Here is a 134010-nt window from a genome sequence, read left to right on the forward strand (position 1 = left end):
TGGGGCGCAGTGGAGGTATGATGCAGTCATTGGAGGCTGTGCTGCGCAGAGTTGCTGGGAGAGGTGAGTACTCCCAGATGGCTAGAGGGAGGACGAGGAGGAGGAGGGGTGAGGCATGTTCGTCGGTGCCTCCACTAGATGAGGACGCCGGCACGTCCCAGACGACGAGGAGGAGCGGCAGGAGTAGCAGTAGGACGAGGGGGCCTCGCGCGAGGTCACCCTCCCCTGAGGACGAGGAGTTTCCGCCGCAGCAGGAGGAGGAGGAGGACCAGGAGCAAGACCAGCAGCAGCAGGAGCAGGAGCAGGAGGAGGAGGAGGCCTCCAGTGAGGAGGACGACGACCAGGGAGGGGTGGCAGGAGACATACCTGCCGTCTGGATGCGAGGCCCCGCTCGTCTCCCGAACCGACCTATACCGCTCGAGCAACGGCCGATTATTCGGCCGAACAGTAAAAGGTAAGTAACTTTAGCCTATTTCATTACGTTTCGTACTTATATATTTCAATTCCAATTTTACACAAATATTTTTGGCAGGAATTTTGTAATCGTCATTCCAGGTGTTCACAAACGCATCCCCAATGGCATTCTGGGCCTGCTTTGCAAGGACCACTACCCTGGATGCATCGAGATTGACAGCCGTCTTCAGCCGGCATTGGCTTGGGAGCACTACATCCAAGCCATCGATAGACCGGACCGGGAAGGCAGGTGCTTTGCGAGCAAGGCAGAGCGGGTGTTGCAGGAACTGTGGGTAAGTCTTGTATGCGCTATAATTGTCAATACATCTCATTAATTGGACATTCTTGATATAATGGCTTCGTTCATCATCATGTGCAGGATTTCTACAGGTGCGAGGAGGGAATAATGACCGTGGCACGCGAGGTGGCAAACACGGCTTGTCACAAGCTGGTGGCGGATATGCTCTACGAGGTGCACATCCAGGCCAACTGTGATTACAAACGTCGCATCGAAAAAGTGAAGACCAACAAAGGGGTTGTGCGAAACCTCAGGCTAACTCGGGAATAATATATGAGGGTAAATATACAATATTATTAATATTGACTTTTACTAAAATGAAGTACCCTATAGTTGATCTTCTTATATGTCATGTATGACCTGCAGGTGATTCCTTGGTAGTTAGCCGGGAATGAATAGTGCTGGGACATGATAATCGACAGGTGGTATGCGGAAGGTTGGGTGGAGATGCACGAGTCTTGCCGGCAGCGGCGTTTGATGATGCCAGGTGCACCGCACCATCAGGGCAATAGTCACCTACGACAGTATGCGGCCAGATGGGTAAGTGAATTTATTTCTTCATTTTAACGCTCAACCGTACACAATTTGTAATCATCTTTCTTTTTTCACAGTCGGCCTCACATGGAGGCGAGCCTTGCCCCCCGATCAAGGCGTGGGCTTTGGCCCACAAAGGGAAGGCGACATCGGATGTCAACTACAACCCGGCGGACCCCCAGAAGCGTACAGCAACGCGACTGTCCACAGTCGCCTCAGTGAGTACAACTCGATGGCAACGGAGGTGAATGGGCCGGACTTTGATCCGAGCACGGAGCCCATTGATGCAGAAGTCGTGATGAGGGTGGGAGGAGGGAAGAAGCATGGCCGGTACTGGATTGGAGACAGCTTGATTGACACCGCCATTACTCCTACTCTCGCGCAGATTTGAGCCAGGAGCACCAGCTCTAGCCCGGCCATATGCCCACGTCAAAGCACTACGGAGATCCAGATAGAGGCACTGAAGGTTATTTCTGTTACAGCAAAGGTTTATTAATTTTGACATATGTTTCTTGGTACTCTAACCATGCAATCTAATTTTGTAGGCCCAGATGCAACGGGATTTTTAAGCACAGCTCCTAGCACAGCAGCAGGCGTGGGCGGCACAGCAGCAGGCGTGGGCGGCCGAGCGGGAGAGGATGCAGCAAGACCTTCGGCAGACACAGGAAGCCTCCTAGCAGAATCAGATGTAGTTGGCCCTGGCTTTTCAGTTCATGCAGACTCTGGGCTCGCAAATGTGTCTTTCGCCACCGCAATTCACTCAGACTAATATCCCTACGCGTGCAGCTACCCCTACTCCTGTGAGCGATTTCTCAACCTTCTAATTTCATTTATCGTTATTTGACTAATAGACAACTCTATCATGACTTAGAAACAATGCCTTAGAAACAAAGACTTAGAAACAATGTCTTAGAAACAAAGACTTCAAATTAATGACTTTGAATTTGCAGCCTCAATCGGCGGCATCAAATGATGGGCCAATAGAAATGTCTCCTTCGCCGATGCCTCAGAATGTGTGGCCGCCTCCTCAATGGGTGACTTACCTGCAGCAGTTCCAGCAGAACCCTTCGTGGTCGCAGCACCCGCCGCCGCCGCCGCCGTAGTCGTGAGTTGTGCTTGTATGGACATGCACTCTTTGTATAGACTATCGTTTGAACTTGTGCTTGTATGGACATGTATGAACTACCAGTGCTTGTATGGACTTGTATCGACTACATTTGGGCTTGTATGCATTGCGATATTTTCTATATTTGCATTTGGACTTCTATGGATTGAATGTGATGCAAATTATGATATATGAAATGATCGTGACATTTAATGCAATATATATGAATTGCCTGTGATGTTAATTTGATTGGAATCTGAAATATTTGTGATTAAACAAAAAAAGGAATCTGAAAATTAATTTTGCCATGTGCCACCATTTTTTGCCGTGTGCCATGGCAGGGCACATGGCAAAGCTGCCATTCTTTGCCGTGTGCCTGTCCACGTGGCACACGGCAAAGGTGGCATTGTTTGCCGTGTGCCTGACCATGTGGCACACGGCAAACAGCCCACGTGGCATGCTGGGTCGACGGGGTAACTTTATTTTGCCGTGGGCCCGATAAAACACACGGCAATGGCTTTGCCGTGCGCTGTTTACCGTGTGTAATACACGGCAAATCCTTTGCCGAGTGTTTTTGGGTCTTTGGCGTGTGCTTTGGCACACGGCAAACCCACTGTTTCCTGTAGTGTATATAACTGTCACACCATCTTATCTGAAACACAAGTTAGTTTTTGTTTCATCATTTTGTTTACCCTGGATCCCATTTAAAATGATATAGTTTATTTCACTATTTAATTTTAGTATAACATGTTAATATGCAGTTATAAGTTATAACAGTGCAAACATACTTTTTGTTGATGAGAATATATACAGTGATATATAGATACAGCACTTTTATGTATCCACTGCCATTCTACATTTGACCCTGATTGCATGGGCGTGACCACAGCGACCCATTCATTGTGATCACATGGATATGTGTACTATTTACAGGCCTTGATATGAACACTATTAGCATTAGCTACTAAATCAGGAAGTCAGTAGCAGCCCATGAAATTAAAGTTGAGCTTCCATTTCCATGGCCCCAATGGTCTGGGTTTGGAATGAGCTGGGCTTTACAAAACTGCTTGCTCGTTCCAAAGTAGGCAATAGTTAGTTTGGATTCACAGCCCAAGATAGGGGTGGAGACAGGCCGGTCATATTTGTAGGCTTCAGTTTATTTAATTAGGACACGCTGAAGATACCCCTATTTTGAGTTTCTTGTTTGCGATTTGCTTATGTTCCTGTCATAAAGGTTAATTGTAGACTAGAGAAATTTGAAATCAGTGCACTCTACATATATATATGCCACTGCCAATTAAGTCAGTATATATGATTTGAGTCTTGTGGGTAGTAGTATCTGATGATGATCCAAATATTTTTTTTTGTTGGTGGCAAGCGGCAGCAACACTCCCCCCCCCCCCCCCCCCACCCCCAAAAAAAAAGGTTTCTTTTTCCAGATTTTGCACACAAAACGCGGGCACTGATGATGGATCAGTTGCTGCTTAGCTTGGTAGTGTTACTAACGGGCCCAGGAAATGCGCCGCAAAATAGTAGAAAAGCTAGCACAGGAAACTAAATAGGTGCAGGAATCCTGGCTGCATGCGTTTCGATCGAGTTGCTTGTGTTGCTCACTAGCTCACTGGTGACCTAGTTGTCTCACGTCCAGAAATCGTATAGCCTATCATTGTTAGAAGAAAACAAGAAAACATACAAATGTATATTTTTTCTATAATCTACTTGGATGTGGTTATGTGATGCCTCTCAATAACACAGCAAATGAAAACATCTTTCCAAGCTCTTACAAAATTCTTACCAGCAAAGCAAAGGATACCTATGAGGCGTAGTCCGCGATTGCAAGGGTCAAGAACCTATACTGCCCGAAAGTAATATATATGGAGTTTGGAAGGCAAAATATTGTAGCAAAGAGTAGCAAATTTTCAATTCAGAAGTTGCAAAACTGAATAATAGTCCTAAGCTAGTCTATATCACCGGCCTAAACTCGTGTAGAACCTAGTTCAAGCAAGCAACAATACAACTCTGCACAAGGACTCAAAAGGATGCTTGCAAGAACTTCTGAACTTTTTTTTATTTTTCTTCCTTTTACCTTTTTTTTGTGCGGCTTTTTCTTCAATTTTTTTGTTTGCACCTAGTCGCCTTCTCTTTATTAATTTTTTGAAAGCAGATAGCGCCGCATGGTTGTAGGGGTACACGAAAGAAAGCACACTTCGGAGGGATATCTTTATTCCAAGGAGTTCCTTCTAATTGTTCCGAAAGTATGAAAGTATTCAATTCTAAAGGGAGATTGCACCGTAATTAATTTCCTTTCTCTGAACGTGGCTGGACAGTACTACTTATCTCCCTCTCTCTCTCTCTCTCTCTCTCTCTATATCTATATATATATATATATATATATATATATATATATATATATATATATGTTACAGGTTGCGAACTGACAGCGGAGAAGGAAAATAAAGTGGCATAAAATAATAATAATGATTAGGATCAATCTACTAGCGCCAATACAACCACAAAAGACTTGATAATCTAGCCCAACACAAATCTAGACACGATGAACATGATGACACGATGTGGGATGAAAATTCAGAATAGCAAACTAAAGAGAAAAATTGCAAGGCACAAAGGGGACATAGGACAGCGGAAACTCGGTGATCGAATTTTTTTGTAAGGCAATTTTCTGGAGTATATGATGGAACAACTAAATAAGGATAAATTGAACCTGATGGTGCACCTGAAGCTCTGATTACTGCTTGATGTGGACTAGGGTCTCGATCTTCCGAAAGGTTCAGATAAATTTGATTTGGTGGAGTCATCAGCCCAAAAACGGTGTCGCAGCACCCGGGCGGAATCTGTACACTCACTTATTTCGATGATTCCTGTTGACTCATAAGGAATTTGGAAGTGGTCTTAGATCCGTTGGAAAGCTTATCTCCTTATCTTTCCAACCATAAAAGGAATATAAAAAACAGAGTCCGGATGTGATATGGGTGATGATTTTAGTGTGGGCTGCTCCTGGAGTCCGAAACAGCTCAAACACGGTTTGGCTTGGGCCTCCATCTTAACTTGGACGATATCGCTGGCCTCCTAAGGTGGTACCAAGGAGGAGGACATCCTTAGGCATATTTGAAGTCCTTTCCACATGTTTCAAGTGTTCTCAAACTTGGGCCAAGGTCCCATGTATGAATAACAACCCCACGACGACATTGTAGCACCCGGTAGTACAACATGTATGAATGATCTGGAGTATGGCCGGCCCACCGAAGAACTGAAAGTTCAACTTTAATAGACTTGCACTCTGAGGCACATTTGTACCTACCAGCAAATAATGACATGCACATGTGGAACCAAGTGAATTGTATGATAAATCATTATGCAAATGTAGGAACAAACTCACTTTATAATCAATGGTCATATAGCAACAAGGCATTTATCGTGGCAATAGAGGGTACCATCTATAGCAACCAAGCATTGATCGTGGCAATAGAGGCTTCACCCTAGCAACCAAACATTTAATATGTTAATAGAGGGTTACACCTATCGCAACCAAACATTTATGATGGCAACATAGGGTTCCACCTATTGCCACACTTGTTATATATGCATGGTAATATAGTCTATTGCACCATTTATTCCGTTACTAGTACACCTATTGCCACGCTTTGGGTATGTTGTAATTGACATCTCCGCAACGCCAGATGCGTTGCAATAATTATTATTGCCACGAACATAGCTGCTCCCTAAACTATGACTTACAACGCTTAATTGTGTTGTAATAGATATAATTATTGCATCACCCAAAAAAAGTGGTTGCCCAAACTTTATACTGCTGCCGCATTTTCCACCACTTTTGACTAATTATTGCAACACCCCAATAAAGTGGTTGCCCAAACTTTATACCATGGCTGCATTTTCCACCACTTTTGACCAAATTTATGTGTTGCAATTGCGCCTATAGCACCCATTTAGGGTCTATTGCAACACTTTTAGGCCGTTGCATGAGGTGAAAAGCCTTGTAGTGACCTTCCTTGACCTCAAGGTGATATGCTGGGTAACAATTGGACACAGGTATGGGGATTGGTGCCTTGTCACCGAATCTCTCTTTTGTTTTTGGGTCACTCAATTTACTTGAGCAAAGAGGAACGAACAGTTGCGGAATTTTTAGTTCCGTATTTAGTGCAAGATTCAGTATATACAATATCCAGTTTATCTCAGCACAAGTCACGCTGAACATATTCTCACACTAGAACAAACCTTCCAGAAAGTGAAAAATCTGCTGAGGAACTTGTGAAAATGGAGCTGCAAATAGGTCAATAATAAATGGCAAACAATGCAAGAAGCAGAAATTGTCATGTTGATTTTGGTTGGTTGGTGTGACTTAGTATTATTGTTTTAGTAGCTGTACATATGTGAAAAGGTGCCGTGTCGTATCATTTGGGAACTGAATGTGTGAACTCTTCTGAAACGGAAAGTGTCGTGGTTGATGGTGATCGGTGACCAATTAATACATATCCCTTGTCCCGGCCGGCTCGAATGCATGGAATGAAGTCCAACGAATGAAAGATAGAATTATCGAGAGGGATGGAATTAGCTAATTATTAGTACTAGTCACCACCAACTGACAGTGAAAGTGCGTACGTTGTTGACTCGATTGGAAGAATTTTGTTCCCATGCCAAGTCATCGATCGATGGGATTGCTGATGGACAGCGATGGTATCATATGTGTGTGTTCTTAGCTTCCTCCTTGAGCAATCAAATTAAAGCCCGGAATCAAGGTGGCGTTGAAAGAAATGTACCTACAGGGATCGGCGATGACCGTCTTCGTCTTGCTGCTCCTCGCCGCCGGCCTCACAGCACCGTCCCCGGCGGCCGCCGACGTCTTCTGCGACAACGTCAAGGCCGTCGCCGGTGCGCTGCCCAGGAACACCTCCGCCTCCCCTGTGCACTTCGCCACCTCCACTGTCGGCCAGGCTCCCAACGTCGTCTACGCTCTGTCCTTCTGCCGCGGCGACATCGTCAACGACACCGCCTGCGCCGAATGCGTGGCCAACACCTTCGCGAGGATATTCCGTGAGACGCCGCCGGAGCTGGAGTGCTTCGACGCCGCCTCCTACTTCCTCGACTGCCCCGTCTTCTACTCCGGCCACAACATCATCAACAACAGCACGGCCGACGACGACGAGCCCTTTGCCCTCTGGAACCCCAACAACGTGACCGGCGACGTCCGCCTCATCGTCGGCCTCATCCGCCAGCTGCTGCTGGAGACTGTGCAGATGGCGGCCAACGCGGCGCCACTGCGGTTCGCCACTGGCGCCATGGACAGCGGCACCACCTTCCCGGTGGTCTACTCCATAGCGCAGTGCACGCCGGACCTGTCCGCCGGCGACTGCCTAGCGTGCCTGCAGCGCCTCCTGGGCATGATCAACGCCACCATGGCTCCGCGCATGGGCGCACAGATCCATGTCATACGCTGCTGTTTCAGGTACGAGTCGTCTCCCTTCTTCGACAGCGAACCGATGCTGAGGATTGGCCCAAAGTCGCTGGCGCCGGCGCCATCACATCCCATCCTCCCGACCAAACACAAGGATGCCACAGACAATTTTTCAGAGGAGAACAAACTTGGGCAAGGTGGTTTTGGCGCTGTCTACAAGGTAACCTAATTATTAGAGATACTCAATCGGCAACACTGATGTAGACTGCAGGAAGACGTACCCTACTACAGTACTAACTAACTCTTTCAATAATCGACAATCACAGGGCCAGCTTCCTGATGGGCTGGAGATAGCAATTAAGAGACTTGCTTCACACTCCGGGCAAGGCTTCACTCAGTTCAGAAATGAAGTCCAGCTCATAGCCAAGCTCCAGCACAGGAATCTTGTGAGGCTATTGGGGTGCTGTTCTCAAGAAGAGGAGAAAATATTGGTCTATGAATACCTGCCAAACAAAAGCTTGGACTTCTTCATATTTGGTACGAGCTAGTACTGCTATGCTTTCAGAATTTCTTAATTTCGTTTAAGCACTGATCTTGTTTGCGGCAAACCCATGAACATTGGTCCATTGACTGCAGACCAAGATAAAAGAGCTTTACTGGATTGGTCCAAACTTCACGCAATAATTGAAGGAATAGCACATGGACTTCTTTACCTACACAAGCACTCCCGTTTGCGCGTCATACATAGAGATCTGAAACCAAGCAACATTCTCTTGGATGGCGAAATGAATCCAAAAATTTCAGATTTTGGGCTAGCCAAAATATTCAGCTCAAACAATACTCAAGGAAACACTACAAAAAGAGTGGTTGGCACATAGTAAGTTCCATACAAATAGATCCATCTGTTAACACTTATATGACAAATTAACATTATACATGTAGAAATTTGACATTTATTATATACCATTTAGTGGCTATATGGCTCCTGAGTATGCTTCGGAGGGCATCTTCTCTATCAAATCCGATGTGTTCAGCTTTGGTGTTCTTGTTCTTGAGATCCTTAGCGGAAAACGGAACTCCGGAAGCCATCAGTGTGGCGATTTCATTAATCTCATTGGATATGTGAGTTTACAGACAAAAATTCAGCAATCCTTTTGTTTATTTTGTACAACATTAAACTTAATAGTGTTTGACAAAACTGCATGCAGGCATGGCAACTCTGGGAAGAGGGAAGGTGGGCTGACCTTGTTGATGCATCCTTGGTTCCCAAGACTCACTCGGTAGAAATGATGAAGTGCATTAACATTGCACTGTTATGCGTACAAGAGAATGCAATTGACCGACCAACCATGGTAGATGTTGTTGCAATGCTAAGCAGCGAGACTATGATTCCGGCTGAGCCTAAGCAGCCAGCATATTTTAATGTGAGGGTGGGGAATGAAGAGGCATCCATTACTGCAACCGACTCCTATAGTATCAATGATGTGACCATATCTGTCACAACTCCAAGATAGTTTTAATTTCTTCTTGTAGCACACGCACTACAACAAAACATAGATATAGTAACACATCCTGTATCAGTGTACTAGCTAGTAAGGATACAATAAATGTTGTATGTATATAGACTATAGTGCACAACTTCGAGTCATGTATCAAATGTGTGATTGTGCACTTTCGAGATAATGCAAGAGGCTTCCAAGTTGGAACAGTAGTCAAAACTCTTCTTATATGTATTTTGAAAAGAGGGGAGTAACTTGCCCCAAGAGTCTGTGTTCCTTGTATTTTGATATCCATTATTTTTAATGTAAAAGAAACGAAATGCATCATGCATGAACGGCATAGAAAATTAAAAACACAATAAATGTTTTTATAATTACAAGTATATATAGTGCACAGAAATATTTTATACTGATCACCTTTTATTATAATGATAAGGGTTCATTATTAAATTATTGATCTATTAATCGAAAGGGTTAGTTCATTACCTACACAGGGGATGGGGACTTCCTTTCAAACTACTTTTTCCATTGCCCTAAAGTAAGTCTTTTGGATATTGTTCTAAGTCAAACATGTTGAAACTACAAATAAATTCTTTTGTATTAAGTTTGAAAAATATGAAAGTGATATAAGTAGATTAATATCGAAATGTAGTTTCATAAAAAGATTACTTTGGCTATATTTTATAAATTTTTATAGCAAAAATAGTTCTCAAAGTTTTGTTTCTTGTAGACCGTGTCGATGTCCAAAATGACTTAGTTTAGAAAACTGGAGGGAGTAAAGGTTTCAATCTTAAGTGTCTCCATATCGGGCTCAAGAATTGTGATTGGAATCTAAGGTGTGTTGGAAACAAACAAGTTCAAGAAAGTGGTGATGATATATGCCTGTAGAGAGGTATCACGAGTCTAAGCCCCAGATCCGGCTCCCTCTTCAGCTACCTATCCAATTCCTAGCCGCGCCAAACCATAGGCGCCACCATCTCCTCTCCCGTGCCGCGAATCCCCGCGGCATGTCCACCACACCACCGGCCACCGCAAGCCTTCCTTTGCGCGTCGCCGCTTATCCTGCCACGTGAGTTCACCACATGCCACTGACCACCATGTGCAATCCTTGCATGCCTCCACCTCCTTGCGCCACGCCGCACCCACACCTCGTCGCACCCCACCACCATTTATGGTCATCATGATCCGTGGCTTGTCATTTGCGGTCTCCATCGTGCCAGCCCTTCCTCACGCCGATCACCACCACCCAGCCATGGTATCCACTTAGTCCAGCATCGAGTCTGCGAGATCGCCGATGTAGGACTCTCTATCCATGCCTGCCACTGTCGCCATTTGCTCCCATGTTTTATTGGTTACTCTCAACCTCGAGCTTCCCAACTACAACAAGTGGAAGGCGTTCTTCACCGCCATGTGTGGCAAGTTCAATCTCCTCAGCCACATCAACAGCTCCGTCCCCGCACATCCGACTGATCCCACCTGGGCTCATCCTGATTCCTGCGTGCGGAGTTGGATCTACACTTCGTCTCCGATGGCGTCCTCGACCTCACCATAGAGCCCGGCCAATCTGGCTAATATATTTTAGGAAAATAAGGAGCCACGTGGCGTCATCCTGAGTCACTGAGTTACACTCCATGACTCAAGGCGGCCTCCCCTATCGTCAGCTTACTCGCGACAATAATTGTTCTATTAAGTATTTGAGTCTGACACTTTTGGCTTTTCTATCAAGGATTTGACGACCAAGAACATGATTCTTCGGTGCAATAATGGCGGGGATCTCTGGCACCATGCAGAGAGGTGGAGAAGTTGGGGAAACACTGCATAACTTATCTGGGGTGACCTTTCATACATATATACATGGCTTGATGTAAGTAATTGGAGTACAATACAAATTAGGCTATATATATCTTGAATAATGTCGTGTTTGATGGTTTCAACGTACGGAAATGCTCACGAACGAGCATCCCCGTGAGTACCCTCCAACCTTATCCCCTCATCTCCTCCACATCCCCTAGTGCCATCTCCAATAGAGCATCCGTTCCTCTATCTATCTATCTATCTATCTAGCTATCTATCTATCTAGCTATCTATCTATCTATCTATCTATCTATCTATCTATCTATCTATCTATCTATCTATCTATCTATCTATCTATCTATCTATCTATCTATCTATCTATCTATCTATCTATCTCTCTCTCTGTGTGTGTGTGTGTGTCTCTCTCTCTCTCCCATTCCGCCATGGTTGCTGCTCCTCCAAGCTTCGCGTGCTGTGCCGGCGACCATGCCCCGCCGGTAGCCCCCCCCCCCCTCCCCGTGTAGCGAAAATGGCCTCTCATGCCATATTTCAATATAATGTTTTGGCGATTGATGACACACACAACACTTGTACTAATATGATTGTTAAGATGACCATTCTTAGGCTTTTTAGGTTCAAGTGATGACAAAGAGAAGATAGGCGTAGCTAGGCCCGAAGGGCCGCCCCTACGGTGGTCCAAGGGACAAGAATTGAAGAGACCGTGAAGAAATCCAAGTCGAAAAGATCAAAACAGAGACAATTTACTATCACCGGTTGAACCGACGATTGGGAAATTGTACTCACCGGTGCAACAGACTCAGAGAAGGCAAAATCAGCAGAGTACACCGGTTGAACCGACGTTGGTTTCTGAAGCGTCGGTGCAGTTGTCCAGAGACTCTATTTTTGGGGGTTTCTGAGATTACATGCACCGGTTGAACCGACGTTAGTTTTGAGAGCGTCGGTCGATTGAAGATTACATGCACCGGTTGAACCGATGTTAGTTTTGAGAGCGTCGGTTGATTGATCAAAGTAGCCGTTAGAGCAGTAACGGCTAAGTTGCTGGGAAAATACACTCACCGGTTAAACCGGCGATGACAAAAACTGAGCGTCGGTTTAACCGGCGTTAAGGGATTTCGTCAGCCTTTTCCCAACGGCTAGTTTGGAGGGTTGGGCTATATATATGCCACCCCACACTTCATTTGAGGTTGCTGGAGACTAAGGAAGCATACTACACTTGAAGAACACCTCCAACCACCATAGAGCTTCATTGTACATCATATAGGCTTAAGCACACTTGTGAGAGTGCTTAGTGCTTGTTTAGGCTTAGTTCTTTAGAGAACTAGCTTGAGTGAAAGTCTTGCTGTGGCAAGCAATCATTGTACTCGTCGTGTGACCCTCCGACTTGGTGTGGAGCGGCAACAACACTTTGTGCGGGGAAGGAAACCCCTCTTGGTGAGAAGCTCCAATAGTGAAGACGGTGCCATTGGTGACGCTTCGAGAGAGACGATGGTGGTGGCCTTGTCTTGGTGACTTGGGGTCACTTAGCCTTTGCTTGCCGGGAGCCTCGGTGGTGAATGCAAGACGGTGATCAAGCGAAGAGACTTGGCATCACACTTGTTCGTGTTGGACAAGTGGCCGTGGACGTAGGGAGGGACTTGGTGTCCTAACCGAACCACGTTAAATCGTGTGTCTTGGTGTCTTCACGGGAGTTTGCATATTCTCTCCCTTACCTCTTTACTTACTGTATTACGTTTCCGCATTTACTCTATCTTGCGTACCTTTACTTTCCTAGTTAGTTTGATTAGGATTGGCTATAGGTTGCAAGTCTTTTAGGGGTTAGTAGAGAGTAGCATAGATAAACCTTAGTCATAACTAGCATGTTTAGGATGTGTTAGGTTTATCTTATGCAAATAGTTTGAGCCCTAGGATAGAAAGCGATTAGCGACCCTATTCACCCCCTCCCCCTCTAGGGTCGGACACCCCGGTGATCCTTACACCCCGGCCGCCTCTCAATTTCTCTCCTCCCCCTCACCGCACCCGTTGGCGGCCTTGTACGCTTGCAGCCGCGACGAGGGCCCCGTTGAAGCCCACGCTCACATGAACTCCATATCCCACACACGCAGCGCTGGCGGCCCTATGCGCCCGCAGCCACGGCGAGGGCCCCTATTGCAGCATCTGCATCCACAACGATGGCGGGGCCACTGCAACGGCACGACGCCTTGGGAGGAGAGCATGTGGACACCATGGAGGAGGAGGAACAAGCGTGGCGAGTGCGTGCAGGGAGGCGGCGGCAACATCCGAGAGAGGAGAAGAAGATTGCGCGGAGTCGAAGATTTTTCTTGATGTTGTAGGTTTTTATTCTTGATGTTGTGAATCATTGTCCTATGTTATTGCATGATTTGGGATGTTTGATTTCGTGATTGGGAGTTTTTTGATGCTGCAAGTTGTAATTTTGGATGTTCGAATAGTTGATTCACAATGGTGGGATTGTTGTTTCTAGATGTTGCAAGTGTTGTGAAGATGTAGTTGTTGATTTATGATGTTGCAAAAAAAAATTATTCGATGTTGCAAAAAATATTCTTCAATGTTGCAAAAGATATTTTTTGATGTTGTATATATTATTTCTTCATGTTGCAACAGAAGGACGATAGATGTTGCATGCAACATGTTTTGATGTTGTGGCGGGGATTTTCGTTGATTAGGTGACTAGAGATGTTGGTTGCAATATTTACTTTTGACTACTCAATGTTGGAGTGGACATCCGATCTGGGACCACCAGATCGAACGTCCAGGCGGTAGTTATACTGTTCAACGTAAGATATTGACTCACTACGGAAAGTAGTTGGATAAAATCTCTCCATTGACTCACTATGGAAAGTAGCTGAATAATGTCAGTGTTTGATGGTTCAACTAAGATACTGACTCACTACCGAAAGTAGCTGAATAAAATCTCTCCCTCTTTCCAAGCATGCGGTGGCTGTCGTTAGCCATGGCAGTTGGCAACAACTACGTACACGTCCAATCATAGGCACCTAGACCTAGCTAAAGGGTCTGGATATATATTGTCCATGAGCTGATGTGCATCCTGTTGAAAGGCAATGGTATTTGTAATTACTGAGCAGGGGGAACCCTCCCGGTTTTTATTAAATTACAGCACTATAGATCAAAGATAAGGTCCTTGTCGCTGTGTATCTACGTACCTAATGTATCACATTTCTCTATAACTCAATGATCTTTGCCGGCCGGCCTGACTAAGTTAATGGTTTGATTAATATTCTAGGAATTACTTGGTGGTGCCGTGATTGATGGTTTCAAAGTAGTGGGGTGTTGACTGACTTAGGGTTTGTTTGTTTGAGATGAAGTGTTTAGAGCTTTTGTAAAAAGCCATAGGTAAGCTTTCATCTTGAATAGCCAATAGTAGTTTTTCAAAATATTTTTAGCTTTATGGACTCAATAAGCTTAGGAAAGCTTAGAAAACTGAGCTTTTCAACAACTTCCCATATAAACTCAGGCTTCTGGCTTTCCGAAAACTAAAGAGGAAGGTCTATGTTTGTTTGAGTTTCTGGTTTTTCACGCTAAAAAGTTGTCCAGAAACTCAACTAAGCAGTGCCTTATACAAAAACCGCTGAATGAAATGGTAAGAAAACGAGTAGACCAGGACAATGACAACTACAGTATGATGAGGGCGATGTTGATTTATTTTTCTTGAATTTTATGTTCCGTGTAACGTATGTACATGCGACTGTAAATGGTGACTTGGCCTGCCTGGAAGCAACAAAAATGTTACTCTGAATAACCTCTCTCACGGAGCGCGTAGCTAGGATTAAAGTAAACAAGCAACAAGCAGAGTCGATCGGCAGCCATGGCGGTCGTCAACATCTTGATGCTCGTGGTTAGCAGCTGCTTCGTCTTCCTGCTGCTGCAGCCATGGTGGGCCACGGCGATCGGATCGGTGTGTGGCAGCGCCGGCAACTACACGGCCAACGGCACCTACCAGAGCAACCTGGTGTCCCTATCCAGGACCCTCCCCGACAATACCTCCTCCTCGCCGCAGCTCTTCGCCACCGCCACCTCCGGCCAGGCCGGGGCCCCCGACGCGGTGTACGCGCTGGCTCTGTGCCGCAGCGACATGGCCTTCAACAGCAACCTCACTGGCTGCAGTGCTTGCGTCGCCGGCGCGTTCCAGTACGTGCAGCAGAGCTGCCCCAACGGCAAGGCCACCGCCGTGTACGACGACTACTGCGCCCTCGGCTTCTCCGACAGCAGCGCCATCCTCCGAACAGGGTTCTCCGACAGGAGCACCCTGTTCCAATCCTGGTACTATCTGAACATCCCTGGCGGCGACCACGCCATGGTGGGCACCGGCTGTCAGGTGCGCCGCGAGCTCCGCTGCGGCGTCGATGGCGTTCTCACGCCTCCGATGATCACCGGACAGCAACTTCGTGCGCAGCCTGTGATCTACCTCTCCCTTGCCTACGAACACTCGATAGCCTCACGGATTAGCGCTTCCACACGGCGAATTTCAGAGAGCGAGAGGTGGAAGATGAACAGTAACGCGGGAGGAATTTGCGCCCAAACGCACGGCGACGGACACCGCTCTTCAATTCCTTGCGCGCTCAACATACAGAGGGTACAGGGAGGCTATATAGCCACGCGGACGCACCCACGACTCACGCCCTGCCCTACTTCGCCGCCACCGCCCGCATGCCCCGCCATGGCACACACTACGCCCGCGACGCAGTCCCAGATGCCGTGCCCAAGGCGGGACCTTCTAACAGACTCAATGGCCGGCCTCCTCCGCGCGACCAACGCGGACTGCTCCCCCCAATCGCTGCCATCCGATCGCACGCACGATCATGGCTCTAGGATCGCCTAACGATCAACGCACACACGCACTCTACGGCCGCACGCACACACACGCGTCGTGCCACATACACCACCAACCTGCCGCCCGCACGCACACACGCGCCTGGCCGGGCTGCCCACCAGCCGTGCACCCACACGAGCCGGGTTTATTCCCAACAATCTCCCCCTAAACCCAGCGCCACCTACGCCAGGGTCTTCAGAGCAGTGTTGTCTCGTGGTCGACGTCCGCCGTGACCGCCATCACCGTCTCCTTCTTCGGCTTGCGGCAGTCCCGGGCGAACTGGCCGCGCATGCCACAGTTGAAGCACTTGCCGATGCCGGACTTCGACTTGAGATGCACCTTCCACTCCTGCTCGGTGAGCAGGAGGCTGTCGCCGCTGCCTTGACCACCGATTGGTGCCTGCACACCGGTGATCTGTGCGCGTCGCCGCGAGCGCTCGTCGAACGCCTTCAAACGCCCGAGCGCCTCCTCGAACGCCATCTTCCCGACGTCGCAGAACTGCTCTGATACCAAATCTCAGGTGCGCCGCGAATTTCAGAGAGCGAGAGGTGGAAGATGAACGGTAACACGGGAGGAATTTGCACCCAAACGCACGGCGACGGACACCGCTCTTCAATTCCTTGAGCGCTCAACATACAGAGGGTACAGGGAGGCTATATAGCCACGCGGACGCGCCCACGACTCACGCGCTGCCCTACTTCGCCGCCACCACCCACACGCCCCGCCATGGCGCACACTACGCCCACGACGTAGTCCCAGATGCCGCGCCCAAGGCGGGACCTTCTAACAGACTCAACGGCCGGCCTCCTCCGCGCGACCAACGCGGACTGCTCCCCCCAATCGCTGCCATCCGATCGCATGCACGATCATGGCTCCAGGATCGCCTAACGATCAACGCACACATGCAGTTTTTGACCATAAGCCTTGAGATGTAGTCGGCACATTCTTTACTTTTTTCTGACCACTTTTCATTAATGGCCTTCTCGAATTGCTCAGGGGTCATGGATGCGAAGGGCTCCCTAGTTTTGTCATACACTGGTTTGTGGTGCGATGTCTTGCCGATTTTTAAGGCACTCAGGTATGTTACCTTACTGCACCCGTACTTCTTTGAATCGTGGATCTGCATTCTGGAACATGTAGCAGAGTGTATGAGTATGTAGAAATAACAGAGATTAATTATTGTAATAAGGCACAAGAAACTTACAGGGTCCAGACGGTTATTAGCTGTGCGTCCAATCTCTTCTGGCGGTACAAGTTCCACATGTCTCGAAAATCAACCATGACAAGAGGAGCACCACCCAGCTGTTCTTGCATGTCCGCAGGGATTTTAGCATTAACGTATAGAACAGCTTTGGCAGATGCCTCCATGTACCAATTGTGCCACCTCATCATTTCCCACGGGAGTTGCATGTACTGCTCCCAAGTGACAAATGGTTGCCCGAAATCATAATAAGGTTTGACCCTGTCATCCGTCCACTATGAGGTTCCTTTTCTTTTAGCTGTTTTCCAGTGCTAGATAACATCTTGTTCGGGTCTGATGGCGTCGGCTGTCTGAAACATGCACGTTGAAATGCCGCAACTTCATCTGCATATAATGTTTCAAACTCAGATACCATAGTCGGCACCTGTGTCGGTCGTTCCGGCTTAGTTGGCTTCAAGGGAGCAGGAGGGGCAGTAGTTGCTGATTCATGTATTTCCTTTGGGTCAGGGGTGTCAGGAAAGGCTTCAGCTGTCTGCAGAGGCGGGGTCACTGGATACGAGGCTTCTGGTGCCTCCGCCTCCTGATGGGGAGATCCACCGATAGCCTCATTATCACAAAAGCTTCCTGCATTCCCCAGCGACATATCAGCTTCAGTCGCTTCGATGGTCTGCCCCTCCGTTGGTGCTGGCGGAGGAGGCGGTGCTGCTGGACGAGGCGACGGTGCTGCTGGAGGAGGCGACGGTGCTCGGGCCGGATGCGGCGGTGCTGCTGGACGAGGCGATGGTGCTCGGGGAGGAGGCGAAGGTGGTGCTGGACGAGCGACGCGAGGAGTACTCTGGAACTTGATATCGGCTTTGTGCCAGAGTACGAACTTGTGCACTGCTTCTCCCAGTTGCGTGATGCCATCGGCAGTTGGGTGTTCGAGCTTCTCCACCTCGTGTCCTGGCTCGACTCTGTTCACATAGACCTTGGCATAATGGTCTGGAATAGGTCGCTGTAACGAACATGGCACCATTGATGCCATTTCGAGTGATTTTGGTGATCGAATGACAACACAACACTTGGACTAATATGATTGTTAAGATGATCATTCTCAGGCTTTTAGGTTCAAGTGATGACAAAAAGAAAGAGAAGATAGGCGTAGCAAGGCCCGATGGACTGCCCCTACGGGGGTTCCGCTACCCGGTTAGCGGACGGGAGTCGAGGGGGAGCCGCCCCTCGCGGCGCCCTGAAAGCTCTTCGATTCAGGAGCACCGGAAGAACCGACGCCAGGGCATCGGAGCATCCGATGGTAGTCGGAAGAACCATCGGAGCACCGGAAGAACCGACGCCTAGTTGCACATCTGAATAGCTTGTTTTAGTTTAAGCTTTGTGCAAACTAGTTGGAGCCATAGATCTAAATTTTTATTAGTGCCTAATTCACCCCCTCCCCCTCTTAGGCTAGAGCACCCGATCACTTTCAATTGGTATCAGAGCCGGGACTCACTTGTCTCACAAACAAAGCCAATTCTATTGGCAAATTTGTGTTTACCGGCTCATTAGATCGGTAGGCTTCACCGCCTAGTGAGTTAGCTCTTTTAAGGGAAGGGATGGATTCTCTAGGACCTCCTCCACGTTTCGATGGCACGGGCTTCCAACGATGGAAGATTCTAATGCAATCACACCTCCAAGCAAAGGGCCTAAATGTTTGGAGAGTTACGAGTGAAGGAACTAAAAGCACTAATCAACAAGAGAGGCAATACGATGCTATAGCCAAGTGTGCTATTTTAACCTCTCTTGGTGAAAATGTGTTCAATCGTGTATTTGCTTGTGAAAATGCAAATGATTTATGGAAAACTATTAGTGAGAACCATGAAGGCACAAAAGATGTTGCAAATGAAAAATATCATGTTCTCATTGATAAACTTAATAGTTTCAAGCAACTTGATCATGAAAATGCCGAAACTATGTACTTACGGTTGAATATTCTTGTGAATGAGATTAATTCTTTAGATGTGAAGAAAATTGAAGATTTGGAACTCATTCGCAAGATTCTTCACTCACTTAGAAGGCCGGACTATGATTTGGTGACAACAATTCTTTATGAGAAAGATCTCACCACAATGACACCAAATAAAGTCCTAAACAAGGTGATAGCCCATGAGCTACGTCATGATATCAAGCCAAGAGCGCCACCTTCTTCACCAACACAAAGTGCACTTGCATGCAAGCAAGTCCAAAAGTTGAAGAAGATGGCCATCAAAGATAGCTCAAGTGATGAGGAAGAAGAGGAAGCAAGAAGCTCCTCAAGTGATGATCAAGAGCCAATGCACCCCAACCTCTACAAGCATGTAAAGAAGATGAACAAATGCTTAAAGGAAATCAACTCAATGGGGTATTTGGTCTTCCTCAAAGATGGGTCTCACCATCAACTTATGAAGGTTGAGAAGAAGTTCAAGAAGAACAAGCAAATGAAGGAGAAGAAGCTCAAGCATGAATCATTTGCCATATTTGGTGAATGGGTTAGTGGTGATGAAGAATCAAGTGCTAGCTCAAGCGATGAATCAAGCAAGAGATTCACCACCCACACCAACTTCGGATCATCATCAAACACTTGCCTTATGGCCAAAGGTATGGATAGCGATGTAAGTGATGATGACTCCGATTCTCCTTCAATTGATGAACTTCTTGACCTTGTTCATGAGCATCAAAAAGTCATTAAGAAACAATCAAAAGAAATTAAAAACCTTAGTGCTCTCAAAGATCTAAATGCTTCTCTTGCTACAAACTTTGAAAATTTGAGGTGCAAATTCAATTTGCTTAGCAAGGAGCATGAAAAGCTCAAACTAAAATTTGAGAGCATTAATGATACTAATGACTCTTTGGAAATGAAGCAAACTATCCCTTGTGCAATTCCTATCTCTAGGGTAGATGCTTCAACTTCTTGCATTGATTTAATTGATAATTCTTGCTCTAACCCTTGCAATGAGAAATGCAATGAGAATGTTGTTGTAGAATCATGTGATGATCTCATTGCCAAGGAGAATGATGAGCTCAAGCAAGAAGTAGAAAGGCTCATGAAGGACTTGTATAGATTGAAGGGCAAAAGCATGAAGAGCAATGTCCAACCTTCTCAAGATAACCGTGAAAACATGGTGAAGAAGCTTGAGAAGGGGTCCACCGTGACTTGCTCTAAGTGCCACAAAGAAGGCCACAAGTCCAAAAAGTGTCCTCAACCAAGAAAGAAGCTTTCGGATGAGAAGAACAAGAAGAAGCTAACAATCAAGAGTTCTCTCATCTACACCAAGCCCAACCGGAGGAACAAAAGCAAAAGCACCTCCTATGTGATCAAGAAGAAAATAAATGGCAAGGTGGTTGCTCACAAGGTTGGGAAGCAAGAAAAGAGTTGGAACCATCCCATTTGGGTGCCCAAGGATGTCATCATCAATATGAAGGGGCCTCAAATGGTGTGGGTTCCAAAAGAGACTTGAAGTCCAAGAATGGCTAAGGGGGATTTGGAGGCTTAGCTCACAAGTTGAAGTGAAGGTTCAAGCCAAAGAAGCTAAGCTCACAACTTGGACATTTGTTGCCCAAGTCCCCCATAAGGTAATGGTAGCTAAAGTTCAATTCAAGCATCATATAGCTCCATTGCTTTTTGCTAGGATAGTTGCATTGCATTTCCTAGTGTTATATATATGGTGGGTTGTTTGTGTCATGACTCTAACCCATGAGCAACCTACATGGTTTGATAAGTGTGTAGAAAGCTACACAAGATTACTCTTCATGGTACACGGACTTCATAAGGTATGTTTTTCATATGTGTACCATGAGCACAAGCTATAGGGTAAACTTCCCATTGTTGTCAAAAACTTTGTGCATACTTTTGCTTGGTGATTCAAACACTAAATGCACACTTTTAGGGGGAGTTCATCCTATAGGTTGTGATTTTGAGACTAACATGTTTTCTAGCTTATCTTTTGTAGTCTCACGTGGAGTTAACACTCTAAGAGAATGTTTCTCACGATCAATGTGAATAAACAACTCTACAAGAGTGATTAGACAAATTGTGCTTCATGCATATTGAGTCATGCTCTATTGAACTTAAATTCATATCTAAGTTCATAGGCTATGTACTCATACATTTGCTTAACCTTGGTGTACCAAGTGCTTCTTGTTTAAAGACTTTCAATTAATTGCAAGTCACTTTCTTTTGGTACATACAAGGAAAACAAAGTTTCCCCCAGAGGTATGCAAGGTTCTAAACTAATTAAATTGGTATCTTTGTCATATCCTATTTACTTTAGAGCTACCTCCGTGCATGATATGATCTAAGCTTTCTAATTATTACTTCTAGTTGTGCACTTGATTTTCACATTATCATTTTGTGCACATACTTATGGAAAGCTTAGCTCATGTCATGCTAGTTTCGTGATTTTGTGATCCACCATAGTATAGTTTTCAATTGGTATCTTCATTGATATCATACAATTGGATCATGAATCATGAACTAACTCCCTAGGCTACTAATCTTCTCTTGAGCTATATTGTTTTGCAAGACCTTGTTTTTAAGAACAAGACCTTTTAGGTGATTTGATTCCAAAGGGGGAGAAATGTGGATCAAAGCAAGGTATTTTCTCAAAGAGGAGAAGCATATTCCAAAGGGGGAGAAATACCTAAGTGAATCAAGTCATGAGGGAGAAGTAGCAACATAGGGGGAGGTTCAAAGGGGGAATCATGGTTTTTAGGGGGAGGCCAAGTCGTCATTGGATGGTGGTAAACATCCAAGCAAGCGTAAGCGGTTTTTAATTAATTTCAATTGGTATCAAGTTGTTAAATTTGTCAATTTTGTGCAAATTATGCTTGCTTTGATTGTGTTGTCATCAATCACCAAAAAGGGGGAGAATGTAACGAACATGGCACCATTGATGCCATTTCGAGTGATTTTGGTGATCGAATGACAACACAACACTTGGACTAATATGATTGTTAAGATGATCATTCTCAGGCTTTTAGGTTCAAGTGATGACAAAGAGAAAGAGAAGATAGGCGTAGCAAGGCCCGATGGACTGCCCCTACGGGGGTTCCGCTACCCGGTTAGCGGACGGGGGTCGAGGGGGAGCCGCCCCTCGCGGCGCCCTGAAAGCTCTTCGATTCAGGAGCACCGGAAGAACCGACGCCAGGGCATCGGAGCATCCGATGGTAGTCGGAAGAACCGACGCCTTGATACTTTGGTGCAGAAGGGAATCGAAGCCAATTCAGCCTATAGGCACCGGTTGAACCGACGGTCTAAAATAGGGCATCGGTGCAATGGCCGTCCTTTGTTCCAGAGACAATGTCAAGTGCCCAGGAGAAGTTTCTTCAGCACCGGTTGAACCGACGGTCCAAGCAAGGGCATCGGTGCAATGGCCGTCCTTTGTACCAGAGACGATGTCAAGTGCTCAGAAGAAGTTTTCTCAGCACCGGTTCAACCGACGGTGCATCGGTGCATACCACCGGTGTAATGACGTCAGCATCCAGGAGAAGATTCTTTCAGCACCGGTTGAACCGGTGAAGCATCGGTGCATTGCATCGGTTCAACCGGTGGTCTCTGTGTCAGCTGTCAGGACTTCAACGGCTACTTCATGTTGTGAGTGACCGGATGAACCGACGCTACCCTGCCAAGAGGCATCGGTTCTTCCGGTGGTACGCAGATTTTCAGCTAACCGTTGGAGCAACGGCTACAAGACTTGGTGGCCTATATATACGCCTCACCCCGGCCATTTGAAGATTGCTGGAGTTGCTGGACATCCCACACACACCCAAGAACATCTCCAAGCCATACAAAAGCATCAAGATCATATCCTTAGCCCTTAGCACACTTGAGAGTGTTGTGTAAAGGATTAGCTCTTAGTGAGTGAGTTTGCAAGGCTTAGAGCCTTTGTGCTATGGTTCATTAGTGAACCAAAACAAGAGCTTGGTGCGCCGGCACCTTGGAGCGTGGAGCTCGCCGGCAACGTCATCGACCCTCCGACTTGGTGTGGAGCGGCGACGATACCTTTGTGCGGGGGACGTGGAGACCCCCATCCTTTGTGGAGAAGCTCCTTAGTGGAACCCGGGGCCAAGGTGACCGTGATTGTGTTCACGGAAGAGACTTGGTGGCCGAGTAGCAATACTCTTAGTGAGTGCTACAACAACGTGGATGTAGGTGTGCCTTTGTGGCTAACCGAACCACGGGATAAACACCCGCCTCAAGAGTTTGCTATCTCCTATCCCGCTCTTTAAGCTTCCGCATTTCATTCTAGTAATTTGTATGCCTTTACTTTCATAGAATAGTTTCTTGATAGGAAAAGCTATAGGTTGCTAAACTCTTTTGGGATAGGGGTTTTACAGTAGAACAACCTAGTTGCACATCTGGATAGCTTGTTTTAGTTTAAGCTTTGTGCAAACTAGTTGGAGCCATAGGTCTAAGTTTTTATTAGTGCCTAATTCACCCCCTCCCCCTCTTAGGCTAGAGCACCCGATCACTTTTAGTCGCCCACGATACGTTTGGTCAGGATACAACATTGCATCCGCTACATGAATTGTCCGGTGGGCAGACCTCCCGAGCGGAATGTGAAGCTCGCAGGGAGTTTGCTCATCGATGTCATCAATAATGGGGTACTTGGTCCTTGCCGTCGACTGTAGGCTCGTACGTGGACAGTTGTTGACGTCGTCTTCCTCTTCCCATGCGTCTGCGTTTGCATCATATGGCACAAGCATGAAGCGAGGGTGGTCGGATAACTCTCCTCTCTGCATCCTGTTGTTAGCATCTTCCATATATTTGAAGAAGCCCTCCTTTAACGCAGCATCAACGTCGGCCCTGACCTCGTCCCTAACGTGCAGACGGTACCTGTCGTGCTTCTTATACGAGTCCGCGTACTTCTCAAAGCCAACTTTCCAGCTCATTTTACTGGATACGCCTCTCACACGGCCTCTGTGCTCTTTGTTCCCTAAACTCTCGGAGAGTTGGTCGTACTCCCCCTGTTCTCCTTAAATTCCCCAGACTTTTGCTTCTGAGCCACCTCCTTGATCCTTGCAACAACAGCGGAGGTTTGCGGTTCTGGGCACTCCAATCTACCCTCCACCTCTGTCGCTTTCCGAGCATACACTCAGTTCCGTGCACGCTCGATGCAGCCGTCCAAGGGGTCCGGTAACCCTTTCGCCCGCCTCTCCTCTTCTTCACTCCTCCACTTAGGGATCTTCTGGATGTACCCTCCCGGGCCCAGGTGATGTGGATAAATATTCTTCTTTGCCAGCTCAGAGTAAGCCTGGCGCAGGGCGAGGGCCTCTGGCGACGTCTTTTGGGCCACAAACTCATCCCATTCTGACTGGGTGATCTTGCCACAAGTCTTGAAGGGCGTCTTGTTTTTCTGAACAAAGTACGTGTTGAGGTCGGATTTCCAATTCCTCCAACACTTGCCCATTACGCTCAACGCGTTTTTCTTGGCAGCTGGCAACTGTTCTGGTGGGTAAATGATCCTCGATGCAAGCTCTGTCCATAGCAGCTCCTTCGTACTAGCCCGGACCTGCCGCCAATCCTTGATTGTGATCGACACGTGCTCCCGTACAAGGTATCCGCAAGCAGTGCGGAACTTAGAAATGGTCTCGGCAGGCGCCATTATTTCCCCTTTGGCATTTAGAGCATGTACCGGGAATTGGCCTTCGGGCATACGGTTCCGACCGTGGTCGCCTCTCTTCCGTTTCGGCCTTGACGGACCTGACTCGGTCGGTTGTGGTGCAGATACGGCAGTGTCCTGCTCCTCTGCATGAGTCTCACGACGAGCTCGTTTTCGAATGTTCTGGTTCTGGATGCAGGAAAAAAAGTCAGGGGTCAATTCATTATTTTCCGAATTAGGAGACGTGAATAGGGACACAAGTAAAGTGACCACCTCATCGACCGGTTGGAAATCCGGGTCGTCATCTTGTGACCCACGTCGTGCCCTCTCGGCCAAGACCGGCATGTCGTCGCTGGCCTCCTGTTCATACGAGGTGGCCTCGGATTCTGAGCCGCCGCTTCCAGAAGGCACCGGCTCGAGCGGCTGTGACGGGTCCCAAGCAGGCACGCCACCTTCTTCCATTGCTATTGACGGCTGCCGCGGAGGAGGAGGTGCCGGCGGGTGCCATGGCGTCAATGGAGTCGAGGATGGAGGCGAGGAATTCCGGGTTGGCAAGGCACGGATCCAGCGGTGACGGTGAGCGGCGAGAGTACCGGTACCCTTCGGGCCGGTACCGGCACTGGCCGGGAACGGACTTGGCACCTGTGAACGTCGTGGTGGAGTGAAGAGACGCTGGCGGAGCTTCCCGTTGGCCTAGCGCTCCCCGAGATCGGATCAGGACTGTGGGAAGGGTTTCTGGCGGCAGTCAACTTGGGATACCGTGCCTCGGCCCCTTCCCGTTCTTAATATAGCGCTGGCGACGGGGGGCCCACCAGTCACATTGACTGGGCGCCCCCGATCAGGGCGTGATCAAAGGAGATTTGGCCCGATCTTTGGATCGGGCCTGGAGATCACATCCAACATTCTCCCCCTTGATCTCTCATTTTCTTATTCTTGTTCTTTATTTGAGTTTGTCCATCCCATCGCAGATCAGTGTATAGGGCGTGCCTCGTCATGACAATTATTACTGTCAGATTAATAGCCACAATCACCTTTCCGGTCTGAAACAAATTCTTATTCTAGGGCCCTCTTTGTCCAGGAATCATAGGGTTTCCCTTAAACCCATGCCGGCTAAGTGTTCTCTGAACACATTGGGTGGTAGGCCTTTTGTGAGCGGATCCGCTAACATCTTGTTCGTTCTGATATGTTCTAGACAAATAGTTTGATCCTGGACTTGCTCCTTACAACATAAAACTTGATATCGATGTGTTTGGCAGCACCACTCGACTTGTTGTTATGAGCATAGAATACTGCTGGCTCGTTGTCGCAGTATAATTTCAGAGGTTTTTCTATGCTGTCGACCACTTTCAATCCGGGTACGAATTTCTTTAGCCATGTGACCTGCCCCGAGGCCTCATAACATGCCACAAATTCAGCATACATCGTGGAGGATGCTGTTTGGAGCTTTTCCACGATATTGCTTCTTTTGGAAGAGTGAAGATGTATCCAGATGTGGACTTTCTATCATCTGCATCTCCTGCAAAATCTAAATCTGAATACCCTTCTATTTCTAAAGTTTCTGATTTTCTATACGTTAGCATGAGGCCAGTTGTGCCCCTCACATAGCGCAAAGCTTTCTTTACCATTTTCCAGTATTTAAGCCTGGATTACTCTGGTATCTGCCAAGTACCCCGGTAATGAAACTTAAGTCAGGGCGTGTGCACACTTGTGCATACTGTAAGTTTCCGACAGCTGAAGCATAAGGCACTGCCTTCATTTGCTCGAGCTCATACTGGTTCTTGGGACACTGATGTTTCCTGAAACTGTCGCCCTTGACTATTGGAGCAGGTGTGGGCTTGCTCGCATGCATACCATATTTCTTAAATATTTTTTTCTAAGTATGTTTTCTGTGATAATCCTAAAACCCCTCTTCTTCTGTCTCGGTGAATCTCAATTCCTAAAACGAACAAAGCTTCACCAAGATCTTTCATATTAAATTTTGAGGACAAGAATTTTTTTTATCTCCAGTAGTAGATTAACATCACTGCTAGCTAACAGAATGTCATCCACATACAGGATGAGGAAAATAAATTTCCCGTTCTTGAACTTCTCATAAATGCAATTGTCCTCTTCATTTTCTTTAAATCCAAACTTTCTAATTGTTTCATCAAATTTCAAGTACCACTGCCTCGAGGCTTGCTTCAAGCCATAAATCGATTTTCTCAAGCGGCATCCTAAATTTTCTTTGCCTTCCACGACAAAACGTTTGGGTTGTGCCATGTAGACATCTTCATACAAATCCCCATTTAGGAATGCCGTCTTTACATCCATCTGATGTAATTCTAAATCATAATGTGCCACTAAGGCCATTATTATTCTGAAAGAGTCTTTACATGAGACCGGAGAGAAGGTCTCATTGTAATCTATTCCTTCTCTTTGCGTGAAGCCTTTTGCTACGAGCCGCGCTTTATATCTTTCTATGTTCCATTTGGAGTCACATTTTGTTTTGTAGACCCACTTGCAGCCTACTGTTTTGGCTACTTTGGGAATTTCTTCGAAGTCCCAAACTTTATTGGTATTCATGGATCTCATTTCATCTTCCATGGCTGCAAACCATTTGGATGAATTGGCGCTTTTCATGGCTTCTTCAAAAGAGGTGGGATCACCCTCATTCTGTATTTCTTCACTATGATAGACTTCATAGTCTTTAGAAATAGCTGGTTTTCTAGTTCTTTGTGACCTTCACGGGGCCACTGCGACTGGTATTTCTTGCACATGGGGCTGTTGTTGCTCTCCCTCATCCATGGCAACGGGTTCTATTGGGTCCTGAGGAACAGGATCCTCATTTCCATTTGATGCCACACTAGGAGGACCAACAACAGGTGGTGGCACCGCAGTTTCCTGCACTGTAACGTCAGGTAGATTGACAATAGGTGTTGGCACTGCAGTTTCCTGCTCTATCGGTGCCACAACCACAGGTAACGAGAAATAAGGCTCTTGAATCATCGGAGTGGGAACATATACCCGCTTCTCCTCAAGATCGATTTTTCTGGCTACCATGCTCCCCCTGATCATCTGATCTTCTAAGAAGGCAGCATGTCTTGTTTCTACAAACTTCGTGTGTCTGTCGGGACATTAAAAGCGATATCCCTTAGACTTTTCTGGATAGCCAATAAAATGGCAACTGACTGTCTTGGGATCTAGCTTCCCAATGTTTGGATTAAACACTTTGGCCTCAGCTGGACAGCCCCATATGCGCAAATGATTAAGCGAGGGTTCTCTTCCTGTCCATAGTTCATACGGTGTTTTTGGCACCGATTTACTTGGCACCCGATTAAGAATGTAAATGGCGGTTTTTAACGCCTCCATCCGCAAGTTAATCGGTAGCGTGGAGTAGCTCAACATACTTCTGACTATATCCATCAGGGTACGGTTTCTTCTTTCTGCTACTCCGTTCTGTTGAGGCTCTCCCGGTGTAGAATACTGGGCAACTATGCCATTTTCCATAAGGAACCTTGCAAAATGTCCTGGAACTTGGCCATAGGGGGTGTGTCGACCGTAGTACTCTCCCCCACGGTCGGATCTGACTATCTTAATCTTTAAATCATGTTGATTTTCTACTTCTGCATTGAATATCTTGAATTTATCCAACACTTCTGATCATTCTTTGATTAGATAAATGTAGCTATAACGCGAGTAATCGTCTGTAAACATTATGAAAGAAACATAACCATCTACAGTAGTGACAGGGAATGGTCCACATATATCTGTGTGGATTATTTCTAGAATTTCCGCACTTCGTTTGGCACCTTTCTTTATGTTCTTAACGAATTTTCCTTTAATGCAATCAATACATTGTTCGAAATCTGAAAATTCTAACGGTGGAAGAATTGATGCTTTCACTAAGCGCTCTATTCTCCCCCTCGAAATATGGCCTAAACGACAGTGCCATAATTTCGACGAGATTGCATCAATTCGTTTGTGTTTCTTAGTAACATTCTCATATGAGGAGGCATTCTTATTCTCAGAACATACTGCATTCACATTCTCAGATAATGAAAGCAAATATAATTTGTCTTGTCGGAAGGCAAGACCAACACATTCTGAATTAACTTGTATCTTACACTTGCCATCACCAAAATGACAAGCAATAGCGTCATCATCTAATTTAGACACACTTATTAAGTTTCGTTGCAAAGACGGTACATAAAGAACATCTCTCAAACAAAGTATAAAGCCACTATGTAATTCTAAGTGAAATTCTGCAATGGCTTCAACTTCAGTTTCTACACCGTTTGCAACTTTAATTCTTCTTGCGCCTCTTGGCAGGGTCCTTCTCATACTTGATCCCTGTAAAGAATTAGCAACATGAGTAGTTGCACCAGAATCAATCCACCAAGTGGATTTGTCATAACTTAAATACAGGGATTCATCTACAAAAGTAATGGTGTCCTCACCCTTTCTTAACAACTCATTCAGAAATTCTGGGCAGTCCCTCTTTTAGTGCCCTCTCTTTTTGCACTTCAGGCACTGGTCTTGTTCAATTGGAAAATTTTCCCAGTCTTTTTGTGGAGGTGGTCTGGAAGGGCCACTCTCATGCTGATTCTTGCCTGGTGGGAAAGGTCTCTTGTTATGCTGGAAGTTCTTATTCTGAAAGTTTTTTTTCTTGTGCTGAACTTGAAAAGCAAGCTCACCACCATTGGAGTTCTTAAGGCAATCTTCTTCTTGAACACACATGCCAATCAGCTTGTCAATACCCCAATCTTCTGGAAAAGCGCTATAGTTGACATGAAATGCCTTAAACGCCTTTGGTAGGGACTTGAAGACCAGCTGAACAATGAACTTTTCTGGCAAAGGCATGTCCATTGTCTTAAGCTTGTTGGCCATGTGGCTCATTTCTAAGATATGTTCTCTAATGCCACCACCAGTGTATTTCTTGGTGATAAGCTGCTCAGCAAGAATGACAGCATAAGCCTTGGAAGAACCAGTAAACTGACTCTTCACCTTTGGTAAATATTCTGAAGCGGTGTCACAATCTGGGATCGCCATCTTGATGGCATCTGAAGTGGAACCCTTCATGACCATAAGACACTTGCGGTTGGAATCGTTCCAACGTGTCTTGTCAGCATCATATCTGGTCATAGCAGAGTCATAATTCTTCTCTCGGATAGCCCAAGTAGCAGCTTCTTCATTCTGTGCCCTTACAGGCTTTTCTGGTTCTTTTGGAGCTGGCGTTGTGATGGCCAAATCTATATTGATCATCGCCAGAGCTATCTCCAATTTCTGGTACCATTTCCCATAGTTGTTGCCATCCAGTTCAGGAATGGCATTCACATAAGTCATAGCATTAGAGCCTAAAATTTGAATTAAAAAATGTGAGGACAACAATAAATGCATGTATCAATTTAACGTTGGTCAAAATTAAAACATGCGATATTCTGTGCATTAATTCCTAATCACCATTGGGCAGAAAAAATAATAATGCATAAAAACTTCTGGACACAATTATAATATTGCAATAACAACTTTGGTCAAAAATTATAATATCATAATATATAAAAATTTATGAGAAACAAATTCTATAAGCCTCTATATTAATTATCTCATTGGTTCAAATTAGCACAGAGACAAATAAATTCTTTGCAGCGGAAACATGTAAAAATTATGTATATTCAGGAGCAAAATTCTATTTTCTTGATTCTAAATAATTTACACTTTGGTGCAAATTCAAAGTGGTATTCAAATTCTATTCAAATTCATCAAAACATATCCAAAATTGCTTCTGAAATTGGAAAAAGACCAAACTGTGCTCGCGGGCCGTTTTCTGAATGTGGCCCACGGCCTGCCCGGGCGCAGCACGGCCTGCCCGCGCGAAGCACGCGCTCTGCCGCGCTTGGGCTCGCGGCCCAGCAGCCAACGGCCGGGCCGCTGAACCAGCCCAGCGTGGCGCCCGCACAACGCTCTCATGGGCCGAATTCGGCCCGTTCGGCTGGCGATGACGCCCTGACCGTCGGATTGAATCCGACGGCCAGGAGCCGCCCTCAGCGGATCAAAACCGCGGCCGGCCGGACCCCCTCCAAACCCTATCGAGTTTCCTTTCTTTCCTCCCCCTTTCTCGCCCGAGAGCGTGATGGCACCGCCGGAGGCGGTCAGCATCGGGGAAGACGGCTGTGCGGCGGCGCCCCCGCTGGTCCCCTCGCCAGCGCGCGCGCTCAACCGAGTGGGAGCGCGCCGCCGTCGAGCGGAATGGAGGTGGTGCACGGGCCGCGCGCCGATTCTGAATGGTGGCCGGGGCCCCGCGTGTAGTTGCGCAACGGCAACCGGCGGCGGCCGGATTCTTTGGCGCGCCCCGGCGAGCGGCGGCGGCCGAGGAGGTGAGTCCCCCCTTCTCTCGAGTTCTTGGTTCTGCAGGGGCTTTTCTTGGGTCTAGCGTTAGGGTTCTAGATGTTCTTGTTCGATCTGAGATCGAAACTCTATTTCTTTCATCTTCTTCTACTTTCTGAGCGTAGATCTGAGCAAAATAATCCCAAAACTTTGATCTACTTCTAGATCGGCGAATGATACCAATGTTAGAATCACTGGTTCTTTGTTTCTATATAGGATCTACTCTAGATGCACAAATCGAGTAGGGGTACATGGTTCTGAGTATAATCACAAGAAGTTCATTCCTAATCTAATACAAGAGAGAGTGAGAGAGAGAGATGGGTGAGAGGGGACGCAGACCATCGGCGGCGGCTGCCGCGGAGGAGGAGGTGCCGGCGGGTGCCATGGCGTCGATGGAGTCGAGGATGGAGGCGAGGAAGTCCGGGTTGGCGAGGCGCGGATCCGGCGGCGACGGTGGGTGGCGAGGGTACCGGTACCCTTCGGGCCGGTACCGGCACTGGCCGGGAACGGACTTGGCACCGGTGAACGTCGTGGTGGAGTGAAGAGGCGCTGGCGGAGCTTCCCGTCGGCCTAGCGCTCCCCGAGATCGGATCGGGACTGTGGGAAGGGTTTCTGGCGGCGGTCAACTTGGGATACTGTGCCCCGGCCCCTTCCCGTTCTTAATATAGCACTGGCAACGGGGGCCCACCAGTCACATTGACTGGGCGCCCCCGATCAGGGCGCGATCAAAAGAGATTTGGCCCGATCTTTGGATCGGGCCTGGGGATCACATCCAACAAGAAAAAGACGAGCGTAATTTTGGAATTGATCACCGTTAAGCAACGAACATCAAAGGCAAAACCATCGAGCATAATAAGAGAGGAGAGACAGCTAGGATAAGAGAGGAGAGACAGCTAGGATAAGAGAGGAGAGGTAGGATAAGAGAGGAGGGACAGCTAGGATAGATTAGAGAGGAGAGACAACTAGACCGGCCTAAATTTGGAAATAATCATCATTGAGCAATTTACGAGGCTCAGCTCATCAACATCATCACCAAGGCACATGACAGATAGAAATCCAGCAGTAAACATCATCACCAAGACACATAAATATATAGATATCAATTTAGGCGTCTCAGCTCATCAACATCATCGCCAAGGCACATCGAACACAAAATCATCATAGATAGGCTTCATCAAGACAAATAAGAGAGACATAGCAGCAATACATATATAGTCAGATAGGTAGGTAGGTAGGTAGGTAGATAGATAGACATGGCAGCAATAAGAGAGACATGGATGGCAATGTCAAAAATCATGGAACTATTAATTCAGCCATATCAACTATGAATTCACAGCTTGCAAATCAAGAAATCACCATTTCTGTGTCTCTATCTATGAACTGAATTTTTAAACTGAAAATTCACAGCTATCCACAAGTAATTCATAGCTTTGAACAAGAAATGTTGCAATTGAAAATTCACAGCTTTAGATAGATATAAGCGAGATAGAAAGAAAGAAAGAAAGAAAGAAAGATAGATAGATAGATAGATAGATAGATAGATAGATAGATAGATAGATAGATAGATAGATAGATAGATAGATAGATGTATCTATCTATCAGTCAAAAATCAACTATGAACTGAGAAATAAACATGGCAATGTCAAAAATCATGGAACTATTAATTCAGCCATATCAACTATGAATTCACAGCTTGCAAATCAAGAAATCACCATTACTGTGTATCAATCTATGAACTGAATTTTGAAACTGAAAATTCACAGCTATCCACAAGTAATTCATAGCTTTGAACAAGAAATTTTGCAACTGAAAATTCACAGCTTTAAACATCTCATGGCATTCACATTTACTATGTACCAATTTATGTATCAATTCACAACAATTTGATTAACTTTGAGCAAAGTGTCAGATCGTACATGACCTAGAGCCCGCTGGTCGAGGATGAGGATGACGCGGTTGAGGAGGACCGGCGCAGCGGAGGAGGACCGTCGTCGGCGAAGGACCCGACTGAGGAGGAGCGGCGAGGAGGGCCCGACGGAGGAGGACCGGCGAGGACGAGAGCGCGGCAGAGGAGGAGCGGCGAGGAGAGAGGGCGTGGTGGAGGAGGAGCGAGGCGGCGGAGGAGGAGCGGCGACGAGAGAGAGCGTGGCGGAGGAGGAGCGGCGACGAGCGAGGGCGCCACGGAGGAGGAGCGGCGAGGAGCGAGGGCGCGGCGGAGGAGGAGCAGCGAGGAGGGCGCGGCGGAGGAGCGGCGAGGAGGGCCCGACAGAGGAGGAGCGGCAACGAGCGAGGGCGCGGAGGAGGAGGACCGGCGAGGATTGCGGGGGCGCGCGGCGGCGGAGGAGCGGCGGCGACGGAAATTGGGCAGCCTGACGGCATCGAGTAGGGTTTTTGCCAGGACTTAGCGAAAACTCCACCCATCCGCCACTTATATGCGGCACAACATTACAGGGGCGGGCCGTGAAGTAGCCCGCCGCTATGAATCATTCATAGCGGCGGGCAGTAACGATGCCCGCCCCTATAATTGAAGCGTAGCGGCGGGCAGTAATACCGCCCGCCGTTATGAATGTTTGGCGCGCACCGGTGAAAATTTGCAAAAAAATTTGGTTCCGGTGAAAATTTGCAAAAAAATTTGGTTCCGGTGACCGCGCTAGTAGGGAAGGACGCCTTTACCATTGGGATACGAGGGGATATTCGACCAATGTTGAAACATTAACCCTTTTAATATAAAATCATTTATTTTATTATATGAAATCAGAGTAATATTAAAAACATTTAGGTTTATATGAAATCATTTAATTTATTATTTACACATAGTCACTTTTATTTCATTATTTACACATAGTAATATAAAACATTTTACTTTATTATTTACACATAGTCAATTTTATTGAATTATTTACAATGCCACATATAAAATCTTTTAATATTATTTTGAAATATTATTTAAACTTACTTTTTGCATAGTAATATTATTTACTTTTTGCATAGTAATATTATTTAAACATATTTTTCTTATACTTTTACACATAGTAATTTATCAAATTAGGTCAATAATGTGTATAGGATTGAGATCCCTAACATAACGAGTTTCTCAATATAGCACAATGGTAAAAGGCTCTTCTATGTTCGCACAGGTCTCGGGTTCGAATGCCGCTGGACTCAACATTTTTTTTTATGCTCAGAAAATTGATAATAGGGGCGGGCAATGCTACAGCCCGCCCCTAAGAATGAATAATAGGGGCGGGCTATGCTACAGCCCACCCCTAAGAATGAGTCCATAAATATCTCAGAGCACAGTAACCCGAGCTTCTCTGTTCAGACTGCTCACGCTGTTCGAACAGTATCAGCTCGGTGGTCGCCCCCTGTACACGAGAATCAAGGGAGGGAGGTTTTGTTTTTCAATTCCTCCTAGGATTTGGTTCCCTAAGGTATGTACTTTTGATGGTCAAATGTTGCTTAATTGCAAATCTAAGGTGTCATCTCTCTCTAGGCCTAAATGCACCTTCAATGCTCTATACATGCACTAATTACGGGAAAATCTTAGTAGAAGGGAGTGGGTTACATACATACTTCCATTTCCTAGGCTCAATTTGATGGTTTTTTAATAGTTTGTTTAGGTTAATGAGGATTGGGGATTTCATGGAACCCTAGATGTAGAACTAGATCTAGGTGGACATTTGAATAATTAAAATTATTTTCATGATATCTCTTATTGCAAATAATTAAGCTCTTCTAATTAGTATTATTTTCATGATGTCTCTTATTGCAAATAATTCACCTCTTGTAATTACTATTATTTTAAGTATCTTATTGCAAATAATTAACCTCTTCTAATTAGAATTATATTTTCATGATGTCTGTTATTGCAAATAATTCACCTCTTGTAATTACTATTATTTTAAGTATCTTATTGCAAATAATTCACCTCTTGTAATTACTATTATTTTAATGATTTATCTTATTGGAAAGAATTAACCTCTTCTAATTATTGTTATTTTCATGATTAACAGATGGACAGAAAATGGATGTACCATACTCGTCGACATGATGCACCTTTTCTCGGGCCACTCGTTGCTTTTCTTGATATGGCTAAGAAGAATGCACTTAGCAAGAAAGCACCCGGAATACATTGTCCATGCATCGATTGCAAAAATCTGATAATGTACCCAAACATCAATGATATAAGCGATCATTTGATAAGAAGGGGCTTTGTACAGAACTATGCCACTTGGCTCCACCATGGTGAGGATGTTGCATCTGGCGAAGTTGAAGTCCCCGATGAACATGAAATGCCAAGTGCTGAGGAGACGGCCGGCTTCAACGATGTTGGTCAAGACCATGCCATCCCGGACATCGACGAGCCCGCATCTGAAGCAGAAGATGTTGGCGTTATGAAGGATGATGACGAGTTGGAGGAAATGTTGCGGCACGTCAGACTGCAAGTGTTAGAAGCCAGTGCAAAAGGGGAAGAAAATTTGGAGGCAGTCCCGAAGGCGGCAAGAGAGCTTTTATATGAAGAATCCAAGGGGTGTGACAAGGAGTTCACCATCTTACGTTCAGTCCTTGAACTACTAAGGCTGAAGGCTAGACATGGTTGGTCAGATGCTAGTTTCAATGATCTGTTGACTGTCCTAGGTGAGCTTCTTCCAAGTCCCAACAAGTTGCCGCCTAACACATATCGGGCGAAGAAGGTGATTTCTCCCCTAACAATGGGAGTCAAAAAAATTCCATGCATGCCCAAACCACTGCATACTATACAGGGGGTTGTCTGAGTCCTTTAGAAAGGTGCCCAACATGTAGCGCTAGTCGTTGGCAGACTAACCAAGAGTACGGTGACGACAAAGGCGGCGCATCAAGAAAGAGGAGGAATGTTGCTCCTTCAGCCGAGGAAGAAGATGCTTGTTTAGGTGACAGTGGTGCGCAGAGAAGAATTCCAGCAAAGGTGATGTGGTACCTGCCGATAATTGACCGGTTGAAGCGTATATACTCTAACCCTAGGGATGCGGAACTGATGCGATGGCGCGATGGCATTCAGAACAGCGTCTTGGACATATGCTGAACTTAGTAAGACTAAACTTTGGCACATATGCTGAACTTAGTAAGACTAACCTTTGGCGCATGCGTCTTGGACATATGAGTGAACTCGGTATGGCAGAATTGGCGAAGAGAAACCTCCTGGATGGCTGTATTGCTAATGGCATGAAGTTCTGCGAGCATTGTGTTTTTGGGAAGCACAAGAGGGTAAAATTCACTACCTAAGATTAGTCATTAGATAATAGGAACTGAACCAGCCAGCACTCCTCGTATCGGGAGACCTCCGCTACCTTAGCATATCACAAAGAGGAAACCGGTGCGGGCCTTTTTCCGCTATCCCCATCCTGGAGGATAGGGTAGTGGACGGCTTACAGGTCCCGGTGCGGATAGCCTAAGTGTGGAGATCTAGTATCGGCTAGAGCCTCCAATAGGTACTAATGTTCCTTCTATACATACCAGCACCTTCTTTCTCCCCGAGCTCGAGCCAACCATTTGACCGAGAGCTTGGGTTCTTCAAGCTCATGGCGCATTAGAGGGAGGTGCTGCCCGATTTCTCTATTTTTTTATTGATGCTCATCCAAGTATTATAAAGGTTAGCAACTTCATTCTCTCTTCTCTCATGGTTAGTATGCTATGTTTCTACTTTGTAGTTGGAAAAATTGTGATTTCTTAGAATGAGAGATTTTTTTATTTATACATGCATTTTCTTGGGGATTTCACTCATCCAAGTGTTCTAAAGGTTAGCAATTCCATCCTCTCTTAATTAATGGTTAGTTTGCTAGTTGTTATGCTTTGTAGCTAGAGTAATTTATGGTTTTTTTAAATCATGGGAAATGGAGATATTTCTTATCTATGTATTAAAGATAAACTTCATGAGGGGATATTTTTGGATAGATTGCTACATCTTACATTTGCATTATTTATGGTTAGTTTTCAATTTTTATTGAACGTGTGAATGCGAATTTTTAAATTGAATAATTATGTAAAATGTGAAATATCTCATTAGTGAATGTGAAACGTTAGTTCTTTTCATTTGAATGTGAAATGTGAATGTTATTATTCTATTTGAATGTGAAATGTGAACGTGTGAATGTGAAATTTCAAATTGAATGTTTTATTGAAAGTGAAAAAAGATGCATACTTGGTATTTATTTTGTGATATGAATGAATTATTTTGACACTCTAATGATGTATTAATTCAGGCTCACATTGAAACCATCGAGAAGTAATAAAAGATCTTTATTTCAGAACATATATCTATCATTAACCTTAACCATGTGGTGATAACATTGTCATTCAAGGCTAATATGATATCCGCAACACGACGTGATATAAGGACATAATGAAAGAGTACAGCCTTGGTCCGAATGAAGAAATCCTTACCTCTGAGCAAGGTGAGGATGCCACCGTTTGGACCAAGGCTATACTCCTCCATCACGTCCTTATACCGTATCGTGTCGTGGATATCAATATTGGCTCTGAATGACAGTGTCGTCATCGCTGGGTCAAGGTTAATGATAGATACATGTTCTAAAATAAAAAAAATTTATTCCTCGATGGTTTTAGCAGATTTGGTCTGAAACAAAGTTGTGAAGCTTTTATTTAAGGGCCGGGGTAGGTTGGCTGGCCTCATTATTGTTGGAGATACAACCGGAGAAGGAAGCCCACATTTGAGAAGCATGTTTCAAAAGCTAAACAAGTGAGGGGCACAAAATAGTACAGTACTACTTTCTCATTATCCTGTTCTTAGTCTGGTTCCAGTGCCACGAAAGACTGCATGCGTATTACTACTTTCTCATGGTTCTGCTCTTCTTCTCTAGTTCTCTTGCAAACAAGCGCGAACTATTCTCGACAGCAGGCCAGCAGCAGAATTTGTTATCACGTCGACTGTTCAGAATTCAGAAGTTCAGGACTGTTGGAATGCTCAATGCACAGTAAAGTTGAAGCATCTCCGTCCGAATCTAATTCATGGATAGATTCCTTCAGTGCTGGATCCAACAGGCAACAGCTGCTACTATGAACTGACAGTTGAAGATTCGGCTGATTGTGTCGTCAGGTGTAGCGATAAGCATCAGGAGCTGAATCCCTTGCCCGGTCAGTTTCAGTCTACGAATCACCGATACGTCTGGATGGTCGCCGTACCCGTATCCGATACGCCCCGATACTCCGATACGTCCCGATACGCCCCGATACGCCCCGATACGCGTATCGGATTAATTCGATTTAAAAATAAATTATTTAATTCGCGATACGCGTCCGATACTCGGCGATACGTCCATCCGATACGTTGGGCTGTAATATCTCATTTTGAAGCCCAGCTCAAGATGAAGCCCATCAAAATATCAACACCGGCCCATCCAAAAACCTAGGTACTAAAACTCCCTCTCTACCTCACTCCGCACACCACATCCACACACCAGCGCCGCCGCCGTCGCTGGCTACTCTGTGCTCTCTTCTGCGCTGCCGTGCTGCCGTCCGCCCGTCCCAGTCCCTTGCGCCGGCGGCTGGGAGCGAGCGCCGAGCGGCCAAGCACCTCCGCCTGGATCTGGATCTACAGCCGGCGCATCTCATCAACGGGGAACGTGCTGTTCGGGACGGCCGGGACGAGGAAGGACAGCTCCGCGAGATCTTCGACGTGCTAGGCTACCCGGACGAGAGGACGTGGCCGTGGTTCTCGTCCACGCCGTTCGCCATCGAGTGGCTGCCGTTAGACTACAGGTAACTTGGGTTCATTTTGTTTGTTCGTTTCTTTTGCTGCTATTGCTAGTCTGCTAGCCTGCGATTGAGTTTTTTTTTCCCATGACTTGCATCTCGTTGTAGACCCTGTGCGAGAGGTAGATAAATGGATTTGAGTTGTTCATGTCTTGCATTTCGTTGTAGATAATACGTTACAAAGCATGGCTAGTTCAAGTGCAAGTGGAAGTTCAACTTCTCCTTCTCCATCACCTAATCCCAGTGCCCCTACTGGTAGTGCACAAGTTGATCCCAATCCTTCTGACGAGAGATTGCGTAAAACTCCTCTGTGGAGGCATGTTAAATTACTTGAAAAGAATGCTTCTTCTGGAGGAAATGCAAAATCTCAGTGCTTGTATTGTGATCACATTATTCCTGGGAGTTACTTTAGAGTAAGAGCACATCTCATGAGGGAACCTGGTAAAGGCACATCAATTTGTGGTGCTGCCACACCAGAGATGGTGGACCAGTTCCGCAAAGAAGAAGAAGCAGCACGAGTTAGTGCTGATGGAAGCTCAAGGAGGAGTGTTCCCATGCCAGTGCAGCTCTCTGCCTTAGCATCATCCTCTGGATTGTTGCCGCCAACAGGATCTAAGGCATCATCAAAGAAGAAAAAACAATCTGGTATTTTGGAGAGTTTCCACATTGAACTCCGACAAATGGCTGATGCAATTATTGCAAGAATGTTCTACACAGGAGGTTTGTTGTTGTATTATTTATTTTCTTATTCTCAAATTGCAATCTGGTATTTTTGATTCTTAGCTGCTAAAATAGTTTGTTTCTTTGGATTTGCAGGCGTTCCTTTCAACTTGGCAAGAAACCCAAACTATCGGGCTGCATTCAACTTTGTGGCAACACATGAAATGGGTGGGTATACCCCTCCTGGAATCAACAAGTTGAGAACAACTCTCCTGCAACAAGAGAAGACTAATGTGGAGAAGCTGCTTGAACCCATCAAGAGCACCTGGTCCACAAAAGGGGTGACAATTGCAGCTGATGGTTGGACTGATTCTCAGAGAAGGCCCCTTTTGAACTTCATTGCTGTGACAGAGAGCGGTCCAATGTTCTTGAAATGTGAAAACACTGAAGGAAAGGCAAAGACCAAGGAGTACATTTCTGCCCTCTTGATTGAGGTTATTGAAATGTGAAAACACTGAAGGAAAGGCAAAGACCAAGGATAAATTTCAGAAGAGAGGAACAATTGCCTTAGGAAGCTTTTTCCAGTTACAGAAGAGCTTAGGAGAGTTAAACAACAGTTCGCTGATTACTCACTGAAAAGAGGCATCTTTAGTTTACCTGATTCAATTGATGACAGAGCTCATTTTGATCCACTGCAATGGTGGGGCATCTATGGGTCTAGGACCCCAGAGTTGAAAGAATTAGCTTTTAAGCTGCTTGGGCAGCCAGCTTCTTCTTCTTGCTGCGAGAGAAACTGGAGCACATACAGTTTTATCCATAACCTGAGAAGAAACAGGCTCACACCTGAACGTGCTGAGGATTTAGTGTTTGTGCATAACAACTTACGTCTTCTTTCAAGGTGTAGTGATGAGTATCTCACAGGGCCAACACAAATGTGGGATGTTGGGGGAGATGGCTTTGAGACATTTGATGGTGTCGGTATTCTTCAAGCTGCTAATCTCACTTTGGATGAGCCGGAGTTTGAGGTTATGATTGCAGAAGATGATTGAACTTTAGCATGAAGAGATAGCATGCATAATCCTTTGATTTGGCCTTGTGCCTTGTATCTCTATGTTATGTAGTACACTATGTGGTTGTGTTTGGCTGTTTGCCTCTCCATCTTAAACTACTTGCTATGACCTTGCCTATTATTTATCTTGCGTTGTCAGGACTACTTGCTATATGTTTATTGAATATTCTATTATGTTTATTGAGAAAAATAGAAAAAAATAATTTATATTTATATATTTGACGTATCGGCGTATCGTGGTTTTTGGAGATTTGCCGTATCGCCGTATCGGCGTACCCGTATCGCCGTACCCGTATCGCGTATCGGTGAAACATAGGTTTCAGTGCTCGGTGTAGAGACGATTGCAGAGCACCAACAGACTACAAAATCTGCAGAGACGATCCTGTAAATTCCACGCTGCTCGGTCGCCATCGCAGAGCGAGCTGGTAGTCTGCGCGCGTGCGTGAAGTTGCCGGCGGGCTAGAAGAGGGAGGAGTGGCACTGGGAGTGCACAACGCCAGTGCACGGTGGACGCGGACGCCGGCGGCATGCAGCAGAGCATGAGGAGCGGTTGTGCAGACGCCTTCGCTTCATCACGGACATGGGTGGGGCGCGTCCGAGCGTCCCGGGGCGCCGCGCGCGCTACCTCCGGCGTGCAGGCGAGAGCCGGCGGTAAGTGTTTGCAGAAATGCCGCGGGCAACGAGAGCCATCCGTAGTGTTTGTTATTCCTCGTCAGGCTCGGAACCGGAACCCAGAGAGACCATGGTCTCGCATTGCTTGGTTGGCCGGCGAGGAAGACAAGGCCAGCGATAACTCAGAAACCAGAGAGGCCATGGTCGCATTGTCCAGATACATTCATGTCAGCGAACCACCTTGGTTTCTGAGTTCTCGATGCTCTGTTGCCGTGTGTTTGGTTGCGGGATCAGTGGGTGGGGTTGGTTCCAACCCTCATTTTGAGAACGAAGCCAATCCATCCATTGTTTAGTTGCAGATTTGATTTTAGAGATGGAGTCAACCCATCACATGTTTGGTTGAGGGAATTGGAATACGGGTTGGATGGCAACACTAACTCCGTTAGTGGGCCCCACATATCAGACTCCTCTCTCTCCATCTCCTCCCTCTCCACTCGCCCGGCGCGCCCCGTCCCGCCGCTGCCGGCCACCTCGCCCCCCCCCCCCCCCCCGGCAGCGCCTCCTCACCCCGTCGCCCGGACCTCGCCACCACCGCTGGATCCGCGCCCAAGCTCGCCGCTGCCGCTGGATCCGCGCACGGCCGAGCTCGGGGCCGCCGGATCCACACGCGGCACCGGCCCTCCACCGCCACGGGCGAGCTCCGCCGCCGCCGGCCTCGGCCGCCACGGACGCGCTCCGCCCGCGGGCGAGCTCCGCCGCCGAGGGCGCGAGCATGCGCGGGCGAGCTCGGCCGCCACGGACGCACTCCGCCCGCGGGCGCGAGCTGCCGCGGGCGACAAGGACGGGCGGCGCGGGTCGGAGGCGATTCGGCGGCGGGCAGCGCGGTTGGAGGCGGTGGAGGCGGCGGGCGGCGGGTGCTGATGGAGCTGACAGAAGAGGCACGGACGGGAGTGGGTTCGCTTCGTCCGCCATTTTCTGAGAGACGGGGTGAACCCGCATCTGGAGGGAATATTCCCCTCTGGAGCCAACCCAACCCTTTTATCTTCCATCCAAACAACCGCGGGGACGGGTCCGCTCCGACCTGGCTCATCCCGCTCTTCAACCAAACATACGGTTGGTTGGGTAGTATTATTAAGCTCACTATTTGTTCTCGGAAAATTCTTCGGTGGACACAAGGGCAGGTGCGCACGGTGTAGTTGAGCGACGCGTGGATCTTGTTATAGGATGGGCTAATTAGTTAAGACGCAAGTTACTTTTCCACTTTTCCATCATTCGATAACACACCTAGGTGGCCTATAACCAGTAGGGTGTTCACGGGAGCAGCTTTCCTCGAGATAGTGGTTGTAGCGGGTGTAGTGGTGACCATGCGCACTAGCTTTTACAAGATATATTTTCTCAGCTGCTTTTACCAGTCGCACTATATGAGCACTATGGTCAGATGGTGAGTGCACATCAATGCGTCAGATAGTGACGATCCAGCCATCGTTATCATTGCTACCTGCTACGCGTGTTGCGTGCCTCTGGTCGCCTGCTCCCCGCCACCCCCCCCCCCCCCCCCCCCCCCAACCCTGCCGCGCATCAATATATTCGTGTGTCTGTGAACCACCTTGTACTGCATTTAGGCTTGGTAAACTCTCACCGCCGGGAGTCAAATACTAGAAGCAGGAATGTTACTATGATACTGATTTGTGTTCCTTAACAATGGTAACATGGGGCTGTTGCTCCTGGTCAGAAAAAGAGTACTCTTCTAATAGTAGTGGGTGGTTCACATAGAGGTGTAACTTCGGTTGTTTTAGAAAAAGTACGGACCGTCATTGCAGACTAAGAACATGATAATTTATTTCTTAGACTGTCTCCAGCGTCATCTAAGTGTACTAATTATGCCTCTAAGTCAAAATTACCATTTAGCAGTAGTATTCCAAAAATTACATCATCATATGCATGATCAACCTGTATATTTATTTCATAAATATTGGCATGCAAGTTTCATAGTGCTTCACTTTTCTTTCACATTTCCAAAAAAATATATAAACACCTATCTGAATTCGTCTTCTGTCCCTATTTCTTCCCACATCACTATTATTTTATCTAGATGTGCTTTGCATCCCACACCAGTATTTCTTATTTCTTTGTCATTTACAATAGGTCAGAGAATTGGGGTTTGTTTCGATGATCTTCTATTCAGTGTATTATATTGATTTGTTCTGTGCAGTAGCTACCTTTCACAACATATAATCAAGCAACATTGGAAATATAGCTAGACATGGTCTCCACATTCCAAGTGGCATTGGAGTTACAGCTTGCCATTGTCTTTTGTGCTCTGGATCATAGTTTGATGGACTCATTAACCAAACATTTGTCTGTTCTTCTCATTATGATATACATATTTAACCAAACGATGCGGCGCCTCCCGTTAATTACTGCTGACCATCATGGCCACCACACCGGAGTAATTCTCCATCAAGGGTCTTATGGAGCAGCCACAACCATCCCTTCCTGAAAAGTCCAGTGGTAGGAGGGTTGCCAACATGTCCCTGAAGACATGATGCTCCCTTATATCTCTCGTGTGCTCTTGGAGGATGATCTTGATGATAATAAGCTCAATGATCACCCTGCTCTACTCCAGGTGCAGCAGCCCTTTGCTCAAATCCTCTCCTCCTCTTCCTATGGCGCCAACACCGCTAACACAGATGGTGCCAAACATTTGTTGCAAGATGGCAGGGATGATGAAAGCACACTCAACCACAACTCAGCCTTATCCATGGGTACATACATTGTTCAGGTGTTCTTGAAAGGCATGGAAGAGGCAAACATGCTCTTGCCCAGAGACAACAAGTTTAGAGGGGATGTGTAGGTGAATCAGATGTCCCAGGAAACAAACAATAATACTGACAAGAAGAGGTATAATAGGGATCACCATATGGAGGAAGAAACAAGGACCAGCAAAGCTGCAAAGACAATCATGGATCAAGAGGAGAATTGTGCCAATGAGATGCTTAACGAAATGATGTTGCATGCCTATGAGACATGCATCAGGGGCATGGAGGAGCTGCGTGTGTCCATGGACAATAAGGTGGAGAAGGAAAACAGGAAGAAACGTAACAAGGCAGCGAAAGGCAATGTGGTGGACATACGCACATTGCTAATCTCTTGTGCACATGCAGTGGCAACAAACAACCACATAGGGGCATCAAAGTTGCTGAAACAAATCAAGCAATATGCATCGGCAACAGGGGATGCCACACAACGGGTAGCTCATTGTTTCATCAAGGGGCTAGAGGCACGGCTAGTGGGTGCAGGTAGCCAGCTTTGGCAGTTGCTCATGGCAGAGCGTCCCTCCACCTTGGAGTTCCTCAAGGCCTACAAACTTTACTACGTAGCCTGCTGCTTCAAAAAGGTGGCGCTCAGTTATTCGACGATGACAATCTTGCAGGCCATGGTGGGTAAGAGGAAGCTGCACATTGTGGATTACAGTATGCATTTTGGCTTCCAATGGGCAGGCTTGCTCCGCTTGCTGGCGGGTAGAGAAGGTGGCTTGCCAGAGGTGAAGATCACCGCTATAGGCCCTCCCAAGCTCAAGTCCTGTCTAGCAGAGCGGATTGAGGAACTAGGGTGCCGGCTCAAGAAATGGGCCAATGAGTTTGGCTTGGACTCTTTCAAGTTCCACACAATCATGAAAAAGTGGGAGGATGTTCACATCGAAGACTTGAACACCGACATAGATGAGGTCCTTGTCGTGAATGACTTCTTTAGTTTCAGCACCTTGATGGATGAGAGTGTATTCGTTGACAGACAAAGCCTAGGGATATCGTCCTCAGTAACATCAAGAAGATGAGGCCGGATGTGTTCATCCAAAGCATTTTGAATTGTTCATGCGGTTCCTCATTCTTGACAAGGTTTCGAGAGGTGATGTCCTACTACATGGCACTATTTGACATTTTGGATGCAACCATGCCAAGGGAGAGCAAATCTCGAGCGGTGCTGGAACAGTTCGTGCTTGGCCGTCCTGCACTTAACATCATTGCCGGTGAGGGCCTAGACTTGGTGCAACGCCCTGAAAAGTATAGGCAGTGGCAGGTGAGAAACCAACGTGCAGGGCTGAGGCAGCTGCCATTTGTGGGACCGAAGCCGGCGACCAGAGGGGGGGTGAATGGGAGCCGATCAAAATTTCTTCGAAATTCGAATCGTCGGCGTATATCCCAAAATTGCCCAAACCCTCAAGCGTTCTGACCAAAGTATGGAGTAGCTATTGAAAAGCTAACCCAACGCAAAAGGCCTAGAACGAGCGAGCGAAACCACGAAGCAAATCGGAAGCGAATTGGAAAATCTGCAGCACTGATCTGCCTGGACCGGTCTGACCGGTGCGCTATACCGGTCTGACCGGTGCGCTGGACCGGTCTGACCGGTCGTGCCTACCGATCTGACCGGTAGCACCCAGAAAACCCCCGAGAAGTTGGATTCAAACATTGAATCTCGAGCAAACGACCACGGAAATCGGTGAAACTTGGGGGATTGCTTCGCCCCTACCCCGTGAACATATCCTCAAAAGATCTCGTCCTAAAGATCAACGAATCGTGAGAATTATGGAGGAGATCAAAAGGGATTGGGGTTTTCTCAAGAACTCAAGAACAGCAATTCGGGAGCACTCGCGATTCCAGGGGATTTAGCACTTGGCTAGAGAGATCAGAATCGTCACAAAGAGTCCAGCAAACCACGAACCAAAGAACTTGTCTCCTCCAAACACTAAACACACCAAAAGAGGAGAATTCAAGTCCAAAGCGAGAAAGAGGAGGGGGAGGACGAGAACTCAGTACACAAGAGTGAACTCATCAGGTTCAAAAGCCCAGAGGGCACAAGGAGGATAGGGCCTCCTTTCCCAATCAAATCCCTTACAAAGTTTCAACAATCCATGGACAAAAACAACTCAAACGAGAAGAACAGGGGGAGGAGAACATAGAGGCGGCGGCCTGGAGAAACAGAGAGTCCACGAACAGATTACAAAAGCCGCCATCAACCTAACACAAGTGAAGGGGTATTTATACCCGCGGGACCGGTCAGACCGGTGCCAGGGACCGGTCAGACCGGTTGGCCTGCAGCACCCCCTGTACAACGATCTCATCCGACGGCCGAGGTTCTTTCTTCGAAACGAAGTCTTCTCCGCGATGCCGCCGTCTTGATGAAGATCCAGTCCGCGGTTTTGGAGGGTCCGCGAAACCCGGGTAGGTGGCCGGTTTTGAGAAAACCGCCAAAACCTCACGCGCGGGAAGATTCCCGCCTCCACGCCGTGGCCCTAGACGCCGTTCCCGCCTCGGCCTTCTGACGGCCCTAGACACCGCCCGACGCCCGTCACCTCCTCGCCCGCAGCGAGGCCCTAGACGCCGTCGACGCCCGTCGCCTCCGTCAGTCCCGAGACCAACGCCCGTGCCTCCACGACTTGGCGTCTTCAACCGCCGTCCGCCTCCTTGGTTTTGTGGTGCAAACCAAGAAACCCGCCTTCCATCGCCGCTTGCGCCCTCAATCCAGGAGTGGACGCCACAGCTGCCGCCCGGTCTGAGCTCCGGTCCCGACTGCCCTTCACCGCCGTCCACCGCACGGTCCATCGGCCACAGCACCTCCATGGCAGCTCCCCGTCGACACTCGACGCCCGTGTACCTGCAATCCAAAGACCAAGCGCACGATCACACCGCACGGTTGACAATTCACTCATCACAAGCAGGATAGAGTACTCAACATTCCTCAATCTCCCCCTTGATGAGTGCATTGTCAACACACCACAAACGAACCAAGAGAAGTGAAACCAAAGAAGAACAAAGAAGCACGAAAGAGAAGAACTCAAGCAAGTGACAAAAAAACTCAGAAAAGCAAGAGCAGTCACTTACTCAAGCAAAGATCGATCCCCTAAGACAAGGGCAACGGCTCGACGCAATCGATCAAAAACCAAAACATGACTCCTCAAAGACAGAGGTAATGCTCGACACAGTCATGCAAGAAGCAGAGGGAAAATGAGAAAACCAGGAGCCAAACCAAAGCAGAAACTCCCCAAACAAAGTTTTTCCCTCTCACAAGTGCAACTCTCCCAAAATGATGCACCCACAAAGCCCTGTGCCCAACAAGTTTTTCAAAAATCAAACAAGTTTCCCCCTTGTTCGATCACTTCTCTCAAAATTCTTCACCTTGTTGGCACATGCACACATCAAGGCTACCAAGACCTAGAGCTCCCCCTGAAGCTGAGATTCCCCCTGAACAGATGCTATGCAATGAATGCAATGCAGGAGGTGTAAGTGAAAGCATTCAGGGATACAAAGATATGAGCAACATCTAGTCTCAAGCATGTGTGCATCCATAAACAAGACCTGCATCTAGCTCAACAGGGTATATCAAATCAGTCTAGAGCTAGGCAAGTTCAGTTTAGGAGAAATAAAAGCATCACCCATGATCTAGCACTAACAAGTAGGGAATAGAAAGCAGTGCTACTCAAACTCATACAGGTGAGCCAAAAAAGCCAAAACATGTTGCAAACATTCATTTTTCAATCAAATTTGTATCAAGCAATTCTTAATGCCAGGGGTTGAAAGCTTGTCATGCTTTACTTAGCAACGAGGCCAAGCCTATGCCAACAGACAATCAGAAGCTTAAAGCACTCATTTCAGTCATGCACAGCCTTGCCCGGGTTCTCACAAGTGCAAAGTGAGCCATCCCGAAAGCTCGATCAGTGCGACAAGCAATCCCACCTGGATCTTTTCAATCCATTTCATGAGCAGTTCAAGCAATTTTTATCAGATTTAGATCATTTCAAATATGAATTGCTGAACAAAAGGCTACACTAGCATGAATAAGATAGCAAGGCATATCAACACGCCCTAACATGCTAGTAGCCAAGACAGGGTGATCATGTTTTCAGATTTTCAAATCAAAATAGCTTAACTCAGATGATGTCATATACACAATAGAGCAAGCTATACATGATCAAGTTTATCAACTCACACTAGCAAGCACTAGAAGATCATAGCAATGTATACAAGAATGCTAGTGAAAGTGAGACAATGCAAAATGCAAACATGTACAATGCATATGCACAATGCAACTACCAAACCTAGAAAAACAAAGAGAAGCAAAACAAAGACCTACCAAGCTAACCAAAACAAAAGTCAGCGATCAAAAGGGGTAACAAACCCCAAGCTCCCCTCGCAAGCGAGCAAAAGTGTCCTGCTCAAGCGGTTTGGTGAGAATATCTGCGGTTTGCCTCTCTGAAGGGACATGGATCAGGTCTATGTGTCCTCTCTCATGGTTGTCTCGCAGGAAATGGAATCGGATGTCTATGTGCTTGGTTCTGGAGTGTAGGACAGGGTTCTTTGCAATGCTAATTGCTGACATGTTGTCTACAAAGATGGGAACCCTACCGAAACTCAAGCCATAATCCTGCAAGGTTTGTTTCATCCAAAGTATCTAGGAGCAGCAGCTAGCAGCGGCAACATACTCAGCTTCTGTGGAAGAAAGCGCTACACTAGCCTGCTTGCGAGAGGACCAAGACACCAAAGATGTACCGAGAAATTGACAAGTGCCGGATGTCGACTTGCGATCCAACCGACACCCACCGAAATCGGCATCAGAAAACCCCACCAAAACCAGAGAAGAATCCGTAGAATACCAAAGACCAAATTCAGGGGTGAATTTCAGATACCTAAAGATGCGTTTCACCACCTGCCTATGGGAGATGTGCGGAGAAGCCTGGTAGCGTGCACAAAGGCAGACGCCGAACTGGATGTCCGGTCGCGTCGCCGTCAGGTACAGAAGCGAGCCGATCATGCTCCTGTACTCCTTCTGGTCCACCGCCTCACCGTCCAAGTCCTCATCAAGCGCCGTCGATGTGCTGATCGGAGTCGGTTGAGGAGACAAGTCGCTCATGTCGAACTTCCGCAGCAAGTCTCTAGTGTACTTGGCTTGATGGACAAAAGTGCACTGAGGAGTTTGCTTGATCTGCAGCCCGAGGAAGAACTGCAGCTCACCCATCATGCTCATCTCGAACTCACTGGACATCTGCTCAGAAAACTTGAAGACAAGAGCGTCAGAAGAGCCAATAAAAATAATATCATCCACGTATATCTGAACCAAAAGGAAATCAGTGCCAGATCGCATGAGGAACAAAGTCTTATCAACACATCCCATTTTAAAGCCCTGAGCCAGCAAAAAGGTTTTCAATCTATCATACCAAGCTCTAGGAGCCTGTTTCAAACCGTAAAGAGCTTTCTGAAGTTTATAAACATGGTTTGGAAACTTGGGATTTTCGAAACCAGGGGGTTGCTTCACATAAACCTCTTCTTCGATAAAACCATTCAAGAAGGCAGATTTAACATCCATTTGGAAAACCTTAAAACCCTTGGAAGTAGCAAATGCAAGAAAGATTCGAATAGCTTCCAAACGAGCAACAGGAGCAAAGGTTTCCTCAAAATCAATACCCTCTTTTTGGCAAAACCCCTGGACAACAAGACGAGCCTTATTTCGAACAACCAAACCATCCTCACCCTGCTTGTTTTTGAAAACCCACTTCGTTCCGATGGGATTACAAGCAGGTGGAGGCTCGACCAAAAGCCAAACTTGGTTTCTTTCAAAATTTTCAAGTTCCTCATGCATGGCATTGACCCAATTAGAATCAGAAAGAGCGTGTCCAATATCTTTGGGCTCAAAAGAGGCAACAAACGCTGAATGAGCAAAGCCAGCGATACTCATTACCTTGGACCTGGTGACTCGCTCATTGAGATCACCTAGCATCTGTTGAGGTGGATGGCGACACTGAATATGTCGTGGTGCTTCCCGTGTCGAAGTCGCCTCCTCCTCAACCAAAGCTGGTGCCTCCTCAGGTGCAGCTGGTGTAGCCTGAGTCACCTCCTCGAACAGCCCCCGGGAAGTAGACGTAGTCGGGTCGGGGCCGTCGTCATCGTCCGAGCTCGTAGCAGAGATAGCTGGGTCCACAACACGCGTGGTAGCCTCAGCCTCGCCATCTGCAGCTTCTTCCTCCTCATCTTCAAAGATGGAGGTGCCGAGCTCATCATCTCCTGCAACTTCAAAGACAGAAGAATTGCACGGTGCAGTCTCGTCGAAAGTGACTTCACAAGTCTCTCTGACAATGTTAGTATCAATAATCAGCACACGGTACGCTCTAGAGTGAGAAGCATATCCGAGAAAAATGCCGTCAGACGAGCGAGACTCAAACTTATCAAGATTTCCATCTTTCAGCACAAAACACCGGCAACCGAAAACTCTGAGATGGTCAACACGGGGCTGGCGTCCAAACCACAACTCATAAGAAGTCATGTGCATGAAAGCACGCAAGAAAATGCGGTTGGACACGTAACAAGTGGTGTTAACCGCCTCAGCCCAGTATTTGCGAGGAGTCCTATGCTCATCGAGCATCGTCCTCGCCATCTCAACCAGCGTCCGATTCTTCCGCTCTACAACTCCATTCTGCTGTGGAGTGTAGGGAGAAGAATACTGGTGTTCAAGCCCTTGATCACGGCAAAAGACATCAAAACGAGCGTTTTTGAATTCTGTGCCATTGTCAGAGTGGATCGCTCGCATGGCCTGGGGTAGCTCGTTTTTCAATCTCAAGATCAAGTCTCGAACAAACTCGAAAGCCTCATCCTTGGTTCTCATGAAAAAGACCCAAGAATAGCGAGAAAAGTCGTCCACAATCACAAGCACGTACCACTTCCCACCAACAGACATCACCCTGGAAGGATCAACAGTGTCCATGTGTAGCAACTCTCCAGGGTGAGAAGTCATCACCTGATTAACAGGCGGATGAGAAGCGGCAATCATTTTCCCGTGGCGACACGGATGGCAAACAAGGTTCTTCTCAAACTTCAATTTGGGCAATCCTCGGATCAGGCCAAGTGAGCTCAGTCTCGACAACAAATCGAAGCTCAAATGTCCTAGTCTCCTATGCCACCTCCACAAATCAGAAGAAGAACCAGCCATCAAGCAATGAGAAGGGCCAAAAGGAGTTCCAGAGAAGTCAACCAAGAAAACTCGATCGCGAGGTGTAATCCGGCAAACCAAATCTCCCCTGGAATCCAAAACACGCGAACAGCCCTCCTTGAAGCGAACCTCAAACCCCTCATCAAGAAGTTGCGAAATAGAGAGCAAATTAAAACCAAGATTCGAAACCAAAGCAACTTCTCTCAGGGTAAAGCGATCAGAAACTCGAACAGCGCCAAGTCCACGTAGCTTTCCTCTTCCATTATCCCCGAACACAATGTACTCCTTTGAGCGCATCGGGGTGAGGCTGGAGAACCATTTGTCATTTCCGGTCATGTGGCGCGAACAACCGGAGTCCATGATCCACCTGTTCTCCAAGCCTCCGACCTGCACATCAGTAGTGAGACAAAGGGTGAGCAAATGTCTCAACACTGGGGTTAGCAAAGTGAGAAGCAAACCAGTGTCGAGCCATTTGCTCTACAGAAGGGTTAGCAAAACCAGACATAGCGTATCCCCCGTCCCGTCTACCGCGTGACTGACGAACACCACCGCGAGGAAAGCGTGGAGTCTCAAAACCTCCTCCAAAGCCTCGGTCTCGTGGTCCATAGCCGTACTAAAAACGACCAGGAGCACGGCCGGCAAAGCGACCACCTGCTGGAGCACGGTAACCACCACCGTCTCCCTGACCTCCACCTACACGGCGCGCCCTAGCATCTCGCCTATCACCACGCCGAGAAGGATCAGGCACCCGAGCAGAGTACATGTCCACGTTCAGTCTCTCCTGCTCTCTCCTCACAACCCGCTTCCTCCTGAAGCAAAACTCCTCCAGGTGACCTTCCCTGTCACAGAACTCGCAGTGGTACCTCACCTCACGCTTGGGAGGAGGAGGCCTAGCCTGCGGACGGGGAGGAGCAGCCCTCTTCTTCTGGGCAACCTGGGCTGTGGCAGCAGGGAGCGTGTCGAGGGAGTTCCTCAGCTCATTGGGCTTTGGAACCCAAACCTGCTTCTGCGGAGGTGCTTTCGGTGGTTCTTTAAGCACACCATCCGCGGGGTCAACAAGCGAAGGCTGCGTGCTCGTGCTAGCAGTGTTTCCAGCAGCCTTGCCAATCTTACCATACAACCTGTCAAAGTCTGACTTCGTGTATGTGTAACTGACCCCAAACCCATCACCACGCTTGAACTGCTTAATCATCATGCCCAACTGCGGCTCACTGCTAGAGACCCAACTCAGAATCGCCCTAAGATAGGTATTCTCATTCTCTAAGTTGGCTTTCTCTACCGCAAGACTATCCACATCAGCAATCAAACCAGGGCAAACAGAGCAGTCAATAGGTGGGCTAGACTCTACGACCTTAGTCTTTCCAAAAGACTTGATCAAAGCGTTCTTCTCCTCTAGCTCCAACCTAAGCGTGGGACAAAGCTTACAAGCGCCAAGCAAAACAGGCCTAGATCTAAGCTCCTCTAGTTCACAAACAACAGTAGCAAACTTGGACTACAAAGAAGCTAGATCAGACTTGAAAATAGGACACTCCTCGCATTCAAGCACATCACTAACAATGGGAGCGTCCTTGACAAGTTCAAGCTCATGCTTGGCCTTGGCTAGCTCGTGAGACACGTCAGAAAGCGAAGTCTTAGCAACATCTAGGTTCGCGACGTTCTCATCATGCTTGGCACGGAGAGCAACAAGATCATTCATGTGAGATATGCAGCCAGCACACTCATCCTCACTAGATTTCTCCCTAGCACAAGCCAGCTCAGCCCTAAGCTTTCTACGCTCTCTAGCTGCTTCCTTAAGCAGCCTCTTCTGGTTGTCGAGAGCGGCATACAACTCCCTAACCTCTGTATCAAGCAGGTCAATCGTGGAGTTTACCTCTGAATCGCTCTCGGATCCAGGAGAAGAGCCGGAGTGCGTCGGTGTAGCGTGTCCACCTGAAGATGCACGAGCACCATCAGCTTCGCCTGCCATGGTGCAGAAGCTCTTCCGCCGACCGGCCGCCAAGCAAAGGCCGATGAAGCCGGTGGCTTCCTTGTCCCGCTTCTTCTTCTTCTTGTCGTCGTCGTCGGAGGTCGGTGAAGAAGAGTGGTCGGTGTCGGAGCTCTTGTCGAGGTCGCTGAGCTGCGCCAGGAAGGTCTTCTCCCGCTTCTTGGCCTTGTACTGGAAGCGCTTCTTGAGCGACTCTTTGTCGAAGCGTCCTCCCCGGTCACGACTGCGGTGCTTGTGGCGTCGACGCTCCTTGTTGGAGCCTCCCTCGTCGCGGTCACGGTGGCGGTAGTAGTCGAAGGAGTTGTTCTGGCCACCGCCGGACTTCTTGGGGCAATCGGCGATGAAGTGGTTCAGATCGCCGCAGTTGTAGCACCCGGGGTTCTTCTTCCTCTGCCTGTTGTGGTAGACGCGCTGGAACTTGCTGATGAGGAGGCACAAGTCGTCGTCGCCCAGCGTCTCCAGCTGCTCATCTGAAACAGAAGGCAAAGAGGCAAGAGAAAAGCCAAGAGCAGAGTTAGCATTAGAGCTCGATCCACCCGGGCCAGTCACAAGAGCAACGCTCTTGGAAGGAGGGGCACCATTGAGCTTGGCTCGTGTCTGGTTATCCACCTCCGTGGCCTTGAGCTTGCTAAAAAGCTCGTTCATCGTCAGAGTCTCATAGCCAGTAGACTCAATGATGGTGTTCACCTTGAGATCCCACACAGAGCGATCAAGTGCGTAAAGCAACTTGAGGGCCTTCTCGTGCTCTGTGTACTCAAGGGCACCAGCAGATCTGTTCGCATTGACCTTGTTCACAATCGACTGAAAACGACTGAACATCAGGTCAATGCTCTCACCCGGCTCCTGTGTGAAGTTCTCGTACTCACGCCGGTGAGTCTCGAACAGTCTGGCCTTCACCTGAGGTGTACCCTCGTGGTAGTTCTCAAGGCACGTCCAAATTTTGTGGGCTTCCTGAAAACCCTGGACGCGTGAGAACTCCGCACGAGAAACGCCAGCGAACAAGGCATTGACTGCCTTGGCGTTAGCCTCGTGCTGGGTCGCCTGAAGAGGCGTGGTCCGAACAGCCAGCACCTCGTAAAGCTGGTTCTTGGTAATTTCCCAGACCTCGGCTCCCATGCTCTGCAGGAAGGCTCTCATGCAAACCTTCCAGTAGGCATAATCCTCGCTGGAAAACACCGGGATCTTACCAAGACTCGCCATGGTCGCCGAGTGGTTTTCGAACCGGTTAAGGTATTGAAAACCTCAACCGAGCTCTGATACCAATTGTGGGACCGAAGCCGGCGACCAGAGGGGGGGTGAATGGGAGCCGATCAAAATTTCTTCGAAATTCGAATCGTCGGCGTATATCCCAAAATTGCCCAAACCCTCAAGCGTTCTGACCAAAGTATGGAGTAGCTATTGAAAAGCTAACCCAACGCAAAAGGCCTAGAATGAGCGAGCGAAACCACGAAGTAAATCGGAAGCGAATTGAAAAATCTGCAGCACTGATCTGCCTGGACCGGTCTGACCGGTGCGCTATACCGGTCTGACCGGTGCGCTGGACCGGTCTGACCGGTCGTGCCTACCGGTCTGACCGGTAGCACCCAGAAAACCCCCGAGAAGTTGGATTCAAACGTTGAATCTCGAGCAAACGACCACGGAAATCGATGAAACTTGGGGGACTGCTTCGCCCCTACCCCGTGAACATATCCTCAAAAGATCTCGTCCTAAAGATCAACGAATCGTGAGAATTATGGGGGAGATCAAAAGGGATTGGGGTTTTCTCAAGAACTCAAGAACAGCAATTCGGGAGCACTCGCGATTCCAGGGGATTTAGCACTTGGCTAGAGAGATCAGAATCGTCACAAAGAGTCCAGCAAACCACGAACCAAAGAACTTGTCTCCTCCAAACACTAAACACACCAAAAGAGGAGAATTCAAGTCCAAAGCGAGAAAGAGGAGGGGGAGGACGAGAACTCAGTACACAAGAGTGAACTCATCAGGTTCAAAAGCCCAGAGGGCACAAGGAGGATAGGGCCTCCTTTCCCAATCAAATCCCTTACAAAGTTTCAACAATCCATGGACAAAATCAACTCAAACGAGAAGAACAGGGGGAGGAGAACACAGGGGTGGCAGCCTGGAGAAACAGAGAGTCCACGAACAGATTACAAAAGCCGCCATCAACCTAACACAAGTGAAGGGGTATTTATACCCGCGGGACCGGTCAGACCGGTGCGCTGGACTGGTCAGACCGGTTGGTTAGACCGGTCAGACCGGTGCCAGGGACCGGTCAGACCGGTTGGCCTGCAGCACCCCCTGTACAACGATCTCATCCGACGGCCGAGGTTCTTTCTTCGAAACGAAGTCTTCTCCGCGATGCCGCCGTCTTGATGAAGATCCAGTCCGCAGTTTTGGAGGGTCCGCGAAACCCGGGTAGGTGGCTGGTTTTGAGAAAACCGCCAAAACCTCACGCGCGGGAAGATTCCCGCCTCCACGCCGTGGCCCTAGACGCCGTTCCCGCCTCGGCCTTCTGACGGCCCTAGACGCCGCCCGACGCCCGTCACCTCCTCGCCCGCAGCGAGGCCCTAGACGCCGTCGACGCCCGTCGCCTCCGTCAGTCCCGAGACCGACGCCCGTGCCTCCACGACTTGGCGTCTTCAACCACCGTCTGCCTCCTTGGTTTTGTGGCGCAAACCAAGAAACCCGCCTTCCATCGCCGCTTGCGCCCTCGATCCAGGAGTGGACGCCACAGCTGCCGCCCGGTCCAAGCTCCGGTCCCGGCTGCCCTTCACCGCCGTCCACCGCACGGTCCATCGGCCACAGCACCTCCACGGCAGCTCCCCGTCGACACTCGACGCCCGTGTACCTGCAATCTAAAGACCAAACGCACGATCACACCGCACGGTTGACAATTCACTCATCACAAGCAGGATAGAGTACTCAACATTCCTCACCATTGAAATCAAGAATTGTAGAGGTAGTAAAAGATACAGTCCAGAAGCAACACCACAAGAACTTTTTGATCGGCCAGTATGGCCAATGGCTTCTACAAGGGTGGATGGGGCTTGTCCTCTTTGCCCACTCGACATGGGTTGCTGAATACACCTCTTCTTGATGACGCTTCAGTTCTTCTGTTACTGAGTATGATATATCATGGTGTTCAACAGCTCCCTGTGAAGTAGATCTATACATGGATGCCCATGAGTATATAGGTTGATCCAACTATTAACTCACTTTCAGGCCTACGCCTATCAACATTGATGATTGCGTGCTGTTGTAGTATCTTTTATTCAGGTATTATGGGCTTATAGCTAATAAATGTCAATGCCATTAACCTAGTATTTGTGACTGTGTTTCCTCCACTGGCCAATTGGTATCTTTGGTATTGCTTTGATTAGTACTTGGAGAAAGCAAGGAGCAAGGAACGGAGCTCGATAATAAGGCTGGAGTTCAGCAGCAGGCTCGCCTCGCCAGATGGGACACCTTGTATGCGGTGGCGGCAGCGGGCTGCATGCGGGATGACAGGCCACTTCTGTCAGGCGAGGATGGCGACAAGTCCATACCTAGGACAGATGCTTTAGGGGTTGTTTGGTTCCAGAGACTTTTTTTAAGTCCCTGGAATTTTTTAGTATTTAGAAGTATTAAATAAATATTAATTATAAAACTAACTGCAGAATTCTGGGGCTAAACTGCGAGACGAATCTAATGAGGTATCTTAATCTATGATTAGCGAATGGTTACTGTAGCATCGCTGTAGTAAATTATGAATTAATTAGGCTCATTAGATTCGTCTCGCGAAAAAGCACTCAGCTGTCAAAAAACATTTATAAACATATTTTATTTAATACTATAAAATAGTCAGATTCCTTTTGATGTGATGGGGACTTCTGAAAAAAGTCCTGGAGCCAAACAAGGCCTTAGGCACTCGTCACCATGATCAGTTGCACGCGGCAACGCAATTGTCCGTGAGCGTAGGGAGAGGAGCTTGACGTGTTCTGTCACACCCGGTTTACGAGGGAAAACGAAATGCATCTCGTATATATGTTGTATGCTACGATCAAGTTCCATACACACGAAAAACAAATAAAGTGAAATACCATTACAATACCATACGAAAGAGAGTATATAAGAACATTATTATATGACCGGCAGTCTTAATCTTAAGAAAATAAATTGCGTCTCAGAGTAATAGTGGAATCTTGTTCTTCACAGGCAGTCGACTGTGAGACATACACCTAGAAATCTTCAAAGTCTTCAGGATACTCCGAGCAATTGTTATCTTGGTCTGAACAGCATTTATATAAGGGTGAGTACAATTATGGTTGGTACTCAACAAGTGGTAGGGAAACAACTATATTACATGCAAGGCTAAGACAAGGGTAAGGCTGACATGGTTTGACTGTGATGAGCAATTTTAATTGGGCAAGTTTTATTAGCAAGCTTTAACTAAGTGTAAGTTTATACCATTAACCCAAGAGTAGAGTAACAAAAGTATCATCATAAGTAACCCATTGATTTAGATCATCTTCAAGTTTAATTATCATGTGAGGGTCCAAGCCGCTCATAACCGTGAGCACAGCTGATAGTTTTACACTCTGTAGAGGTTATATACTTTACCCACAATTCGTGTTCCCCTATGTCGCCCGGGTTTGAAAAGCCCTTAAGCACTTCCTTTGGTGAATAGCGAGAGGTTCACTACGAGGCCTTTACAAAGATTCCCTAACTCATGACAATCCGCTAAGGTTTCAAGCCAAAGCGGTCATAACCCTCCCTAATGGTCAGCTCCTTAGCAAAGGCTGCTACCCCAAGAGGACCGAGCTATACCCCGTCGATGCATCCCATCTTGCTCTTTCGGTAAGATTGTCACAAGCTAGAGTTTCTAATTAATTAGCCAAGACCAGAGCCATGTAGTATTGTGGTTGCACTGTTTTCCTGGGTGGTTCTCCATGTTCCAATTAAAGCATATGATCTTGCTTAACAACATTAACCAAAAAACATGAAATAACATATGTAGCATTTGTCAATATCTCTAACCATGATCCAAATATAAGCAACTAGCATAGCTACCCAATATAAATGAAATACCCAAAGTTTGATCAAGGATGGATAAAGTAAACTAGGCATATTCTTAATTAGGTTCCCATCATATTATAGACTCATGCATGCAATAAAATAAATGTGAATAATTTGTGAATTATTTGGGACAAAGTATGGTCAAGGGCCACTTGCCTTCCTCAAATTGTTGCTGCTGCAGCTGCGCGTCTTCAAATCCTTGCTCGGGCTGCTGCTCGAACTGCGTATCGTCTACCACACACGTACATACAAGAAAACAAATACAATAAATAAGAAACAGTACACCAATCAATATAAATAGTATAAAACGACACTACATAACTGTTGTACGCGTTGCAAGGATCGCGTGAGTGCAAGAATCTCTTAAAACGGAGTTAAAACGAGAAAGTTATGGCCAAAACAAAGTTTTAGGGGCTTATCTGCAAAGAATTTAAGGGAACAGGGTAAAAGAAACTAGGGTCTAAAATGTAAATAAATATAATTTATAGGGGCTAGCACGTGAAACTCATGGCCAAAACAAAGTGCAGGGGTTAAAACGTAAAGAACAGGGCTATTTTGTAATTACTTTTGAATGGCGATTGACTGCGAGTTGATTTAAAGGAAGCCGAGGGTGTCTTTTACAAAAACACCTAGGTTGACCGGTATGGGCTGGGTTGACCCGAGCCCGAACAGGTCTGTGCCGTTGGATTTCGATCCAACAGCGTCCAGCGCGATGCGACGGCGCGGGGCGACGGCGGGCGGCGGTGAGCGACAGCGTGCTCGCCGGAGTTGGCCAAATTGGCCATCCGGGTAGGGTTTTGGCTCGGGATTGGATCGGAGAGCAAGAGCGTGATGCCAAGAATGCATCTAGGGGCTCGGTGGGGCGAAGCGGAGGCCGAGCAGGACGCACGGCGGCGATGGGCGGCGCGGCCGTCGGAGCTCGCTCCGACGAGACAACTGCGCGCAAAACGAAGGGGAAAGGGGGGGGGAGCGGGCCGGCGCGGTCCTCACCACGACGCGGAGCTTCGGGGCGGCGATTTTGACAAGGAACGACAGCGGGATGGCGGGACAGCGGCGCTTCGAGCTTCAACAATGGTGGCGGCACGGCTAGGGTTTGGCGAGGCGAAAAAGCGGCGGCACGAGTCGAAAGGAGGTCAAGGGGGCGTGCGGCAGAGCTATATATGAGGCGGCCAGGGTGCCTTGGCGTGCGGGCCCGAGGCAAGATGCAGCGGTGCGACCCAGGGCGAGCTCGGGCTCGAACCCGCGTCCGGCTCCGCAGGGAAGACAGGGCTGACGGGTGGGCCCCGTCTATAGGCGAGAGGGAGAGGAGGGGCGCGCTAACGGCTGAGAACGGAAGCTGGGCCGTGAGCGCGAGCTGGGCTGGAGAAAAAGGAGGTCGGGCCGTGTGGAAAAGGAAGAAAAGAAAGAAAAGAGAGGGGGATTGGGCTGGGTTGAAGTAAGAGTGTGAGAAAGGTTTTGCTTTTTTTTGAAATAGCAACAAACAAATTCAATTCGAATTTAAATTCAGGGAATTCAAACTCAAGTTGAACATCCAGCAATAAAATAGTGCAATGGAAGCTTGAATGCTCAAAACCTATTTAACCTTATATTTCTTTTTATGGCTAAATAAATTATTCAAATTCTTGACAAATGCTCTAAGAACAAGGTAAATTGAAATGAACCTTATCGAACCTATAAATAAATCAATTAAATTTATTTAGGTTCCTAAATTGAAAATTAGGGTGTTACATGTTCGGCCGCGACGGCACAATCGTCCTCCACCCCGCGGCGCTGCAGTGCCTATATTTGTGCTCGCCGAGCTCCGCTCGCTCCGCCCACCGCCGGCGATGTGTCGGTGGTGGGTGCACACTATGTGCTCGCTGCTTTGATTGCAAAGAAGCACTGCCCCAACTTTGATTAGTTTGATAGGACATATAGTGCACGGCTAACACCATGTTGTGCATGTCACATTATATTCTTACAAATCTGAATTTTCCTGAATAAATTTTGTTGTGATAGCACTTTATCCTCCATGTTGGTTTCACTTGATTTTGTCTTCGCCCAGGCTCTGACTTTGTTACCTGGAGAATCATCGCAGATCGAATATGCCTTGCATATCGCATGGACTATCAGGTTTTGTATAACTCAAGTATAACATCGTGCAGTTTCCACGATGCTGAAAATATTAGACTTCCAGAAATAAAACTAAAACACCCAACCATTGCTCTGATTCTTTGCTTATTAAGAACAAGATAACTTATTAAACTCTAGGAAATAAGAGAAAAACACCCGGCCATTATTCCGACGATTTGCTTAGTAAGAACAGGATAATTAATTATTACTTAGACAGTCTCTCCACCGTCATGTTAGTCTCATGGTAGTAATAAGGTGTAGTAATTACACCTCAAAGTCAGAAATTACCATTTAGTACACGCTACACGGCTAGAAAAACTAGCACTAGTACAGGTCGTATAGCGCGCGCGGTTAGTACCAGTTGCAGCAATCGGTACCGCTTGGCCAGTACTAGATGGAGGACCATTTAGTACCGGTTTGCAGCAATCGGTACTAAACGCGCCACCTAGGAAAAACGACCGGGAGGCCTGCACATGCATATCATTACCATCTCAACTGTGCATCACATGTGATTTGATGGGAGATGTTTTTCCTTTGAAGTTACCCATGGAGGACCATTTAGTACCAGTGGTGTCATTGACCAATACTAAATGGGCACGCTATTTTAGTGTTGGATCATAACATCAACCGGTACTGAATAAGTGTATTTAGTACCGGGTCAGTACTTATGGATGGGCAAAATTCCTGAAACCCGAACCCTGAACCCGAAAAACCCGAACTATAATTCGGGTTCCAACCCACGGTACCCAAAATTCCAAAATTATTATGTGTAGTTCGAGTTTCAACCTACGGTACCCGAACTACCCGAATAGCAGCCCAACTCAAATATTTTAAATTAGCCCAGCCCAGCCCACCAAACTTTCCCCCAACCCTAGCTGCCCACCCCCGGCACCCAGCCCCCCTCCACTGCCCGCCCCCGACACCCCACCCCACCCCCCCTCTCGCAGCCGCCAGGCTCCACCGCACCAGCCCCCCAGACGCCACACTCCACGCCGCTCCCCACCCCATGCTGCTCGCGCTCGCTCATGGCGGCCGCCACCGGCTGGCCACCGCGGCACCGTCCCCCAAAATCGCTACTCCACCGGCCACCGCGGCTCCCATGCGCCGCCAGCCCGCCACCATCTCTCCGTCTTGCTCTCTCTCTCTATCTCTCTCTCTCAAATCCTCTCCATCTCTCTGTCGGAGCAGGGGGCCGAGCTCGAGTCTGCACCGCCGGATCCGCTTCCTCCACGCCCCCAGGCCCCAGCTTCCGCTCCCGGCTCCCGGAGTCCTGCTGGCGGCGGCGGCGGGTGAGGCATCGAGCCTTCGGCAGCGGCGTGCAGGCAGGGAAGGACGACATCGAGCTCAAGCGGCGCCGTGCTGCACAGTGTGGTTCGGGTTGTTCGGGTAAACCCGAACCCGAAATGTCAGGTTTTGTTTATTTTGAGCACAAATCGGGTTTAAGTTTTCAAAACCCGAAATTTAGAAAACCCGAAAAACCCGACCCGAAATATTCGGGTAGCCCGAACGCCCAGGCCTATCAGTACTAAATGGCCTTAGAGGGCTCCAAATTTAGAACCGGTAGTAAATGGCATGGAGGGAGGAGGGTTCATTTAGTACTGTTTCAAATGTGACCAATATTAACGCTCACGGATGAATGCCTAGTTTTCTAGTAGTGGTAGTAGCATTTCAAAAATTAACATTATCAGATGCATAATCAACTGGTGCATTTGTTTCAGAAATCTTAGCTTGAATTGATTCACTTTTGTTTCACATATGCAAAATATTTATATAAGCACCTATCTGAACTCAGCTATGTCCCTATATATTTATTCCCTCATCACTACTATTTTTATCTAGGGAAATATATCTGGTGGAAACCACAACCTTCGGAAAAACCCGTGTAAACAACGGCAAAAAAAGTCATCTAAATTCACCAAAAAATTCACACATATAGATGATATGATGATACACAATTTTGTAAAATATCTTGTCCAAACTCGACTTCGTTTGTGAGATATTAAAAAAACAAATTTCAAGCCAGAAAGCTATCCAAATGATTTGTTAGAAATTTGTTATTTTTATATCTCACAAAGGAAGTTGAATTTGGACAAAATATTTTATAAAGTTGTGTATCATCATATCATCTATATGTGTGATTTTTTGGGTGAATTTATACGACTTTTTTGCCGTAGTTTGCACGGGTTTTCACGAAGATTGCGGTTTCCACTAGATATATTCTCTTTATCTAGATGTACTTTGCACCCCACAACTATGGTATTTCTTATTGCGTTGTCATTTACAATAGGTCGGAGAATTGGGTGCTTGTTTCGATGATATTTTTTCAATGTATTATATTGATTTGTTCTGTGCGGTAGCTAACTTTCACTACATTTAGCCAAGAAGCATTGGAAATATAGCTAGCCATGGTCTCCACATTCCAAGCGGCATTGGGGTTACAGCTTGCCATTGTCTTTTGCATTTTGGATCATAGTTTGCTGGAATCATTAACAAAACGTTTGTCTGTTCTTCTCATTATGATATATTTAACCGAAAGATACGGCGCTACCCGTTACCAATTATCATTATTGTGGCCAACACAGCGGGGAATTCTTCACAAAGAGTCTCATGGAGCAGTCACAACCATCCCCACCATTCTTCCTTGACCTTCCCCAGAAGTCGAATGGCAGGAGTGAGGGCTGCCATCATGTCCCTAATGACATGATGCTCCCTTACATCTCTCGTGTGCTCTTGGAGGATGACATTGATGATAATAAGCTCAATGATCACCCTGCTCTACTCCAGGTGTTGCAGCCCTTTGCTCAAATACTCTCCTCCTCCTCCACCTCCTCCTATGGCGCCAACACCTGTAACACGGATGGTGCCAAAGATTTGTTGCAACATGGTGGGGATGATGAAAGCACGCTCAACCGCAACTCAGCCTTATCCAAGGGTAAAGATGCAGTACTTGCGTTCTTGAAAGGCATGGAAGAGGCAAACATGCTCTTGCCCAAAGACAACAAGTTTATAGGGGATGTGCAGGTGAATCCGATGGTCTGGGAAAGTAGCAATCATACTGGGGACAAGAAGAGGTATGACAGGGATAACCATATGGAGGAACAAATAAGGACCAGCAAAGCAGCAAAGATGATCAAGGATCCAGAGGAGAATTATGCCAATGAGATGCTTGATGAAATGATGATGCATGCCTACGAGACATGCATCAGGGGCATGGAGGAGCTACGTGTCTCCATGGACAACAAGGTGGATAAGGAAAACAGGAAGAAATGTAACAAGGCGGTGAAGGACAATGTGGTCGACATACGCACATTGCTGATCTCTTGTGCGCAGGCAGTGGCAACAGACAACCATTTGGGGGTGTGTGAGCTGCTGAAGAAAATCAAGAAACATGCATCGACAACTGGGGATGCCACACAACGGGTAGCTCAGTGTTTCACCAAGGGGCTAGAGGCACGGCTAGTGGGCACAGGTAGCCAGCTTTGGAAGTTGCTCATGGCAGAGCGTCCCTCCATCGTGGAGTTCCTCAAGGCCTATAGACTTTACTTCGCAGCCTGCTGCTTCAACAAGGTGTCGCTTAGTTTTTCGACGATGACCATCTTTCACGCCATGGTGGGTAAGAGGAAGCTACACATTGTGGATTACGGTACGCATTTTGGCTTCCAATGGGCAGGCTTGCTCCGCTTGCTGGCGAGTAGAGAAGGTGTCCTGCCAGAGGTGAGGATCACCGCCATAGGCCCTTCCAAGCTCAAGTCCTGTCCAGCAGAGCAGATTGAGGAACTAGGGTGCCGGCTCAGCAAATGTGCCCATGAGTTTGGCTTGGCTTCTTTCAAGTTCCACACAATTATGAAAAAGTGGGAGGATGTTCGCATCGAAGACTTGAACACCGACACAGATGAGGTACTTGTCGTGAATGACCTCTTCAGTTTCCACACCTTGATGGACGAGAGTGTATTCTATGACGGACAAAACCCTAGGGATACTGTGCTCAATAACATCAAGAAGATGAGGCCAGATGTGTTCGTCCAGAGCATTTTGAATTGTTCATGTGATTCTTCATTCCTGACACGCTTTCGAGAGGTGATGTCCTATTACATGACAATATTTGACATACTAGAAGCAACAATGCCAAGGGAGAGCAAATCTCGAGTGGTGCTGGAGCAGTTCGTGCTTGGTCGTCCTGCATTTAACATCATTGCCTGTGAGGGCCCGGACTTGGTGGAACGTCCAGAGAAGTATCGGCAATGGCAGGTGAGAAACCAACGAGCAGGGTTAAGGCAGCTACCATTGAAATTAAGAATTGTAGAGGTAACAAAAGATATAGTCCGGAAGCATCACCACAAGGACTTTTTGATCTGTCAGGATGGCCAATGGCTTCTACAAGGGTGGATGGGGCGTGTCCTTTTTGCACACTCAACATGGGTAGCCGAAGACACCTCTTCTCAATGACACTTTAGTTTTTATGATGCTTAAAGATATATAGCATGGTGTTCAGCAGCTCCCTGTGTTGATGATTGTGCGTTGTTGTAGTATTTGTATTATGGTATTATGTGTTTATAGATAATAAGAGTCAGTGCCATTAACCTAGTATTTGTGACTCCACCAGTGGCCAATTGGTACTTCGATTAGTAGAGTAAAATGCATCGCCGGTCCTCGAACTTGACTTGTAGTGTCATCTAGGTTCCCAAATTTCCAAAATGCACATTCAGCTCCCAAACCACAAACTTACTAATTGTGCCGCCTACCTGTGAGGCACGCATGTCCGACATCCAATGCCATCGTCCCTGCTCGTCTGATTCTATGTACTGGCCGGTGTGTTGCTGGTGGGTGCACACTATGTGCTTGCCGCTTTGCCTGCAAGGAAGCAATGCTCAGGAAGCCTACCCCAACTTTGATTACTTTGATAATACATATACAGCACAGTTAACACCATGTTGTGCATGCTACATTCTTACAAATCTTAATTTTGTCGAATAAATTTTGTTTCGACTGCACTTCATTCTCAATGTTGGTTTGATTTGATTTTGTCTTCACCCTCTGACATGGTTACCCTGGACAATCATCACAGATCAAATATGCCTTGCAAGTCGCATTGATGATCGGGTTTTGTGTAACTCAATTATGACATCATGTAGTTTCGACGATGCTGAAAATATTAGAAGCCTGGAAATAAGAAAGGAGTGGCTCTTTTCTTGTACCCAGAGCCAAGGAAAGGCATGAAAAAGTGGGAATGAATCGTGGACCCATTTGTCACCACTTCTCCAGCATTCACCAAATTTTCTAGCTGTCCGTTGTTGCACTTGGGGAGCCACAGGTTGTTCTTTAGTTTTGTCTGGTGTGGTGGTAGCAGGTTCTGCACAAAAGTTCTGTATGGAGCAGCAGTGATTTGTCTCTAATATGAAGAAAACTGTTTCTTAGGTGGGGCTATGTGTTCCATGTCCTAAAAGGCATATCTCATACGCTAGGGAATGTGCTTTGGCTTCTACCTTGTCCCGAGTGCACCCTAGAGAAATTTTTTTAAGCAAGTATTGGCATAAGGACCTTTCTGGCTCGGCGCTGCACTATGTTCCGCTTCAACAAATGAGAGTTTTTTTGGTGGAACCGGTGAACCCACCAATTGTTCTGATGCTTTGCTTAAACATAGAAAAACTGGAGAAAAATCAAGACTTCCAAGCTCGCACGCCTCTTGGCTTGGAAAAACAAGTGAAAGATGCTATGTAACCCACTGTCATTTGGTAAAGCTGATTTTCTTCTTCATCAACTTAGTACCTGACGACTGTTTTTTTTAAGGAGGCCGACGTTTTGTAACCTTGCCCAGCCTAACTTAGAATGAAATACCTCATTTCTTTTTTTAGATAAAGGATGAACACCATCCGGCCTCTATATTCAGGGACGTACACAGCCAATTATTACAAAGTTTTAATACAAGAATCAAAGAGCAAAACCAGTCTCAAACAAGAGAAAATGAAACAAAAGCAAACGGTAATTGTGCTTCCACCCTCCTTGCACTTGTTCTAGAGCGACCATCTCAATCTTCGTGCTCAGCGAGGAGAGTGTGTTCCTGGCTTGCTCGTTACGCTATAGCTGCGCCCAGAAACGCAACCAATACGTTCCCCTGAAAATAGCCTGCATAATCGAATTAAAATTCGTTCTGTTGAAAACAATGTCATTCCGACTACGCCAGATAGCCCAGCAAACAGCAGCAACCCCTACCCAAATCAATTGTCTAATCTTAATATACTGATTAGAGAGCCGGGAACTAAACATCTGGCTAATCGATCTAGGCGGTGTTAAACCGGTAGCCAAAAAGATAACCCTCCAAACCATCCTCGCATAATGGCAGTCCAAGAAGAGATGATTGATAGTCTCATTACTATTACATCCACAATATTTTTGACTTCCTGTCCAATTTTTCTTAGCGAGGTTATCTTTAGTTAAGATTATGCCTCTTTGCAGATACCAAAGGAAAATCTTGATTTTTAGAGGGATCTTTAGTTTCCAGATAAACTTATGTCTAAAAGGTGGTTGTCTATCGATAAGATGCAAATACCAAGATCGAACCGTGTATAATCCAGATTTGGTTAAGGTCCATCTAAAGGTATTTGATCCATCCACTAGATTTACCGGATCCTGCCATTCGACAAGTTTATTATCCACCACTGCCCTCCTGAAAGAAATATTCAGGGGTTGTGTAGCCATAACTTTTGCCACAATAGCGTGAGGATCACGTACAATATTATACAGGGATGGATATCTAACTCTGAATGGCAAAGTGCCTACCCAAATATCATCCCAGAAACGAGTGTTGCTCCCATCTTTGATATCAAAGGAGCCGCTAGCCAAAACCTCATCTTTAATCATCATAAGACCCCTCCAAAAATGTGAGTCATAAGGTTTGGCCTTGACCTGGGTCAGAGATTTGGATTTTAGATATTTATTCGTTAGTAACTCCTGCTACATCCCATTGGTATTAAGCAGGTTCAATAGCCATTTAGCCAAAAGGCATTTATTTTGTAAATGAAGATCTAAAATCCCTAGCCCCCCTTGGTCATTTGGGCGACACAGGATGTCCCACTTGGCAAGTCGATACTTATGCTTTTCTGAGAATCCTTGCCAAAAAAATCTTGATCTAAAATGGTCAAGATTCTTAAGCACCTCTTTGGGGATCTCAAAAAATGACATCATAAACATAGGTAAGCTACTAAGAACCGAATTTAGGAGAACAAGACGACCTCCATACGAAAGGTATTTAGCTTTCCAGCAAGAGAGCTTCTTCTCAAAGCGTTCTTCTATTTTGTGCCACTCAGAATTGAGGAGTTTTCTATTGTGTATAGGGATCCCCAAGTAAGAAAATGGGTATTCCCCTGCGTTACGTCCAAAAAGATCGATATAAGATTCCTCCATCTCTTTTGCTGCACCATAGCAAAATACACTTTTATGGAAATTGATCTTGAGCCCGGATACATGCTCAAAAGCAGAAAGTAGCAACTTCATATTCTTTGCTTTTTCCAAGTCATGATCAAGGAAGATAATGGTGTCATCTGCATATTGGAGAATAGAGAGACCATTATCAACCAGGTGTGGGATGACTCCTCTTATTTGATCATCTGCCTTTGCTCTCTTAATAAGGAGAGCTAGCATATCAGCAACGATGTTAAATAAGATTGGAGACAAAGGATCCCCCTGGCGAAGTCCCCTTTTTGTTTGGAAGTAGGGTCCAATTTCGTCATTGACTTTGATCCTCATTTCTTGAAGACGTCTATGTTCCAATTTTAACTCATGGCTAGTGCCCCTAACATTTTATTAGTATCAATATTATTCCAAAAAGTAGGATGGCAATTACTCATGGTGGTGAATGTAGGTAGCCTCTCAATGTCATTTCCAATACATGTCGTCCATTTATCTGATCCTTAGATTTAGGAAAAACCAAGCCAGTTTATAATTTCACATTGTTCTCATGTGATCATGTCAAGGTCATATTCTTTACTATATATATTCCCATTGAAAAATTGGTTGTTGCCTTGTTGGGGTGTCTTACAGATTAACTAGAGTCACTGATGACAATATCACTGTGCTCTTTTGCAAAACAAGCTTTATACAAGCACAAGTCTGAAAAGGTATTTCCTTTTTAACAGTTGGAGTATGTTTCATTCGTGTGCAAAGCAAAATGACTTAATTTATTCCATCTCTCTTTCCTTTGCTAATTGTTAAATTGCTGGTGGGCCGTTTGGGCTGAATTCGCTAGCCTTCAGCTGATGGACACGCGGCGCCGGCCTTAGCTCCGCCGCTCGCCGTGTGTCCCGCGGCTGCCTCCGGGAGACCCAGTCCGGCCAGGATTGTGGGCCCATATTAGCCCATCGCGAGAGGCGCCTTCTCCTCCCTCGTCGGACTCGGTCGACGCACGCTGCAAGCTTGCTCGCCAGAGTTTCGCCGCCGGCGGCATGCCGCCCTCTTGCCTGCGCAGCCGGCTTTGATCCTTTCTCCAGAAATCCTCGCCACTGCAATGCCGTACGCGGCAAGGGCGCGGCGCACGCGGTGTTGGGTGCCGCCCACTCGCCGTCCGGAGCCGGCGGGACAGAGCCAAGGCGAACAAGGAAGCGCGGCCTCGTTGAGCGCAAGGGATCGTCACGGAGGCGCCATGGCCGCAGCCTCGTTGAGCGAGAGGCAAGAAAGCCGGGGGCAGATTCCGGCGGTTCCTCTGTGCTGCGCAGGGGAAAAGGTGGCCGCGCGGAAGGTGTTTGAGGAAATGCCGCTTGCAGGGAGAGCCTCGCCGAACGCAGCCGGTGGGTTGACTCGCCATACTATCAGTATGCCACGAGTGAACTGCGATTGGCGTTAAATTGGATTGGCCCGTCAGTTGGTGTCAGTATCGGTGGAATGGCTCTGCAGCGCGTGTTTTGCGGAAATTCTTCAAGACTAAGCCCATTTGATCCTTCAGATGCTGCTGGCACAATATAATGAGCTCGACGAGTTTGTGGAAATGCCACAACCTGCCAGAGTACCAGATGTTTCGTGGAAAAGAGAGGCCAGTATGCTGTGGTTCAGTTTCTGCGTTCAATGGAATTGATACCATTCGTGGAAGTCAACAGCTCAAATATGGCCATTCAAGTCGTATCATTGGCACGTTCAGGGCATGGAGATGCGACACCTGGCTTGGGGTGACTGGGTCACTAGTGAACGACCATATTTTTCGCAATAGGTCACTTTCGGTTTGCTGTCAAAGTCAGTGTCTTTTGAAGAAGTTAGCTCCCAGGTACTTTGGCTTCATTTCAGGAAGCTCCTTTTTCTTCCTCTTCTGCTGTCTCTAAGGTAGGCCTGCCAGAAAACCAACTGCAAAGAACATGGCGCTGTGGAATGCAGTGAGTCACCGCAAGCATCGCACAGCTTGCTGGGGTGGATGCGTATGGGCTGATCTCGATGATTGTGGAGGCTGCGCGGACGGTTAAGAGGAACCGGGAGATCTGCCAGCTGCTGGCACGCCGTGCAAAGATGATCGGGACCTTCTGCAGCAGCTCGAAAGGACACAGCTGATGCAGCACATGGAAACGAGGAACCCAGTGGAGCAGCTAGAGGAGACACTTCGGCACGCATACGTTCTCATCGCATCCTGTTGTGATGATAGCTATCTGTATAGCTGCTGTATGGGAGTGAAGCGGGCTGATCAGCTCCGTGAGGTGCAGAATGAGATCACCTTCTACCTCCAGCTTTTCCCCCTTGCCAGCTTTGTCGACAACACCCGAACCTGGGAGCGGCTTCTGAGCAGGGCTTGTCCTTTGTGCTCAAGGGTATGGATTTCATTGTGTGTTTTTTTTTTCTATGACCTATTTGTACTCCAGAAAGACCCCCCCCCCCCTCCCCGCCCCAAGAAAAAGAGCCAGTTTTTGTAGCAGATGAGATGCTGAAATCTGTTTCCAAATGCATTTTTTTTTTGCTGACTTTGTTGGTCAGTGTCTACATTAAAGTCCCAAGATCATGTAACTGCTGAAATCTATATAGGTTATAATTAAATCTAATTCTAAGGAACTTATAGGAATAATTGTCCAATAGTTACATATTATGTCAAGGGAAACAAATAAATTCTTGTTCCATTTACCATGCTTCTTATTAAAATTAAGATTCAAAATATTGATTGCAGTTTGTTACTGGAATATTTTATAAGCTTTAACTTATGATCAAAGGATCTTATTTTCCTTATTTTGTTCTTTTTGCGTCATTAGGAAACTACAGATGATTTACATGCAGTACATCATGCGGAACATGAAGACAGATATAGTATATCTATGTCATCCCTTTTTTTCATGTCAAATTTATGGACTCCCTTTGGTTATGCATTCAGATATTGGAAACCTGCATCATTTTACTGCTACCTATTTGGAGTTTAGAATGATGCACTAAACATCTTCTCACTCCAAAGCCATACCTCTCTTCAAATTAAAACCAACACAAGGACTGTAATTCCTCAATTTGTAAATTGTGCACTACCCTTGCAGAACACAATTCAGGTGCTGATGCTTTTATTTAGAACATAGTCATTGCCATATGTGACACTCCGATAAAGAAAATTGTGATCACATTTAGTTCCTTTTCAACAGCCAAACTCTTTAGTTCCTTACTTCCTTTATTCATACAACCTATCACATTTTACATGTGTGCTACAATATCAGGCTCAGAACAGAGGTCCTCATGGCCAATGGATTTGAAAATTTGGGAACTCATCCTCCCTCAAAACCCGAGGAAGAGAAAACAGAAGGTATGTTCATGCACTTACTCCACAGTTACGCAATACTGTCTAATAGCTGCCAAATTTTGTGGCCTTTTTTGGAGTTACTAAGCTGTTTTTCCCTACTCCAAAGGGCATATACATCTATGTAACATTTGGAACATAACTCGCATCACTATATGAAAAATATGCATTCAGTATACATTGATGCCTTCCCTTTGGATACAGGGGTATGATATAGCATAATATTCTAGAAATAATCGAGACACGAATTTATCTCCTAGGGCATGAACGAATCACCAACTTTTCTTATTATATTTAAAGAAACTATGTTTGAAGTTACGCTTGCCTTAGCATAAAGACTTCCTACATATGTTCCTTTATAAATCAACTTAGTACATGCATATGATTGTAGACAGGTCCGGGAAGCTTCAAGCTATTGTTGTAGTTCAGTCATACTGTAGGTGAAATTTCTGACTAAATGGATGCTACCTGTCCCATACATGCATATTTTAACTCTTTCAAACAAGTATATGCTATAATCAGTGATAAGGTGGGGTTTCCTTTGAATTAGGCCAAGTCATGAACATGAGAGGATTAGCAGATCTGATTGGCGGTGCAAAAGGAGCAGAATTATTGCATTTTAGCTTATCTCAGATTTTGGCTGCAACAGACAACTTATCAGATGGAAATTTGGTGGGAAATGGTGGATTTGGCTGTGTTTACAAGGTAATGTTTTCTCGAGATAATCTTTAACTTGAGATAAGTTCTTGAACTGCTTAAGTATAACACCTAGATCAAAAACTTCTCTAAATGCATCTTGACTTGGGATGGGGCTACTCAATCATACCTTGCTTCATGTTAAAGGTTAATCCATTGGATATCCTCAACTGTTCTACTAGTCACTGACACAAGAAGTTTATATTACCTTATACCTGAAAGTTTCTTTAAGCTGCCTCAGACATCTTTAGATGTGTTCTTTTAACACTAGCATTCAATCTTTTTAGGGCAAACTCTCTAATGGTGTTGATATCGCAGTCAAAAGACATGATGCGTCTTCATTTCAAGGTCCACATGAGTTTAGAACTGAGATTGAATCCATTCCAAATCTTCGACATAGAAACATAATTGCTCTACTTGGATGTTGTGTTCAAGCAGAAGAAAGCATACTTATATATGAATACATGCCAAATAAATGCTTGGCATCTATCATTGCTGGTAAGTTTACATTAACATTAATGTCTCTGTAGTCTTTTGAGTTCATTGTTCAGCAAGTACCACTCGATGATTTCTGCTACCAATGTATTGATATTTTTTTTGTAGATGAAACAAAAAGGGAGTTGCTAAATTGGTCTAAGCGTCTTCAAATAATCAAAGGGATAGCAGATGGTCTTGTTTATCTGCATGGGCATTCTCAGATGTGTATTGTCCACAGGGACATAAAAGCAAGCAACATCCTGTTGGACCATGAAATGAATGCTAAGATTACTGATTTTGGTCTGGCATTAATGTTGGCTCCAAATACGACTGCAGAGGTGGCTGTTATGGGCACATAGTAAGAGCTCATCTGACACAGAAATAAAGTTATAGGCACGACCTTCTTATTTTTCATTTTCAAGTGTTTGCACGTGCATTGGAATGCTAATTTCTTTCCATCTGTTAGTGGTTACGCAGATCCTGAATATGTTGCTACTCGAATTATCTCAGAGAAGGCAGATGTATATGGTTTTGGTATAGTACTTCTTGAGATAATAAGTGGAAAGCTTATTCAGTCCTATAACTTGAAGGTGAAGGGCCATTGAGGGCTACCACTTCCTGAATATGTAAGTTTTGGTCCATTTTTTTCTTAAAAAAAAGAGTCATGCCTATACTAATGTATTAAAATTGCAACATAGATGTTATTGACAAAAATGATTATAAAATGCGAGCTATTTTTGTTATCCAGAGAAAATATATAGCTAGATGACATTTTGTTGAGTCCATTCCCTAGACAACGAGATTTGTTGTGTGCACTTGAAGAACTTTGAAATTTTGCCTGATTTAAAATTCTATTTCAGGCACACAAGTACCAAACGAAACTACACAAGCTTGTTGATCCGTTATTGCGTGCGAAAAAGCACGAAAGTTCTCAGATAATGGAATGTTTGAAGGTGGCACTGTTATGCATTCGACATCTTGCCAAGCATCGGCCTACCATGTCGGAAGTTGTTACCATGCTTGGCAGCATCAATGTAGCACCCTTGTAAAATAGATCATCATCCTGTTGGTGAGACTACATCCGGTCGTACTTTTGGAAGAACAACAGGGAATCAGGGATAGTTTCTATAACCAATGTTTCATGTAATGAACTACTGCAACTAATGTTTCTTTTCCATAGACCTGTATGGAGAGAATAAGCATGTACATGATCGTGTAAACACCACCGAGAGATAGTTGCAGTCAAAAAAAAAAGTTGCAGTCAAGTATTTGGCAAGTTGGTCAGATCTCACACAGTGGTGAGTTGAGTGACTCAATCCAACTTAGAGAGCTGGTTAGAGGTCTCTTTCATGGGTTCTTTTCCAGCAAACTTTGTTAATGCAGTACTTGGTAGCATCTGCATGACTGCATTTGCAATTCTTCTGCACAAATTGTGCCGGGAGGATGATTGGGAGCTTCTCAGAAGGTGCCTACCCTTTCTGCGCTGGCTGAGTTATGCTTTGTTGTAATGTCAGTGCAACCTGCCCTTTTTTGTAGCTGAAAATGTTTCTCGTATTAGAGTCGACGCATGTGCTGGTAATATAGCCTAGCTCTATATGACAGTGAGACCATGAGAATGAAGAAACAGTCACATCGACCGGCCATCCGTCCTGCTGGACAAATCAGGTTCAGGCAGGCTGGCATTGCTGTTCCGCGAAGACTGAAGACTGATGAGAAACCAACCAAATCATGGGTCCAGCTTCGAATCTGTCAAAGCTTGAAAGTTCAGTCTCAAATTTGAATCATGCATAGTTTATACAAACTTGAGGTGAAGCTTCCTGGAAACCCGGCCACCTCCACGTTTGGCGCCATCTGTATATTTTGGTAAAAAATGTCAGCATCACAATTCAAAAAAAATAAAACATTTTCAAGTGGTGTTGTCTCTTTCACGCCAGTCAAGATCTTGGACTTCTCTGCCACTCCCAAATCACAGCCTTTTATATGCTCCCTCTCAGCTGCACCACCTTCTTCCTCCCCTCCATATTTGATTCTTTGCTCTTCCACTCCTACCACCACCAAAGCAAAACCAAAGGCAAGAAGATGGATCTGGTCGGGGAGGTCGCCACGGTGGCGCAGCTGGTGGGGCTCGACGCCTCCAGCCTCATCACCATGATCGCCGAGGCGGCGCGCACGGTGCGCCGGAACCGCGCCACCTGCCGGCAGCTGGCGCGGCGGGTGGAGATGATCGGCGCGCTGCTCCGGCGGCTCCAGGACGCGCAGCCGATGCGGCAGTCGGAGACGCGGGCGCCCGTGGAGGAGCTGGAGGAGACGCTCCGGCGGGCGTACCTGCTCGTGCGCTCCTGCCAGCGCCGCGGGTACGCGTACCGGTGCTTCATGGGGGCGCGCCACGCCGACGAGCTCCGCGAGGTGCAGGGTGAGATCGCCTTCTACCTCCAGCTCTTCCCCCTTGTCAGCTACGTTGACGCCACGCTCAACTGGGTGAGGCTTCTCAACAAGGCCGATGAAAATTCGTCTTGCCAAGAGGTACAACCACCTGCTCCTCGCAACTAGTTCAGTAGTTCTTGTTTCTGTGATATATGGTGTCTAGCAGAAACACACTCTGGCACAGTTTTGGAGCACGGGAAATTTCCCTGAATTTTTACTGGATGAACTGTCTATGTCTAGTAGTACCAAATTTCTGTGAATTTCCCATGGAATTTCCAACTTCTAAATAGGCCCTCAACTGAGTCCTTTTACTAATTTTGGAGTTTGAGAGACATGGTAATAGCATAATTGCTAGGATATGATTCAAATCAAACCTGGCTTCTAGATCTATTGTGTTGCGTATGCCTTTTAAGGCACCACAGATCACTGCATAGCATCTTTGTATTTTCTTTGTTATCTGAAAGTAAAAGGTTGAGATCTGAATGTTCCATGAAACTTGATTCTGGATTATGAATGTACAGTTCTGTTATTTCGGTAATTTGTGGAGAGCTTATGTGTTTGCATCTGTTATTTGTACAGGCACCTGTGGTAAGACCATATCTCGTGCCGCTCCTGTTACTCTCGTGCGATGGATGCTGCTTAGCATTTATTCAGGGAGTATGCATTGGTAATTGGTATAGTACACACACGGTTTACACCTCCTCTACTAATGTTTAATTTCTGTATAAGTATCTGTGAAGTTTTCATGTGTCACTGCAGGAGTCGAAACACAACATTGACTTGTTCCAATCACTGAACAAACTAACAATGATCTAGCTAGCACCCTGTTTTTTTTGGGGGGCCAACAGCTAGCTATAGTATGCAATGCTTGATCCTCTTTGTCAGATTTCCTAGCTGTCAGGTCCAGGTGAAAATGAATTCATTATGTGAAATAGGTATGTTGGAATTTTCTTTTGCTCACGGGATCATCAAACAAGAGTTATTCCTGACCAACTCTCGAGTGTTGTATTTTTTTATCACTCGAGAATGTTTGGATGATCTGTTTGCATCCATAGCTTACCTTTTGGTTCATCAGGACTGCAAAGTTCCACAGTCGCAGGCTCTGATGCCGGCACAATCGGTCAAGCCCTTGAGCCTTCCACCATTGAGGAAGGACGAGTAGGGCCTCACATATCATTTCCCCAGGACATGTAATTCAACCTTTCAGGTTCCAAATTTAACAAACTCAGTTCAGTATTGTTAGTCTTCAGTAACCTCATCATCTGATTCAATCTTTTGTCTCCGTATCTTCAGATTTTTTGAGACGCAGCAGCAACTAACTTGAGTGTTGTCATCTCGTCTAGAAGAGCAATCAAGGATCAGTTGTCACCTTGAAATATCAACTGCTGTCAAAAACCTTTCCTCTTCAGTCCACACTCCACAGGTGAAGAACTGAACCATGAAAACATAAAAAAGATCGATGAACTGCAGAGAGAACGATAATCTGAGACGTCACCCTGTCAGACGTGTCTTGATGAACCATCTGAATCTCTTATTCTTCAAATCTGATTATCTGATCATTTGTATTCCATTCCTTCCAAGCGGTTAGGAACTGTGGAATATATTCAGAATAAGGCAATTTTCAAGATGTCTGCCAACGTCCCCACACGCTGCTTCTTTGAAAGATGCAACCTGTACTGCAGAGCGTTTGTTATTGATCAGCTACAGAGATCCAAGGCACTAAGGTCTTGTTTAGATCTCAAAATTTTACACCCAAAAACGTCACATCGAATGTTTGGACATCTGTATGGAGTACTAAATAAAATCTATTTATAAAACTTTTTGCACGGATGAGTTGTAAATCATGAGATAAATCGAATGAACCTACTTAATCCATGATTTGCAACAGTGATGCTACCGTAACCATCCACTAATTATGAATTAATTAGGCTCATTAGATTCGTCTCGCGATTTACAACCCATCCGTGTAAAAAGTTTTATAAATAAACTTTATTTAATGCTCCAAAATAGTAAGATTCTCTTCCAAAAATTTACGCCAAAAAAATCTAAATATTTTGAGTTGGACTGGATGTACTACTATCTAGTCTCACTTCAAATCTGTACAGTACGTCTTTGTAGCTCTCTGCATTCCTTAGCAGTGCTGTAGACTGTAGTCAGAGTCGTGCAGTTTTCAAGATGTCTGTCAGTTACACACAGTGCTTCTCTGAATATTCAATTTTTACAGAGAATTTGTTTTCTAATGTTGTAAATTTCCGTCAGTAGTACTAATGTTGCTCGTCGCTGGCTACTCCATGGTTGGCCAAGTTCACGTGGTCAAAGATAGCGACCATTCTTGATTCTTGGTGCTCCTGCTTCCTGGTCAGGGAGTCAAACTAGGAAAGGTCATCTTTCTATGCTTGGATTTTCTGAATCAAAATTTATCCTTTGTTTAAATTTAAAATTCAAAATTCCAAAAGAATATTGCGGCGCCATCATTGAGAATTAAATCTAGATGAAATACAAAAACTAATTGCATAGATTGCTTGTAAATTGCGAAACGAATCTAATGAACCTAATTAGGCCATGATTAGACATTAAATTGCTACAGTAAAACTACAGTAATCTGAGGATTGATGGTGGTCACCCTTGGATGGTGAGTGATTGACAATATCGTGTGGATTTGATGTATCTCTTGGCTCGTGATGTACAGGTGTAGGATGTGGCATAGCAAAGGTCAGGTGATAAGATTCATGTTGAAGGACCATGGTGAAGGATGGACGCGAGTAGGCTCGGAGAAGCGAAAGGTTCATGCTGAGGGACCAAGACGGTGAAGGGTGAATGCGTGTAGGCCTGGACTGAGTGACCCGAGGATGCCGGGTGGAGTCATGGGCGGTCCACATGGTGCACGGAAGAGCAAGAGTACATGGTGATGAAGACAGCGTCGGCCAAATCGGTGAGGACGATGGCGAGTCAAGTAGACGGCCCGAGTAGCGGGCGCGCGCGAACAACTCGAAGGCATCAAGGCTTGGCGGGAGGTCGGACACACGTCGACATCGGCGATTTGACTGATTTGGCCTCAAAACCGTGGAGTCAGTTACGTCATGCGGCAGCGTGCGAGAGGGTTTGACTGATTTGGCATCAAAATCGGGGGAGACAGGTTTAACCGGTTTGGGCCTCAAAACTAGGGGCAGACTTGGTGCGGTCAAGGTCCGGGCGCAGGGCATCTGGCGCCATCGCGAAGCTTGTGTCGAGCCAAAGCAAAGGCGTGAAGGCGGCGTGTCCGTCCGTGGCTCCTACAAAAAGATAGACGATTTTGCTCCTGCAAGGGCGTGTACGTTAATTGATTGAGTAGGGGTATTTTAGTCCTTTGGAGGAGGATTGGAGGATAACAAGAAGGGTTAATTGGATCCGTGCCATTACAATTTTGCAAGTTCAGAGTTCTACCATTACTATTCGTCTATTTGGAAACATGCCATTACTATTTCTTCTCTACCCGGCTCGTGCCATTTTCTACGCTTGCGGCGACTTTGGGCCCACTTGCAGACCGCATGCTACGTATTGAGCTGCTTTCACGGCTCAAGCATCCGTTGTAGCTGAGCCGAGCCGAGCGAGTGGAGCCGTTCCCCAAATGATAAGGCCAAGTTTGGCTCGTCTGAGCCAGTCACTCCTCACTCAAACATTCGCCCCTCCCCTCCTCGACCCGACAAACCCTAGATCGACGGCGGCGGTGGCGGCACGATGGTGGCGGAAGACCTCGAAGAAAGTGCGATGCAGGCGACTTGAAGTGGATGGCGAGTCCCCCCTCAACGGAACCTCCCCTACCGGGGGCGGCGATGGAGGTCGACGGTGTGGACAGCAGCGGCGTGCACAGTAGGTAAGCCAAGATCTCTTCCCCAATCCTAACTAGACGAATGGTGAATCGTAGGTTGCTGAGTAGCGAATGTTGATTTGTTGTTGGGTTTCTCTTTCTCTTTATAGGCGTGAGTTGTTCTCGCTAGAGATTATGGTGGAAGGGTTCCTCACAGTGGATTCCATGGGTAGGAAAGTGTACTGTAAGGGCCGGGTGATTAAGTGGGATGTCGAGATTGGCTCTTATTCGCTTGATGTGCTGATGAAAAGTCTAGAAAATGAAGTAAAATAGGCACCTAACCAGTCGGCTACAGTGTGGTTTTTTCACAAGAAACTGGGTGAGGACATTAGACTAACAGTTGCATTGGGGATTATGTGCATGACTACTATTCAGTTGCAAGGTTCAGGGCTGCATATGAAGGGAGAGTTGAAGCATTACCAGACAGATCCCAGTGGCCAGTTGTGGACCTTGGCTTCAAATTGTACCCTCCTTTACTGGGTAGATCAGCAGGCAGGCCAAGGAAAGTCAGGATCAGGGGATGTCTAGAGAAAAATGCAACAAAAAATAAAGTGAGATACAGGAGGTGCAAAGAATTTGGTCACTTCTCCAAGACTTACCAGATGTCAGTTGTTGGAGAAGATGGAAAAACTGCAACTCCCAAGAAGAGGTAAAAATCTTTCTTAGTTTCTGTTACTAAAATGACTACTATTCGCAACTCTTAACACTCTTTGCCTTGTGTTCATTGTAGAAAGAGACAGTTTGCTGAAGACATAGCTGGACCATCTCAGAAGAATAAGAAGAAGAAGTCCCCCAAGAGGAAGAGGACCCCAAAGAAAAAGAAGACCCCAACCAAGATAAAGCAAAAGCAAGCTGAAGCTGCACCTGCTCCAAGTGTTGTGAGGAATCTCAAAGCCTGGCTGAACACTTCTGCTGGAGGATCTGGGGCCTAATTCTATGTTATGTCTTTTGTGAGGCTTGTGCCTTTTGTGATGTCTCTTGTAATAAACTTGTTATCTGGTTATGTCGATGTCTTTGCTTGTGTTAAGTTGTGAACAATGTTAGTCAGGCAGTGAAATCTGGTTATTGTGGACATGTCGAGTTCCTGTTACTATGGACATGAAATCCATCTGTTATTCACTCTAAACCTGTCGAGTTTGTGTTATTATGGACATGGAATCCATGTGGTTGTTATCTATGTACATATATCTGGATCAATACTGTTGTTTCAACATTCTCATGTGCCAAAATGCTGCCAAATTTGCTGCAACAATGCTGCCATTAACAGAAACAAGTTCACAGAATTCACAGAAACATGGAATCACAAAGTTCTCACACATTCCACATGCAACTAGGTCATATATTTACACAGAATTTCAGCTGAAGTAGGTCATCTATTTACACATCATTCAAAAGCTTCCAAAAACATCCTAGGTCATCTACTTGTAGTTCACAAAAGCATCCTAATTCATCTACTTTGCACCACACTGCCCCATTATTACAGCAACACACTGCCTCACTTCCATAGCAGTGTCAGCATCAACTCAACCACAGCAACACATGCAACAAGTACAGCTACCTAGGTCTTCTCCCCCTCACTGAGCTGATGATTGACCTCCCAAATCTGCATCTTTATTGCTTCAATTTCAGGATTCAGCTCATCAAATTGGTTCTTCAGCCCATCAAATTGGTTCTTCAGCTCAAGAAACTGGTCCTTCAACTCAAAAAGAGCTTGCATCCTGGCATCTCCAAGGACTGCGAGGTCGCCACATTGCTGCTTCTGTGCATCCAGCACACGCAAATACGTCTCATACTGACGCTCAGACCGAATCCATCCACATGTGTTTGGATCTCCCTATCATGGTGAGCAAACCCTAGCATTGTCAATGGCTACAAAATGGGGTCGATTCAAACACACAGATGCACCAAATTGAAGCAAACTCACCCACACGTTGTTGGGGCACTTGAAAAACAGCTGATTAAACGTTTTTGACTGCTTGCTGCAGATACAGATCAGGCGTTATCCACAGTTGGGGCAGTCCTCTAGGCGGAGCCAATTCCCCTGACTGCCGAAAACGAACGGGGCCAAAGCGGATGAACTCTCACTCATGCTGGGCTTCAAGCCAGCGCCGAAGAACAAGGCGAGGCGGTGGCGGCGATGGCGGTGGCGGCGGTCGGTCGTGTGCTGGCGAATGGATGAGACTGCTCTCGCTCGGCTCGGTCTTATCACAGGAGCCAGCAGATGCTTGAGCCGTGAAAGCAGCTCAATACGTACCATACGGTCTGCAAGTGGGCCCAAAGTCGTCGCAAGCGCAGAAAATGGCACGAGCCGGGTAGAGAAGAAATAGTAATGGCATATTTCCAAATAGACGAATAGTAATGGTAGAACTCTGAACTTGCAGAATTGTAATGGTACGGATCCAATTAACCCCAACAAGAATGGGAGGGCTGTCCTTGGTTGCCTGGCCACAAACAGATCACGGTGCCTCCTCCTCTCTCCCGTTCTTCTCTATTCTCTGCTCCTCTTTTCCACCTAGAGTTACGGATTTGAGATAGATTTTTGAGAGATTTGTGCTACGGATTCATGGAAAAGGAGGCCCTTCCCTTCTCATGCCCTCTAGGCTTTTGATCTTTTGATTTGAGTTTAATTGTGTGTTCATCCTATCAATCCCGACTGTTTTCTTTCACTATTTTCGGGTGGATTTTCGTATCATTTTTGATTCGTGAGTTTTACACATCTCTGTAAGATCAGAGGTGCGGAAGTTGTGGAGAACGTCGGCCTTCCGTAGAAGATCACAACGGATACGTGTTTATACTTGGTGTATAACAATGGCACCGATGGGAACATATATATAAGTTGATTAGAGTCCGGCCAGGATATCTATCTAGAGTTTAAACTAGAGTACAAGAAGATTATACCTACAAGAGTCAGCGTAACAACCTGTATCTAGGCCAGACTCTAACAAACTATATCTGATATATTACAACTTGTTTAAGACTCCCCCTCAATCTAAACTCTTCAGGTTGAGATTGCTCTTGAAAACTCCCAGCTGATGCACTGCTAGAGCTTTGGTAAAACCATCTGCAATCTGATCTTTAGTTGATACATAGTCAATGACAAGCTGTTTCCTAGCCACTCGTTCTCAGACAAAATAATAATCAACTTCTATGTGCTTAGTTCTTGCATGAAAAACAGGATTGACAGAAAGATACTTTGCTCCCATGTTATCACACCATAACTTGGCTGCTCTCGGCACTTCAATTCCTATTTCTCGCAACAAAGTTTGTATCCACATATTTTCTGCTGTTGCATTGGCAAGCGCTTTATATTCTGCCTCAGTGCTCGACCTTGACACCGTTGCTTGTTTGCGAGCGCTCCAAAATACAAGATTATTTCCTAGAAAGACTGCAAAACCTCCAGTAGACCGTCGATCATCAAAAGATCCTGCCCAATCAGCATCTGAAAAACCACTTATAAGCAAAGAATCTGACCGACTGATCTTTAATCCCAATTTCATTGTGTGCTTCAAATATCTCAATATTCTTTTCACAGCTGCCCAATGTACTGTAGTCAGAGCATGTAAAAATTGACAAACCTTGTTTACAGAGAAGGAAATATCCGGTCTAGTCAATGTCAAATATTGCAATGCGCCTACCACACTTCTGTACTGAGTCGCATCACTTGGTCCAAGAGGATTTCCTTCATGAATAGATAGTTTCTCTGACGTGGACAGAGGTGTGCTTACAGGTTTGCAGCTGCTCATGCCAATTCGTTTGAGTATATCAGATGCATACTTCTCCTGTGATAACAGCAGTCCGTCACGTAACTTGCTTACTTCAATGCCAAGAAAATAATGGAGCTCTCCTAGATCTTTCAAAGCAAATTCCTTGTTCAGATCCTTGAGCAATGCAGAAGTAGCCTCCTGTGCCGAGCTGGCAACAATTATATCATCAACATATATTAACACAAATATAGTGATTCCACCTTTGTGATAGAAAAATAAAGACGTGTCTGCCTTTGATGATTTGAACCCAAGCTCATGTAGCTTTACAATTAACCTTGAATACCAAGCTCTCGGTGCCTGTTTCAATCCATATAATGCTTTGTCCAATTTACAAACATAATTGGGTGATGATTGATCAACATAGCCTGGTGGTTGCCGCATATAGACTTCTTCCTCCAAGATACCATGGAGAAAGGCATTTTGCACATCAAGTTGTCAAAGGCTCCATCCTCTAGTCATGGCAATAGACAAAATAATTCTGATAGTAGCTGATTTAACCACTGGACTAAAGGTATCTTCATAATCTATTCCATACCTTTGCTTAAACCCCTTAGCTACCAAGCGAGCTTTATACCTGTCTAGACTGCCATCTTGCTTCCTTTTAATTTTATACACCCATTTGCAATCTATAATGTTGCTGCCCCTTTTTGGAGGAACAAGATGTCAAGTTTCATTTTTCATAAGAGCCGAGTACTCAACATCCATAGCCTTTTTCCAATTTTTATCTCCTAGAGCTTCTTCTAGAGTCTGAGGTTCACCAGAAGAAGTAAAGCAACCATATTTGATTGTTCCATCAGTGTATACCTTTTCCTTGCGTATCCCGCTTTGTAATCTTGTTTTGGGCCGTGCTGGAGGAGCATGTTGTATGGGTGCTTCAGGCAGCACATCCTCAGCAGCAGAAGATTCAGCTGAATCATCATGAGGATCATTGTTGACCGGCTCCTGGATGGCTGGGTCAGCATCAAGACCTGCTGTCGGAGGGGGGCTCACAGCAGGAGAGAGCATGGCGTCCTCCGGTTGGCCAGCAGGAGATTCTTCCATGCGTGTGTCATGCCCGGGCACAGCTCCTGGCGCAGATGGTTGATCAGCTTGGATTTCTGCACCAGAGGAATTTGTTGTGTCGTTCACACTTTGTCTTGCATCATCTGTAGCTGAATTTCCTGCAGCATCTTCACTGTTATCATTAGTATTAAACATATGATCACTCAATGATTCTCCCCCTTGATCGGATATGGGAGGAAGGAGACTGGCAGGAAGGAGATTTATATCAGATCTAAGATCGACGAGCACCAGCATTGGGATGGAGCTTTGAGAAAGGAAAAATATTCTCATCAAAGATTACATCACGAGAAATATAAACTCGTCCGGTGCTGACATCAAGGAACTTATATCCCTTGTGTAGGTTGCTATAGCCTATAAAAACACACTGTTTGGAACAAAATTGGAGCTTATGATTGTTGTAGGGTCGGAGGTTAGGCCAACAAGCGCACCCAAAAACACGAAGAAAAGTGTAATCAGGTTGTTGGTGAAAAAGACGTTCCAAAGGAGTTTCAAAATTGATCACCTTACTAGGAACACGATTAATGATATGTGTGGCAGCAAGGAAAGCTTCGTCCCAATATTTTAAAGGAACATAAGCATGAGCTAGAAGAGCCAACCCGACCTCTACTATATGACGGTGTTTTCTTTCTGCAGGGCCATTTTGCTGATGAGCATGAGGACAAGAGACAAGATAAGATATGCCAATTTTTGCAAAAAAAGAATTCAACCTTTGATATTTACCTCCCCAATCGGTTTGCATAGCAATAATTTTCCGATTGAAAAGTCTTTCAACAAGACTTTGAAACTCATGAAATTTTTGGAAAACTTCAGATTTAAACTTCAGAAGATAGATCCAAGTAAATTTACTGAAATCATCAATAAAACTCACATAATATTTCCGTCCTCCAACCGAAGTTGGTGCAGGACCCCACACATCGGAAAAAACAAGCTGCAAAGGCAGACTAGAAGTACTCAACGACTTGGGATAAGGAAGCTGATGACTTTTAGCCTTTTGACAAGCATCACACACCGACTCTTTATTTGACTTATCTAAACAGGGCAACTCATTGCTGCTGATAACTTTTATGACAATGGGAATAGAAGGATGACCCAAACGACTATGCCAACACTCGAAGGAGGGCTTGACCACACCAAACGCCTGCTTTATAGGTGAAGAAGGAAAGTGATAAGCCCCTTGTGACAGCGCCCTTTAAGAAGTATGTTCTTCGTGACCTGATCCTTAACCAAAAAATAATCAGGGTGAAACTCAAGGAAGGCAGAGTTATCTTTGGTAAGCCGATGTACTGAAACCAGATTTTTGGTAGCTTTAGGAACATGAAGAATTTTGTTTAGATGGAGATCACGAATTGGGGTATTAATCAAAGAGGGACCAATATGTTTAATTTGCATACCTGCACCACTTGCTGTGTGGATCTGATCTCCAAGTCGCTTGTCACATGATCGGTGGCCCCAGAGTCAGTGTACCAATTGGGGTCAACGTTGTAGGAGCTTACGGCCATCATCGCTGCAGCAACATGCCTCTCTTCTGGTACATAGTTTTCATCAAACCTATGCCAGCAGTCAGGAGCCATGTGTCCAACCTTGTAGCAGACTTGGCAGATGGGACGCCCATTGGCATCTGTACTTGGGATGGGGGCGACGGTCTTGCGTTGTTGACGCTGCTGGTTTTGATAGTTGGGGCACGCCTGCTGGCCACGCCCTTGGTTTCCACCGCGTCCACGGCCATATCCATCGCGTCCACGGCTTGAATTAGGTGGTCGTGATCAGTGGTGGAGCTCGCCTCAAATTTTAGGTGGGGCAGAATTACACTTCTGATTGAATCGGAGTATGGACCGATGGACGAGTATTTGCTCTCGAAACCACCAAATCAAGCTCTCCCACATCGCTCAAAAACCAGCAGGTTGTTCTTAGTATTAGCCGCTGCCGGCGCAAGCGCGCTGCCGCACTTCCTAGGCTGCGCCAAGCAGCTGCCCATACATCATTGTCGCCACAGCTTCGCTCCACGAAATCGCTGTGCAATGCAGCTTGCAGCCATGCAGGATAAGTTGGTAGCTGGCCAGCGGCAGAGGCAGCCGCACCAGCCACTAGGTCTAGATCGGCATCAAGGTAGCAGACGTCGCCGCGCCGGGCATACGAGCGCGGTGCTTGCCTCTAGTGCTTGCCGAAGCAAGTCTCCTCGCGCAGAGATAGCATGCGGCATGGAATTTGGAAGCAGACAATCAAGGGACTTCAATTGCAGGCTGGGCCAAAAATTTAAATTAGGCCATCTGCTTGGACCTTGTCACCGGCCCATTACAAACATCTTCTTCCTCCTTCAGCCAACATGCTGTGTTGCTGTCAGCCGCTCCAATCTTCAGGTCACTACTCTGGCCGCCTAAACGCCATGGGAGGAGGATGGGTGCAGAGTCTTTGCTCCGCCAGGGCAGCTGCCCCAGTGTGCCGTATGGGGAGCTCCGCCTCTGGTCGTGATGATCCACCACCACGGCCACTCTTCCCTGCAGAATTAGCAGACGAGGAACTTCCACCTTGTTGTAGCTCTATCCTAGTTTCAAAGCTTAAAAGCTGGGAGTACAATTCAGACATTGAGATGGGTTCTACCCTAGTTACAATAGCAGAAACTAGGGGATTGAATTCAGGATCTAGACCATTAAGAATATAGGACACCATCTCCTCATCATCTAAAGATTTACCGGCAGCAGCCATCTCATCTCCATAAGCTTTCATCTTACCAAAGTACTGAGCTACGGACATAGCATCCTTCTTTGTTGTGGCCAGCGCCAAATGCACATTGACTGTGCGCGCACGGGTGTGGGAGGCAAACATCTCTTCAATAGCCGCCCATGCTTGAGCTGCCGTTTTTGCAGTGGCAACTTGCGACAGCACTTCCCTTGATAGGGAAGAAAACAGGAACGCCAGGACCTGTTGATCCTTAGCGTACCACTCTTCATAGGCCGGGTTTGTAACCTTGACCATCTTGTCTCCTTGCTTCTCATCAACTTCAGCTTCTGGTGGACCAACCTTGCCGGTGATGTATCCTTCAAACCTTGCACCACGTATGGTGGGAAGAACCTGCGCTGCCCAGAGCGCATGATTCTGCTTGTTGAGCTTCTCGGAGATTTGGCCGCTGAGAAAAGGATTGGTGGTGCTGGACGAACTAGATGCCATTGTTGATGTAGAGACAATCTAGCTCTTGTGACAGAACCGTCAAATTAAAACTCTAATTAAGCGTAATGGCCGTCATTTGAACACATCGGACTCATTAGTTTAACAGCTTAATTTGGCGATCCTTTCTCAACCCACGTCCCGATCGAAACATCACCGATAGTCCCATGCGAAGGTGGGCGCAGATGGTACAAGCACGACACAAATTTGAAAATACATCAAACATACATAAGACTTCACCTTAAGTTTTACAAACCAAGTTTGAATAAATACATAATTTACAAACGTTGCATTACTAAAATACGGGTTCAACTAGAGGAAAGATGGCCTACATCTAACAAAAGTGTGCCCTAGGGAGATCCCTAACTAAACGTCTGGCTCCACAACCTCCCATCCCTCAGCATCCCGGCGGATGAACTTGGCGCAGCAGGGACAGAAGTCTACGTCTGCATGCCCTGAAATAATTGTGGCAACAAACCCTGAGTATACTAATACTCAGTAAGACTTACCCGACCAGTGGGTATAACTTAGCCCACATAACTAGACATGCAAGGCTTTTGGCTGGTGGTTATTTTTGCATAAAGAGCGACTAAAGTAGTTTCCTTACTTTCATTATTTTAGCTCTAGGTTCTATATAAATGAACTCTCATCTAATATTTGCATAGACTCACTATAGCAATCATGGTGGTGCAATCAAAAATTTATTCAATGTACTCAATATTTTATATAAATATACATAACTCACATTCTAACATTTTGCTACGATGTAGCAAAGAGATCAAGGCCCTCATGACCGCGAGACACGGCGAATCGATCCGATTTAACCTTGTAAGGTGGACCTAACCAACACGGCACGCATTTGCCCCGTCGGACTATACATGCCAACCATTCCCCTCCCTGCCTCGAACTATAGAACCGCCCCACCTGCATATAGTCAGCCGAGCCCTACGAGAGACCACCAAAAGTAAACATATGCATCTCGATTCTCCGCGGCCACTCGACTCGCCCTAAGGGGTGGGTAGAAGTTCTGTACTTTCGAAGCAAGGCAGTACTCGGCTTACCGGTTTCGACTACCTCCTACTCCCGGCATGCGGTTAGTACAATTCAATCCCCGATCAGCTCTGCCGACAACGACCGGTCCTTAATCAACACAGACGGGGCTAAGGCACCCAGGAACCCTGTCCTGCGGCCATACCTATACATCATCCCCGTCCGGTCTCCCATCTCCATATCCATTTCAATACTCAAGTACTGTAACATATGTAGACATAACCTATGTCTCGCGAGTAACTGAAAATTACTCGACTTCTATATCTACTATCTCTCGCGAGTGACAAGGAGTCACTCGACTTCTACCGCAAACTCTTAAGCTTAGCATTACTATCGTCCTATCATACTAGTATAAACTCAAGGAAACCTAGAGATCATGCAACTAGGGTTTCAACCAATATCTATACATAATGCACAAGTAATAGATATATATATAGATGTCATAGTTTAAATTAATAGGTTGTGCTCCGGGGTTTGCCTTCGGGCTGCTGCACAGAGCTGGGGTCAGACGGGCCTTGGGCCGGGTGCTCACACCTCTCCTCCTGGGCTTGCGTCGGCTGCTCCTGCGGTGCCGCAATCACCACAAATACGGCGCCCTCAGCTGCGGATGCTACACGTATGCAAATGAAATAAATGAGTGCAGCTCAACAATGTAACTAATTTACTTTAACTAAAATGCCCTGCGGACCGTCCGCTCCCCACTGGCGGACCGTCCGCCGTACTATTCTACCGACCCACCAGAACCAAGTACCTCTCTGGACAAAACTTCAATCTATATGGAGGACTGTCCGCTCACCCTTAGCGGACCGTCCGCAGTACACCTACGCCAACCCACCAGAGACAACAACGCCTCTAGAACAATTTCTAAACTCTACTGCGGACTGTCCGCGCCCAAGTGGCGGACCGTCCGCAGTTCAATTCCTGCGAACCCCACCAGAGACATCGTCTCTGGACAACTTTCAATTTTTAACGGCGGACTGTCCGCACCTCCCAGGCGGACCGTCCGCGATACCTAACTTCTGACCCGCGCCCCAAACGGCAGCAAGTGCGGCGGCGATGGCGGCGGCCGTTCACCGGCACCGGCGACACACCACAGAAAGAGTAAAAGACCGGAAAGCACAAGGAACTCACCACGAATTCATTCCCGCGGTCGGTTCGAGCGGAGGACGACCGGAGAGATGGATCGACGGTGGAGCAAGCTTCAAGCGCCTCCCATGGTGACCGGCGGTGGTGGAGACGATTCCGGCCGGGGAGGAGTGGGGCTAGGCGTCAGAGAAGGTGCAGGAGGGGCTAGGGAAGGTACTCACGCAAGGAATTGAGGTAGGATGGCCGAAGGAGGGAGATCGAGGGGAGGGGGCGACGTCGAGGCGAGCGGTCGAGCTCCGCTCGTTTCGGGACGGAGTGAGTAGAGGAAGGGGGAAGATATGACAAGCGGGTCCCACAAGGAGGTAAATATCTGGGCATCACCTCGGGCGGACCGTCCGCCGCCCCCTTGCGGACCGTCCGCTGTTTCTGGGTGTTACAGTTCTTGGAGGTTCTGATTACCATGTAATATCAGAGGTGCGGAAGTTGTGGAGAACGTCGGCCTTCCGTAGAAGATCACGACGGATACGTGTTTATACTTGGTGTATAACAATGACACCGATGATACATATATATATATATATATATATATATATATATATATATATATATATATATATATATATATATATATATATAAGTTGATTAGAGTCCGGCCAGGATATCTATCTAGAGTTTAAACTAGACTACAACAAGATTATACCTACAAGAGTCAGCGTAACATTTTCCTTGCAACATTTCAACATTTCTCCTGTAACATTTCAACATTTCACGTGCAACAATTCAATAATTTTCATTTGTACTTAACAACATTTCAACAAAGTCTTAAATGCCAAATATTCATTTGTACTTAACAACAGGTTCAACAACTTTCAAAAGTATACCAACAATTCTTTATTGCTAAATCAACATTTTTTAAACATGTTCCAACATTTTTTAACATTATTTTTATATTATGTATCATATATAATGTGGTTTTTTCCTAACAAGGGACTATTATTGTTACATCAGAACATCTTTGGATTAAGAGGATTACAATTCGAACAGGTCTACTGCAGTACTCCGCCTAAGTTCTACAATGCATATTTAAAGTTTGTAAACTTTGAAAGTAAGATTAAGTTACGTTTCCTTCTCATATTTGTAAACTTTGAAATTAAGATTTGAAGTTACGTCTTCTTCTCAAGTCCCCACCCGATACTTTCCCCCTTCTAACCACGTGTCCCCGCAAAAAATTCTTAAGCTTGCTTTGTATCTATTACGTTTTGTTGTTTCCAATCAGCGTGCATGAAAAAAAAAGTCAAGCACGTCAAAAAAAAAATCAAGCGCACCAAAAAAGTCAAGCGTGCTGGGCACCTAAATTCGAATTATTATAGCTGAATCGAACGGAATGGGAACTGAGCGCGCACATGGTGGGCTGCAGGAGCATTTTGTGGGCTTAATGGGCTTTGAAGATATAACTCTTAACCATCTTCCGGAAGGGATATAGGACCCCCCCGTCAGGCAGTGCGCACGCAGCACCCAGGTTGAGCAGGCCAGCAAGGAAAGAAAGCCTGGTGAGCATTTTTGCTTGTCTTTTGCTCTTTCATGCAAGCTTTTGTTTAGACTAAGCTTATTAGCATTTGTTCTTGCTAATTTACTTTCTTGCTCACCTGCTTAGACTTGTAAATTAGCTTGTGTTAATTAGATTTAATTGGTAGTCTTTGCATGCTTAGCTAAGAGAACTCTTTTGAGTTGATTAGTTGTGGGTTGATATTCCATGGTATTGGCTTCTCAACACCAACTCTCAATTCCACGGACATCCAAACATCGGTATTCGTGGTATCCGATTCCAATTCTCAATTCCGAGCTCCAATACTGACATCCAAACAGGCTGTAAGAGAACTCTTTTGAGGTGATTAGTTCTAATCTTTTTGGTGAGTCTCCTGATTGGCTTTTTCGATAAGCTTTGCTTCCGCTTGGTTTGAGCTGTGCTAATCTTTATTAAATCATTGCATGCTTGGTCAAGTGAAATTTTGGTGTTAACTATGCTCAAGTGAATTGCTTTGCATCGGCTTCCGTTTTGTGTCGTGCTTTCGGCATTCCGATTAATCCTTGCTTCCGCTTTGTGTTGTGCCTTGGAAAAACTCTTTTCGCGTGCTTCCATTTTGAGTCGAGTTTCTCCTAACCGTCCCTAGGATGAGCTCGTCACAAGTTGACTTGCATCATCTTAGTGGTTAGATGAGAGGTGTGTCGGGTTGAATTCGGGACATAAACCTTGTTCTCTTAGAGAATTTTTAAAGACTCGTATTCAGCCCCACTCTGGTTGCCTGTCCAGTTCTTCATAAACATATACTAATAATAGATTAATTAGATTAATTAGATTTGTCTCGTAGTTTACAGACGAATTCTGTAATTGGTTTGTGATTAGTCTATATTTAATACTTCGAATATGAAAAAAATTCTCTTTCAAAAACTTTATACTGGGCATCTAAACGAGTTTACATGTGAATGGGTTCATATTCGAAAGCGAAAAGGTCTTCTTTTTACGGAAAACATCCGGTGCACCTGGCGACACATGCACACCCGCCCAGACATGCAACGCGTGGTTGTTTAAATTGGTGGCCATATCAATGTTCACTTTGTTAGTACTGATAATATTAATACCACTTGTTAACGAAAGTACTCAATCAATGAAAGTAGCATGTGCCCACCCTTGAGCAGATTGATGATAAACATGCATATCGTTCCAAACTGGACTTGTCACGTTGTACATTGTCCTATTTGTTTCACTGGACAACACAAGTCCCGGAGTGGGCAGAGTATGGGCGATCCTTGACCTTTTGGAAGGAAGGTACGAGGCTTTATTTGCACTCCGCTTATATTATATAGTACGAAATTTGCAGGCCTGCTGGTATGCCTTTGCTAATGCGGTGTCTTAGGCCTTGTTTAGTCCCACCCCATAAACTTTTTAAACACAAAAAAAAACCCGCCATATCGAATATTTTGACACATGTATGGAGTACTAAATGAAGTCTATTTACAAAACTTTTTGCATAGATGGGCTGTAAATCGCGAGACGAATCTAATGAGCCTACTTAATCTATGATTTGCAACAGTGATGCTACAGTAACCATCAACTAATTATGGATTAATTAGCATCATTAGATTCGTCTCGCGATTTACAACTCATCTGTGCAAAATTTTTTGTAAATAGACTTCATTTAGTACTTCAAATTAGTAAGATTCCAACGTAAAAAAAATTTGCGCTAACAGGGCCTTAGATGGTGTGGAGGCACCGGGCCGGGAGATACGCATAATAATGCAGCAAACTAATCAAGTGAGTAACATGTGCTTCGTCTCCATGTGCTTCCTTGCGAAGACGAGTAGACATCATGCTCTATGCATTGTATGCTAGTTGCCACTTGCCAGAGTAGGTAATCTCCAGAGCAGAGCCGATGATACAGTTGCTCCGATCCCCAGAAGAATTAAAGGAAAACACTACCAGCAAGTAAGCTAGAGGTGAGGAGAAAATTTCTAGACCGATATCCATTTGAGCTGATCGGCTGCGTGTGTATTCAGTTCTGATGCGTTCTTGTTAGATTGCATTGTTCATCAGGTCAGGGGCGGATCGGAGGGATGGCGGATCCGGTAGCCAGCGTGCAGACGATTGTGAGGATCGCACTAGCGATCAGCAACGCGGTCGGCACTGCTCAAAGGAACATTGACCAGTGCGAGGACATCCGAATTCAGGTGAGCATAGCCAAGGACAGCCTGCTGGATTTGCAGAAGAAGGGGATGATGGACACGGACACCGCGGTGAGCCGTGCCCTGGGTCACCTGAAGAAGACGCTCAGGCATGCCCTCGAGCTTGTCAGGGCCTGCCAGGTGAACCAGAGCTTCGTGCAGCGCGTCCTCAAGGCGAAGGACCTGTCCAACCAGCTGCGCGAGGTCGAACAGAACATCCTGCGGAAACTGTCCATGGCGACCTTCGCCATCAACGCCCACATGGTGCTTGATGCTCATCACGATGGCCAACGGCAGTTTCAGGTACCATTCCTTAATCACCTGCACCTGCCATATGACAAGAAGTATTAAAAGTAACATGGCATCGATTATCTTTCACCCTTCACTTCGATTGAAAGGAGGCAAATAATGGTGATTCCAGTGGTTTATAAATTATAGTGCCTAATAAAGTACTCGTATATAATGTTCTTCTTCTTGCTGTGTTTTTGCTCCATCGTCTCGTGTATGTTTAGCATCGGAGGCATGAGACGCCAGCACACGAGAAGCCTGGCAAGATGCATGAACATCGGAGGTCCAAGACACCTGAACATCGACGGACCATGGATTCCGAATATAGGAGGTCCAAGACGCCAGAACGTCGACGGAGCAGGAACAGGACACCTGAACGCCGGAGGTCCAACACACATAAACACCGACGGAGCAGGAGCATGACACTTGAACATCGGAGGTCCAAGACGTCTGAACGTCGACGAAGCAGGAACAGGACACCTAAACAACGACGGAGCAGGAACAGGACACCTGAACGCCGGAGGTCCAACACACCTAAACACCGACGGAGTAGGAGCATGACACTTGAACATCGGAGGTCCAAGACACCTGAGCATCGATGTACCACGGATTCTGAACATAGGAGGTCCAAGACACCTCAACGTCGACAGACCATGGATTGTAAACATAAGAGGTCCAAGACGCCTGAACGTCGACGGAGCAAGAATAGGAAACCTGAACGCCGGAGGTCCAACACAGCTGAACATCGACGGAGCAGGAGCATGACACTTGAACATCAGAGGTCCAAGACACCTGAGCATCGACGGACCACGGATTCTGAACATAGGAGGTCCAAGACACCTGAACGTCGACGGACCATGGATTCTGAACATAAGAGGTCCAAGACGCCTGAACGTCGACGGAGCAGGAATAGGACACCTGAACACCGAAGGTCCAAGACACCCAAACAGCGACGGAGCAGGAACAGGACACCAAAACACCAGAGGTCCAAGACACTTGAACACCGACGGAGTAGGAACAGGATACCTGAACACTTGAGGACCAAGACCCCTGAACATCGATGGACCACAGATTCTGAACATAGGAGGTCCAAGACTCCTGAACGTCGACGGACCACGGATTCGGAACATAGGAGGACCAAGACACCAGCACATCGCAAGTAATGAACGCAAGATGAACGGAATTTTTAAATATCTCATAATTATATACCATGTTTCCATTCACTTGTTCTGTGGATGTAACTGTGTCATGATTTGTGTTGTGTTCTAGTGGAATGGTGAAGAGGTGGAGAGATCCAAGTGATTTTGTTGTTGCTTTTCATCCACCTTTTATTATGTGTTGTATCTTGGTTCTTTTTATCAATTCTAAGTGATTTTTTTATCATGCCCTAACTGAAGTAATTTGTTCAAGCAGACGAAAACATACTTGTGTATGAATACATTACAAAAAAAATACAAAAGAGATAGTTATCATAAACTAAGGTCAGAATGCAGAGATGGACAGATAGTGGTGAATTGAGTGACGTGACCCAGTCCAACTTAAGTGAGCTAGTCAGAGGTCCCTTTCTTGGGTATGATTTGGGCCTCTGGAAATCTTTTTGACAGTTAGAGCATCAGAGAGGTCCCCGCTGCCCCCTAGTTGGACCCGGATTAAAACTTTCATCGGTCCCGGGCCCAACAGCGACCAGGACTAATGTGCGGGACGACGACGCGCAATGGTGCTCCCGCGGGAGGGCGACCAAGGGGAGGTGTGGCTATGCGTCACCAGAGGCGATATAATAGCAAGAAGCGTCGCCTGAAGATGATGATAAATTAGCAAATTATTAGATGGGCCGTTAGCCCAATGACGCGCATCTACATGCATGTTGCAAGCTAAATCAGCCCAATAACATTAGCGTATATGCATGTTACCAGCTAAACAAGAGAGAGCTGTGATGACATCATCCACATGCATGGATATTCAAAACTTAAAAAAGCTATAAACATCAAACCAAGCATCCAAAATAAATTTAGATTGCACCATTATTTTTATTACGATAAGATCCTCAAAACAAGACCACATTTGCCTATATTTGCGCAATATTTTTAAAAATATATTTTTAATTCTAAATAATTAGTTCCAGATACTGGAAACAAATATTTTAACAACACCAACAAATGATTATTTCTTCGAAAAAAATCAAACATAGCGTACAAATAATAATGTACTATGAACAAAATATTAAACTTCACGAACATTTGACTGTAGGATAAATAATGAAAATTGAATATCCCGAACAAGTGAATCAACATCACCAAATAATTTAGTCTACAAAGCGAACAAATAATTTAGTATTATGAACAAACTAGTTACACGCAAATAAATAATTTTACATGAAGAATTATAAACATATATGCGTACCAAAATGAGTCAGCATGGAAAATAAATTAGTCATCTCTTTTCACCATGACACACGCACACAACATATGCTTCCGGTTATAAAAGTTTTAAAATCAGGTGTGTGATGTATAATTATTCTATGAGACTGGACAAAACGTATTCACACACAAAGAAATTAAATAAAAAAAAAACAGTCTGAAAAAACTATTCCAAATAAGAAAAAAATTAAGACAAAAATAGAATAATGTTATGGAATAAATAAAATATACTCATACTCTATTTATATATGTATTGATATAGAAAAAATTATATAAGTGAAAATAAAGATTGAAATTAGAAGAAAACAAAATATACTAGGACAATTAAAAATATCTTTATTGTCATGAAAAAGGACAAAATAAGAATACAAAATAAATATAGAAAAAGGTGACAAAAGTTACGAGGTTCAAATGAAAAGAAAAAGGAAGGAGAAAGAAATCTATCTGTGGACTCAATCAAAGAAAACTAAATAAAAAATAAGGGAAGAAGAGGAAAAGTAATAAATAAAGAAAAAACAAAGAATGAGGTGGATACGAAAGGAAAATTAAGTGAACAGATAAAGGGAAAGAAAAGAAAGGAAAACTAAAGGAAGAGAATGGAGCAAGAGCTGCACGTTTGATGCACGGAAAAAGAGATGGAGGAGCATCATTGCTGCTAACCGCCTATGTACGTGGGTGGGCGAGGCAAAATAATTTTCTTTAGGCCAATTAGCTTCTTCCGCATACTACCTGTTACGGATGCATATTGGTGGGTGTAGCAGCACCGTCTAAATTAGATCGGTTTAAATGTACTAACCATCATTTTAATACTTAATCAAATTATTGTGCACTTAAAACGGTATAATTTGACAGGCTGTCGGGTAAATTCCGATTAAACTACTGTACTCCAGGATCATAATTGCACTAGTAGACTCATACGAAGACGAGCACACGTGATACAAGTATACAAAAAACCTTAAATTAATTTACAATACGAGTTTTACATAAAATGTTTGAATACAAACGACAGATTTCAAATACACAGTGGAAGTTAAAAAAAACCGAGTTCGAAATACAATACGGTAACCACGACGACGATACAATGTGAGCTCCACATCCTGCCCACCGATGTGATGCCAACCTGCCCGATCATCACGGGGAAGACGGGGCCCACTCGACGGTCACCCAGGAGGAAGCGGTTGTCCAATCCAGGACGCACAGACCTACTCGAAGTCAGCGGGGACACAACCTGCTCAGGAGGGTTACAACAACAACCCTGAGTATACTAATACTCAGCAAGGCTTACCCGACTATGTGTATACTTAGCCCATTAACTAGACATGCAAGCTTTTTGGTTCTGGAGTTCTTTTGCTGAAAGGCTGCTAGCAGTGAATCCTTACTTTCAATATTTTAGCTCCATTTAGTATATCAAGTATTAGCTAAATTCGCCTAAGTAACTAGAGCACACATGGTGGATCAGGTTATCCTTCAGTAAACTCAATCAACTGTTTCATTTCATTCTCACTTCCATCCTTTACTACGATGTGACAGAGAGATCAAGGTTCTCTTATCCGAGAGAGACAGCGAATCGATCCGATTTAACCTTGCAAGGTGGACCTAACTCACTCGACACGTGAAAACCCCGTCGGGCCACACACGTCAACTGTTCCCTTCGTCACCCCGACGTCTGAATCACGCCTGCCAAAACTCAGGTGAAGGACCCTCACGGCGAACTCCCGGAGAACCCGGAGGCGACATACATTCCAACACCCGCCATCATCCCACTCCCAGAATAGCAGGTCGTGATTCAAAGTATTGTTGCAATTCAGGTAATTAGCTTACCGGTTTCGACTACCTCCTACTCCTGGCATGTGGTCAGTACTGTTCAAGCCTCGATCAATGTGCCAACAATGGTACGGTCCTCAACCGACACAAACGGAGACTTACTTTCTATTCATACCAAATCCTTACTTCAACTTGTCTCCGTCCGGTCTCCACTTTTCTTTCTTTCCGGGTTTATACTCGAGAACTTTAACAAGTAGCATAGCCCTATCTCTCACGAGTGACCGGATATCACTCGACTGCTATCGCATTCCTACTTAGCAAAGCATTTCTAACGCCACCCACAAGCTAGTAGAAACTCACAGGTACCTATAGAAATATACAAACTAGGGTTTCATACAATTCCTATAGACGTAAATGCACAATTACATAGATAAACATGGAATACTAAAATCAAAGGTTATGCTCCGGAGCTTGCCTTGCAGATCAGCGGGGTTAGCGACCTCTTCGGAAGTGGGTTCGACTGCGCCCTCCTGCTGCTCTCCCGCTTGCGGCTCCTGGATCGGCTCGGCAACCAGCTCGTAGGCGACTTCGGTTTCAGTGTCTACACGAATAAAATATGCCATGCATGAGACTCATGAAAAGATGCAATGTAATGCAACACACAATGAGAGACACGGACCAAACTCTAAAAGCATTTACGGAGTAACCTCACAACTATGGTTACGACAGAAATGGTTGATGTGCAGTCTTTGGTTCTAATGCCTTTTAGCCTGAAGTGTTTCCTTTAAAACAACAGCTACTAAACTTGCTTCGAAGGATTAACACAACCCTAGAGTAGCATGGGTTAAGACAGGAGCTTGTTTGGTTGAGATTACAGAAGCATGAAAAATAATCAATTAACCACAATTATAAAAGAAAAAAGCATAGCTAGGGCAATTTAAAAGCAAAAACCTAACTTGCATATATAACCTAGCAACAACAATTACCAGCTTAACATGATAGCGATAAAGCAAGTCATAATTTTTTTTCAACATTTATTGATGATAGAAAGCATTTATTTTAACCCTAGCAATTTAAACTAAACACAATTAGATTTACACAAAAGTGCATAGCACCAGCACCTGAATTTTTTACAGTGGATTACACATACAAAGATTAGGCCACTGCATAAATTTCATGATTTTTAGACAAACAGAACAACCGATATAAAATAAACTAGCTTAAGCACAAACCAAATTTTTAGTAGGGGCAAAAGTGACATTTAAGATGCTTGAGTATTTTTCCTCTGAAGATCTTAACTTTATAAACCCAACAAAATTTAGTTTGCATTTTTCACATTTTTCTACATTTTTCTACAAATTTTCAAATTTTTCAGCCGAAAATAAATAATTGAAAATGGAAAATAAAACCTAAAAGAGGGGGCTGACGACTGGGCCCCACCCGTCAGTGGGAGGAGCGCAGCCTAGCTCCCCTGCTCTGCTCCGTTAGTCATGGCCGGCGCGCGGCCAGGCGGGCTCGCCGCGGCGCGGCGCTGCCCTCCACCCCCCCCCCCCCCGGCCGGCGGCGGTGGCCGGCCGGCGGCGCGGCTTGGCCGGAGCAAGGCCAAGGCGCCGGGGAGCAGAGGCGCGCGCGGGGCATGGCACAGGGGCGCACACAGGGCAGGGGTGCGCGGCGCCGCGTCCCCCGCCGGCGGCGAGGCCGGCCGGCGGCGGGGCGGGCAGGCCGCGGTCAGGGCAAGCCGAGGGGTGGGGGCGCTCGGCTGCAGCTCGGGGCCCCGCGCAGTGGCGGCCCGCGGCGTGCGCGCGACGGCGCGGCACATTCCCAGCAGCGGCGGCGCGGGAATCGAACGGGGAAAGGGCCGGGGAGGTAGAGTGGACCACGGGGAAGCTCACCACGTTGTCCAATCGAGCGGAGAAGGGCCAGAGGTTGTTCGTCGATGGAAGGGCGGAGCTTCGGTGGAGAACGTCAATGGCGGCCGGCGGTCTGGAGCTCGATCCGGCCGGGTTTGGGCTCAATCGAGCTCGTGGAGGGGCGGAATAGGTGTGGGGCGAAGCTAGGGAGCTCGGGGCGTGAAGGATTCGAGCGGGGCGGCGAGGAACGGCCGGAGGGGCGAGCGACGGCGATCTGCTCGTGCTCAGCTCGCGCGAGCTCGAGGAAGGGGATGAAGGGAAGGGAAGGGAAGAGAAGCTTCCAGGGCATGCATGAGGATAAGGGCGGTGCACGGAGGCGAGGTTCATCGGGATGCTCGACGCGAGGAGAGCTCGCCGGTGGCCATAGCGCCGGTATGGGTGTCGGGGCTAGCATAGTGGTGCACAGGAGAAGAACTGTGTTCGATTTTGACTGAAGTTTTGACTCGATTTGACCATCCAAAACTCATAATTTCACATAGCAACTTGAAATTTGTCCAAAATAAAAGTTGTAGAGGAAAAGAAGATCTACAACTTTCGTTTTAGGCGAAAGTTGATTTGAGGCTCGAATCATGGAGAAAAACGTAGTCGAACACGGCTAAAACGATGTTTAACACGCGAACTCGGTTAACGCTAATGACGCACTTAAGCCATGATTAACGATTAAACATGTGATTAGCGAGCACGATTAACACAGGGATGTTATAGCCCTCCCCCCCTTAAAAGAATCTCGCCCCGAGATTCACGCACGATAGAAAGTATAAGGCGAGAAGGTTAATAGGTGAAGTACCTGGATGAGCGTTTAAAAAGTCCGGATATTTGGATTTCAGAAATTCCTCTTTCTCCCAAGTAGCTTCATCTTCGGAGTGATTACTCCATTGAACTTTATAGAATCGGTTGGTGATGCGACGAGTAACTCGATCCTTGTGATCAATAATCTTGATAGGATGCTTAGGATAAGTGAGATCAGACTCTAATTGAATCGAGTCAATTTCAACAACTTCAGTCGGAACTCTAAGGCACTTTCTGAGTTGTGATACATGGAAAATGTTATGAATTGCAGAAAGATTCACTGGAAGATCCAATCGGTAAGCCACAGGACCGCATCTTTCCACAATTGGATATGGACCAATGTAGCGGGGAGCTAACTTCCCTTTTATTCCAAACCTTTGCACGCCTTTCCAAGGTGAGACCTTCAGATAGACGTGGTCACCGACTTCAAAAACGAGTGGACTACTCCTTTTATCAGCATAGCTCTTCTGCCGAGACTGTGCGATCTTTAAGTTTGCTTGGATAAGACGGACTTGTTCTTCGGCCTCTTGAACCATGTCGGGCCCAAAGATAGTTCTTTCCCCGGTTTTCAGACCAATTGAGAGGTGTACGGCATCGGCGACCGTACAGTGCTTCGAATGGTGCCATTTTGATGCTTTCTTGATAACTATTGTTATAAGAGAATTCAGCTAATGGCAAGCATTCATCCCATTTCTGTGGATAGGCTAAGACACACGCACGAAGCATATCCTCCAGGATTTGGTTTATTCTCTCTGTTTGGCCATCGGTTTGAGGATGATATGCAGAGCTGCGAATAAGATGGGTTCCCAGGCTAGCATGCAATTGCTCCCAAAAACGAGCAACGAACTGGGTCCCTCGATCGGAGATGATAGTTTTAGGTACACCGTGTAAACATAAGATACGGTTAATGTACAGCCCAGCATACCTCTTTGCCCGGTAGATGGTATTAACTGGAAGTGTGCCGACTTGGTTAGTCTATCAACCACGACCCAAATAGAGTCGTAACCCTTTTGAGTTCGAGGTAAACTGACAATGAAATCCATACTGATGTCTTCCCATTTCCATTCAGGAATATTCAAGGGTTGAAGAGTTCTAGCTAGCCTGAGATGACTGGCCTTAACCCTTCGACAGATGTCACATTCGGACAGATACTTGGCAATTTCTCTTTTCATCCGAGTCCACCAAAATTATTGTTTAAGATCTTGATACATCTTGTTGCTACCCGGATGGATTGATAGCCGTGAAGTATGGGCTTCGTCAAGAATTTGTTTTCTGAGCTCAAAATTCTTAGGCACCACTAATCGGTTCTTGAACCATAACACATTCTCACTATCTTGGTGGAAGCATTTCACTTTAGGGTCTCCTTCTGATAGTCTTCTCTGAATTTCCTTCACCCCTTTATCTTGCTTTTGTGCCGCGGTGATGAGATCACGAAGAGTAGGAGTAAGCTCTAGATGAGCCAATGTGCCATGTGGTACAATGCTTAAATCCAGCTTTTCCATTTCAAAGCAAAGAGACTCGCTTAATGGTATAGCTGAAATGCAATGACAGTGAGCTTTACAACTTAGCGCATCGGCAACTACATTTGCCTTTCCCGGATGATAATGCACTTTGAGCTCATAATCTTTAATCAATTCGAGCCATCTCCTTTGACGCATGTTCAAATCAGCTTGAGTGAAAATATATTTGAGACTCTTGTGATCAGTATAGATGTTGCACAATGTACCTAAAAGATAGTGTCGCCAGATTTACAGAGCATGGACCACAGCTGCTAATTCAAGATCATGAGTGGGATAGTTTTCTTCATGCCACTTGAGTGATCGAGAAGCATAAGCAATCACTCGATTCTCTTGCATTAGAACACAGCCGAGTCCTGTGCCTGATGCATCACAGTAGACATCGAAAGGTTTTGTAGTGTCGGGCTGGGCCAAGATTGGAGCCGATGTGAGAAGTGTTTTCAATTTCTGGAAAGCCTCTTCACAGTGGTTACTCCAATAGAACTTGATACCCTTCTTAAGAAGTTCAGTCATCGGTTTTGCAATTTTAGAGAATTCCGGAATGAACCGACGATAATAACCAGCTAACCCCAGAAAACTACGGATTTCAGGAACAGAAGTTGGGGCTTCCCAATCTAGTACATCTTGTACTTTACTGGGATCAACGGAAATACCTTCAGCAGATATGACATGACCTAGAAATGAAACTTCCTTCAGCCAGAAGTCACACTTGCTGAATTTGGCATAAAGTTGGTGCTCTCTAAGACGCTGAAGTATTATGTGAAGATGATGAGCATGTTCTTCCTCATTCTTGGAGTAGATCAAGATATCATCAATGAATACCATGACGAACTTATCTAACTCTAGCATGAATACTGAATTCATGAGGTACATGAAGTAAGCGGGAGCATTGGTTAATCCGAAGGACATCACCAAATACTCGTAGAGACCATAACGAGTAGAGAAAGCTGTTTTTGGTATATCTGCCGGTCTGATTTTGATTTGATGATAGACAGATCGAAGATCTATTTTTGAGAATACTTTAGCTCCAGCTAATTGATCAAAAAGAAGATCAATACGGGGAAGTGGATATTTATTTTTGATGGTGACTGCATTCAGAGGTCGATAATCCACACATATCCTTAACCCTTGGTCTTTCTTCTTTACGAACAGAGCCGGGCATCCCCAAGGTGAGATGCTCGGTCAAATAAAACCTTTATCTTGCAACTCTTGTAACTGAACTTTTAATTCAGCTAACTCACTCGGAGTCATTCTATATGGCCTTCGAGATATGGGTGCTGTGCCGGGTTGTAACTCAATGACGAATTCAATATCCCGATCGGGGGGCATGCCTGGCAAGTCCTTCGGAAACACATCGGGGTATTCACAAACCACATAAATTTCTTCTAAGGGTTTTGCCTCGAGATGGTATATGACAGTGGTTGGAATTTCATGCTGAGAAACATGAATATCCATAGAACCATATGTGGGAGAGTTAAGCCGGATGACACGAGAAGAAGTATCGAGGATAGCACAATGTTCCTTCATCCAATTCATCCCAAGAATAACATCTATCCCCTGACTTGGAAGGACAATGGGTGTGGTTCGAAAAATCTTCCCGCTCAAGTCAAGGGGCACATCTCGAACTAATTGGCTGGTACTTAAGTGTATGCCTGGTGCATGAATGATATACGGCCTTTTCATTTGAAAAATGTGCAAGTTGAGCCATGTTACGCATGCTTGACTGATAAATGTGTGAGATGCTCCCGAATCAAATAGCACAAATGCTGGGCAATGGTTAATGGAGAACATACCCGCCATTACTTGAGTGCCTTCGGGAATGTCTTCCAGGGTGGTGTAGTTCACGCGACCAGTCTTGGCAGGCACAATCTTCTTCTTTTGATCCTTCTGGCTGGAACCTTGACCTGGCGCAGGAGTCTTGTAGTAATCCTGCCGAGGTGGCATACGGCAGTCACGTGTGAAATGCCCCAGTTTACCACAATTGTAACAGGGGTAGTTGTTGGGGCGTGGAGCTTGTAGCACTAAATGCCTCTGCTGCTGTGTTGGAAAACGGGGTGCCCACTGCTACTGTTGCTGTGGTGGTCTAGCGACCCAACGACCCTGCTGTGGAGGACGGTTTGAAGCCTGCTGATTCCCTATCTGCACCAGCTTGTACCTCTGGGGTGCATTGCTGGAGGATACAACAGGTGCCTTTCTCTTCTTGTCAGCTTTGTGCACCAGCGTGGCATCTTCCTGGGTAATGGCTTTATTAACTAGCTCGGTAAAGTTGTTGCAAGTAGTGAGAGCTAGTTTGTCCTGAAGCTTTGTGCTGAGTCCCCTCCTAAAGCAATCATGTTTCTTCTCATCCGTATCCACATGGAAACCACTATACTGGGATAGCTGATTGAAGGTTTGAGCATATTGGAGCACGTGTTGTTCCCTTGCTTCAGGGCTAGGAACTCTGCCATCTTTCTCCTCATCAAGCTCGTAGGGATGTGGTGGGCTTTAAAGGCTGCCACAAACTCATCCCAGGTGAGATGTGTACCAGCGGGAAGTAGAGCCTTATGATTAACCCACCATATTTTTGCAGGGCCTCTAGCTGTTGCGCTGCAAAGGCGGCTTTGTCCCTTTCTGTGCAATTGAGGATACCGAACTTGTCCTCAATGGTGCGAATCCAGGCATCTGCCTCAAGAGGATCATCTGCCTTGTGGAACAGAGGAGGCTGGGTGGCCAGAAAACCGACATAGTCAGTTTCTGCTGGTGGTGGCGGGGCTTGTCGGCCTCTGCCGGCATTGGCTTGCACCAGTTGCCTCATCAACTCAGTCTGCTCATTGCGATCGTCGATAAGAGCCGCAATAGCCTGAGCCAAAGAGGGTGGTGGTTGGGGCAGTGCTTCGTGATTCTCATTGTCATGATTATCACCCATCTGCAAAATAACCATCCTCTGGTTAGCCATTTCGCTATCAAGACTATTCCATGCAATTAAAGAATGTGCATATATACTATGAACACACGGCATGAATCATTTCCCTCGCGATATGGTTCACCAAGGGAAATAAAATGGCTTGATTCGGTTGAAACCGCCTCAACTCAACAAGTTCCGTCCAGAGTAGCTCTAACGTATGCAATACTAAACATCGCTCAACAAGATTTCAGATTCGAAGACAACCAAAGCACAGCTCATAGTTGAAGTTTCATACACTGACAGAAAAGATCATTACAGAAGTAATTTTACATTAAGCAGCCACGCTGCTTAAGCTGGAACAAGGTTCATTACATTAGCAAAGCCCTGCTGCGAACAACAAACACTACAAAAAATCTGTTGATCCATGACGATTGAATTTCGTCACAGATCACTGAAAAACCGTCATAAAACAGTATCTATGACGATCTCAAATAACGTCATGTATTGAGCATCACAGATCACACCTTGTGACGTTCCTTAAATTTTCGTCATAGATTGCTTGATCCATGACGTTTTGAAACCGTCATGGAATGTCCCCGGGCCCCCGAAGCCCAACCCAAGCCCGTTCTCTATGACGAAAATAAACATCACAAATAGTATAAATTTCGTCACAAATTCAATTGCCACATCATATATTGATGACATGTAGGATGATGTGGTTGTTGACTTGGCAATGACGTGGATAGCAATGATGACATGTAAATTGATGTTTTTGCTGACATGGCAATGACGTGGAAAGTGCTGATGACATTGCTACCATATGGATGCTGACGTGGACAATTATGTGGCAACAAGCTAGTGGGTCAGTTTGCATTGGGCCCATTTGCATATAGCCAGCCCATTAAAATACAGCTCAATTTTTTAATCAATCAATTATCATTTCAGCCCAAATCAAGATATAAACCAGCTGGACAAGATATAAACCAGCTCATATATAGATAAACTCTGGTCCAACATCTCACCACATATATACAACATCGAAGTTTTTGGATACAGCCGGAAATAAGTTTACTCTAGTTAATCTAGCACAAAATCTTACAATACTGCAAAAAAATAGCTTCAAGCAAACCCATGTTTCAAGCACGAGCTCAAGTTTTGCATCCTTCTCAGCTTTTAATTGCATATCTGCACATGATATAGCACATATGGTGAGTACAACTGATGCAGGCATTACTTTTCTCAACCAAGAATCAATCTGAATTAATATAAAAGTATTTCTGAAGCAAACTTAGATAGTGCTTAACAATATCTTGAAGCAAGCCATTTCTCACATATAAAAAGTGTCTAAAAATGAAACATTAACAAAGTCAAAGAAAGTAAGCTTATTGTAGTGTGACTGAATTAACCAAGGGACTGATAGCAGCTCAAAAGAAAAGCATTAGCTATAAACTTGCACTAGAACAATAGGCGGGCGTTGCAATGTTGTGGAAAAAGAAAATAATCAAAGGAATCTAAAAAATAGAAAACCCCAGGTGAGTGTATCAGCAAAACAAGGCCACAAATAACACTCCGCTTATTAAATTGATACTCATAGCTATCAGAGAAGTACACTGAAATCTGAGAGTAAAAATTATAATAAAAATATCATAGATGAACCCATCAGCCATGCTACAACTTGCTCTCTAGCTGTTAGAATGCTGGTGCCAAGCAGAGAAATTAAACCCACCTTTGCATCGTGCTGTGGCAACAAGATCAGATCACACGCCCAGCAGCAGACAACACCCATGGACCCTCATCCTTTTCCTTACAGTTGGAAGCACGAACTGGTTCAATTATAATAGTGGAATTAATGTTGTAGACTTCATTAAAATACTACGCTCGACAATTGACACTAGTGATAAAAAGTAATCAATTAGGACATGCAAACCAAATGTTCTAGCACCAAATGAGACCAGCTACACAGGGTACTGCTGCATCTATAAATAATCAGAGCTGTGTTCAATCAAGCATGCATAACAGGATGAGCATCACAATTAAATTGACTGCAAACCAGTAGCAGTGTAGTCTTTTCTTTGTGTTAAAAGCTAAGTGTGGCACTAGGAATTATGTGGCACTGAATTGAACAATGAGCAATCAGACTACTCAAATTGATAGAGGCATTTCAAAGACATTGCAATCAAATTGTTGAACTACTGCTCACCTAAAAGTAGAGTCTGGGCTTTTTCCTGGGCTTCTGCACCATGCCAAAATAATTACCTGTATCCAAGAGAAGAAGAGAAGAAGTTGCAGGCACTGACAGCTAGTTGAAAGCGAACTGAGCTGCTAAACAATCAAGCAAAGTAACTTCGATTAGAGTTAAAGATTCCATATTAACCTGGCCACGGATCCCAGCAATATGGACCTTTAGCCTATATATCCCTGCTGGTACCTGTAGACCACATTGCTTGCACTTGATCAGCATATCAAATTGCAGAGAGCACTAGCAGTAGCAGATCAAATAAATAGATGATACATATGGATTTACAATATCTCATGACTACACATTAAAAGATATCACATAGGTAAAGAGGCCCAAAAAGGATAAGACATTGGGCAAATCTTAGTGACAAGCAAACTGCAATATGACTCTTTACTTTAATTGGAGAATGCAAGCATGCTTGCCCAATAAATCATTTCTCCTCTCTTAGAAATCAGATGTCGATAGTAAATTGATCCAAGTTCAACAATCATGTGGACTGCATTTCATTTGCATACTAAACTTAGAAGATATGTGCAAACTGTAAACACTACATGTATGCAATTTCATGTGTAATACAAGCTCGAGCATATCATGTTAATACTGTTTGCATGATTGCTGACATACTATTGTACTTGAAAGCATAGAGCTGCATAAAAACAAGGAGCTCCCCAATTCATAGATGTAGCAATGCAAAGTTATATATTAAGGAGCAATTTCCTTATCATATATTAAGGATTTATACAACAAATTGCACATGAGTTCTTTGCATTGTACAGCATAGCAAATTAGCTATATTGCAATCAGTTAACTAATCTGTACAAGGAGCAAATAGCCATAGCCATATACCATTCAGAGCTTAAAAGATGGAACTTGCAGCTCAATTTACATACTCATTTTAATGTAAGTTGAATTGTCCTAGTTACCATATCTGGGTGGACCATCATAGGCACAGAGCCGCAAACAAAAAGGAACGGTTAGAGGCTTCAAGGGACAGGGTCAACTCAAATTAGAATACCCACAGGGTAGTATCTTCTATCAATATGCATTGTGCATCATTTTGTTATAACAAAATTCAAATCCTACATAATTCTGCTTTGCTCAAAGGCTTATTTAATTTCATATTTGACAGATAAAGTTTGGCATTAGAAACCTGTAAACCTATCTAAATTATCTGCAGAAACATGCACAAGATTCTTTGGGGCAAAACATTCTAACCTCAAATGCTTTCACAAAAGCAAGATGGCATTCATCCAACACAAAACGTGCTGCAGGCTCCCACCTCCTCGACGGCCGCAACCTGCTTCCCCATGGGTGAGTCGCGTGCACCGTGGCCCCCCTGCCGCGCGTCGAGCAGGCCACCAAGCCGTGGAGGCCGGCCGACACGCAGGCCCCGCCGCGCGTCAAGAGCGGCACGCCCACAGACCGGGCCACCGCACCGGCCGCGCCGCGCGTCGAGGGCCACGCCGTGCCGGAGGAGGAAGGAGCTCACGTGGGGGGAGAGAGCCACCGGAGAGGGAGATCTCCCTATCCGCAGAGCTCGATCTCCACGCCCATACGGCCGGCCCGCGCAGAGCTTGCGCAGCGCTCGCCACGAGTAGATCTGAGGTGGGGAGGGGGAAAGGAAGGGAGAGAGGAGGGTCTGAGAGGGAGTGGAGGCGCCGCCGCTAGGGTTAGCGAACACAGGAGAATTAGGGGCATTGGGGGATCTGAGGGGGTGGGGAGAGAGGCCGCGGTCGAGCGGCGACTCCGGCGCGGGAGGACGCCGGCTCACGCGCGGGCGCGGGCGCAGGCGCCGGCGCCGGCACGAGGAGGCCAGGGAGGAGGAGGCTACCAGAGGATCTGAGGGGGTGGGGAGGGACGAGAGAGAGAGAGAGGGGGTGTGGACTGCAACAGCGCAGGAGAAAGGAGGCGGGCAGGCGGGGGTGCGAGGAATGTTGGAGCTAGGGTTTGTGTTGAGCGCGATTTTATATCCATGGAATCTGATTAGAGCCATCGGATCGGCGATGAACGGACTGAAATAGTTGGGCCATTTGGACTGAGATGGGCCTTCTTTCATGCATTCTCCGTTTAACTTTTTTTTTCTTTTTTATTTTATTGTACCATTGTAAAGTAACATATAAAAATAATTATTTTATATATACCAATACATTTTTAATATGTAATAGACTACATATAAGATATCTTGTAAAAGTTTCAAAAACTTTTGAACTGGTTTACTATTTTCAGTACTTTAAATGAATATCTATGTGGTTATTGAAAATGATCACAATTTGAAGTACATGCATCTCAAATAGTATTTAAAAACTCCCAAAAAAATAATTCAAGGAAGTTTGATCCATTGTAGCTCATATACTAAAAAAAGATAAAAGTTTCTAATGTTTGCTAGGGATAATTCAAACTTCTACTTGCAATCGTAATATAAAATAATGATAATAATACCTAAAACTTATTCGAAAATTCTGGAAATCTCCATAGAATCTTTTTATGAATGTATAATCCTGAAATAAAATTTTCATTGGAATTTAAGATATTTGAACTATACATTGTTCATAACGGATACATCTCTCACATAGTTTCTTGTAATTCAAGTCAACACATTGAGATTTAAATACCTCATAACATGTTCGAACATGTATGCACCTCAAATTTGGACACCACCTTATGTTGACAATAACATTGAAACATATCAAGTTATATTAGCAATTGTTATGCTAAAACATGATTTTCAATTCTCTATGCGGTTGGAATAAAACATGTCATACAAAAACAATCAAGATATAGCAATTAACATATAAATAAAAGCCACAAAATAACAGATCCTGATTTTATAAAAATTCAGAAAAATAAACCATCAAATTCGGAGTTCATATGAGGAAGAAATAAACCATCAAAATAAACCAAAAAGAAAAAGATGAATCACACATCTGTTCTTCATTATAGGGCCACGTCACAAGAATAATATAAAAGTATTATTGCCCAACATAATCACAAACTTAGGTGCGGTGCATTGGTAAGGTACCCAGGTCTTATCGCCATGGCCCGGGTTCGAACCCTCGTTACTCTCCGAACCTCTTTTTTATACAAATTATTAAAACATGTGATTTTAGTATATAAATATAGTCATACTAGCCATCATTTCAACTGAAGGTGTAGAGCAGTTGGTAGGGCGTGAGCTTCTTATCTTGAAGACCAGGGTTCTATGCGCTATAAGCGCACGTTACTTTTTATTTTTCCAAATTAAAGCACGAAGATTAGTATATAAAGGATAATACCAAAACTATTTGCTGATGAAGGTGTAGAATAGTGGTATGGTGCGGCAGCCAGGTTTTTGGTGACCAAGGTTCGAATGCTCCATTCCTTCTTTTTTTAACCCAAAATTTTTTATCGTTATTTTTTTGTTGAACAGCCTTTTTGGTTTTCTTATCACCAATTCTGCGGGAGTATTTTTTTTCTTCCATCACACGCAAATAAAGGCAACTTATTTTTTCTTATTTCCTACCTTGCACAACACCCACGTTTCTTAAGAAGAAGTAATGCATCTTATTTTCTTTAAAGTAAGCCACATATTTGTTTTGTCAAATTTGTGGTTGAGCATAGTATCAAATCCACACACAAAACAAAGGCAACTTATTTTTTCTCACTAACACAAAATGATGAATGTCAAAACATATAGTTAAAATAACTATGACGATTTCTATGACATTAATGGTAAAACATCATGTTTTGTGTGCTCAATTATGACGAATTCAATAAAACGTCATATTTTGTGGGCTCAATTATGACGAATTCAATAAAACGTCACAAAGTTCTGGGCCTAAGGTCCATACATTCAAATTCGTCATAGATTGTGTGCAATTGTGACGCTCAACTAAAATGTCATAAAATTTTCGTCATAGATCACCACATTTCTTGTAGTGAAACTAATATTAGAGAAGGGTTTATAAACGACCCGAACAACACACCACTACGAAAAGAGGGGTCTTACATGACCCGGCTACACGCCACACTAGCGAAGGGTTATCCTACATGACTCGAACTACCGAGCCACAAAAGAATTCTCAACCCAAGGTTAGCATAGAGCACTACGTTGGTCATCCTACCCAACTATCCTACAGTTAGGCTACACTGCAAGGGGAGAATCGACGCTATCCAGCTATGTCCTCACGGAGTCCCAGGTCCCGACTCGACTCCAAACACTCCCTCAATCTCCTCCGGGTCTTCTTCTTCTTCTTCTTCTTCTTCTTCTTCTTCTTCTTCTTCTTCTTCTTCTGACTCCTCCTCCTCGGCTGCTTCGACCTCCATGTCTGCCACTGCCTGCACCTGAGCCTGGACGTCCTCAATCAACTCATGGGCCTGCTGAAGCTGCCCCTCAAGGTGTTGCACCATTTGAGTCCTATTCTCTAGCTCCTCATGCATCTCCTGAATCCTTATGTTTCTAGCTCTGGACTTAGCCTTCAGGGTCTTAATCTTGTTCTGGGCGCCAATCATGTTTTGCTCATGGATATGAGCCTCTCGAGCCTTGCTCCTCCATATCACATTCTCCTCACGAAGCTGCTCGTACATGTTGATCAGACCAGAGGAGTAGCTAAACGAGAGGGCCGTCCTGACATTGTAGTCGGGCATCATGTAGTTCATGTTGCGGTTCACCCAATCTGAATAGGCTTGAGTGGTCTCATCCTTCAGAGGAATAACACTATAGGGAGTATCCATAACCTCGGCATTATGCTTCTCCGAGAACTCCTCAATGGCCTTCCTAGCAGCGATCTCCCAGGAGTCTGCTAGTTTTCTTCCATACACTGTGAGCTGCCACGAGTCCCATTCCAAGCGAGCGGGGCAAGCAGGAATCTTCACTATCATCTGACAGCACTCGGTGCCCAACAAGCTAGACTCGTGTCCTGAGTACTGTGGGGGCTTAGTGTAGTCAAACGCCCTGAGCATCTGCCACAGCAGACGAGGAAAGTGGCCGATGTGGAGGGCATTGGAGTGCGCCCAACCCTCAGTGTCCATGATCACGTGCGTGAAGCTAGCCATCTGTAAGAACACATAGCGCTAACGTAAGCCATAGTTTTCGAAAGAAACAGATTTAAATTTGGCAACGCAACATAAATAAATTTTTGAAGAACGCATAGTAAAAACATGGCGATCAAAATAAATTTTTATGAAGCTCAACCGTAAACAAACAAGGCGATCAACCAACTCGGATATGCAAGATGCAAGATGCATGCACGTTCTATCGTTTCTCACCCAAACAAGTACCAAAATATGGTATACGAGGATGACCGGTGGCACAATTAGGTACTCTCCCTATATATAAACTAGTCGTTCCTACGATCAAGGATTTCATAGCACGCTTAACGTGGTTAGTTACCTGCACAAGAACACAGAGTATAAATAACCACTTCTGTACCCTTCGTGCCAGCACTCACGAACGGCACCCATGTGTCCTACGCCACACGGGTAACGCATATGCTATTTTTCACATATTCACACATACATTACCATCCACTATAGAGATGGCACCCAGATGTTCGACGCTGAATGGGCAGCGCTGCATACGTCATAACAATGTATTCACTTCCCGTACACTCGTCTTACGGGACATCCAAGGGTAGATGTGTCCCAAGGGTCACGGTCATGGCCAACCGCATGACAGGTTTACATCTCGTAACATTGCCTTACAAGATGACCGTGATTACAATCACACGGTATGAAATCCGCACTCCATATCAGGTGGCAGATAGCGACAGGTTCGTTTGAATTGAGCCTTATCACCTCCTCGTATGCTTATCATACGAGACCCGCGCACGTATGAAATACGTGGGCTATTCTAAAGGACTACCAAGAATACTTACCTTGCTTACCTTAGCGTAGGTGCGTCGTTACTGTGCAAGAAATAAGGTTTAACAAAAAAATAAAAGCTAGAAGTGCTGGAATAAAATAGATACTTAGATGCCACCTAACTCATGTAACATAATTAGGGCATACGAACTATCTATCCTATTCCTTAGCGCATCTAGCGTCAACTTTTCGAAAAACCCGAAATCGTTGCAAGGTAAGAGTTACTTAACTTAATTAAGGACGCCAATAGTCACCCCAGTGCAATTTAGAGCTCTGATGCCAGCTGTAGCAGCACCGTCTAAATTAGACCGGCTTAAATGCACTAATCATCATCTTAATACTTAATCAAGTTACTGTGCACTTAAAATGGTGTAATCTGACAGGCTGTCAGGTAAATCTCGATTAAACTACTGTACTCCAGGATCACAATTGCACTAGTAGACCCATACGAAGACGAGCACAGGTGATACAAGCATACAGAAAACCTCAAATTAATTTACAACACGAGTTTTACATAAAAGGTTTGAATACAAACGCAGAGTTCAAATACATAGCGGAAGTTTAAAAAAAAACCGAGTTCGAAATACAATACGGTAATCACGACGACGATACAAAGTGAGCTCCACATCCTGCCCACCGATGTGATGCCAACCTGCCCGATCTTCACGGGGAAGACGGGGCCCACTCGACGGTCCACCTAGGAGGAAGCGGTTGTCCAATCCAGGACGCACAGACCTCCTCGAAGTCAGCGGGGACACAACCTGCTCAGGAGGGTTACAACAATAACCCTGAGTATGCTAATACTCAGCAAGGCTTACCCGACTATGGGTATACTTAGCCCATTAACTAGACATGCAAGCTTTTTGGCTCTGGAGTTCTTTTGCCGAAAGGCTGCTAGCAGTGAATCCTTACTTTCAATATTTTAGCTCCATTTAGTATATCAAGTATTAACTAAATTCGCCTAAGTAACTGGAGCACACATGGTGGATCAGGTTATCCTTCAGTAAACACAATCAACTGTTTCATTTCATTCTCACTTCCATCCTTTACTACGATGTGACAGAGAGATCAAGGTTCTCTTATCCGAGAGAGAAGGCGAATCGATCCGATTTAACCTTGCAAGGTGGACCTAACTCACACGACACGTGAAAACCCCATCGGGCCACACACGTCAACTGTTCCCTTCGTCACCCCGACGTCTGAATCACGCCTGCCAAAACCCAGGTGAAGTCCCCTTCACGGCGAACTCCCGGAGAACCCGGAGGCGACATACATTCCAACACCCGCCATCATCCCACTCCCAGAATAGCAGGTCGCGATTCAAAGTATCGTTGCAATTCAGGTAATTAGCTTACCGGTTTCGACTACCTCCTACTCCCGGCATGTGGTCAGTACTGTTCAAGCCTCGATCATTGTGCCAACAACGGTACGGTCCTCAACCGACACAGACGGAGACTTACTTTCCATTCATACCAAATCCTTACTTCAACTTGTCTCCGTCCGGTCTCCACTTTTCTTTCTTTCCGGGTTTATACTCGAGAACTTTAACAAGTAGCATAGCCCTATCTCTCGCGAGTGACCGGATATCACTCGACTGCTATTGCGTTCCTACTTAGCAAAGCATTTCTAACGCCACCCACAAGCTAGTAGAAACTCACAGGTACCTATAGAAATATACAAACTAGGGTTTCATACAATTCCTATAGACGTAAATGCACAATTACATAGATAAACATGGAATACTAAAATCAAAGGTTATTCTCCGGAGCTTGCCTTGCAGATCAGCGGGGTTAGCGACTTCTTCCGAAGTGGGTTCGACTGCGCCCTCCTGCTGCTCTCCCGCTTGCGGCTCCTGGATCGGCTCGGCAACCAGCTCGTAGGCGACTTCGGTTTCAGCGTCTACACGAATAAAATATGCCATGCATGAGACTCATGAAAATATGCAATGTAATGCAACACACAATGAGAGACACGGACCAAACTCTAAAAGCATTTACGGAGTAACCTCACAACTATGGTTACGACAGAAATGGTTGATGTGCAGTCTTTGGTTCTAATGCCTTTTAGCCTGAAGTGTTTCATTCAAAACAACAGCTATTAAACTTGCTTCGAAGGATTAACACAACCCTAGAGTAGCATGGGTTAAGACAGGAGCTTGTTTGGTTGAGATTACAGAAGCATGAAAAATAATCAATTAACCACAATTATAAAAGAAAAGAGCATAGCTAAGGCAATTTAAAAGCAAAAACCTAACTTGCATATATAACCTAGCAACAACAATTACCAGCTTAACGTGATAGCGATAAAGCATGTCATAAAATTTTTCCAACATTTATTGACATTTTTAGCAGGGGAAAAATTGACATTTCACATGCTTGAGTATTTTTCCTTTGAAGATCTTAACTTTAGAAACCCAACAAAATTTAGTTTACATTTTTCGCATTTTTCTACGTTTTTCTACAAATTTTCAAACTTTTCAGCCGAAAATAGATAATTGAAAATGGAAAATAAAACCTAAAAGAGGGGGCTGACGACTGGGCCCCACCCGTCAGTATGAGGAGCCCAGCCCAGCTCCCCTGCTTGCTCTGCTCAGCCCCGCCAGCCATGTCCGGCGCGCAGCCAGGCGGGCTAGCCGCGGCGCGGCGCTGCCACCCCCCCCCCCCCCCCGCCGGCGGCGCGGCTTGGCCGGAGCAAGGCCAGGGTGCCAGGGAGCAGAGGCGCGCGCGGGGCATGGCACAGGGGCGCACACGGGGCAGGGGTGGCGGCGCCGCATTCCCCGCCGGCGGCGAGGCCGGCCGGGGCGGTCAGGGCAAGCCGAGGGGGCCCGCGGCGTGCGCGCGGCGGCGCTTGGGCAGCTGCGGCGGCGCGGTGCGTTCCCGGCGTCGGCGGCGCAGGAATCGAACGTTGAAAGGGCCGGGGAGGTAGAGTGGACCATGGGGAAGCTAACAGCGTCGTCCAATCGAGCGGAGAAGGGCCGGAGGTTGTTCGTCGATGGAAGGGCGGAGCTTCGGTGGAGAACGTCAATGGCGGCCGGCGGTCTGGAGCTCGATCCGGCCGGGTTTGGGCTCAATCGAGCTCGTGGAGGGGCGGAACAGGTGTGGGGCGAAGCTAGGGAGCTTGGGGCGCGAAGGATTCGAGCGGGGCGGCGAGGATCGGCCGGAGGGGCGAGCGACGGCGCTCTGCTCGTGCCCCGCTCGCGCGAGCTCGAGGACGGGATGAAGGGAAGGGAAAGGAAGAGAAGCTTCCAGGGCATGCGCGAGGATAAGGGCGGCGCACGGAGGGCGAGGTTCGCTGGGATGCTCGACGCGTGGAGAGCTCGCCGGCGGCCACAGCGCCGGTATGGGCGTTGGGGCTAGCACAGTGGTGCACAGGAGAAGAACTGTGTTCGATTTTGACTGAAGTTTTGACTCGATTTGACCGTCCAAAACTCATAATTTCACATAGCAACTTGAAATTTGGCCAAAATAAAAGTTGTAGAGGAAAAGAAGATCTACAACTTTTGTTTTGGGCGAAAGTTGATTTGAGGCTCAGATCAAGAAGAAAAACTTAGTAGAACACGGCTAAAACAATGTTTAACACGCGAACTCGGTTAACGCTAATGACGCGCTTAAGCCATGATTAGCGATTAAACACGTGATTAGCAATCACGATTAACATAGGGGTGTTACAGTGGGACAGCTAAAATAATTTTATTTGGGCCAATCAGCTTTTTGGGTCTGCTCAACTATCCTTCAGGTGATGGAAGTGAGATTTGTAGCCCGCGCCATGTATAGCCATCCCGGACCAAGGGAGTGAGCGCAGGGGGGATGGCGAGGCGTACGGGCTCAGTGAAAGCATCTAGACCCTTGGATGCTAAATGTTAAGTTTCGGTTATTAGTGACAACGTTTGTGACTAACATGTGTTTTGAAGGAATTATCATTAAACCGTTTAAGTCGCAAATGAAAGGAGACCCCTCAAAATTAACATTCAACGACACAGACTCAAATCATCAAGATTAAGGACCTTTCTAGACTCAAGTATAACAAGTAGATTAATGACACTTGATTTAGTATATGTTTTATAGCTTTTAGTTCGTGACCGTACTATAAAGAGGGGTTCGAAGGTTAGTAGCTTGATCATCTTTGAGTTGGCCTTGGAATTTATGCATACTTGCTCAAGTTCAGCTCAAGACAGTCTATGAAAATCAGAGAAACATTTGGAAGAAGAAAGAATCGAAGATCAAATCAAATCCAAGTCAGAAAATCAGAAATAGGAAAATCTTAGTGTGCTCGGATAATCCGACAACTTGTTGTCGGTCAAAACCCACCGGCGAGTAGCGACATGCAACACGAAGAGCCGGGAGGCTGCCGGGGCGCTGGCTGGCACCGGTCCCTCGGTCAACGGCCCAGATCCTGGCACACGCCGATGATTCCGGAGATGCAGGGCGTGCCACCTGACCTATACTCGATCAGGAAGGTGCGAACATGCTTTCGATGATTTGCCTGCATGCATTAACACGTATAAATATTAGTCCGAGCCGTGGTCAGCTCCCTGGGACGACTCTTGCATCGACTTTTAAAGAGCCGATCGAGTCCCGGTGTCAGATCAGATATATATATATATATATATATATATATATATATATATATATATATATATATATATATGTATATATTGACAGTTAAAATAGATAATAGTAAAACTTGCTTTAATTAAATCTAGTTGATCCAATCCATGACGGTTAAAGCTTCACTACTAGATCGGATCATCTTACACGTAATTGGGCCTAATGAGCATGATAGATGGCTAAACCCTAACCAGAACGGAGGCCTAAGAACTAGCAAGAGCCGATTCCCGGAACAAATCCCCATTAAGGCCAAAACAAAGCATACATACCACCGGAACATCCAATCCATTTGCAAGGCCTAATTTAGTAGATATTGAGCCAATTCTCATGGAACAAGAACAAACCGTAACAGATCGGATCTACTAAATGAAACAAAGCAAGGTATTATCTCCGCACGACTAACTCTACGTAACGAGAATTAGCATAAGATTAGAACATGATCGTACAGAGATATCATGATGTTCACAAATGATAATCGAGTAAGCGCATAATGAATATACAAAAACATGCTGCGAAACATCAGGATAACTAGCATTACTCGCCATCAAAAACGCTTCAGCACGAGTAATACCGAGATAGAAGCAAGAACAATGGCGCCCTGATCGCGAGGGGCAATCAGGGCAGCATGGCACTTACTTGGGTGAAACCCTAGAATTAGGGGCGGCGGTGCGCCGAGGTGTTGTTGCAAAACGTGATGACGTTCTTCTTTTACAAATGTCATATGGTACATATTTATAGTCCGGAGACGTGGAAAATAATCTAAACTAACGTGTCCACATTGGACTCTATCTCTAACTCAAACTGAACTTAAACCTAAAGGTACATGGCCCAGGTGGCCCGAACGCCCACACAGGAGCTGATTCGTAAGCCTCCTTTAACTTCTGCATTAAGCCTAACTCACTTGCGGCCCATTAATTAACCCTATTAATTTATGGCGATAACACAACCCCACCGTCGGACTATCCGACGCATGCACTTGGATGATCCGACGCAGGGAAAGAAGGGTCGGATCAATACTCGGATCATTCTTCAGAGAGGGTGTTCATAGGTCGGAAATTTCCCTTGAGGATCGGATGATCCGACGTTATCAAGGTACACCGTCGGACTAAGGCTCGGATCATTCTCCAGAGAGCCTGTGTTTTTGTAGATGGAAGTTTTGATTCACGGTCGGATGATCCGATGCGGGGCTCTCGAGCGTCAGACTAATGTTCGGAGTAATGATCAGAAAGGATGTTGTTGGAATTCAAATTATAACTGCAGCACCGGATGATCCGACGCGACATTCATAAAGCATCGGACTAATGGTTTGGATCATTGATATCAGCAGAAACATTTAAATTATAACGGCTACAGGGAGATCACAGTGGGGTCGGATGATCCGACGCCCTGGTCAGAACACCGTCGGATTATCCGACGCTTACAAACTTTTTCCAGAAAAGTTGGTAACGACTATTAGGTGATCTCTAGCCTATATAAGAGGGTGCCTCGGGTCATTTGACCTGCCTTTTGAACCCTTGAACACCTGAGGCCACCCTTGTGCTTAGAGAAGACATCAAAACCTTGAGATCAACCATTTCTATCAAGAATTCAATCTTTGAGAGAGTTGCAAGTGTGCTAGAGCTTAGGGCCGACTTAGTGATGGTCAAGTGAAGGCAGGGGACTTGTTACTCTTGGTGTTTGACGGCACCTAGATGGTCTTGGTAATCGGAGGCTCTTGGTGAGCTCTTGGAGTTTGTGGGAGCCTCAAGAAGAAGAAATTGTACACGGTGTGAAGTCCGCCGTTTCGGAGATGGAGAAGGGGTATTCTTAGTGATCACTTGCTCTTCGTGATGCAAGGGAACTCTTTGTGGGTGCTCCAATGTGGATTAGGGGGGAGCGTCAACTCCTCGACACCACGGGAAAAAATCTGGTTGTCTCGTGTCCTTTCTCCTTTACATTCAAGCAATTTACTTAAGTTTATTCAGTTTCTTGCTCTTTACTTGCTTGTTTGGAACTAGGACTTGCTCTTGATAGTTTGTTTCCCTTGGGTTAGCCGTTGCTTGTTAGTTTGATCAATCTAGGATGATGGCTATGTTAGTGTGCTTACCTACCTAGAATCATCATATTAGTGTGCTCTAGATGCTAGGTTCTTGAACTATAGGTTTGGATAACACTACTAGTAGGCTAAGGACAAATAGAAATCGAAAAAGTCACAATTCAATCCCCCCTTCTTTGGCCACGATCCTTTCACTCGGGATAATTGCCGAGCTGAGACCGATGGGATAGCTAGCGGGATAGATTAGTGAGGAGGATATAAAGTCTGTTGAATTCAGTTTTTGGTGGAATTTCTCATTTTTTTAACCAACTCATCAAGAATACAGAGTCTTTTAAAGATGCTCTAGTAGTTGTGAGAATTTCTAAAAATTCTCTATTTTTTAGAGTGTCCACATGAGATCCTAGGTGACTTTATGTGAAGGCTAAAAAAAACCTCTAATTAGTAATATTAAGATTTTTAATATAGCACGGTAGGACGTGCCCCTCCTGTTTTCTTCAAAGAAAGAAAACACTCACTCCTTTTTCTTGGAAACTACTACTCTTTCCTTTTTGCGAGGAATGGAAACTTCTACTCTAATTCGGGGTTCGTCGGATTGCAAGGAAACAAAACGCAGTGGATGGGAGCCGCGTCATCTGGTCAAGTCAAACCGTGTGACACTGCCGCGTTATAGCAGTCTACTCAAGGAGCCCAATTTTTGTTTTGGTTCATTTTATTATGTGGCTAGCAGTCTAGCACGATTGCATACACGTACAACATGGAAAGCAACGTGAGTGTGTGACAAGGTCTCGTGAAAGATGAAGGGACAAGTTGTGGAAACTTTTACAAAATGTATTAGAAAACCCTTGGTCAAAATCTTTTATTCAGACATGATGATCCCGTTCCATAGTACACTGCAGACATATTTATTACTTCCTCCAATCAGAAATGACATCCATGATTATCCAAGTCAAACTTTTTTAAGTCTATGACCATAAATAAATATATAGAAATTTATAGAAATAGATAATGGAAATTGCTAACGTAACTTTTTCTTTATTTTGCATAGTATGTTTCTTAAATATTTCTAGTCCAAGTAAGATCTTGGAGACCATGTAAACGTCCTCATGCCCAGCGCGCGCGTGAGACGACTAGGCCAACGCTGCACGCAGATCTCGATGCCGTTGCCGCTGAACCTGCCCCGACGTCGCGCCTCCGCGCAATGGGCACTGTTCTCGAACCTGATGAGGAAGGGCTCCGGCTGGTGCACGGTGAGTCGGTGACTGACGTCGCTGTGATGAAGCTTCAGATCACGGAGGAGCAAGGCCTCGATGTCGTGCGCCCTAGCTCCCCGCGGCAGGTGCATGGCCCAAGAAACCTGCGTGCACTCCTCCCAGTCGCAAGCATCTCGCTCGAAGTCGAAGGAGTTGGGCAGGGCACAAAGACCGTTTTCTCCTCCGGCCGGGTGTTGGGGTCCCCCAGCACCATCGGCACCACCCCTAGGCGGAGCGGAGGCGGAGGTGGCGACGGCGGCGGAAGTGGTGGTGTAGTTGGCGGCGGAGGCGGCGGTCGAGGCTTGGCTGAGGACGACGGGCGGGGCTACCGACGTGACGGTTCCTAGAGCGGGCAGAGGGGCAGTCCTTCTTGTGGTCGGAGCGGTGGCAGACGAAGCACCGGACAGGGTGTCTGCAGCTGGCAGCTCGGTGGTCTCTAGCCAGGCAAATGATGCAACGGCCCGCCGCCGCTCTATTGAAGGCTTCAAGCGCGCTGGTTGTTGGGCGCCATGAAGCTCGCCTTGAAGAAGGGTCATGTCGGTCATCGCATCGGAGCGGCGCGGGCGGTGCGCGTTTTAGAGTACGTCTTCCACGACCTCTCGCTGCAGTCCAGCTAGGCTCAGCCCCAGCCCGCGCACCATCTCGTCACAAGTTGCACTGTCCACTCCACCCGAGTGAATGCTTTGCAGTGGCAGAGGGCGACGTGGTGGAGTTGAGGTCGACGTGGAGGAGCGGTGAGGGTCAGCGGGTGGGCAGCTCGGCAGAGTAAATGTCCTGGCTGCCGGACATTCGGGCGCATGGACTCTGCCACGGCGGACAGCCTCCGCGTAGGACACAGGCGAGGCTGGCCTTGAAGAACCCGGATCCGGCCAGGTTGGTCTCAGATCCGACGCTGCCGCGTCTGGATCTGGGGTGGCAGGCACCCAATCAACCTTGTCGGGGCACAGGCGACCATGGCGGGGTGCGCGGCGGCGGGGAGTCGAGGAAGAAGCTTTCCCAGGCGCTGCGGGATGTGGGGTTACATGCTTGGGTGCGGTGTGCCTAGGCGATGGGGGACTGGCGGCGCCGAAACGTGGTCTGGTTGGGGTCCGCCAGCCGGCAGTGGCGGAACGGTGATGGGGGCGGTGGGCGTGGGTCGGGAGGCATGGCTTTCGCTCTCTCGAGCCTCATATGATGTCTGAAAGCGGACTGGAACATCCCCAAGAGTGGGGTCGGTGGGCACATGGTGCTGAGAGTGTTCAGAAAGAGAAAAGAAGGCCCGCTCTCAGCACCACGCACAGACGCCAACGGCGTCTTCAGTTAAGCTCGCCATCTTCATGTTCATCGTGTGGAGGTGAGGGGACGATCCTGGCAGTTGATGAAGGGGCCGGCTGACATGCCTTCGGATTAAACACAGAAGGCTGAACTTCGCCCATGACGATGTCAGATCTGCTTGAGAAAGGGACGAGGTTGTACTGGCACTAATTACACCAGCAGCGGTTAAGCTAGAAGATCTCCAATAACCCCGCCGAACTTGGGCTCTCCATTTGCCAGGGAGATGAGGAGGCGCAGGCCCAGATCGCCGGCGGCCAGAGGCAACGTAGTAGACTGCACTTGGAAATAGGCAAAGAGTCCTCCGGATCACCGCGTGCCGCCCGCCAGTTTAACTGGAAACAAGGCGTGCTGTACTCGAAGAGGTCGAGGATGTGTCTTTCAGGTTTCGTGATGGATATCTGGAAATTTTGTTAACAGAGAAGAGCTCGCTTGGGAGCTTCTCAGAAGGCACTTTCAGCGCGCCTATCTGTGGTAGCAAAAATATATGGTCTTCTCAGACCAGGCCATCCGGGTTAGGGTGGTATTACGCAGCCATCTTCACCTCCCAATGCTGGTTTTGATGGTGCCCGCACCCAGGCGAACTCATGGTCGACCGACCAACATAGTGGGGCTCCACACCCACGTGATTCTTTTATCCTCCCGGCCAACTCTCTCTCTCTCTTGCTTTCCCCTCTTCTCTCTTCTCTTTTTCTTCTGCAGATCTGACTCTAGGGGAGCTCCGCCCCTAGGGATGAGCGGTGCGGTGGTGGGCTCGCGACGGCAGACTCCTCGAGGGCGAGCTCCGCGAGCGGCGGTGGCGGAGCGGACGAAGGCAGCACAGCGGCGGGCTTCTGGGATGGGGGTGGGGCCGGCGGGGAGCTCCGCTTGCGACGCTGGGGCGGCGGCGGGACGAGGCGGAGGCGGGGCGGCAAGGTGGCGGCGGCGGAGCGGCGTGGCTGGGAGGTTGGCGACGGCGGCGCAGTTTTTTATCCTTTTTTCTTTTTTGGATGCAAAAAGTTTTTCAAATTTTTTTTCTCATTTTTTATTTTGATGGAAAAGTTTCACATACTTTTTTTTTACCTGAATTTTTCTTGGGTTTGGATGCAAAAGTTGTTTCTTCAAAAAAAAAATCTCCTTTTTAGATTTTTTTGGAATTTTTTATCAGAAAACCACAAAAAGTTTACTAGAAAAGAAAAAACAAACCGTGAGAAGATCGACCCTATGGAGGGCTCGCTATGTTAGTAAATAAAGGGTCGCCCTCGTTGCCTCTTACAAGTCCGGCTCAATAGATAGGAGAAAAACTGAACAAAGACATTGCAGAGGGGTCACCATAACAAAATCGACTTATTTTGTATATAAATTTTATTTTCCTTATTTATTAATATATATCCAGTAGGAGCTAGGCAGCGAGCCTCCTCTTTTTCTTTCAAAAAAAAATAAATCTAAGTGACATATAGGAACATTCCTAGTCACTGGTTACTCCATGATTGGCCAACTGCACGTGGTCAAAGATAGCGACCATTCTTGATTTGTGTGCCTCCTGTCCTGGCCAGAGAGTCAAACTATGAGTAGAAAAGGTCATCTTTCTATGTTTGCTTTTTCTGAATCAAAATTTACGTGTCAGTGGGTTCATGCATATTTGAAAGCGAAAAGGTCATCTTTTTATTCTTTATAAAGACAGCGAGCAGTGGGAGTCTTTGTTTGTTCTGTTGCATTGGGGAGGAGGCAGCTGCCGGGTCAGTTCCTTCTTGCGAAGACGAGTAGACATCTTACTCCATCCATGTAAGTTGCTCCGATCCCCAGCAAAAGGAAGACGCTACCAGCAAGTTCTGCGTTCTTGTAGAGCATTGCATTGTTCATCAGAGATGGCCGATCCGGTAGCCAGCGTGGAGACGATCGTGAGGATCGCACTGGCGATCAGCGAGGCCGTCGGCATTGCGCAGAGGAACATCGACCAGTGCAAGGACGTCCAGACTCAGGTGAGCATAGCCAAGGACAGCCTGCTGGTCCTGCAGAAGAAGGGGCTCATGGAGAAGGGCTCCGCGGTGGGCCGCGCGCTGGGCAACCTGAAGAAGACGCTCAGGCGCGCCCTCGAGCGCGTCAGGGCCTGCCAGGAGGACCAGAGCTTCGTGCAGCGCGTCCTCAAGGCGGAGGACATGTCCAACCAGCTGCGCCAGGTCATGCAGGACGTCCTGCAGGAACTGGCCATGGCGACCTTCGCCATCAACGCCCACATGGCGCCCGACGCTCATCATCACCATGGCCAGCGGCAGCTTGATCAGGTCCCATTCCTAGCTTAATCACCTGCATATGCACCTGCCGTATGACAAGTAGTAGTCCCTAAAATTAACATGTCTTCTGTTATCATTCACCCTTCACTTCGATCGAAAGGAGCAATGGTGGTTTCAGTTGTCTGTAAATTATACTTCCTGATAGAGTACTAGTAGTACTGAAAGGAATCGGGTGCTCTAGTCTAAGAGGGGGAGGGGGTGAATTAGGCTCTAATAAAAACTTAGACCTATGGCTCCAACTAGTTTGCACAAAATTTAAACTAAAACATGCTATCTAGATGTGCAACTAGGTTGTTCTAGTGTGAAACCACTATCCCAAAAGAGTTTAGCAACCTATAGCCTTTTCCTATCAAGAAACTATTCTATGAAAGTAAAGGCATACAAATTGCTAGTATGAAATACGGAAGCTTAAAGAGCGGGATAGGAGATAGCAAACTCTTGACGCGTGTGTTTATCCCGTGGTTCGATTAGTCACAAAGGCACACCTACATCCACGTTGTTGTAGCACTCACTAAGAGTATTGCTACTCGACCACCAAGTCTCTTCCGTGAACACAATCACGGTCACCTTGGCCCCGGATTCCACTAAGGAGCTTCTCCACAAAGGATGGGGGTCTCCACGTCCCCCGCACAAAGTGTCGTCGCCGCTCCACACCAAGTCGGAGGGTCAATGACGTTGCTGGTGAGCTTCACGCTCCAAGGTGCCGGCGCACCAAGCTCTTGTTTTAGTTCACTAGAGAACCACAGCACAAAGGCTCAAGGCCTTGCAATCACACTCACTAAGAGCTAATCTAGCACTCACACTTTACAAAGCTAGTGCTATAAGCTAAGGATATGATCTATGAGCTCTTGTATGGCTTGGAGATGTTCTTGGATGTGTATGAGGTGTCTTGGGACTCCAGCAAGCTTCAAATGGCCGGGGTGAGGCGTATATATAGGCCACCAAGTCTTGTAGCCGTTGCTCCAACGGTCAGCTGAAAATCTGCGTATCATCGGAAGAATCGATGCCTCTGGCAGGGGTAGCGTCGGTTCTTCCGGTCACTCATAAACCGAAGTAGCCGTTGAAGTCCTGACAGCTGATGCAGTGACCACCGGTTGAACCGATGCTTTGTTCCGATGCATCACCGGTTCATTCGGTGCTTAAGAATCTTCTCCTGACAGCTGACGTCATTACACCGATGGTATGCACCGATGCTTCACCGGTTCAACCGGTGCTGAAGAATCTTCTTCTGGGGTCTTGACATCGTCTCTGGAACATAGGACGCCCAATGCACCGATGCCCCCTTTTTGACCCGACGGTTCAACCGGTGCCTATAGGCAGTCTTGGCTTCGATTCCCTTCTGCACCAAACTTCATAGCGCCGGTTCTTCCGACAAGCGTCGGATGCACTGATGCCCTTGGCGTCGGTTCTTCCGGTGCTCCTGATCCGAACAGCTTTCAGGGCGTTGCCCTGAGACCTGCGAGGGGCGGCTCCCCCTCGACCCCTGTCCGCAAATCGGGTAGCGGAACCCCCGTAGGGGCGGCCCTTCGGGCCTCACTTTGCCTATATTTTCTTTCTCTTTGTCATCACTTGAACCTAAAAACCTGAGAATGGTCATCTTAACAATCATATTAGTCCAAGTGTTGTGTTATCATTCGATCACCAAAATCACTTGAAAATGGCATAAATGGTGCCATATTCCTTACAAGTACACATATAATGCTCGTCTTCTTGCTATGTTTATGCTCCTATACATAAACCTATCTTGTGCATGTTCAGCTTCAGCAACGGAGGGGCATGAGACGCCAGCACACCCGAAGCGGGGCGAGCATGAACGTGAGCAGGGCATCAGATGCCCAAGACGCCTGAAGAACACCGGAGGTCAATAACGCCTGAACATCGACGGACCACGGATTCTGAACATCGGAGGACCAAGACACCTGAACATCGACGGACAACGGATTCTGAACATCGGAGGACTGAGATGCCTGAACTTCGGAGGAACAAGACACCTGAACATCGACGGACAACGGATTCGGAACATCGGAGGAACAAGACACTTGAACATCGGACGCCCAATGCACGTCAGCATCGCCGGCCCACGGATCCTGAACATCGTAGGACCAAGACGCCCGAACATCGTCGGCCCACATGTCCTGAACATCGGAGGCCCAAGACACCCGAACGCCGAAGGCCCGACACACCTAAACATCAAAGGCCCGACACACGCGAACATCGGAAGCCCGTCACATCTGAGCATGGAAGGGCCGGAATGCATGAACATCGGAGGCCCGATACCCGTGAACATCAAAGGCCCGAGACACCTGCACATGAGAGGCCCAAAATGAGAGTCAAACAGAGGGCCAAGACACCTGCACATTAGGCCGGAAATGGCCAATAGGTGGACAAATCTGAGTGATTTTCTTGTTGCTTTTCATTCACCTTTTATTATATGTTGTATCTTTCTATTATTTATCAAAACTGAGTGATTTTTGTGATGTTTTCACTCACTTTTTATTATGTGATGTATCTTGCCACGTGATATCAGCACTATTCTTTTTCTAAAAGAACTCATACCAAGGGCTTTCGCTACATAAAAAGCAAGCATTATGTGACGGCTCTAGTATGGTAGCTACGATAACGATGATCCAAGTAACAGGTTCACAACGACGACAGCTTGTCGACGTCCAGTTCTCCGGGGAGCCGGCCAAAGTGTCTAGCCTATTACAAGTTTCATGATCTTCTTCTTACTCAAGAAACGAATATATTGCTAACAGCACAGAGGAGACATGCGATTACAGCTCGGAGCAATGGATCACGAGTGCCAGTCTGGGCCGAAGACTTGTGGATTGGGCTTGATAGTGCGACGCGGTCGATTGGCGGCCCGGTTAGCCTTTGTAGTCGAAGGAGACACCCTGACATCCCCCTCTTCTTTAGAAATGGCTTGCCCCCAAGCCGGTGCTACTGGAAACTTGGCACGTAGAGCAGCTTCATCTTCCCAGGTAGCCAGAGAAGGTGGCCAAGATGACCACTGAACAAGGACTTGAGATACAGTGACATGATCTTTTGTCTGAACTCTTCTGTCAAGTACTTTAGCAGGAAATTGCAGAGCATCGGTTTGAACAGGAAGAGTGTCACTTACTTGAGTGAGATTACCAACCGCCTTTTTCAGCAAAGACACATGAAAGATTGGATGGATACTTGTAGAAGCAGGAAGAGACAATTTGTAAGCAACCTGCCCAATTTTCTCCAAGATCTGGTATGGACCAAAATATTTGAAAGCCAATTTATGGTTAGCTCGTTTCTGGAGAGATGATTGCACATATGGTTGTAACTTGAGGAACACCCAATCACCCACATCAAAATTTCTTTCTGATCTATGTTTGTCAGCCTGGTGCTTTTGTCTTTGTTGAACTCTGACTAAATGTTGCTGTAGAAGTTGAACCATGAGCTTTCTCTGACTTAACCAATCCTGCAGATCAGGGACAGAACATGCTTCTACTACATCAATGCCCAAATGTCTGGGTTGTTGGCCATATAAAATTTCAAATGGGGATTTGTCCAAACTGGAGTGATAACTTGTGTTATACCAAAACTCAGCAAGAGACAACCAATCCTTCCACTTGTTGGGACAGGAATGAACAAAACATCGAAGATATCCTTCTAGACATTGATTAACCCTTTCAGTTTGTCCATCAGTTTGAGGATGGTAAGCACTGCTCATTTGAAGTTTGGTACCAGCCAATCGGAAGAGTTCTTTCCATAGTGTGCTAGTAAACACTTTATCTCGGTCAGAAATAATGGATTCAGGCAGACCATGCAACTTAAACACATGTTCCATAAATGCTAAGGCCACCTTGTAGGCAGTAAAGGGGTGAGACAAGGGCACAAAATGGGCATACTTAGAAAACTTGTCAACAATCACCATAATGCAATTATAAGAATGTGATGATGGAATCCTTCTATAAAATCCATAGTGATAACTTGCCATGCAAACTCAGGAACAAGAAGGGGTTGGAGAAGCCCTGGGTACTTAACTCGTTCAGATTTAGCTTGCTGACAAACTTGACAATTAGCTACAAACTCTTTGATCATAGCTTTCATCCTTGTCCAGACAAACACTTGCTTAACTTTTTGATAAGTGGCAAAAGCACCAGAATGACCACCGACTGGGCTAGCATGGAGAGCCGTAATAATTAATTGTTGGAGCTGGAAATCTGGAGGCACCAAAATTTTCCCTTTTACTTTGATGAGTCCTTCCTGGAGAACAAAATCACCACAGGATTTATGGATGGTGAGAGCAGCCAGCAGCTTAGCAGTCTCAGGAAACTTAGCATAAGCATGACTGATAGTTTCGAGCCATTCTGGTTGAGAGCAGGACAAAGCTATAAGTTCCATTTTGTTGTGAGGAGTAATTCGAGACAGTGCATCAGCCACTGTGTTTTCAACTCCCTTGTTGTAGACAATTCTATACTTGAGACCCATTAGCTTAGTCAGAGCTTTGTGCTGCCAAGGAGTAGACAACCTTTGGTCATCCAAATGAGTCAGACTCTTTTGATCAGTTTTGATTACAAATTCAGCATGGTGTAGGTAAGATCTCCAATGGTCCATAGCAAGAAGGATGACTAAGCATTCCTTTTCATAAGTAGATAGCATCTGGTTTTTAGGCCCTAAAGCTCGACTGATATAAGCAATAGGGTGACTCTCTTGGAGTAACACTGCCCCTACCCCTTTATCAGAAGCATCAGTCTCAATGACAAATGTCTTGGAGAAATCAGGCAAGGCTAGTACTGGAGTGGTGCTCAAAGCTTTTGCTTGAGAAGGAGGAAGGCTTCATCATGGATAGAAGTCCACACAAATAACTCACCCTTTTTTAACAGGTTTGTCAAGGGTTTACTGATAAGGCCAAAGTTTTTGACAAACTTTCTATAATATCCTGCAAGTCCCAAAAAACCTCTGACTTCTCTGACAGATTGAGGTGTAAGCCAATTCTGAATATCCATGACCTTTTTAGGATCTATAGCAACTCCATCCTTGCTAATGCATGACCCAAATAATGAACTTGTTGTTGGGCAAAAGTACATTTCGACAATTTCACCTTAAACTGATGTTGTTGCAGTAACAAAAACATTTCTCTGATATGTTGTAAGTGTGCTTCCCAAGATGAGCTATATATCAGGATATCATCAATAAAAACCACTACACACTTCCTCAGCAATGGTGCTAGCACACAGTTCATGACATGCTGGAAAGTTGCAGGACCACCAGTAACACCATATGGCATAACTTTATATTCATAATGGCCATTGTGGGTCTGAAATGCTATTTTGAATCTGTCTGCAGGACATACTAGGATTTGATGATATCCAGATCTGAGGTCCAAAGAAGAAAACCAGAGTGCACCAACCAATTCATCCAATAATTCTTCCATAATCGGCATAGGATAACTGTTCTTAATTGTCAGGGCATTAAGCCTTCTGTAATCCACACACAATCTCCATTCGCCAGTCTTTTTCTTCACTAGTAACACTGGAGAAGCAAAATGGCTGGAGCTTTCTTGGATCATCCCATTTCTCAGCAGTTCTTGGACTTGTTGTTCAATCTCATCCTTTTGAGCAGGACTGTATCTATAGGGTCTCAGTTTAAATGGTTGGGCACCAGGTATAAGAGGAATAATATGGAAATGGGACCTGGGTGGTGGTAAACCAGTTGGTTTGTCAAAGATGTACGAAAATTTTGTGATCAGCTCTGTGATAGCAGGTGGCAAATCTGCTTGCTCAGGAGAAAAGTTGATCATAAACAGTTCTAAAACACACCAGATATCCTCATTTTGTTCCAAGGTATGTAACTGACTAGTAGAGATTTTGGGCAAGTTGGAGGTTTCAGAAGTGAGACCTTGTAATGTTATCTGTTTGCCCAAGTGATGGAAGGAAATCCATTTTCAGACCAATGGACCAGCATGGGACTGTGTTACTCTAACCAATCCATACCAATGATGATATCATAGCACTTAAGAGGCAATATCTTCAAATTCAACAGAAAACTATGGCCTTGGATATACAACAAACACGATTGCAATTCATGTGTGCACCAGATTGTAGCACCATCAGCAATTTTCACAAGGACAGGAGTATGCAAATGTGTCCAATTGGGGAGTTTAGCTGCTAGTTGTTCACTGATAAATGTACTAGAGCTACCAGAATCCATCAATATCAAAGGTGTTTGACCACTTAGATTGCCCATTACTCTAATGGTCCTAGGAGCATCAGTGCCATTGACAGCATACAAAGATAAAGCCATGAGTTCCTCACCTGAATCTGAATCTGTATCCAGAGCAGTCTTGTGCATAGTTTCAGGATCTTGCAACAGCTGCCATAATTCTTCTACCACATGAAGTGCCACTTGAGGGGCACATTTGTGAGTTGGCCCCCATTTCACACCACATTTGTAACATAGGCTTTTAGCCCTACGATAAGCCTTGATAGCATTGAGAATTTCTTTAGTAGAACTTAACTTCAGAGAGTCAGCATGTTTCTTCTCTTCTGGGCATGAGAATTGAGGGGCTTTAGAAGATGTCATTGGTGCTGCTGATGAAGAATTTCCAGAAGGCAACTTGACTTGTGGCTTATATGCCTGATACATGTTAGCACGTCTATTGTCACGCCTTAGTGAAGGCATTGTCAGTTCCTCCTGCAACAGAGCCAAAGAACCAGCAGTATCTAGGTCGATGGGTTTGTGAATCATAACTACAGTTTTAATATCATCTCTTAAGCCATCTATGAAACGATTTGTGGAAAGGGCAGCACTAAAAGCAGGGTCATGAGCTCTAATCTGATGGACTAATTCATCAAAATGTTCTATATATTCAGAGACAGTAGAGTGCTGTTTGATGTGGAAAAACTGTCTAAGCAAATGATTGTGCTGATCCTTTTCGAATCGAGCACATACTGCTGCACACAACTCTGTCCATCCTACATTCGGAATGATAGACTCTACAGACTGTAACAAAAAATCAGCAGTACCCACGAAGTTAAGAGTAGCAAGTTTCACCCAGTGCTGAGATGGTATGGAATATAACTCAAAAAAGGATTCACACTTTTTCTGCCACATTTTGGGATTTCGACCATCAAATTGGGGAAAATCCATTAGTGGAAGCATGGAACTCCAGGGAATAAGGTTGAACACTGATTGAGACAGTGAAACAGGAGGGGAATATGTAGTACGGGAGGGGTGGTCAGAGGTGAACTGCGCACCTGTGACCGGAGGTGGAAGGAGGGTGGTGACCACCCCACAACCAGACCTCCGGTGATGTAGCTCAACGCCGTGGCCATTAGGCCCTGAACTCGCCTCTTTCGAGGATTGTGCCAGATGGGGGGCATCAGAGTTCGTGAGGTCGATGTGCTCGACGTCAAACACCTTGTAGGCGGGATCGATGGCTTGGTGGCGAAGCTCGAGACGATCGATCTGTTGGCGTAGATCATCGATCGACGCATTCAGGCCCCCAACCTTGATGTCCACTTTAGAGAGCTTGGTGTCGACGGAGTTGACGCGAGATTCGACTCCTGTCTTCCATGTCGTGAGCTCGGCGAAGGACGCCGTATGGCTCTCAAGAGATCGATTGATCGCCGCTAGGGAAGTGGCGATGTCGGAGATCTGCTTGTCGGCTTCCATGACTTGCTTCTGGAGACGAGTCTGGTACTGTGGGCGCTGAAGGTAGTCGGGAAGATCTGCCAGGATGGCGGACGGTGACTACGGCGGCGGAGGCGACGGTGGAAAGGGTGGATCGGAACGAATCTGATACCAGATGTGACGGCTCTAGTATGGTAGCTACGATAACGATGATCCAAGTAACAGGTTCACAACGACGACAGCTTGTCGACGTCCAGTTCTCCGGCGAGCCGGCCAAAGTGTCTAGCCTATTACAAGTTTCATGATCTTCTTCTTACTCAAGAAACGAATATATTGCTAACAGCACAGAGGAGACGTGCGATTACAGCTCGGAGCAACGGATCACGAGTGCCAGTCTGGGCCGAAGACTTGTGGATTGGGCTTGATAGTGCGACGCGGTCGATTGGCGGCCCGGTTAGCCTTTGTAGTCGAAGGAGACACCCTGACACATTACAACTCGAGCAGCACAGGATGGCATATCACCATTCCGAAAATATTGCGTTCACGCGGGATTAAACATGGGTATGAATACATGCCAAACAAATACCACAGAGAGATAGTTGACATAAAATATTTAGCTAGTTGGCCACAGTGCAGAGATAGACAGAGAGTGGTGAGTTGAGTGACCGAGTCTAACTTGAACTTGTCAGAGGTCCCTTTCATGGATTCTGATTTGAGCACACCTCTCCTAATGTTTTCTGTTGTGCTTCTGCACGAGTCGATACAGATTGCACACTACTATCTGAGCCTCAGATTCTTCAGATATGTTCAGTTCCTCTTTGTAGCTCCCTGACTCTACTAGACTGGTGAGTGATGACCATGCAAGAGTATGCATCCATCATATATAGGGAGATGAGTCTGACAGAGCTAATGAAGAATAAATGGTACAGTCGTTGTGCTATGTAGAAAGCAGTGCACTCTGATTCTTATCTGCTGAGTTTTGGAAGAGAGAGGGGACAAGAAAGTGCAGTTTGAATGTTCAGTGTGGGGATGTGAGCAAATATCCTGGAAATTTGCCGGATTCTGAATCAAATTCATGGAAGAGAGAAATGACAAAAGTGTGTAGCATTCCAATCTTCAGAGAAGCAGCACATGTTCATGCGAACACGCATACTGAATTGCAGGATTGTGATTCACTGTATGTAATTCAGTGAGATGCGCGATCGGATGGCTGCTAGGGACCCAAGGGGCGGACGGTATCTGAAATACGGTCCACCCCCTGACCCCCCGGGTGTCGCAAGAAACTCCGCGGGCCGCTTGATGCCGCCGCTCGCCGGAGCGTCGCCGCACTCTGACCGTCCCTGGCGACGTTCCCCTGTGATCCTGACAGCTTCGTGCCGCGGCATCTTGCACGCAACAAGAGTGATCAAACAACGGCGACGGCCCTAAAGGTCGCTGCCGTGGCCGCCCGGGGCGGCGCCGCCTGCGTTTCGGGCTTCCGGCCATATCCTGCGTCTCTCTTCATCGTGTCTTCCTCCTTGATGCTGGCCGCGGCCTCAAATTTTCCATTGAGCACCTTCCTTTAGGCTTGTGCAGCTGGAGGCGACTGACACACCGGTCACCGGAACGGCCGCTGACGGGGCATGGCGCACGCGCCCAGGCTAGGGAGTTCAAAACCTCTGGTACGATGATCCATTCCTAGACATTGTTGAGTTGGTAAACGCAGGCCGGAAATTCCCAGTTCAGAGAAAAAAAATGCAAATTGAGAACGTTTCATCTAAGTTTGGTACTAACTGCAAGTGAAGCTATAGTATTTGGCACTGCAGATTCCCGTGCAGTAGCTTGCTAATCACCAACTGCGGGATCATATGGGAGTGCCAAAAGCTGCATGACCTGAGCTTTTACAGGATTATCATACCAAATTAAAATGACCATCTTTTTCTTAGATAATGGAATTTTCCGACCTCTACGGTTTAGCGTACACAACCTTCAAATATTACATTTTTTCAGCTTCAATAGCTGGATTAGTAGGAGAGTCAAAAAGCAAAATTAAGCCTGACAAAGTCTATTATTATGCTTCCATCCATGACTCGCAAACATTTCTAAGGCTATCATCTCCAAAGAAGTGCTAACCTTCATGAATTGATCCTCTGTCGTCTCCTTATGCTGCAACATTGACCAAAATCATAGCCAGTAGGTTCTCCTGAAAATAACTTGCATAAATGATGAATGTTTAATGTTATCAAAGATAATATCGACAACGTCATATTGCCCAACATAGAGCCGTTGTCCCTGTTAGAATAGTAAATGCCTCTTGTGCATTAAAATTTTGAAGCCAATTCCCAAGCATGTGGGTTACCGATCTAGGTGGGGTTAAACTAGTAGCAACTTGGACAGTCCTCCAGATTACCTTTGCATGTTGGCAATCAAAAAAGAGGTGTTTGATTGTTTCGTTACAATTGCAATAGCTACACTTTTGACTGCCCTTCCAATTTTTCCTTCGAAGATTATCCTTGGTTAAAAGAACCCCATTTTGTAGGTACCAAAGGAAGATCTTAGCTTTTAGTGCAATTATAAGTTTCCACATAAATTTATGTCGGAAAGCGAAATTATGGTTAGCCAGGTGAAGGTACATCTAATGAGCCGTAAATTGTCTGCTCTTGGTTAAGTGCCAGCTAAAAGTATCTCTTCCTTGATTCAAATTAAAGTTGGAGACTTGTCCTACTAGTCTTAGCCATTCATCTAATTTTTCATCTACCAACGCTCTTCTAAAAGTGATGTTCAATGATGTTGAGTTCATGACTTTTTCCACCGTATCATGCGGATGGTGAGCGATGTTATATATAGTGGGGTAGATATCTTTAAATGGCCGGTTTGATGCCCATGTATCTTTCCAGAACC

At 46.1% G+C, this 134010-nt stretch overlaps 7 protein-coding genes, 1 long non-coding RNA gene, 1 other non-coding gene and 1 pseudogene across 10 annotated transcripts; 8 read left to right on the forward strand and 2 right to left on the reverse strand.

The window, feature by feature from the left end:
* Nucleotides 1-2034: 2034 nt before the first annotated feature.
* LOC120686690 lies at nt 2035-2525 on the forward strand. Its single transcript, XR_005680315.1, has 2 exons — nt 2035-2085; nt 2236-2525. It is a non-coding gene; the product is annotated as an uncharacterized LOC120686690 (long non-coding RNA).
* Nucleotides 2526-7201: 4676 nt separating this feature from the next.
* On the forward strand, nt 7202-9368 carry LOC120685188 (putative receptor-like protein kinase At4g00960). The gene is made up of 5 exons (XM_039967007.1): nt 7202-8041; nt 8148-8358; nt 8458-8698; nt 8793-8943; nt 9030-9368. Exons 1-5 carry the CDS (start codon nt 7202-7204, stop codon nt 9333-9335), a joined length of 1749 nt encoding a protein of 582 aa, XP_039822941.1. The 3' UTR covers nt 9336-9368.
* Nucleotides 9369-29077: 19709 nt separating this feature from the next.
* LOC120685189 lies at nt 29078-31543 on the reverse strand. The gene is made up of 3 exons (XM_039967008.1): nt 31498-31543; nt 29469-30128; nt 29078-29124 (listed from the first exon to the last, which is right to left on the reverse strand). The coding sequence occupies exons 1-3, from the start codon at nt 31541-31543 to the stop codon at nt 29078-29080; spliced, it is 753 nt and encodes a 250-aa protein (XP_039822942.1).
* A 6764-nt stretch (nt 31544-38307) lies between these two features.
* On the forward strand, nt 38308-40616 carry LOC120685190. Its single transcript, XM_039967009.1, has 4 exons — nt 38308-38913; nt 39076-39627; nt 39724-40072; nt 40466-40616. Exons 2-4 carry the CDS (start codon nt 39093-39095, stop codon nt 40614-40616), a joined length of 1035 nt encoding a protein of 344 aa, XP_039822943.1. The 5' UTR covers nt 38308-38913; nt 39076-39092.
* A 22362-nt stretch (nt 40617-62978) lies between these two features.
* Nucleotides 62979-64997, forward strand: LOC120685192 (scarecrow-like protein 33). Its single transcript, XM_039967010.1, has 2 exons — nt 62979-64619; nt 64929-64997. Exons 1-2 carry the CDS (start codon nt 62979-62981, stop codon nt 64995-64997), a joined length of 1710 nt encoding a protein of 569 aa, XP_039822944.1.
* A 3616-nt stretch (nt 64998-68613) lies between these two features.
* LOC120685675 lies at nt 68614-73715 on the forward strand (annotated as a pseudogene).
* A 575-nt stretch (nt 73716-74290) lies between these two features.
* Nucleotides 74291-76939, forward strand: LOC120685676 (cell number regulator 13-like). Its single transcript, XM_039967730.1, has 3 exons — nt 74291-74808; nt 75289-75916; nt 76003-76939. The coding sequence occupies exons 1-2, from the start codon at nt 74365-74367 to the stop codon at nt 75424-75426; spliced, it is 582 nt and encodes a 193-aa protein (XP_039823664.1). The 5' UTR covers nt 74291-74364; the 3' UTR covers nt 75427-75916; nt 76003-76939.
* Nucleotides 76940-85928: 8989 nt separating this feature from the next.
* LOC120687098 lies at nt 85929-86067 on the reverse strand. The gene has a single exon (XR_005680596.1). It is a non-coding gene; the product is annotated as a small nucleolar RNA Z247 (small nucleolar RNA).
* Nucleotides 86068-91974: 5907 nt separating this feature from the next.
* LOC120686467 (serine/arginine repetitive matrix protein 2-like) lies at nt 91975-94079 on the forward strand. Of its 2 annotated transcripts, none has more exons than XM_039968690.1 (3): nt 91975-92175; nt 92273-92703; nt 92913-94079. In XM_039968690.1, the coding sequence occupies exons 2-3, from the start codon at nt 92293-92295 to the stop codon at nt 93849-93851; spliced, it is 1350 nt and encodes a 449-aa protein (XP_039824624.1). In that variant the 5' UTR covers nt 91975-92175; nt 92273-92292; the 3' UTR covers nt 93852-94079. The 2 variants fall into 2 exon arrangements, with proteins under 2 accessions (XP_039824624.1, XP_039824623.1); XM_039968689.1 differs by having other exon boundaries at nt 91976-92175; nt 92256-92703.
* A 28861-nt stretch (nt 94080-122940) lies between these two features.
* On the forward strand, nt 122941-125981 carry LOC120686358. Its single transcript, XM_039968560.1, has 2 exons — nt 122941-123513; nt 125281-125981. Exons 1-2 carry the CDS (start codon nt 123097-123099, stop codon nt 125368-125370), a joined length of 507 nt encoding a protein of 168 aa, XP_039824494.1. The 5' UTR covers nt 122941-123096; the 3' UTR covers nt 125371-125981.
* Nucleotides 125982-134010: the final 8029 nt, after the last annotated feature.

The sequence above is a fragment of the Panicum virgatum genome, chromosome 8N (assembly GCF_016808335.1).
Source record: "Panicum virgatum strain AP13 chromosome 8N, P.virgatum_v5, whole genome shotgun sequence".
In the NCBI taxonomy this organism is placed as follows: domain Eukaryota; kingdom Viridiplantae; phylum Streptophyta; class Magnoliopsida; order Poales; family Poaceae; genus Panicum; species Panicum virgatum.

Bases quoted from the DNA above. Each gene is read 5' to 3' on its own strand.
- LOC120685190 (XM_039967009.1), top strand. From the start codon at position 39,093: ATGGCTAGTTCAAGTGCAAGTGGAAGTTCAACTTCTCCTTCTCCATCA. The intron at 39,628-39,723 runs GTTTGTTGTTGT...TTGGATTTGCAG, and splicing joins AAGAATGTTCTACACAGGAG to GCGTTCCTTTCAACTTGGCA. The intron at 40,073-40,465 runs GTGAAAACACTG...TCTTCTTTCAAG, and splicing joins TTGATTGAGGTTATTGAAAT to GTGTAGTGATGAGTATCTCA.
- LOC120685192 (XM_039967010.1), top strand. From the start codon at position 62,979: ATGGAGCAGTCACAACCATCCCCACCATTCTTCCTTGACCTTCCCCAG. The intron at 64,620-64,928 runs GTGAGAAACCAA...ATGTGTTTATAG, and splicing joins AGAAGTATCGGCAATGGCAG to ATAATAAGAGTCAGTGCCAT.
- LOC120686467 (XM_039968690.1), top strand. From the start codon at position 92,293: ATGGCGGATCCGGTAGCCAGCGTGCAGACGATTGTGAGGATCGCACTA. The intron at 92,704-92,912 runs GTACCATTCCTT...GTGTATGTTTAG, and splicing joins ATGGCCAACGGCAGTTTCAG to CATCGGAGGCATGAGACGCC.
- LOC120686358 (XM_039968560.1), top strand. From the start codon at position 123,097: ATGGCCGATCCGGTAGCCAGCGTGGAGACGATCGTGAGGATCGCACTG. The intron at 123,514-125,280 runs GTCCCATTCCTA...GTGCATGTTCAG, and splicing joins GCCAGCGGCAGCTTGATCAG to CTTCAGCAACGGAGGGGCAT.
- LOC120685189 (XM_039967008.1), bottom strand. From the start codon at position 31,543: ATGGCACCCGCCGGCACCTCCTCCTCCGCGGCAGCCGCCGCCGATG. The intron at 30,129-31,497 runs GTCTGCGTCCCC...TTCAAATTTTAG, and splicing joins CGCGGCAGCCGCCGCCGATG to GCTCTAATGCTATGACTTAT. The intron at 29,125-29,468 runs GTGAGCTTGCTT...AATTCTTTACAG, and splicing joins CCTTAAGAACTCCAATGGTG to GGATCAAGTATGAGAAGGAC.
- LOC120685676 (XM_039967730.1), top strand. From the start codon at position 74,365: ATGGATCTGGTCGGGGAGGTCGCCACGGTGGCGCAGCTGGTGGGGCTC. The intron at 74,809-75,288 runs GTACAACCACCT...TTATTTGTACAG, and splicing joins AAAATTCGTCTTGCCAAGAG to GCACCTGTGGTAAGACCATA.
- LOC120685188 (XM_039967007.1), top strand. From the start codon at position 7,202: ATGACCGTCTTCGTCTTGCTGCTCCTCGCCGCCGGCCTCACAGCACCG. The intron at 8,359-8,457 runs GTACGAGCTAGT...CATTGACTGCAG, and splicing joins CTTGGACTTCTTCATATTTG to ACCAAGATAAAAGAGCTTTA. The intron at 8,944-9,029 runs GTGAGTTTACAG...AACTGCATGCAG, and splicing joins TCATTAATCTCATTGGATAT to GCATGGCAACTCTGGGAAGA.